This window comes from Danio rerio, chromosome 7 (assembly GCF_052040795.2).
Source record: "Danio rerio strain M-AB ecotype USA chromosome 7, GRCz13ab, whole genome shotgun sequence".
Classification (NCBI taxonomy): Eukaryota; Metazoa; Chordata; class Actinopteri; order Cypriniformes; family Danionidae; genus Danio; species Danio rerio.
Genome location: NC_141027.1, coordinates 15,202,501 through 15,310,000, shown reverse-complemented (window position 1 = coordinate 15,310,000; position 107,500 = coordinate 15,202,501). Strand labels below are relative to the sequence as shown.

Sequence of the window (107,500 nt, the reverse complement as noted above, 5' to 3'; positions counted from 1 at the left end):
ACACCAACTACTACTACAGAAAGTTACTTATATTACAACTACTACTGCTTCTACTACAGCCACGACTCTTACTACTACAATGTCTACTAATACTGATACTACTGACTACCACTACTGATACTACTGTAGCGTTTGCTACAACTAATACAAAAACATCTACTACTACTACTACTACCACAATCACCGCTACTACAACATCTACAACAACAACATCTATTACTGATACTACTACACCAACAACGACTACTACTACAACTGCAACAACTACTACTACTACTACTTACCACTACACCAACGACATCAACTACTACAGGAACTACTACTTCAATAATCACAACTACAATCGATACTACTACAATGACTGGTACTACAACTACTTACCACTACACCAATGACATCAACTTTTACAGGAACTACTACTTCAATAATCACAACTGCAATCGATACTACTACAATGACTGCTACTACTACTACTACTACTACTACAACAACAACTACAGCAACCTTAAAAATGATAATGGTATAAATACTTATAATAATGACAATAAAAAGATAATAGAAGGACCAATCCCCAATCAATGCAGAGCCCAGGGGACCAGAGTGAGTGCTCCGACTTGGCCCCACTGCAGGTCCACTAATGAAGAGTTAATATCTTAATCTAAAGTGTGAAGTCACGCGAAGTGGCTTCCAGGTCCATAGGCTCTCTTAAACTGTACTGACTCATCAAATGGTATTAGGTTTACGGAGTGATGTTATACTTTTTGAAAATTACGATCGCAACATATATACTGTATCCATGCCTAATATCCGATGGCCAGAAAGTGATTAATGTTTTAAGAAACTGTTTAAATTTCGGTATTTGTGATGCAGCAGTTGATAGCATGAATTATGACAAACTAATGTGTTATCCTATTTTTTAATAACTACGGTTTACCATAATATCATCATTCTTACCATAATAATTTGCTTTAATTTGCATGATATTATAGTAATCAGCTTAAAGAGAATTTAACTACGTTAATTAGGTAATTTAGGCAAGATAGGTTAATTAGGCAAGCCATTGGACAACATTTAAAAAAAATATCAATTTCTAATTATTTCTACATTCTAAATATATTAGCTCTGTGAATTATTGTTTTAAATTGGTACGCTACTAGTTTTGATGCTCTTCACAATGCAGGGCTCAACAATAAGGACTGCCGGTGGCCCGGGGCCAGCGTGAAAGACACTCGGGACAGTAGACAGGATTGCTACTGGCCCCTATCGGCCAGTAAGGATGAGCACGTTTTTTTTTTTTTTTTTGTAACCTGGTAACAACCAGTACAGCGAAAAGATGGCAACATGGCGGCAAAATTAAACAATGAGGCTAAAAGAAAACGTCTGTTTCTAAAGTCTTAGAAGCAGACAATTTCATGGGTACAAAATTAAGAAACTGAAAAATAAATAAATAAATAAATAAAACAGTTGTCAGTTTGGCAAGCCATTTTTATAAAAATTATTTAGAATTGCATTACAACACCAGCAAATTTTTCGTACTGCTTTGAGTATTTGCTTCATTTGCATAAAATCTTGAACTTTATTTATTAACATATTTAAAATGTTTAAATTCTAGATTCACAGGCATAATTTTGCCACTATTTAAAGTATGTCGCGAAGAAATAGCTATTAACTTTTTAGTTTTTTTGGTGGGGCCAGTGAAAACTTTGGCAGGGCAAGTAAAAATCTCAACCAATGGCCCGATCGGACCCGTATAAAAAAAATCCTTAGCGTTGAACCCTGCAATGGTTTATTTACTTATTTTATATATATATATATATATATATATATATATATATATATATATATATATATATATATATATATATATATATATAAATTCTTTTACAAACCAACTAAGATGTTACTGACATCTGGTGGCAGGTACTGGAGTTTTTAGCCCAGGTACAACTGAATCTGAAAATAGTTGTGGTGCATGATGGGACATGTAGTTTTTAACCTCGCCACACCATTTCAGTCTCTTTTTATGTGGTATTTGGCAACAAATTTAAGTGATTTACTATTAAAAAAAATAAGATTTTTGTCATATTATGGATAACTGATTGCGGTCTACAAAGAGCTGGCCCCTATATGTACCACAGCAAATTAATTATAAAAATTATTCAACAGAATAAATCAGTCGCGTTCCAAGAGAAAAAAAAAACTTTTAAATTCCTTTACTCCTGATTACAGTAACCTATAAAAGCTTTTTAGGAGTGATACGGAAAGCTCTGAGGTTCTTAAACTTATTAAACTCGTTTGTTTGCAACTTATTTTATGCAAATTACAATACACTTTATGTAATTAGCTTGTATATAAATATGACCAGCAACTGTCATTTATAAGTTGATTGTGTCATTGACAGTGCTTAATGAGTTCTTTCCTCATTAAAAGAGTGAGTTCTCATTGTATTTTTTGTTATATTTGTATTAACATCTTTGATTCAAATCAAAGTTTGCAATGATGTTATTCTCCTCATAGCTGGTTGGTTCAGTTAGTGGCTCACAGCTCATTAATGAAGACTTTTTGTAGGAAATTAATAATGAATGGGGAAATACATGTATATCAAAAGCAAACGGAGATAAGCAAGTTGTCAGATGACCAATAGAGGGCGCTAATTTTCATATTTTATAACTAGGTTTCATGTTTTATAACATTACTCAAAAATTGATTTTTGCCACTTGTTCAAACTAATTTTGGAAAATGAGCTGAATCAATGCAATTCTTCAGTTTGTTTAGTACAACTAAATGGTGTTGTGTTCAATACACTTAAAGTGAAATAACAAACAAACAATGAAGTTAACTTAATCAATTTGTGTTGGGACAGCATGAAAGAATTGTGTGAAACCCAACATTTTTTAAAGCGCACATTTAAACAACTGTCACTGGAATATAGGTTTTATTTCAACAAGAGTTATTACACTACAACAATTTAAAGAATACATAAAATAACCTTTTCCTAATCAAAGCTAATCTCAGAATTGTGAGAATATTTTAAAGATAATGAAAATCAAATTAATATTTTCTATAAATCTCTTTTCCTGAATGTTTGCAAACCCATATTTCTCCTTTAAATATGCAAAGTTTTCCTTGCTCTGATTTAGTAATAAGCTACAATGATCTAAACATGCACCACACGTAATAGCTTGAATAAAAATCCATATTGATGTCTTAAAGAGAAATTAATTCATTATTATTTAAATTAGTATAATATTAAATAAAATTAATGAAACTGTAATGAACATGTTTGAAATATCAGAAAAGGATTTAGCAATAATAATAATAATAATAAAAGACAAGAAAAAATAAACATTTAAAGATGTGTTTTATTACAGATACATATCAAATATAGTTTTGTATTTACAAAGGATATACATGGATAAAACATATCACTTAAATTTTAAGAATATCAAGAATAACTTTTGTTTTATTGCTTTCACATAACACAGGAAGCCATAAATCAGTTCACTGTACACAATACAGTATCCGCCCTCAGTTTTTGGTGTGATGGAGATCTTTCCGTCATCTCCAGTAAGTCTGAGGAACGAGATGATAGCCAAAGTTTTTTCCGTAAACCTGAAATAAAGCAGAGAGAGAGAAGAGGTTGACTTTGCTAGTTTTGGTCATTTTTATCACCTATTTGCATCATGTAATTGGTGACAATGCTAAAAAATGGGAACATTTTCAAATTAATCTTTTCAAAACTTTTATTAACTGTTCAGTGTGTAGACAGATGTCAATAATGGGATTATCATGTTACTGAATGAAATCTGCATTATGACTAATCTAAACGTGACTTAATTTGGTTACATTTTTAAAATAGTGACAAATATACTGAAGATACAAAAAATGATGAACTTTGGCAATGATCTACACCAGGGGGGTCAAACTCAATTCCTGGAGGGCCGAAGCCCTGCACAGTTTAGTTCCAACCCTGCTCCAACACACTTACCTGTAGGTTTCAAACAAGCCTTAAAGACTCAATTAGTTTGATCAGGTGTGTTTAATTAGGGTTGGAACTAAACTGTGCAGAGCTGCGGCCCTTTTGGAACTGAGTTTGACACCTGTGATCTACACCATGGTGTTTTGCGACACCTAGAGGTTATTTTAGGATACTGCAAGAAGTCTGGAAATGATTGATTTTGCCCAAACAAATTAATTGCACTTAAACTACTGTTTAATTGAACAAATTAACGTTTGGAAAATGTTCAACTACATAGTATATTCACCTCCCTTTATTTAAAATGTGAAAATATTAAAACGCAGTGTACAGATATATGACTCTTTACATAATGTTGATCGCAATACAAGTATCATTATAATGTATATAAATTAATTAGTATGGTGCTGTTCAAATGTTTTATAACAATATGCATTATAAGCAATATATTATATTATTTACAATATTAAATCATGATGAATTTGACCTAACATTTTATTGACCATCCTACAATTAAAATTTGATTATATATACACACACACACACACACACACACACACACACACACACACACACACACACACACACACACACACACACACACACACACACACACACACACACACACACACACACACACACACACACACACACACACACACACACACAGTTGAAGTCACACGGTTGAAATTATTAGCCCCCCTGAACTATAAGCCCGCCTGTTTATTTTACAGTTTATTTTCAATTTCTGTTTAACGGAGAGAGGTTTTAATCAACACATTTCTAAGCATAAAGGTTTTAATAACTCATTTCTAATAACTGATTTATTTTATCTTTGCCATGACAGTAAATGATATTTGACAAGATATTTTTTAAGATACTTCTATACATCTTAAAATTTTATTTAAAGGCTTAACTAGATTAATTAGGTTAACTAGACAGGTTAGGGTAATTAGGCAAGTTATTGTAAAACAAAGACTTGTTCTGTAGACTATCGAGAAAAAATATAGCTTAAAGGGGTTAATAATTTTGTCTTTAAATGTTTATTAAAAAAATAAAATCTGCTTTTATTGCATCCGAAATAAAACAAATAAGACTTTCTCCAGGAGAAAAATTATTATCAGACATACTGTGACAATTTTCATGCTCTGTTAAACATCATTTGGAAAATATTAAAAAAAGAAAGAAAATAATCAAAGAGGGGCTAATAATTCCGACTTTAACTGTACACACACACACACACACACACACACACAAAATGCATATTTTAATCTGCAATGAAAGTATCACTACATTGCTCACAGATTGGGATAAAGGCTTAATATATAATATTATTAAATAGAACAATATATACTTTTTTATTCTAATGATGTTTATTTAAATATTATTTAATGTTTTTAATTAATATTCTAAATATTAATTAGTGACAAAGGCTGCTTAAAATGACCTTTTCATTCACAGAAATAAAATACTTTTTTTTACATTAAAAAATTATCTAATTTTGTTACAATAATTAATATCAAATAAAGGCTCTCTTGATGAAATTTTTTTACTTAATATATATTATTAATATAACCCAAACTTAACATTTTGACAAATTGTTTCAATCTTTTTTTGACATTTGACACGCATGCATCTACAACAATTTTACATAACTCTATTACATTAGGTAGTGATTAAATAAATGCTGTCTTGGTGAGTTTCATTTTTAAAAGAATTTAACAAATTATTAATTTTACAAGAGTTGTCAGACAAATAAAATATTTAATACACTAATATATAATTTTATATCTATTTTAATATAACATAAACATAACATTGACACATCTTTTTTAATTTTATATAATCTTTTTTTTTTTACATTTCTCGCACACATATGTCATTTTATATAACTATTACATTAAGTAATTATGAAATAAATGCAGTCTTGGTGTGTGTGTGTTTTTTTTTTCAGAAATATTTACAAATTAATTTTACAAAAGTGGCCAGACAAATCAATTATTAATTACACTAATATAACATTTAATATTCTTTTCTATAACATAAACATGCCATTTTATTACATTTTGCCATCTTTTTTTGACATTGACATTAATAATGAAATTCTAAATTCTAACACAAAACACCGAATTACAAAATTCAACAATAAAAACATCACTATAATAACTTAACATACCTGGTACGGTGTCTGTGTCATCTGCCCACACTGTTGACTCTGGATGAAGCCGTCAATACTGACCAAGCCGTTTTGCTCCGTTGAATGCTGCTGTGTCAAACCTCCATACCGCTCCCTGTATTGTCCTCCATAACCAGAGCAGTCCTCATACTGTCCATCACAGAGAGCATAACCCTGCTCCGTCCCAACAAAACCTCCATTCACAGACGAACACTCAAAACTCGACAAAGAGCATCCGCTGGAGTTTTCTTGTCTCCTGTAGCTCAGCTCTTCTTCACTGAGCCCAAGCTGAGAAGACAAGAAGGAGATATATTGTATGGTCAGCCTCAGAGTCTCGATTTTGGTCAGGGTTTGTCCTACCGGAGCTACTGAAGCAGGTAAGAAGCTCCTGAGATGATGAAGAGCTTTGGTCAGATCCCTCATCCTCAGCTTTTCCTTCTCACTAGCGTTCTGCCGCTGCTCGCTCGGGTTCTTCAGCCTCAATCTCCGCTTTTTCCTCATGATATTAGAAGATTTGACTAATTTGGAGCACGGAGGTTTGGTTTGATGGGGCGGCGAGAAGCTCTGATCCGGTGAAGTTGTCTCTGGAGAGGAAATGCTGGAAAACTCGGACTCGGAGCTGGAACTGCTCCATTGGTTCTTGCTTGAGGTTTGCATGTCGTGTCTGTGCTGGTGAAAGGAGGATGGAGGTTTATATGTTGGATTTCGGAGGTGCGAGGTGACACCTCTGCAGGCTCACGGTAGCCATTGCTGTCTCTGAGAGCTTAGGATCTGGCCTGGATCTGTCTGGGAAACGCTGAGAGAGGCTGCAGGAGTACGAGGTGTGAATTTTGACTCCTCGTCAAAACAACAAACCAGAGCAGAGGTTCTCCTGGAGGTTGTGCAACTGAGCAAACAACGTGTGCTTTTTGTGTTTGTTGTGTTTTATTATGTCTGTGAAAATTCTGCTTTTGATAATTAGATTTTTTTAAATGGTGGTAAAAAGTACTACAAGTTAGTGTAAAATAAAGTAATCTGCAGGAACCAATACGATTTTTTTTATGCAATTAATTATGTTTTTATTAATCACGTACACATTAAATCGGTCTGAAGCAACATTTATACAATAGTATTAAATACTTGAAATATTATAAATGATTAAAAAAAATTAAATAACAAAAAAATATTATTATTATTATTAATATATTATTATTGAAGATTTATTTTATTGAATTACTTAATAAATAATTTAATTAAAAATCTATTATAATGTTATATATGAAATAACGAATGTGCTTATTTAAACTTTTATTCATAGTTTTTATCATTTCATTGCTCTAGCTCAGGGCTATTCAATTGGCCCCTGAGATTTGTTACCACCCTCCAAATACAGTGACCAAGACATCAAAAATAAATTCAGTTCAGATGAAAAACGTCCCTGTTAGCGACGTGCATCTGTTCAATTCAGCATGAGCTGCAGAGGCTGCGCAGAGTGCGAGTCACCATAAGCAAGTGGCGCGGGCAGCCGAAAACACTTGGATATGTTTGTAGAAAAGTCCTTTGTACGATGCATTGATATCGTCAATAGAGATGCAACAATTAGCTGATTTCACTATTAACTGCGTTTTAATTCGTTGAAGTTAATTAATCATAAAGGCTTCTCTATGCCGCATTTCTGTTTCATGGAACAAAACGAAACTGCTGCAAATAAACAAAGTTATGCATATTGCCAACTGTGCACTAGTTTAAAGTTCCAAGTATGTACACCGAGGCTGATACACACGCACACCGGATTAACTATAGCAGCGGCCGTTCCCATATCAGGTCTTTTCCGATTGCAAGTTTGTTTTATTGGTAATGTAAGAATATATGACAATATGCGTGCACGAGCAGAGCAACACGATTGCTTCTTTCCCAACCCAAGCGCATTCTGAAAACGTAGCCCCGCGGATGTTTCTGGAGACCGTGATTTACGTGGCCGTAGGTATATATGGCTGCATTTCGTTTTTTCAAGTGAACACTACAGGGCGTTGTGACACCGCTCCTCTTCGCGCTTGCAGGCTGACGGCTCACCTCCTCCGTGTGGAGGGCTTTCCCATCGTAACCAGTTTGTCCGGTTAGCTCGTCAGCGGAGTGGAGGCCCGGAGGAGGAGACGGCTACATCGACGACCGGGTTCCAGTCCGGGGAAGAATGGTTGCAGAAATCAGGTAAGACAAAAAACAGAATCCAAAAAATAAAGCGAATGAGTTCGTAATCCGAAAATGTGATCGAAATCGGACAAGGGCTTTTCTTTTTCTGGACGGCTTTTGTAAATCATTGCTTGGATTGAGGGAAGGAGGAGGAGGAGGGTGGCTGGGTTGGCCAATTGGCCGGCCGCCCAGTCAATCGTTCAGTCATTCAGTCAGTCGGACAGACGGTCGCTCGACAGCGGCCCCCGGCGGCTTTTTACGCAAGAACAACACGTGTGCGAATGGCGCGCGCTCGCGAGAGGCGTTCAATACGCGAAAAAGCGCGCACAGCGGCCTCTCGTGGACTAGCGAAAACAAAAACTGCACAAATACGTACCTCCCGGGACGTATTTCGCGGTTTCTAGAAACGTCCATGGGGCTACGTTTCCAGAATGAGCCTGGGTTGTTCTTTCCGGGGCGGGCGCATACAGAAGAAAACATCTCACGGAGAGAGTTGTGTGTGCCTTTCAGAGCAATGTAAACAAAAGATATGTTAGACAAATTATTATTAAAATTATTATGTATGCATGAACGCAGATGGCAACAACAGTTCATCTAAATAGCTACTTACCTAATATTGAATTTACATTAGACGTGATAACCTTGAAACGATTATCATTCTTCAGACTATATAATCGTACAACCAAAATCTATAATTGTTGCATCCCTAATTGTTATGCAGTTCAAACATATGAATGAGTCTGAATGTAGTAGAAGCCTACTTCAGCAATGCACTGCTTTTGTTGTGCTCTGAAATACAACATTTGAATGTTTGTAAAAAAAAAGTCTATTGTATAATGCAGTAATATTATGTAGATTCAAAATACAATATATTAACATTTTGATGTGTCTTAAGGAAAAATACAGCATATGGGCTCTTATATGCAGTTGTGTTATCATTCATATAGTAAGTCAAGTCTCTCCAGCCCTTCGTTTGAAATGCTTTTTATGAACCAGCCCCCATGACAAACTAATTAAATAGCCCTGCTCTAGCTTACACCTTTTATTTATTTATATCTTTATTTTTATGATCCAGAGCTTTTATTTATTTATTTTTATAACTTTTTGTGTATTTAGTGAAATATACGGGACATTCTACCAGAAATGTACATTTTTCCCTTATAAAAGTGTGACAGGGTCTGACTTAAGCTTGTCTTGCTCAAAAAAATCAAGCAAAACAAGCATAAAATCATACAATTCAATGATAGAACACTTCCTTGATCACTGTCAGTTTCTCTATCATATGATATCACTTCTGAGTCATAACCTTAAACGTGTATCGCATGCGTTTTATGTTCAATTTAATGCAAACATGACAGGACTGAGGGAAACATGAGAACAATTGAAACATAGCATTTATTTGCATAATTTATTTTTATTTTTATGTTTTTAATCAATTGATATGAATGATAATTGATAACAACTTATGCTTGCTTTAAGTTTAAATACAATTAATGATGCTTTTATTCACCAAAGACACATTAAATTGGTCTGAAGAAACATTTATATAACATTATTAAATACTTCAAGAGTATAAATTATATTAAATATATATATATATATATATATATATATATATATATATATATATATATATATATATATATATATATATATATATTATTGAAGATTTATTTTATTGAATTATTTAATAAATCATTTAATTAAAAATCTATTATAATATTATATATGAAATAACCAGTGTGCTTACTTAAACTTTTATTCAGTTTTTATCCTTTATATTGCTCTAGATTACACATTTTACATATGTATATCTTTATATTTATGATCCAGAGCTTTTATTTATTTTTGTTTTATATGTAGTTATTTATGCATTTATATTACAGTTTTTATTGTGCACTGGTACATGAATTTAATTTCGCATTGCATCTTTTTGAATGGCAATAAAAGCAATGTTGTTAATTTGACCAGCTTAATCCATTCTTGGTCAATAAAAGTGCACCCAATTCGCATGTTATCACTCCATTGAATGGGCGTTACCAGTGCCTAGATATGGGTCAATAGTGGCCTTCTGCATCTACTGGTAGGCTCCGAAGGCTGTTATCATCCATTCACATGGTTAATCAGCTATACTAATAAAGAAAAAGAATCAAGAATACTTCAGTTTTTGCTGCTGTGTGGATTAATACTGAATGTGTGTCATAGTTAGGAATGGAGCAATATGTGTGTTTGACTGCATTGCTTTTGGTGGTAAGGTGTCTGAATAACACTGTTAAGTAAGTTTTACTATGAAGTGTGTTTCGGGCGTCTCCTGCAATCGGATCCTATACTAATGCTGGGTACCTTGGGGCTTGACAAACCACGCTGGGCATTTTACTGTCTCGCGCGGTACGCTAACGACCAATCACAACAGGCTGTCATTGGTCTAATCAGCGCAGATTAGCTTTGCGCTAAGGAGGGGTTTGGGAACGAATGAATCGCTGAACGATTCATATGAGAGTCGCTGGGATAATTAGGTAAAAATAAATTCATAATATAAGACCATGAAAGTGTTTTTTGACCTTGCATGCATATCAGTATGTTGTTGGAGATCCATATTACCGAAATATGACCCTTTTCATGTATAATATGGGCTCTTTAATAAATCATATAAATAATTCTTGTTAACTTCTAGCCACAGCCATATATGATCTTTGGCTTATTAACCATGTGGATGGATGATAACAGCCTTCTGAGCCTACTAGTAGGCTATATAGTTTCACTCCGAAAGTATATATAGTTTCACTAATTAAAAAAAATATATATTATTTTATTACATTAAACTTTTTAATTGTTAAAATAAAATCAAGAAAAAAATGTGGATTCTACAAAAATACTAGCTCAACGTTGACATATTATAATATTAAATGTTTCTTGAGCAACAAATCAGCATATTACAATGATTTAGCAAAAAAAATGGATTGGGAAATGCATCTGGGAAAATCTTTATTTTTACTGTAATTATTTATTGATCTAATAAACATGTAAGTCATAGAAACTCCATTCAACAACATTAAAAATCTTACAATCCTCACATTTTGAACAGTGGTGTAGGCTAAATCACATAGTTTAATGATGCTTAATATCTTTCAGGTTGTTTTCTTCTGTTTTAGATTAAAACAGCAAGTCCATTTTCAATGCTTTACAGACGTATACTCTCAGTCGTCAGCCCGATATCTCAAAACTACTGCTGATTGTGTGTATTGGGTTGTATTTCAAAGAGCTAACCAGCGTAATTGACCTTAATGATGTTTAATGGTGCTTAATAAACTCCATTAGCACATTGCACTTGAGGTGTGACATTCACACAAACTGGTGAGCAGGTTTACAGTTTAGTGCTCGAGCTAGTCATTTACTCTTTGAAGTAAATAGGTCTCAATCAGGCATCTAAAGTGTTAGAGTTCGTTTCTTAAAAGCGATTTGTACGATCGACTGAATAGTGAAATATAATTATGTGGAAACTTTTTGAGAATCCTTTGATAAACAGATATCAAACAAACGCTGTATTTTTGTCACATCTAATCGAATAATCCTAAGAAAATGATTATTTCTTTAATATAATTAATTACGAATAGAATATGCAGTGTATACGTATGTTTTAGATATTTAGCTAACTTTAATCGTGGCATTAACTTAGTTGCTATTAGAAACTTACCTCACGTTAGCAGCTATCATTAGCCTATAGCATGTTTTGTTGTGGAAAGATGCTAGGTGCTTCTTCACATAAACTCCGTAACATATCTACAAAATCATGTAGAGATAAAAAAAAAGAAAAACGAAAAAGAAATAAATACAAATCTTGATGAATACATTTAGAAGACCCAAAGGTTGCTCACCATCAAACCGCTGAGCTTCGCACGGTCAAGCCGTGAGTTTACATGTCCAATTGGAATGGCTTCATGAAAAAAAAAATAATAATAAAATAAAATTCTGCTAACGTTCCCATTAAGTAATGAAAAACTATATTTGTCTCAATTCTCTGAACATTTAGGCCACATTAAATTATCAATTTGTAAAAAATTAGCCTATAGGATAATTATTTTTTAATGTTTAGTACAAATAATGAGCAGTCAACTTTTGAATGTCCAGAAATTTTGCATAAAATATTTTAAGCTAATTAACATAATTTGTATTATTAAAAGAATGTTTGTTTATGCTATTTACACTTGTACATAATTTGTTGTTGTTGTTGCTGTGTCCATGTGCTGTGCTGTATCACAATTTTAATACTTTTTTTTTTTTTTTTGGTTCTTTTAGTCTGGATTAAAAAGCAAAATACATTTAGTCCTAAACAATGCAAAAATACAATACAAAAAAAAAAAAAAAAACTAACTGTGGGGGAAACTGGAGCACCCAGCATGCGGTCACGTAGAAAACATGCAAACTCCTTACAAAAATGCCAACTGAAGTAGCCGGGAAGTAGCAACCTAGCAGCCCAGCAATATATTTATTCTAAATTTGTACATTGTGAGCCTAGCTTAAAGGGATAGTTCACCCCAAATGACAATTTGTTCAGTTACCCTCAAGTGGTTTCAAAAATTTTTCTGTTGAACACAAAAGAAAATGTTGTGAAGAATGTTCTCGAATGCGTTTTCCATTTTGGGTGAACGTGTAATTTTAGCCATACATTTTTATGCCACGGTCCTCCACTTCCAGTTCTTCATCACGATCATTTGGAGAATCAATGGCTTTTTCATACTCAATACATTTTAGGGTTCTGTTATAATACTGCCTGTCAAAAAACACACACAACATTTTAAAACATCATTGTTTCCCTGTTTTTTATGAAACCAAAAACTGCTAATTGAGGGTGCAAATTGAGGACACACTCCGTCTCACAATAGTTTTTGCTTAATTTTTTTGGATTTCTTTAAAACATTTAAGATAATCTAAGTACAGTACATGAGTCAGCAAAATACATAACACAGTTCTAATGTTTTTTGGATATTTGAATGAAAAAATCATGAGTACAGTATTGGGCTTTTAGGAAAACCTTGTCAAATTGTGGTTCTGGTAACATGTGTGGGTTTTTAATTACACAGTAAAAAAAAAAAAAAAAACTTTGACAACCTAAAATTGTAAGGCAAGTCAACTCAAAAAGCTCTGCAGCAAGTTGCCTTACAGTTATGAGTCTTTTTTTTAAAGTGTGGTTTGCCCTGCTATAGTAGTTTTAATGCAAATAGCTAATCATGAAAGTTAGCCAGCTAGTTTCTTAAGAACTGCTTCTCTGATGACCCTTCTGACCGGTGCAGTGACCTCCAGGCCGCCCTCTCGCTCCATTTTTGTGTAGTGTGAGAGTGACTGAGCAGCGTGCCACATTTGGCACCTCAGTCCTGCTGGAGAATGAGGGAGTCTGCCACCTGTGTGTATTTTTACACTTCTGCCTGACTACCATTAATAAAATAACAATAGTAAATATATGTTCTTTTTAGTGCTTATATAATTTGCAGGGCCATGTGTATAAAAAAGCATTTATGCATATGACAATTTATTTATTACCAGCGTAAACGTTGTTAAAGTTAGGGAAAACTGTTTTTATTGTGTCTTGCTGAAAGTGAGGAGTTTCACACCTTTGGTATGAAAATTGAAAAGGGACTTAATCCCAGTGTAGATGTAAACTGTACATTAATAAATCTGACATTTCACAAGCAAATTCATAATGCTAATGATATTTGCTGAAAGAAAACCGTGAAATTTTAATTCTGCAGCAAAAAAACATGGATTTATAAAGTTTTTTTTAGTATATAAATAAATAAATAAGAGAGGGATATCTTACAGCAAGTTAAAATCTGTAGCAAATCTGTTGAAATGATTATCTTGATTTTGTTTCACACCTTTTGCATAAATAAATGCCCATAACAAGAGGTGTGAGTAATTCACACGTGAGCACTGGCCTTGTTTTTACAAGTGCCTTTCCATGCACAGACTCACAGAAAAGCATGGGAACTTAAAATACTGTGGTTTTCCCATTTTCCTTTCAATATATTGTGCTGAGAAAGAAAAGCATACACAAACCACTGAAAACTAGATGTAAAATTATAACTTATATTTTATTATTTATACCATCAAAAAAACAAAACAACATAAACCAATCTTTTCTTACTTAGACTTTTGAAAATGATATATAAAAAGAAGCATTTAATATATACTTAAAGCTATTGCTATAGAGCCCCTTTTTGCTTTAGAGATGTCCTCTTAAAAATACATTTAAATGGCCTTTTCTTTGGTCAGATGTGGACAAAACATCAACAGAATCATTGGCATAATTCAATCATTATTTGGAGCCATTACCTTATATTAACTATTTTAATAATCTACATTGTTTCCTCCTTAGAATTATACACACGTTACATACACATACAATTTAAAAATGTCTATTTTCATACAAACAATGTCAATTTGCTGTGATATGATCATCTTCTACTGAAAAGGCATGACAAACAATAGTTGAAAAGATGGGAATCCGAAGAACGTTAAAACACGATAAAATATATTTATCTAATGTGAAATAAACACATACCTTACCACAGTAGTAAACAAATACAACACAACAAAAATCTAGCTGATGACTGAAAGCTAGTGAACGGATACAATTGGAGATAAAGATTTATCTTCTTTACAGAAAAACAAATAAAAAGTAAAACGCACATTTTTATTTTAAAGATAGAACTTAACAGTCAACGTTATGATTTGTTTTGATATAAAAAGGGAATTCGATGTCAGCACTCACTGCTACGCTCTTTTGATTTCACTGTAGCAAAGGAATTTCCCTATATTTATTTTTTTTACACACAATATACAATTTAAAAGAACACTCCACTTTTTTGGGGGAATAAGCTTATACAAGTCACCATTCAGCCGATCTCTGGGTCTGCCGGGAGCACTTTAAGCTTAGCTTAGCATAAATCATTGAATCAGATTAGACCATTAGCATCATGCTCAAAAAATTCCCAAAAAGGCTTGCGCTACTTTTCCTGTTTAAAGCGTAACTCTTTTGTATTTAGATTGTGTACAAAGGTGGACTAAAAAAATGAAAAGTTGCTTTATTCTAGGCCGATATGGCTAGGAATCTTCTTATTTTGGCGCAATAATCAAGGAACTTTGCTGCTGTACCATGATTACCATGGTTACGCTGTTACCTACTATAGTTACCTAACTGGAGACTATTTTCAGAGCCAAGCTTTAAATAAGCAATTATCAAAACCTTTTTTTTATTATTTTGTATGAGATGCTAATGGTCTAATCCAATTCAATGCTTTAAGCTAAGTTAATTGTGTGCCCTCAATTCCCGCAGATCGACTAAAAAGGTTTAAAACTCAACCCTTTAACTTATTGAAGTAAAAAGTTATATCAAGTACTAAGATGAACAGAACGTGAAAAGTTGCTATTTTCTAGGCTGATATGGCTAGGAACTATTTTCTCATTCTGGCGTAATAATCCAGAAACCTTGCTGCCGTACCATGGTTACCATGGTTATGCTGTTACCTACTGTAGCTACCTAACTGGACACTATTTTCAGAGTCGAGCTTTAAAGAACAAATTTGTTGAAACCTTTTTGGAAATTTTTGAGTGAGATGCTAATGGTCTAATCTGATTCAATAATTTATGCTAAGCTAAGCTAAATGTGCTTTCTCCAGACCCGGATATCGGCTGTATAGATTAGAAAATAGTAAAACTTAACTGTTTAACTTTTTAAAGTAAAAAGTTGTATCAAGTACTAAGATCACCAGAAAGTGAAAAGTTGCTATTTTCTAGGCTGATATGGCTAGGAAATACTTTCTCATTCTGGCGTAATAATCAAGAGATCTTGCTGCAGTACCATGGTTACCATGGTTATGCTGTTACCTACTGTAGCTACCTAACTGGACACTATTTTCAGAGTCGAGCTTTAAATAAGAAATTTATTAAGACCTTTTTGGAAATTTTTGAGTGAGATGCTAATGGTCTAATCCAATTCAATGATTTATGCTAAGCTAAGCTAAATGTGCTCCTTCCAGACCCAGCGATCAGCTGAAAGAATTAAAAAGCAGTAAAATTCAACTTGGGAGGTAGTAAATTAGGTCTATTTTCAAAAAAGTGAAGTGTTCCTTTAAACATGCTCTACAACTTAAAGAAGTAATACTATTAAAGTAACCCTGCAGTACACTGAATCTACCATGACACCATATCTTATCTTTCCAGCCTTTTTTTTTTTGCAGTCAGTGTCCAGCAGGCTAATCATCCCGTGTCCATCTAGACCAAAATACTGAGGCCTTGAAGAGTTTGGCTTTTATTTTCACTGAAGAATGACCTCTCGAGTCTCAGGTAGCTTGAATGCTAGGAGCCCTCCGCAGACCAGCGCTGAGAAGGACAGGATTATAGGTATAATCTTGGTGATGCCAATGAACTTGCCAAAGATGAAACTGCTAATGATAGCTGCCAGTTTGCATGTGCCGTTCAGCACACCGAAAGCTGTGGCTCTGTGGACACAAAGGATGGATTATTGAACACGATAAGGAACACATCATGTTTAATGTGATGTAAACGAGGTTTTAAGGCATAGAAGTTTAGATTATTTTATACAGTATGTGTTTTGTGGGTTGTTCAAATGAAAAATATCTATTAGCAAATTTCTAGGCAATCAAATACAAGTAGTGTAGGTGGAACAGTACAGTATATTAAATGGAACAAATGGTAGACCAACAGAACAATATTTATAAGTTTTATGAGTCTTACACATATTTTTAGCATTTAATCGATTTAGCATATGCATCTTTTGTCAAAAATTAAATTTAAATAAATAAATGGTGGTCATAATTTACAATACTGTTTAGTTTTATTTTTTTATATGAACACCTTTAATGGACAAAGAATTTATTATACACCAGGAGTCACCAACATGGTGCCCGTGGGCACCAGGCAGCCCGCCAAGTTCACATGAGTTGCCCGCGGGCCTGTTCTAAAAATAGCTCACCATAGCACCACATACTGTATGAGTAAGCTGCATCTAATATATTCTTTTTAAATCACACTTGCATTGGTGTACATTTAAAAATTTTATTAAATTTTAATTTAATTTAATTAAAATTTTAATTTAAATTTTAAAGTTATATATATATATATATATATATATATATATATATAAACTTTAAAAACAATTTCAGACAATTGAAGTGTTGCATATTGAAACTTATCTTACTTGTTAAATCATTGTTGACAACTACTGTGAGAAATCATTAACACGAACAATGTCTTCACATAGATGAATATTATTAATTTTTAATAATAACATATAATTAAAAGTAAATTAAGAAAAATGCGTTATTTAATAACTGGTAGCCCTTCACACTAATCGGTACCCAAGAAGTAGCTCTCAGTTTCCAAAAGGTTGGTGACCCCTGTTATACACTAATCATTTACTGGGCGATGCAGTGGCGCAGTAGGGCTGTTGCCTCACAGCAAGAAGGTCGCTGGGTTGCTGGTTTGAGCCTCGGCTCAGTTGGCGTTTCAGTGAGAAGTTTGCAAGTTCTCCCTGAAAACATGTGGGTTTCCACCGGATGCTCCGGTTTCCCCCACAGTCCAAAGACATGTGGTATAGGTGAATTGGGTAGGCTAAATTGTCCATAGTGTATGAGTGTGTGTGGATGTTTTCCAGAGATGGGTTGTGGCTGGAAGGGCATCCACTGCGTAAAAACATGCTGGATAAGTTGGCAGTTCATTCTGCAGTGTCGAACCCGGATTAATAAAGGGACTAAGCCGACAAGAAAATGAATGAATGAATAATCATTTACTGTAGTTTTGTAATTAGTTTTTTGAGCATGAGATACTTTCTTCCTTAAAGGACACCTATTATTATCTCAGGTGTGCCTTGTCTGTAACATGTGAGCTTAAAATATCTATTTAAAAAACACACACAACCATTTTAACTTACAAAGCTGTATATGCACTTTTTTAGCTGGCAACATAAACACGTAGTTTTCATTGTGTCTAAATCTGAATGGGCTGCTGCTCCCCACCCCTTTTTAAAAGTGGGTACAGCATTTATAGATACTTCTGCAACACCATACAAAACATTTGCATGCATGTTAACCCCTGACATACAGTTGACGTCAAAATGATTAGCCCTCTTATAATTTTTTTCACTTTCAAATATTTCCCAAACGGGGCGACATGGTGGCTTAGTGGTTAGCACTATTGCCTCACAGCAAGAAGATTGCTGGTTCGAGCCCCGACTGGGTCAGTTGGCGTTTCTGTGTGGAGTTTGTATGTTCTACCCGTGATGGCCTGGGTTTTCTCCAGGTGTTCCGGTTTCACCCACAGTCCAAAGACATGCGATAGAGGTGAATTGAATAAACTAAATTGGCTGTAGTGTATGAGTGTGTGTGTGAATGAGTGTGTATGGATGTTTCCCAGCACTGGGTTCCAGCTGGAGGGGTATCTACTGTATAAAACATATACTGGATAAGTTGGAGGTTCATTCTGCTGTGGCGGCCCCTGATGAATAAAGGGACTAAGCTGAAGGAAAATGAATGAATTAAATATTTCCCAAATCATGTTTAACAGAGCAAGGAAATTTTCACAATATTTCCTATAATATTTTTTCCTCTGGAGAAATTATTATTTGTTTTATTTCGGCTAGAATAAAAAGTTTTTAATAATTAAAAAGCTATTTTAGGGGTCAATATTGTTAGCAATATTATTATACAATAACTTTCCTAATTACCCTAACCTAATTAACCTAGTTAAGCTTTCAAATGCCACTTTAAGCTGTTTAGAAGTGTCTTGAAAAATATCTAGTCAAATATTATGTGCTGTCATCATGGCAAAGATAAAATAAATCAATTATTAGAAATAAGTTATTAAAACTATTATGTTTAGAAATGTGTTGAAAGAAACTTCTTTCTGTTAATTAGAAATTGGAAAAAAATAAAAATAAACAGGGGGTCTTCTTTTACTTTTTGTTTTAACTGTCAAATGTCAAGTGTATATAAAGAAAAACATGATTATAAATATTTACTATTATTTAGGAAGAATATACCTGTAGTTCAGCATGTAAATGTACTCTAAGGTGTATTGACTGTATTTGTTTTCTGTTATTTGTGTTCTGATGGCTGTTTTTGTACCTTTTTGAGGCTGGATAGAGCTCCACTGTAACGACCTCGATGCCGTTCCAAGCTGCAGCTCCGGCTGCAAAGAAGAGGCACTGGAACAGAACCACAGCCCACTGACTGAAGCACAGGAGCAGGAAGAATGTGCAGACGGCAGAGCCTAACATGGATCCTCCTGCAAACAAACACAAACCCAGACACACAATTCATTTGGATACGAAAAACACAGCAAATGTTCAAAAGTTATTTGGCCTGAAAACAGCAGTGAGTGTTCAGCTGAATGGGTAAAAAATATGCATATACAGTATACAGCTAAAGTCATGGCAGTTTATTCCGCTGTGGCGACCCCTGATATATAAAGGGACTAAGCCTAAAAGAAAATGAATGACTGAATATAGTTAAATCAAAATGATTAGCCCTCCAGGTGAATTTTTCTTTTTCAAATATTTCCCAAATGATGATTAACGGAGGAAGGAATTTTTCAGTTTTTCCTATAATATTTTTTTCTTCTGGAAAAAGTCTTATTTTTTTTATTTTGGCTAGAAATAAACATCTCAGCAGTGTGGAAGTCAGAAAGTGATTATAAATTTTTTTTAAAAATCTGAAGCATCTGTGGAAGACGCTTTGTCGCCCTCCCTTCTCCCCCTCGGCCCGGTCTCACACTGCATCTTTAGCTTCTAAGCCGGAGCACACTTCACTGATGATGCTGAATGAATGTTCAGTTTAACAGGAAGAGATGCGCTCAGCACAGTGGAGATTGCTTTAGTTCTATTGTTTTGTATTTATTTATTTTTTGTTATTTTGGGTGCCGTACTGATCCACAAGTTTTGACGCTTATAAATGATCATAAAAGTCCTCATGCTCCATTTATTAGGAGGTTTGCTGAAGGCATCAGCTGACGTGCAGCGATGGGGTTTGCATTTTTAAAAAACTATGACAGCTCGTATTTAATGAAAAGTAAGAATGATTATTAAATCCATATGAAACAGTCAAGCATACAAGCGTACCTCGCATGAGCCCAACTAAACCATGCTCTGGCACACCTCTTCCAAATGGGCCAGGGCCAGTAAACCTAACCACACCCAAGTATGATTCGGAGCACTCACAACTGTCAGACAAACCAGGGGAGGGATGTCAAATGTGCCTGGGCATGGTTTGGATAGCCGATTGTGTGTACACCCTCATACAGGTTTGTAAAGAAATAAGGCTGAGAAAATATGACAGAAATTTCATTTTCGTCTGAACATCCTCTTTATGCCTGATTCACATGGATCTTCAGCGTCAACGATTGACAGAGGGCGTGTCTGAAGTTGGGGCTGATGTGATTGTCATAACAGCGTCAGCCAATGAAATTAGTCAGCAATTGCCTAGTGTCTGAGCTGATTGGCTGACGCTTCCGTTGGCACTTAAAAAGTTGAAAAACTCCCAACTTCTGCAGCGAGCAACACCACTGAAGTGATGCCGATAGACCCACAATTCAGTTCAGCAATGCTGACGCTGACACCCCATGTGAATGGTCCGTTCATATTAGCTTTCTTCAGTAACCACTCACCTATAATTTTAAGTCGTCCTATTTTATCCATTAATAGACCTGCTAAGATGTTGCCTGGTATTACAGACAAACTGCCCAGGAAGCTGTCTAGATAGATCAGGATGTCATTTTCCTCCTGGAAATTGAGATGGCAGCCTTTTTTGGGGTGCAAAAACGTTGTGTTTTCCAGGTTACAGTTAATGAACTTGGAATCTTCCCACAGGTCTGAAAGAAACATGACAAGAGCGTCGTAAAACAATCCTTAATGATGAAAAAGCATCAAATATCAACTGGGATGAAGGTCAATATATGGGTCAAAAGACAAAAAACAGATTTGAAAACATTAAAAAAACACTAATCTAGTTTTGTTTGAGTTGATTACCGGTATTGTAGAAGACTGTGTTTTTCAGGGTGCAGTTCTCGAAGAAGGTCTCTGTTGATTTGATGTCCTCAAAATAACAATTCTCAAAGAGCGAATCCTCGAACTTCACATTTCTTATTTCGATGTTGATAAACCTGCAAATAAAGCACATAAAACTACTTAACAAATACACAAAAATGCTTATTTAAAACTACTTTATTTGAAATGAACTGAAGAATTTAACTAAGGATCTGAAAATCCTTGTAGCAAACTTACGTGTGTGTTATTTCAAGAAAACAACCATTTATTTGTGTTGTGTTTTATTGTCATTTGTTTTTTATTAATATTGATGATTGTCATCAGAGGCAGAACCGGGACATTTCCTGGTGGCCTGACTGTCCATCTGGCCTGCCACAATGATTCTGGCCTGCCGTCCCCTCCCCCCACACTTTTCATCAACATTGCGCTTCTCCCCCCCACCTTTCATAAACATCGCGCTTCAAGAAGAAGAAGAGGGTACGTATTTACACATGATCTAGGAATGTTGTCTAGTTTATCCATTCTGGTGTAAAATTTTAAAAATAATGGAGGATTGGCTAGGCTGTGAGTTACCTGTAGAGCCTCGGCTATGCTCTCTGGGTGACAAATTAGTGATAGCTAATATTGGTAAAAATTCCTTGATTCTTCTCAAGATTGGATGCATTACAGCTGCTTGGATGATACTACATAATTGGAAGTGTCCCAGAATGCCAGAAATGAAGGAGTGGATCAATGGGATGATTGAAATTGCATCGTATGAGTGTGTGTTGGCGAGATTAAACAATGAGGGAGAAGTACATAGAAAATGGGATAATCTTAGGCGACATCTAAAATTAGGATGAATGAGTATCTACATTCAAAGATACCACAACCTTAATTTCCATATATGTTTGCTATATGTTGTTCTTCTTAGTTGAATTTTCTTGGTGTACGTGGCTGAATATGTAACATGTATCATATATACGTGTCATGTGAAGTGTGTTCTTTGTTCTTGGCTGTTGAACATTAAAAAAAAAGGTTGAATAACAAAAGAATAAATAAAATATGTTTCTTAAGGACAAATCAAGGAATTGTTTAGTGTACACCTAGAGACTACATTTCACAACCGATAGATAATAATAATATTATTAATTATTATTGAAAAAATTATATCTTTTATTCAGCAAGGACACATTAATAGGAGTAAAGACTTTCATAACTTTACAAAAAGTTAAATATATCAAACTAATGCTTTCTTGTTTTCAACAAAAATAAATAGGGCAATAATGCATTCATTGGTCCTTCATTCTGTTAAACATCATACACTACCTGACAAAAGTCTTGCCACCTATGCCAGTTTTAGGACCAACTAATAATAACTTGACTTCTAGTTCATCATTTGGTATCAGAAGTGGCTTATATGAAAGGCAAAGACCTCTAGATTATGCTTACTTGACCAAAATAAAATATGATCATGCCTTGATTTTGAATTATTTAATTAGGACAGTAAGGTCTGACTTTGCTCAGACAAAAGTCTTGTCACTTAACAGAAGTAATGTAAAGTAAATAATATAAAGTAATGGTGCAGTGGAAAAAGATTTAATATTGTGTATGACTCCCATGAGCTTGGAGGACTGCATCAATACATCTATGCAATGACTCAAATCACTTATTAATAAAGTCATCTGGAATGGCAAAGAAAGCCTTCTTGCAGGACTCCAAGAGTTCATCAAGATTCTTTGGATTCATCTTCAATGCCTCCTCCATCACCTTACTCCAGACATGCTCATTAATGTTCAACCTGGTGACTGGGCTGGCCAATCCTGGAGCAACTTGACCTTCTTTGCTTTCAGGAACTTTGATGTGGAGGCTGAAGTATGAGAAAGAGCGCTATCCTGCTGAAGAATTTGTCCTGTCCTGTGGTTTGTAATGTAATGGGCAGCACAAATGTCTTGCTACCTCAGGCTGTTGATCTTGCCATCCACTCTGCAGATCTCTCATTCGCCCCCATACTGAATGTAACCCCAAACCATGATTTTTGCTTTACCAAACTTGACTGATTTCTATGAGAATCTTGAGTTCATGCGGGTTCCAATAGGTTTTCTGCAATATTTGTGATGATTGGGATGCAGTTCAACTGATGATTCACCTGAAAAATCTACCTACTGCCACTTTTCCAAATGAAATGAAGTCAAGTTATTATTTGTTGCTCTAACAACTGAGATTGATGACAAGACTTTTGGCAGGTAGTGTACACATCCTAACCACTGAGAAATATAACGTGATATTGTCCTATAGTATATGTAAATTTACCTGTCGTGAACATACTCCCCCTCTTTGTGGAGCTGATTTTGCAGAGTGAAGTTGAAATGAAAGCGTTCGACTCTCTCACGGTGGAAGATCTTGACGTTGGACTCGTACTCTTCAAACTGGAGGTACTTGATCTGGTCTGGAAACCACGTGCCTAGGCCGTAATAACTGTGTAATGGAGGAGGATGGATTAATACTGTAAATGATAAAGTTATTAGACAGCTTTTCTGAAATACTTGATTCTGATTGGTCAATTGTGACATTGCGAGGTATGTCATTCCTAGATAACAACTGATTAAACTTATGACACAGGCTTATCTGGGCACTACAGGTCATCTTGACCATGTATACTCATATACAGTTGATTGATTAATGTTAATTTATTATTCTTTTTTAAATATTTCCCACGTGAGGTTTACCCAAGCAATGACATTTTCATAGCATTTCCTTAAATAAATAAAAAAAAACTTCTGGGAAATGTCTTAATTCTTTAAGTTTGCCGGGAATAAAAGCAGTTGATAATAGTATTAGCCCATTTAAGATTTCTTTTCTCAATTTTTTTACAGAACAAACATAAATATGTTACATATAATAAAGTAGTGAAGCCTTTAAATTGCACTTTAGCTGAATACTAGTATCTTGCAAAATAACTAGAAAAATAGTATGTACCCTACAGTTATCATGGCAAAGACGAAAGCAATTAGTTATTAGAAATTAGAAATTATTTAAACTATTATGTTTACAAATGTGTTGAAAAAAAATCCCTCCATTAAGCAACACCTATATTAATATTATAAAACAATAATAAATAATAATAATAAAGTATTACATCATTAATAAAAGTATTACAATTCACAGGAGGGCTAATAATTTTGGCTTCAACTTTATCTTTTTCGCTGCTTAACTTTTTAGCGCCATCTTGTGAGTGAATAAGGCGCAGGTTAGTGGTTTCATTTTTCTTTCTGCAATCTTTACATTTATTTAGGAGTTTAGGAGCAAATTATAACGACTCCGACCAATGTTTTGTGTTTAGATTTAATTTTGTGTGTTTGTTTGTGGTTGTTTTTGACAAAACGTCTATTTTTCTGCTAGAAATCAGCCTGGATGTACAATATCCATTAGCTAAAAGGAGTCGTTTACTGTGTTTTTACGGTCTAGAGATCTTAAAAGATCTTACAGGTTTTTTTTTTAACTTAGAACTTGCTGTCTATGTCCCTGCTGACAAAAACAGCCTAAGCTGGTTGGCTAGATTTAGCTTGTCGACCAGCCTGGTTTTAGAGGTGTTTTGGCCGGTCCAGGCTGGTTTCCAGCCATTTCCAGCCTGATTTTAGCTGGTTAGGCTAGGAGCCCAGCCAAAACCAGCTAAGTCTAGCTTAATTTCCAGGGTGGCCAGCTAAGAACAGGCTGGAAATCAGCAGGAGACCAAAGAAAATACTGTAGTAATTTATAGTAAATACTATAGTGTTTTAAACCAAACAATAACAATGTGTAATATAATGCATAGTATTTATTATTCATAGGATGCATATGTTATAGTATATAGTATAGTAACATGAATGAATGCCATGTTTTAAACTGGTGGTATATGAGGAGACCCCCCCCCCCCCCCCCCCCCAATTGTGTAAAGTGCTTTGAGTGCCCAGAAAAGCGCTAAATAAATGTAAGGATTTATTCTTATTCCTATTATTACTACAGTATATTGAAGCGTAGTGTAATATACTGTATATAGTTATAGAAAACCTATTAGTTTTAGGTCAGCTGTTTATATTACTATAGTCATTGTATTACCACAGCAATTAAAAGATTAACATGACAGATTATTTCAAGTACTTTACTATAATATGGTTCAAAAACAGCATAGTATTCATTATGAATGACTCTAGTATGTTTAATGTGGTTAACAACAACACTCACCATTACATTAGTCAACACAGACAGTACACAGTAGTGTGAAAGTCACTTTCACCTTTGGGCTATAAGGTCACGTTCTCTAGAGCTGCTCACCTGAAGGCCATAGTAAACCACACAATGGCAATGAACAAACCATGGAGTCTGACATCAGGTGCAGCCAATGACAACATGTTCTTCATCACCTTCAGGAAAACAATGAAAACAATCATTTCGGCATCAAAACAAGGGATAATTCACCCAAAAATTTAAATTTACTCATACTCGAGTGGTTCTAAACTTTTTATTCATTCATTCATTTTCCCTTGGCTTAGTTCCTTATTTATCAGGGGTCGCCATAGTGGAATCACAGCTTCCAACAATTCCAGCATATGTTTTATGCACGGGACGCCCTTCCAGCTACAATCCAGTAAAGGGAAACATACAGTGCACACACACACATGCACACACACACACACACACACATATATGCACTACAGCCAATTTAGTTCATCCAATTCTCCTATGGCACATGTCTGTGAGGGAAACCAGAGCGCCCGGAGAAAACACACGGGGAGAACTTGCAAACTCCACAACAGTGCTAACCACTAAGCCACCGTGCCGCTTGTAAAAATTTTTTAAGCTTCCTGAAGGGGGCAGGGAATGTCAGATACTAGAGAGTATTTGATTGGTTAGAAGATTTGATGAGAAACTGAAGTATGAGGTGATGTCAAAAATTGTGGATCCAATTTAGGCAGCGGTGACGAACTCCAAACGTTTTATGTCGTATATATCGTATATATTTTCTAAACATGAAATTGTGTCAATGTTTTGGAGCACGCATAATTAAAGATACTTAAGACTAACATACTGATATTAACATCTAAAAAGCTTTATTTTAAATTCAAAGGACCTTTAAGGTATTTTAAAAAGAAAACTTTAAAACATTCTGACTTTTTAAATAGTTCCTAAAATGCCCCTTTCTACAAATATAAATTGTTTGGCGTCTATGAGACACAAAGTGAGTGTATATGACTTGATAATATTGTTTGGCAGGGAAAACACTTTTGGTTGATCTCAAAAGTGCTTAGATTAGCATCTTGGTTTAATTTTAGGATTTATATAAAAATGACTCGATGTGCTTAAACCATTTCAATACGGCTGTGTACACACTATACTGCACACATTTCTGTCCAATCAGCTTTCAAAAGTTGACTTTGAATGATAGGAGCCCTTTAAAGAGCCCATATTATGGGTTTTTGAAAATTCCCCTCCATGTAGTGTGTAACACAGCTCTAAGTGAAGTGAAGTATCCAGCTAAGGCTTAAATCTGTAAGAATACAGTGTTTAAAACTGTTGATTCATCTATAAAAGAGTCGATTCATAGTGCTTCAAACGAGTCGCCTTGATACCGACTCATTAGGTGTTTCGCCATGACGTACGAACGAAACAAAGTTTTTCACGTGCACGCGCAAACCCGGGAGATTTCAAACCTGAGGCCCCGCCCTCTGACGCAGAAACCCAGACACACACACATACCCACAAACACACGCACACCCACAAACACACGCACACAAACATGCCGGTCGATTGAAGTCACATTGCAGATGGATATATTGAGTCTCTACCCAAAGATGAAACCTCAGCATTATAGCCAAGCAGTTGGAAACTACTGGAAACTTCTGGAAGCTACATGCTACAAAGAATACTTCATCTGCGTTTGTTAAAGGAAGGATCAGTAACTTACTGATGGACATCAGGATGGGTTTCTTCCATTTCTCAAGTGTAAGTACGTGCGGTTAAAGTTGTTGCCTCGTTGACTCTAGCTTGCAAATGTATTTAGTTGTGATTTGTTACTTGTAACCGCGTGTACTGTATCAGGTTAACTGGATATTTTATCTTATCGCGTGCAAAGTCACGTTAAAAACGCGACGCGTGCTGTTTGTTTATGGAGCTCCGTGCTAGAGTTCTGCTCCCGCGATTTATTCGGAAATTTATTCCCGCGCCGCAGAAATCTGGCGCGGGGACAGCCGCGGGAATAAATTTCCGAATAAATCGCGGGAGCGGTCGGTAACGGGTTTAATTTGGGACGGGAGCGGGCTGTCTAGCAATATCACGGATATTGCTATGCGAATTAGAAAGAGAGAGTCTGCGTGGTGCTTGTGTGTGTGTTAGTGCGCACGCGCGCGTATGAGAGAGAGAGAGAGAGAGCGAGCGAACGAACGAACGACAGCTTGGCTGTCTGGACTGTATACTGGGTGATTTTTGGTTGTGTTCTCCGCTCTAGCGGGACCGGGCGCGGCGGGCAGAAAACGGAGCGGGTTCTCAGGCTAAAACCTGGCGGGTGCGGGCGGAAGCGGGAGCGTTGTCATCCGGAGGTGTGTGTGTGTTTTTGTGTGTGTGTGGTATGGCCAGTACACGACTGTCTCCTTCGTTCGGTTATCCGTGGCACTATCCACTCGCCATAGTGTGGCAGCTAAAATCCACGTCTGCACTATCGAGCGTGTATGAACTGTGATTACTTTTTAAATTGCTGATTAGCTATTGGCCATTTCCCTCTCTGACTGAAGGCAGTCGACCAATCGCGACAGACTGTCATCGGTCCAATCAGCGCAGATTAGCTCCGCGCTAAGGAGGGGTTTGGGAACAAATGAATCACTGGACGATTCATACAGGAGTCGCTGGGATAATTAGGTAAAAATAAATGCAGATTATAAGACCATGAAAGTGTTTTTTGACCTTGCATGCATATTAGACTGTTGTTGGAGACCCTTACAACCAGGATATGACCCTATTTCATGTATAATATGGGCTCTTTAAGTCTTGCATACACTTAGATCTGAAGTAAAAATGGTGCAGGAAAAGGTGGCATTTTGTCAAATCTTGAATGTACTTTCAGATAATGAACTGAATACAGAATTTACTGTTGATTTTGCAACACTGATAGAGCATACCTGCTTAACCAGGGTCATCTGTCTGACCATGAATCTCTGGAAGGCAGTGCCAGTTTCACTCTGAATCTCTATGAACTCGTCATCCTGTGTTTGAGGTGTTTTAATCTGAGAAACCTGAAAGAGACACATTTGTTTCAGACCACATTAGAGATTAGTAATTCATCAATTCAGTGATTAATATCAAGACTTTTCTAAATGGACTATGACAGGGATCGAAGCTGCTTTTTCAGGGTCAGTTGTACTTTGAAACTTTATTTAGTTGTCTGAGAGATTAGAATGGTATCTTTACCTGAAAGACTCTTTCGGGCTCTCCTTTGGCTCTCCAGTTGGTGTCGTGGACTCGCCTCAGGATCATCCAGGCCTCATCGTGTCTTGCACTCTGAAATTCACAGAGTACATGTCATCATTTTTTTTTTTTATGCCAGACAGTCAAGATTTTATTCTATGTTCTGAACAGGGCTTGACATAATGTTTTTGATCACCAGCCACTGTGGCTAGTAGATTTACAACATTACTAGCCCCTCCCCATTTTCACTAACTACACTTTTCTTGTTGGCAAAATATATTTAATATGCATAAATTTGACTTTGACATGCTAAAATGACTTGATTTAGATGTTGTGTTATGTCCACATGCCTCCTCATTTATTTAAAATCTTGTGTGTATTGTGTATTAGCTTGCTCAGTGCGCATGAGCAAATGGGTTGTGTCGCATTGCAATCAGTTTTTATTTCACATGACTTTTCAGGGCTCAACATTAAAGATTTACCTAATTTTTCTGTGACCACACCAAATTATTTCCTAATCACAATTTTTTAATGTGTCAAAACCAGGGAAATATATCTTTATAGGTGAACTTTTTAATTCAACAAAACTTTTCTTTAAAAAAAACAATACATTAAAAAAAAAAAAGAATAATTGTCACATATCTAAAATATGAACAGTAGTCTTTCCTGGCTAAACGAATCAATCAGTCCCAGATCACCAGTAACTACACATAAACGGGGGGTTAATCTCCCATTAAAGCAATTTTATTGTAAACAAATATAATTAAAGCATATTAACAAAAATAACTGTAAGCAAAAGAAAACAGGTTAAACATACCCTATCATACACCCGTCGCAATGTGGCGCAAGACGCGGCGCAATAGTCTTTTGCTACTTTCAGCTCGGCGCAAGGGTCATTTTTAAGCCGTTGCGCCACACTGTTTAAATAGCAAATGCATTTGCGCTCAAATGTGCGCCCATAGGCGTTCTGGTCTACAAAAGCAGGTGTGTTTTGGCTAATAATTATGCATTACCCACTTACCTCTTAAACTTTGTGGCCTTTTTTTTTACTTTGCTTGCTAGGCGTGTCATTTTATCAAACTGGAAAAGCCCTCAGCCACCCTCGCATTTACGGTGACTGAAAAGATATTTTGTATTTTGTAAAACTAAAGAAGATTAGATTCTCCCTTCAAAGACATAACAGAACATTTGTCAAAAATTAGAATGGCCTTTTTTCCTACTTTAAAACTCTCCAGCTGGATCTAGACTGATCACCCTAGCTAGCCCTTGACAATAATAATACATTAGCTAGTAATCTTTCATTACTCGAATTGTAACATTGAGATTATTGTATAAATATAGACGCCTGCCCTGCATTATTTGTGTAATTTGGTTTTATTTTATTTTATTATTATTTTTATTTATTTATTATTATTTTTATTTTTAATATATTTTTTGTATTTATATTTTTTCTATTATTATTTTATAAGGGTTGTTTGATATGTTTGTGAAATGGAAAAAATGTGAAATAAATCATAAACAAAAAAGATTATTTGTATCAAATACGTATATATTTTATATCTAAATATAAATAAACATTTTTCTTAAATATCTGCATGTATTTGTGTATTTAAATATACAACATATACACAAAAATATACATAAAACTTGTTTTGGATACTGTTAATCATGGTTAATCTTGGCCCATCACTATATATACACACACACACACACACACACACACACACACACACACACACACACACACACACACACACACACACACACACACTTTAGTATGATTATTACTTGATTTTTACATATTTATATTCATATATTAATATTCATATTCAAAGACAAAACTGTTAATTGATAATTTTCATTCTTAAATTCAGATTACAATTTTCACAGTAAACAGTATTTTTCTTCTGAATAAATAATTATATATTTATTTAAAGTAAACCATCATAGAACTATTTTACCTCTAGAAGGAAACGAGGACTCTCTGGCATGAACACCAGCCCTGCGAGAGCAGCCACAGAGGGAAGGAAACAAACCAGAACAAACACCCTCCAACTGTGGAACTGGAACTCGGTGCCCATACTGAACCCCCAGCCTGAACAAAACACAAGCCAAACACTCAGAATTCACACAAAACACAGCTTCAACTTTTTCAGATAGCTCTCCAGGCAACAATTCAAACTTTCATTTAAAGATTTTGACATAATAGTAATATTTCCGAGTACTAGGATGTGGCTGGAAGGGTATCTGCTGTGCAAAAAATATACTAGAATAGTGGGAGGTCCATTCTGCTGTGGAAATCAGAGACTAAGCCAAAGGAAAATTAATGAATGAATAAATAAATGGACGGATGATATAATACATGCATTTCCTTTTATCTCTATGGCAAATAATAATTTATTTGTTTCTTTAATTTGTGTAAAATTAAAATTTACAATGTTTTTGCTTTTGCTAGTGTACATTGCTAGTCTTTAAGTTAATTACTGAAAAAAAAAAATGTTTTGGTAATCTTCGATCAAAGTCTGATCATTTGCTTCCATGGTTGGAGTAACCGTCCTTCTCTGTTGACATCCGTTTGACGCTTCGGCCACAATATTTTTTAACCACGACCCTCTTACCGTTAGTTTACTACGAGGGAAAGATGGGCAAAAAAAAGCCTGTATGAACTCATTTGTATGCATGTGTTAATCTTTTTTTATTAGTTGTTTCAAACTGTCTTTATGTAATTTATCATTTAGTTTTCATACGGTCTGTTTCTCTGTAAACGTGAACTTTATTTGTCATTGTATACACTGGAAAGCATAGGTCTCAAACTCAATTCCACAGCTCTGCACAACCTTGCTTCAACCTATTCCAACACAGCTGATCCAAATAATCGAGGTGTTCAAGACTACTAAGCTGTTTCACAATATGCGTTCTGCAGTGATCTTTCGTCCTTGTGTTCTCGTGTAACGTCATCTTCAATTGCCAAAGTTCAGTTCCGAAACTCAAGACAGCAAAAATGGAGGACGCGTGAAATTTCCAGGTTATGTTCCTGATATCGAGGACGCATCGAAGCAGACTTGAGCGCAAAACTTGCTCGAGAAGTCCCAGAAGTCATTGCAGTTGATTAAAGGAGGTGGGAAGCGCAGCATTTTATCTAGATTTATTATTAAAGTTCAGAGATATAACTTATTTATCTCAGCAGTTTCCCTAAATGAAACGGTGAAAGTAAACATTGCCACGAATATCTTCATAAAGGTATAAACACAGTGTGAACAGAGTGTTTATTTGCTGAAGTTCAGACTGAAAACTGTTTAATTTGTATTGTGCAACGTATATCTGCAAGGTCTTTATGCATAGAATATATTGTGAAACGGGAATAAAGAATAAATCGTTGTATGAATGCTGTAATGTTTAAATCATGTTCAATAAAAAATGTGTGAATGTCATGAGGTTCATGAGGTTAACAGAAAGAACAAGGGAGGAAAGCAGCATCTCATTTCTCACAGGAAGCGTTTTCTGTTCTTGCGTTCTACCGAGTTCGTTCTTCTGAGGTGACCTGGCAAGACCAGTCTTTATAAAAACGCAAGTCTGTTCTCTGCATTCTTGCAATTGAGAAACAGCCTAATTTAGTTTGAGACCCATGATGTAAAGAATTCTTGCTTTTTTAGTGGAACCAAACAATCGTTTGTCCTCATCTCAACATCCAACAAACTGACTAAAAATATGAAGTTAAACTTGATTAAAGTAACATAAAAACATTTGTTGTCATGACCTTTTTGTCATATGCTTTTACAGCGCATGTGTTGTATTTAATGATTTTGTTATATCTTTGGCTACACAACCAAAGTTTATTGACGCACTTCATAAACAAAGGAAAGAAGATGTCATATATATATATATATATATATATATATATATATATATATATATATATATATATATATATATATATATATATATATATATACACATATATACATATATATATATATATATATATATATATATATATATATATATATATATATATATTCCCAGTCATGGGTTGGGGCTGGAAGGGCATCCGCTGTGTAAAACATATGCTGTTAAATAAATATTACATAAATAAATAGTAGTTGAATTAAAAGATTTTTTTCAACACATTTCTAGACATAACCATTTTAATAACTGATTTATTTTATCCTTGCCATGATGACAGTACATAATATTTTACTAGATATTTTTCAAGACCCTTCTATACAGCTTAAGGTGGTTTAACTAGGTTAATTAGGTTAACTAGACAGGATAGGGTAATTAGGCAAGTTATTGTATAACGATGGTTAGTTCTGTAGGCCCTCGGAAAAAAAATATTGCTTAAGGGCAGCTAATAATATTGACCTTAAAATGGTTTCCAAAAAATTTTAATCTGCTTTTATTCTAGTCGAAATAAAACAAATAAGACTTTCTCCATGAGAAAAAATATTATCAGACATACTGTGAAAAAGTCCTTGCTCTGTTAAACATCATTTAGGAAATATTTACAAAAAGAAATAAAATCACAGAGGGGCTAATAATTCTGACTTACAACGGTATATTTATTATTATATAATTATTTATTCAGAAACATTTTAAGGAATAACAGTAAGGTACCATAATGTGGGATGATTCCCCATGCAGTGAAGGAAGCGTACAGTCCTCCCAGCATCCAGAACAAGCACAGCCAGCTGAGATGTTCTCCTCTCTTGTCCATCTGTAGAAACTCAGCGTAATATGTGTAGACGACTGGAATTGACCCGCCAATCCTGCAGGACACATCACAATTTTTTTTAATCAAGGGGATAGTTCGCCCCAAACCTGAAAAATTCTGTCATCATTTACTCATCCTCAACTTCTTTTAAAGCTGTTTAAGTTTTTTTTCTTCTGTTAAAAACACAAGGGAGAAATGGTAAAAAAAAAAAGCAGCCATTGACTTCCATACACTGCAAAAAATGCTTTTCTTGCTTAGATTTTTTGTCTTATTTCTAGTCTAAATATCTAAAATGTCTTATATCAAGAAGCATTTTCTAGACAAGCAAAACAAATTGTCTTGTTTTGAGAAATAATATGCCAATATTAAGTGAGTTTTTCTGTAAAACAAGCAAAATAATTTGCCAATGGGGTAAGCAAAATAATCTTACATCAAAAGAAAAAACAAGATTAATTTGCTTACCCCATTGGCACATTATTTTGCATGTTTTAAGGAAAAACTCACTTGATATTGGCATTTTATTTCTCAAAACAAGACAATTTGTTTTGCTTGTCTAGAAAATGCTTCTTGATATAAGAAATTTTATATATTTAGACTAGAAATAAGACAAAAAATCTAAGCAAGAAAAGCATTTTTTGCAGTGTAATATGTTTTGTCCATGCGATAGATGCCAATGGATTTCCAACATTCTTCATAATATCTTTCTTTGTGTTCAACAGATAAAAAAAAAACATAAAAATGTAGAACCGCTTGAATGTAATGTGTGTAATCAGTGTAAATGGTGAGGATATTTTTAGGTGAACTATTCCTTTAAGACGTAATCTGTTGGAGGCAACAAACTACATTTACTTTGTTACATTAACTTTTTGAAAAGGATCTACTTTTAAGAGCCGAATTAAGCTGGTACAGGGTGACACAGGTATACCTATATTTCAAATTAAATAATTTTTTCTCTTGGTTATACTAAGTTTCTTTCCTCTTCTCATTAACATATTTTAAAGCACTACATTAAGAAATGCATAGTTTATGCCAGGAATGAATGATGAGTGATTCTATCTTCAAAGACTTGATCGAAAAATGGCAAAGGAGTGTAAAATGGCTCGTGAATTAGTTCACACACTAGTTTCTCTTTTATCGATTTATGAACACTGAGAGCAGTGGATTAAGTGGACATGAACCAGCAGTCAGTCAACACTGTATCCACAACCCAGTCGCAGAGCTGTTCGTTATATAGTCACAAAGTTTTTTTATTGATATGTAACAATAATTTTCTCTTTTTTCATGTTCCTTAACACGACCATTAACTATGCATTTTTTCATGTTCCTCAACACAACTTTTAACCTACTGTAGGCTATTAATTGTATATTGTACCAAGACATTCTCCCTCCTGAAAGTCAAAACAATTTTATTTACACTACACTATAATAATTATAATAGTTACATTTATATAGCGCTTTTCTGGACACTCAAAGCGCTTTACACATTGGGGGGAATCTCCTCATCCACCACCAGTGTGCAGCATCCAGTAAGATGATGTGATGGCAGCCATATTGCACCAGACTGCACACCACACAACAGCTGATTGGTGGAGAGGAGACAGAGTGATGAAGCCAATTATGATATGGGGATGGTTAGATGGACAGAGGCCAGTGGGCAAATTTAAATTCCAACTCTTTTCAAAGGGCATCCTGGGAGTTTTAACGACCACTGAGAGTCAGGACCTCTGTTTACCTTTCTTATCTGAAAGATGGAGCTTACTGAGCAATATAGATTCCCCTTCTATATACTGGGGTATTGGGTCCCACACAGACTGACTAACACCACTTCGGCAGCAACCTAGCTTTCTTATGTGATCTCCCATCCAGCTACTGACCGGGCGCAGCCCTGCTTATGCAGAGTTCAGACTGCATGATTTTCAAAGTAGTCGTGTCACAGATGTTTTCACACTGCTTGACTATCTGGGCTAGCATTTCGTCGCTGCTTTGTTTACACTGCAAGATGGATCGGTGACAGAGACTTTCACATTGCATGACTTTACTATAGGAAGAATCCCCGACAACGTCGTTCAAACTACGTCTCACAGCCAAAAACACGTATTATATCTTTTGTTATTAACTACATAATGAGAAAGAAGCCTTTAATAGGCTAGAAAATGCCCAATATCTCACAGGCATCGGCGACTCATCGGCGATTCTTTCAGATCGCGTCTTTGATAGTTCATACTGTGTGATTGTCACTCATGTGCACGAGCAGCGATTTGCCTGTGATTTCAGGCATTTGTCGGCGATTTCTCAAAACCTGTCAACGTGCCGAAATCGGGGCTAAAATCACGCAGTGTGAACTAGGCATTAGTCTCAGTGGGCAACCATGTGAGAGTTGCAGAGAGCTAGCTGCTGGCTATGAGCAAGTTAATCAGTTCCTAGTAGTGATGTGTGGATCGATACTAAAATATCGATATCTCCGATACCAGTTTGTATGTTCTAGAATCGATTATTTTATTAAAATATCGATATTTCAATATTTTGGAGCAAATATGTAGTTTATTGGAAATAGAAATACAGCGGAAAGTAACCACATTTACCCTAGTTTCTCTGAAAAATGCCAACTTAGTCGGAACTACTTGTTCTTCCGCCTGTTAAGTCATGTGGGTAATATGGCACTATACAACTGCTGATCAGGCTAGCTAATCACTCAGTCCGCTGGCCTGGCAAGAGGAGGAAAGGAGAGGCACAGGTGCTGCTAGGGTGGGACAGACATCGCTTTCAAAGTGCAGCAGGCAGGCACCATCCAGGTACAAGGGGAGAAAATGTGGCGATGTGGCTGTATTTTGTGACAATGATAAAACAACGAAAAAAGGTTCAAAATCTTCAAGGGGACTGGATTAACATGTCACTAAACCAAAAGGTGTGAATGTTTTGTAGATAATCAGGCTGGCGTTTTAAAATATACATGCTCAAATGCTGTCAATAAATATGTAAGTTGGCTCTTTTTTTGTATGATAATTCTTCATCGATAAACAAGAATAACCCGTAATATGTCTCGCATTCAGTATGAAGTGACACTTTTTAGTACACTACTTGTTACTTTAATTTCCCAAACAGTAATTTTTGGGCAAAGAATCGGTATCGGATCAGTATCGCTGATACTCGCCTTTATTTTACTTGGTATCGAATCAGATGGGAAAGCCCTAATCTCAACCGTTAATCAATAAAAAAGACAGGATATAGCAGGCAGGTGCAAATACTGTTGCAGATTATTCAAGATACATGATTATTCCAAGTCTTCTGAGGCAGAATGAATTATTTCGGAGAGACTGATGAAAATAAATCAAAAGTAAAGATAACAAAAATAAAATTACTTTTCTATAAAACCTATTCTTGGCACAAAATTATATTATATTGGAGAGATGAAATGCCATCACATGAATTCAGGAATAAATTACTTTAAAATAACAAATGTATTAAATTAAAATGTAAAAAAATAGTAAGCTTTTTTTATTTAATTATCATTGCAATGACATTTCACAGCATTATTGTTTAACAAAATCAAACTCCATCCATCCAACCAACAAACAAATATTTAAATGCTTTTTGAAAGACTCACCCGATCCCTGAACAGAGTCTGAAGAAGATGAAGAAGCCATAGCCTTGTGCAAAACAAGACAGGAAGGAGAAGATGCAGTTGATGGCCAGTGCGTAGAGTAAACACTGCTTTCTGCCCAGTTTATCAGCCAGACCGCCCCAAACAACAGCACCGATCATCATCCCCACGTACACTATCAAACCTGAACACACACACAACCAGACTGTCAAATACTGAGCAACAATAACACAAGAAATCTGAGCAACATTACCTGTAAAACTTTAACCCTAGAGTGGCTCAGGAAGAATAACAGTTAGGTTCCCTGGGGTCCTCCTGACCCCAAACATTTACAGACCAATTATGTAGGGAAATAAGTCAGTTTGACTTTAAGAAACCTAAACTGTGATTTCATTTTACACACCTTTAAAACAACTGTTTCAAGTTCAGAGTTTTGTGTGTTTAAGTTAGATTTTTTTTTAGAAAACATTAAAGAGTGCCTCTGAGAAACGGAGATAACTTCAGCGGCAGAACCTCTACAGCACCTGCACACGTCATCAGGCCCGTGCAGAGACTGTCCAAAGGGCATGTGCAGAATTTTTTTTTTGAAGAGCGGGGGGTTGGAGGGGTAGGGGGGTTGTTGTTGTCACGCGCGTACTGAAAAGCGGTGTTGTAGCGCGCGTTCTGATCAGCGGTGTTGTCGCGCGCGTACAGCTTTAAGCGGGGGGGTTGAAGCGCGCGTACTCAAGAGCGGGCGGTATATAGGGCGGAATGTGTCGCGGGGGCACTGTCGATCATTTTGGAAGGGCACTTTCTATCCAAGACTAAAAAGGGCATGTGCACTGCACAGGTTGAGCCCTATGTGTGCACGTGCCTGCACGTCCTCATATGTCATTGCAGAACCACTACAGCACCTGCACACGTCATCATATGTCATTGCGATCTCTTGCTTCATATAAGATCAGACGATCGCGACTGCTGTAGTTATTCCAGTTGAGTTATTTATTTGTATTTATCTTCATTAAATCACTGAAGGGATATATTATGTTATCATGATGATCTAGTGTGGCAGTAAGATCTTAATACTGTGCATTTAACACAGTGGCCATTTTCATGTAAACACACCAAACACAACATTAACAATATAGCAGACACTGTAAAAAGCCCATTCCCAGCCACTAGACATTACTGACGGGATATTCGAGTGTCATCGAGTGTCAGAATGTTGTAGGACTGCTATACACAAATTATGATTATGGATTATAGATCGCGAAATTTAGCGTTTTTTATTTTTAAGTTGTTGTTTTTTTCAAGGGTGACGGTAAAACATGAACGCGGTTATGAATATATTAAAACGTGTTTGTTTATTGTAAAAATTCATAATAATGACAAAACAATACTAATTTGTGGATCGCCTTACTTCCGGGTGCAGCTGTGCCTGGTGTATTCTGGGAAATTTTCTTACCCCTTTGTTTCGAGTGTGGTCCTGAAAAATCTTCATTAGAAGTGGTATTCACCCCTTCCCCTTAGCCCTAGCAAAAAGAGAATTGGGACACCCCTACCCCTTGGCATTACCACACAAAATGAGGGATAGGGGTAGGGGGAAGGGCTAAGGGGTAGAATTGGCATTGGGCCCAATATCGCTGGTTCGAGACCTGGTTGGACCAGGATGCTGACTAAATTAGCTAGATAACTAAATTGGCCATAGCCTGTAAATGGGGGAGTGTGTGGGTGTTGCCTTGCACAGAGGGCTGTACTATCAGTGCTGGGATGTGGCTGGAAGAACATCCGCTGTGTAAAACATAAGCAAGAGTTACAGAGTTACATATGCCACTAATAAAGCAGGGAATAAGCCAAAGCAGAGTAAGTGAGTGAGTGAGTGAGTAAAGACCGGACAGCAAAAAGGTTTGGAACAACATGTGGGTTTTTTTTTGTTTTTTTTTTACACAAAATGTACATTTTTGGGAGAAATAATATTAAATGGATATTAAGTTCAAATTGACTTTCTTGAAATTCCCTCATTGAGAAATTCTACTTTAAGGTAAAAAGGTAATTAAAGCGGTAATTCACCCAAAAATGCTAAATGTGTCATTAATTATGCACCCTGATGTTGTTCCAATTCTCTTAGACCTTCATTATCTTTAAAACTTTGAAATTAAGATATTTTAGATGAAATCTTATCCCAGCCCCAAGATGTTACAAATCCAAGGAACCAAAGAACATACCAAGGGATTTCAGTGGATCAACTCCAGTAACACTTTTGTGTGCAAAAAACAAACTAAAAACAAAATAAAAACAACTTTGTTCACCTATATCTTCTCTTCCACGACAGGTCAGGGTGTGCGTTTTTTACTGGCAATTAGGGTTGGGGCCGATAGACGATGCCATCATCCATCGCTGATGGCAAATAGACAACACAATGCTGAGCTGGCATCGCCGATCCTCCACCCCGCCCCCGTCAAGAACCCGCTTGCGAAAAATACACACTTAGGCCCCGTTTACACTAATATGTCTCAGTTTTAAAATGGCATTTTAGAACAAAAATGATCCACATGGGATTTTACCTAGCATTTCTGAACATCCCTCTGTCTGTTGAAAATGAACATCACGTGACCACACACACACACAGCCACACCGTCATGCGCTCGTCCGAGCTCCAGAGAGAAGTGCACGTCGGATAGTTTATTAAGTTGTTAAACGTGATATTTAATTAATCTTGTCTCTATCTATCGACTCTTCTGTTTTTTGAATCTATCAGGTAACGTGTCCCAGCGTCAGTACATTGCTTCAGTCTTTCACTTTCACACTTGTACTTTTAGTGGAAACCTCAGATACTGTTGGTTGTGCACGTTTTTTACCGACCAACCTCCCGCGGAAAAAATTATTAACAGGTGTTAATTTGTGTGCAACTTATCTTTCTTTATTTATGATTTGTTTATAGGTAAAACAAAGACCATATGGGTCAGGTAGTTGAAACGGTAGACTACAAATAATCCATTGTCCATAGCAATGTTTCACAATAGGCATCCACATTGGTTGACATCTCCTAACCCTACTGGCAATGCAATGTATTTCCATTTTAGAGTTAGCAGGGCAATATCTTAAGCAGAAGACACCTCACCAGTTAGTTTAAAATACATCTAATAGGCGACTGAACCTAGACTTCTTGGCTAAAACAAGAATATACTTAATAAAATTAACTTGAATCGTAGTCTACTTACTTTTTAAGGAACTTTATTAAACCCCAACATGCATAAATTGTTGCCTAGTTATTATTAAACATTTTTTTTATCTTGAATTATAAACTTAAATATGCATACCTTTTGACTCAAACCACACAGCCACAGTCCCACTTACACAAACCAAATTTATTGAAGTGTAATTTAATTTATTAGATTTTTAAACTTTCAATATTCTTTTGATAACCTTCTCAAAAATATACTTAAAATGAAAAATAGACTGTCAACAAGTAGACACATTCTCTGGTCTCATTGCTGTTTATGTAGGATGAGAGAGCTCCAGGATTTCATCTACATAATCTTTATTTGTTTTCTGAAAATGAACGAAGGTCTCGGGAGATTGGAACAACACAAGGGGGGTTATTAATAGCACAATTGTTCATTTTGAGTGAACTAACCCCTTAATTTGGACATGATGATATTTAACAAATGCATCAGTATATCACACCTTGTCTTGTCTCTGTCTATAAGTGCACACATCCTCACACACTCAGACTCAAACAGCTAATTGCAGAATGGGATTATCAGGCACGTGTCAGGGATTGTGAACCTACTCGTGGATTACACATCGTACTCGACAGCAGGCAACTTTCATCCCTGACTCAAACTTTTCCTGCTTTAGTCTTACTACGGCACGCGATCCAGGAAACATTCTCATTTGACCTGAGCTGCCATTCTGTCACCATCAGGCTTGGGACATTTCTTAATACTTTTAATTAATTACTTATTAATAAAGGGTATTATTTGTAAAGATCAATTCCAGGGGATTTTTAAACATATAATTACCCCTTTTTATATTAACAAACTGTTTCTGTGTTGTCTTTTATTTATTATTAATGTTGCTTTTTATATTTGAGTAATAGAAGTGCAATCAATCAGTCAAAGCACTCAACAATAGATTTGGTATATTAGCCATAGTTTAGGGACATTTTTAAGAAAACTTACGCTCTAAAAACATTCAAAGTACAGTTTTACTAAAATAAAGCCAACCCCATTTTAACAGGGGTAAATTAATAATGTCGATCTAAGCATTCTGGATCCAAAGACAAAACACGTCATAGCATGAAATTAGTCTAATTATTAGTCTAATTACTTACGTTACGGTCAGACTGAGAAATGAATTAGCCTACTTACATCATCCTCTCAGCACTCATCGTTTTACAATGAGAGAAAATTGCCAGCACATGCACATGTAAACAAAGGTCAGCGCTGACTAATCGCACGACTCTGATTGGCTACTGCGTCCTTAAACTCAACAAAAACGGGTGTGATTGGTTACAATATACGGCGCTGCACACAGAGATGTGAAAAGAAGATGGTGAATATTGCAACTGCCCGGAATCTGATGTAAAAATATGAGGAACATATGGATACTTTTCTTAATGTTAATGATTAACTTTAATATCGACAGTTTTAATAGATATAGCGACATTTGTGTGCTTTATCTGGAATTTGAAGGGCTTTTTTGGTTCATTTGGACTGGATTTAGCTATAAGTCTAAGTTCATTTTCTGCCTCGGGCTCAGGGTGTTAATGTGGTCTGGAAAATAGACCCATTATTAATTACTAACCTTTGATTAATACATACCATATTGTTTAAAAGGTTTAGAGGTATAGTAATGTGTTTTATTGTAGTTTAATAAGAAGTTAGCCTCCATTCTTTCAGCTGATGGTCCAGTGACATTTTTCCTCTCCTACTATGGGAGTCAATAATGACCTCAAATGTTCAGATATTAACATTTGAAGAGTTCAGAGGCAAAAACCTCTGAAAGCCATCTTAAATTTTCTTCCAAAATTTGCATTTTTATCAGGATCCTGTGTGTAGGTTCAGTAATTTTACTTTTATGGCAAAGAAGTTTTTTTCATAGTCTTCGAAATGAAATAACTCAACATAAACAAAAGTGGCTGAGAATAATGCTCGTTTTCGATAAGAATTTCCAATGGCACTTAAAAGTTTACATTTACATTAAATTTACATTAAAAGTCTTAATTTTTCCAAAATATCATCTTTTTTTTTTCAACAGAAGAAGGAAATTCATACCTGTTTGGAGCAAGTTTGATGGTAAGTAAACCATGACAGTTTTTGCTTTTATTTTTCCATCCACAATTACAAGTAGTATTCACTAGTTATGAAAACTTTTCTGTTAAACTTTTTGCCCCCCTGCTTATTTCAGTTAGGAATTGCATTATGGCCTTAATCCCTGCTGTATTGATGCTGTAAGTTCAGCTCTGCAGTTTAACTAAGTGACTATATAGAGTATTGAGTTAGTAGTTTGAAACAATATATTGCCCAATAAATAATATATAAATAATTAAGTCCATAAAATAACAGAAAATACATTATACATTGTATTGTATTTTTATGAAAACTCCATTATGAAGTCTTATCAATCTCATTTAGTTAGAACATGAAGCTGTTACTGCGGTGGCCGAGATCTTAACGCGCTGCAATTTAAGAAAGCACACACAATTACAAAAAACACCAGCAAATTAAGAAAAGATCTTCATCGGTTTGACAGCATACGTGTTGCAAATTCTCACAACGCAAACAAACGAAGAAAACATACTGCACTTTCTCCAACCCAGGCTTATTGCGGATATGTATCCAGGTCTACATTTCTGAGGACAGCGAAATACATAACCTTAGCAGGGCTCGAAATTACTGATGCTCCCAAAAATAGCACCAAAGAATAAAAAATAAAAAAGTGTAGGAGCACCCATCAAAAATGATTGAGCACCATAGCAAATTGTATTTTAGGGGATTTATTGTATTTGAAAACAACATCAATTAGGACTAACAAAAGCAGAAACTAATCTAACTAATGCTGAGATGACTTACTGATATTTGTGTGCAATAATTCCAAAATGTATTTCTTATAATTATTAAATATTAATGACAAAAATTCAATTCAATTCAGCTTTATTTGTATAGCGCTTTTACAATGCAGATTGTGTCAAAGCAGCTTCACATAAATGCTCATAGTAAGGGGATCAGGGTAGTTCAGTTTTTAATTTTTAAGTTCAGTTCAGTTTAGCTCAGTTCAGTGTGGTTTGAAATCATTACTGAGAGTCCAAACACTGAAGAGCAAATTCATCCATGCGTAGCTTTACAGATCCTGGACCATGCAAGCCAGTGGCGACAGCGGAGAGGGAAAAATAACTTCACCAATAGGAGAGTGAAATAAAAAAACCTTGAGAGAACCAGACTCAGTTCAGCACCACCATTTTAATTTCTCCGTTGGCCAAAAGTCTTGTGGAGAGCTGCAGACTCAATTGACAATAAACCCAAATGACAATAATAATAACAATGATACATGAATACATTTCTCATTATCATGCTGCCTTGAATGTGCTTAAATGTGAGTTATCTGCTATAAAAAATCTTACTTTATGAAAAAAAAATTTATGGTTTGCATCAAACAAAAATGAAGCATTGCAGTAAGAAATATTTATTTTGCACTATTGTTTTTATATTCATGTTAAATTAATAAACAATATTTCTGCTACAAAACAAACAAAAGATAGTAAATCATTTCAATTCAATGCTGAAAGTTGCAAAAAAAAAAAAAAAAGAATGGACAAAAGAAGACAAAAGAAATGCTCAGTCTCGTCATGCGCTGATTTTCATTTTTCTGTGTTCGTGGAAAAGCAGGCGAGTCAGCCAGACCAATATATGAGCAGGCAGAGCAGGATTCTCGCGGTGACCACTGGCGCAATACCGCTCTTTGTTATGAGCTGCAGTTTAAACTTGGTAAAGGCGAACTTCTTTGGCCATGATATGTACAGTGATAGATTTTACATTTAGCGGACGTTTGTGCTGAACACGCAGTAAAATGCAACCCATAAAGATTCGGGCACCTTCTCTGAAAACACTCGATTGAACTCGGCTGGCAGTTCAACATTCACCACCTGTCAAGATCGCTGTCATCGACGCCATTATTTGTAACTATAGGTGGGGTTTGCAAACCTGTTTGTACTTTACACTCTTCAGCCATTTGCATTTCCCCGCCGTCACAAAAGCTCCCTGTTTTTAGATAAAAATCAAACCAGGTCGCACTACAAAAATTATATGCAGTCGCATAAACGCTCCCAAATATATCATGAGGTCACATAGATTAAATTTCGGGCGCATATGCGACCAAAACAGTCGCAATTTTAAGCCCTGCTTAGGTACGTCTGTTAGCAGTTTTTTTTTTTTTTTGCGAATCCTCCAGAAGCCGCTGTTTACGCTTTTTGATGAATACAAATTTCTTTCATGTATCCTCTTCTAAATCCACCTGAGGGCACAATATACTCTTCAGCCGACAATGCCAGCTTGCTGTCGCCTAAATGAGTGACCCACTGACCCACCCACCCCCTTTCCTAAACCTAACCAATAGTGTTTACAAAAGCAGTCTAGAAAAAGAAAAGTGTCACTGCCGCGTGATTTCACCATGTCTTCAGCCTGTTGTTTATTTATTTATTTTTTGTTTTAACTGGTTTCTGGAACTGTTCTTCGCCAAACTCAGACCCTGTTGTTGTGGTCAGCTCCACTTTGAGTCCCAAGCCAGCCAATGGACTTGGTAACACCAGAAAAGCCATAAGTATGGAGGTAAGTGGTCAGCTGGTAGCGCTAAAGATAACAGAAGCCATCAGCGCCCCATAGTGTTCGTTTTAAAGATTAAATGCAGCCAGACGTACCTCTGGCTACATAATTCGTGCTCTCCAGAAATGTAGACAGGGGCAGGTATCCACAATGAGCCAGTGTTTATTTTCTCACAACACATAGCATGCAAAACAACGTAAATGGGCACCCAAAACTGTTATGGATCAGGCTGGGATTTGCTTATTGTGCCATGACTATTGCTCAGTGAAGTTGTAGGTGATCTTTGAAAGGTATTTTGTTTATCGTAACACCCTGATTACACAATTCCCTTGTCTTTTGTATATTAGGGTGCTTTCACACCTGCCTTTAGTTTGGTTGAATCGCACAAGAAATCGTTTTCCCTCTTGGTGCGGTTTGTTTGGACAGGTGTGAATGTAGCAATCGTACTCGAGTGCGCACCAAAAGCAGACCAAAAAAACGAACCATAGAGTGGTTTGTTTGTGGTGATATTATTTCAAACGAACCTTGGAGCGGTGAGACTTTGATCCGAACTAAAACGGACTCAACCACAAAAAAGTGCTGCGCCTTTTGGGACTAATCTAGCTGCCGTAGTCTGATGTGCGGTGCAGTATGGGATGTGGAGGAAAAATGTTTGTTGACAGTGCATTACCAACTATTTTAAACAGAGAGAGAGAGAGTAGGGGGGGGGGTGGCATTGGCTGCGTCCGAAACCGCCTACTACTCAGTAGGTACTGCATTTGAATTTAAACGTACTACTCGGCCGTTAGAAAAGTACGTTCTATACAGTATGAATGTGAAAAGTATGAATGGATTTCAGACATACTACATCCACCATTTTGTCATGGTCACGTGACCTACGTGCGTCAGTTGCATTGCTTTACTTCTATTCATGAATTCGCTCGCGGGGCATCATGGGATAGCGCAGCATGCATGTGATGCGCACTCCAGAATCTCGCTGGAAGTAGTAAGTCATCCGGGTACTTTTCGCATACTGATTTTAGAATCCTATGAATTCGGACATACTACTAGGCTCGCATACTGATTTTGGCGTACTATATAGTATGGAAGTATGCGGTTTCGGACGCAGCCATTGCCTGATGAATCGGTAATATTTCCGGAAGATGAGCATGTCGCAGTTTAGCTAAATTAATTTACTCCTCCTCATAAAGTCACTTGCGATGCGCCTTCGCGTTTGCAGTGCATTAAAACATTGTTTTTCGGCCGCGCTTCATTCTCGAAATGTATAGTTTGTTTAAAGTGATGTATACAAACAATATAGTATACTATGAGCAGGGATACAATCAGCCAGCCCAGTTGTCCCTTCATAGTAAAAAGACACATTTTGTGTCTGCCGGTTTGTTTACTTGCGGGAGTTCCATTGGCTTTATCCCTCATGTTAATTCTGACCAATCGTAAAGCAGTTTAGAAAATACGTTCAATAACATCTGGCCAGTAAGTGATGTGGATTTTGTCACATGACTGCATTTTGTTTCTTTTCTACTGGTTCGGACCAAAGCAATCAGTGTGCTGTGAAAAAGATCTAAAAGCAGCAGAAGAATGCTACAATGTGTCATTTGTGGTCCTTGGTCCAGAACAAATTAACCGAACCACAGATGGGAAAGCACCCTTATTAGCCTCAATAACCACAACCTAAATATCTGGGTGTTTTTTGGGTCCTCTTGAAAGATTTCCATTTTAATCCAAGCTGTTTGCATGTGTTACGAGCAAATACAGAGAGTATTCACAATGAGTAAATGGATTTTCATTGTTGCCAAATACACTTTCCAGGCCAAACTGTCTAAAACCCTCCAAATTGCACACACACACACACACACACACACACACACACACACGCTAAAAACTAAAATTTATAGCACACACTTGGTTGTTTTAAGGAGACCTAAACCTGTCTGGAATTTGCTTATTGTGCCATGACTATTGCTTAGTGAAGTTGTACATAGATGATCTTCGAAAGGTGAGTATTTTGCTTATTTTAACACCCTGATTGTATGATTTCCTTGTCTTTTGTATATTATCAACCACAATAACCGTAACATAATCCAGGTTTGTCACCTTTTTGGGTCACCTTGAAACATTTCCATTGTGTTCAGTGCTATTTGCATGTGTTGTGAGGAAATCAGAGCATATTCTTAATGTGTTTGTGTTGTGAGAAAATGCAGCATGTTTACTTCATTTGTTTGCGTTGTGAGAATTTGGTGGTCACAATGAGAAAACGTTAGTCAGTTTTGCCAGATACACTTGAATGTTTCGAGGCCAAACTGTCTCTAATGCACAGAAAATAAATAAAAATAAAAATGATTACACACACTTGGTTTTTGTTAAATATTAATAAACATAAAATGCGCTTTAAAAACATCCAAACTGATGCATATTTGCAACACGTATTCTATCAAACTGATGGAGTGCTTTCTTAAATTGTAGTTAAGATCTCTCAGTCACCGAATGTATCTCCAGGCTATTTTACTTACCCAGCATGCCCTTGTCTGCATTGGACAGGCACATGTCTTTCTCAGCACTGGGCAGAGCGAAACTCACTACGAAACACTCCACACCGTCAGCCATCAGGGCCAAACCCAGCACGGTGAAGAGGGTCCACTGAAAGCGTCCGTGACCGCAGTCCTCCATGATGCTTTCATACTGATCTGGCAATGTTTCCTCCTCCACCTCTGCTGCCATTCTGGCCTTCATCCGGGCCTCCCTTCGGGCTGCTCTCCGCGCTTCCTTGATCTCATCTGGATGTGGGACACCCTGGTACTCTCCCTCGTACATCTGATCGTCCTCATCATGGCCTTCGGTGGCATCACTAGCAGCATCATCCTCTTCCTGGCGTGGATAGTCTGTTTGATAGGGGTAAGTGTATTCTCCTCCCTCCCCATATGTTGGATATGCTTCTCCCTGCTGGTTTATATTGTTTTGGTAAGGGTCATCCATTTTGGCTTGAAACGTGTTATTCTTATTTTGTAGACCAGAAAAATGCTAAATGAGCATAATCCTCAGAAAACCCAAGAGCTTTTGGTGACAGATGCAAATCCAAGATGGTCTATTGATATAAAATGCACCTCAGTTAAATTAAGGCCTCAGTGTTTTTTGATGATAATGAACTATTTCCCTTTGGTTGGTTCCGCACAAGGCCACATTGCACCTGAAAGTAAAAGAAAAGAGTTAGAAAATCTTAACTTACTCTGTATATTTTTTAGCTTAAGTCCCTGATTTATCAGGGGTCGCCACAGTGGTTTAAACCGACAATTACTTTGGCAAATGTTTTACTTCTAGCCACAACCCAGCACTTGAAAACACCCATACACTTTCACATTCACACACACACTCATACCCTATTGTATGAGCCAATTTTGTTTTCATTGATCGCACAACACAACTTATCCTGTTTGAGTCAATCGTTTGTCTTATGTTAGAGAATCACACATTGTTTTATTAACCAGTATGAACTGCTAGGGAATTACTAGGATCCACTTTATACTTGTTGCACACTTTGTCTGATTTGTTAAAGGTACTGTGTGTATGTTTTTGACTCTTCTGAAGCATACAAATACCAAAATATGTTTGCAGATATTTAGGAAACATGCTAAGTGGACATTCTTGCAACCCAAGTTGCCTTGTTGGAAAACAACATATTTAATTAATTAATTAATTCATTCATTCATTCATTCATTCATTCATTCATTTATTCATTCAGAAAGGCTCTTAAAGCAGGTGCATATGACTGAAATGTGACCTCCGGTGGTCAGTAGAAGACTATGATATGAGACACAGATTCAGAGTTCCACTTGAGATTATTAAAGGAGCAGTGGTGACTGTCTTCAGAAACATTTTTTGTTGTGCTGGTTGAAAGTCTCTTTACATTCCAATAGTAATGATTAAAGTTAATAAACTCCAAATGTATTTATATGTATTTTTATATTCTGGGTAAGGCATGAAACTCAAAAATGTTCATCCAATTGAATATCGTCAGGCCGATAATTCCCATAATTCTGATAAGCAGCCCAAACTGTCTGTCAGCAAATGCAGATTTGTACAACTGCGTACCCGTTCACGCAGATCCGCCGTTCACGTATACAGTGGTAAAACTTGCTGAATCAAAACTTGTTAAAATCCTGACTCAATATTGGAGTTACTTTTGCAGGCTGGAGGAAGGTATGGGAGGTAGGGCAGATAGACCGTCATTCCCTATACTCTCTGTGGCCAGTCCGCCCCTGATAACCACCCAGCATTAGAGTGTACACTGGTCACTAATTGATGCCAGTTGAAAATGAAGACTGACAATTGTACTAAACTACCCAACAGACACAAAGCATCATAAAATGATAATATTTGATTAGATTTAATTTGTAATATTAGGTGAACAATATTCAATGTATGTTGTTTTGACATCCAGTTATTATGTCAAATGATGTTGATATTTGGTTGTTTTTAGGTTGCGTTGGTAAGTGATCAAAATCCAATGTCCAGCCAACATCTTAAGCCAGTTGACATCAAATACTGACATTGATTCTTCAGGTATGGCAACCAAAATCCAATGTTTGATAGATGTAATAGTGATAACGTCCACACATTGTCAAGAAGTAACATCATTAGACGTTGATATGTGGTTGCTTTTAGGTTGCGTTGGAAAGTGACCAAAATGCAACATCTGTCCAATGTTGGACACTGACTCGGCCTGACATTGGGTTCTGACGTCAACCCAATTTTCATTTCCAACCAAAATGCAATGTCTGACATCATGTTGACTTGACTTGTAGTCTCTTTATGCTACATTCAATAAAAACAATTGTATCTCCATACAGTGATTGGGCTGATAAAAGCACTGATGTTAGACCTGTTTGACATGTATGTGACAGAGTTCTATAGTATAAAAATATGTTTTTTTCTGGAAATTACATGGGAGCCTATCACGGTTTCCAATTCAATGATGCGAATAGACTTATGCGCAAAACTAGAATATTGCATAAATCATTTTCAAGGTCAATTAAGCAAGGTCCTATAATGAAATGCATAACCATAAACAAGCAAAAACACATTTGAATCACAAAATAAGGAAACGGTGTTGAGTGTCCGAATGCAATTAGCAAAGACGTAAGATGTGCTTTTGCATGAATATGAGCCATCTATAGCTTTTAATAATAGGAGCTGTCAATGAGATGTTTACAAACACTGGCTACATTCATTACTGTAACTTCCTCTCTTCTCGTGCTGTCATGAGAGTGTCTGATACAAGGCGATAATCCTGTATTCTCATTGGTCAAGACTGGAACTCATTATAAGCTCCCTACTTATCCAGCCCAAGCCATTTGATCTGACCACGCCAGAGACGGGACATCCTGAACATTGCATGCCTAAACAATCATGCATTTGTACATTCGTTATAGACTGATATCATTGAAACGAAATGAAGCACATTTAATGAGCATATAGTTGATGAATAGGTAGTAAACAATTTTAAAGAAATAAAGAAAAGAAATTTTAAAGGTTCAGGACACCCCGGAGAACTTTTTTTTTATATTAACAGATGTGTGTGTGTTGAGCATCAGTTAAGACAATGTTAGCACCTGTCAGCTTTAATTGTGGGGAAAACTGGATAATTTTGAGCTTTTGTCAGCTAATTTCAGCTTCCGGGTTTAAAATGATTTTTGGGGCAGGATCAAAATCGGCGACGTAGCGCAGAACTGCAAGTGCAATGATGACACGTCGGTTTCTCATTATTATTCATAGCGGAGTTTTCTTATCCTATGAGAAGAGCCGGCTGCTTAATTATTCATGAGATCTGCCAGACCTGCCAGTGTCAAGCCCGAGCTGAGAGACACGGAAACCACGGCACAGTATTTAGCCGTTCATGAAGGCTCATATGCGTTTGTTTCCATCATCCACAGGGTTTGTTGCATGTTTTCCCCCGCGATCTTGTCAGGGCCGATCATACAGCAAAGCTGTGTGTGTGCTGCTAGCATTTTTGTCGGGAGAGCAGCACGAGAATTAGAGAATGGCGGACGCTGCCTTTTATCAGGAGTTTGTTCACATTCAGACACATCACTGTGCTGCTGTGTTTGCCTAAATCCTCCAGATTACCAGCAGGGCTAATGGTTAAAATAGACAGGTCAGGAGACCTGCTGCACTGAGTCTGCTGGATACGTTGATTGAGGGAGAAGTCCTCATTTATAGTTTACATGAACACAGTTATCTTTATAATGATATAAATTGTGGTTGTCTGTATATGAAATTACGAATAACAAATGTAGCAGGGCATTAAATCACTGTTCATTTCTTTGCATTTTAACTTTGTAAACTATAAACTCATGCGTCTCCTCTTTGTGTCTCATTTTGTGAGCTAACTGACAACAGCAGTTATTCGCTCCCTTTCTCCCCTGCTGGCCACGCCCACTCCTGCCCGATGCTCGCGGAGCTCCACGCCCATTAATCATGCATCTTTTGAAAAAATTCTGAAGTAGACTTTAACCGAAAGAGGGGGGTGTCATGGCCCTTTAAGGGTCACTATATCATCATATAATAAAATGTAAATATGTTAAAAATTCTGAGACAAAAACGTAACAGGTGCTCATGATGAGCTTCATTTTCACTTTAGGCACGTCTTGATTTTTTTTTGCAGAGATAAAAATAAAAATGCTGGGTTATTTAACCCAAACTGGGTAAAACATGGACTAACCTAAACACTAGGTTAAATTCACCCATGGTCACTCTGGATACGTACCCCTATATACATTTCTGGAGAGTGCCAAATATTTCTCACGAGTTATGTTTTTTTGCAGTTTTTGTTTCGGCGAATCCACCAGAGGCCGTTGTGTATGCTATTTGAGAGCTCAAATTTTTCTCTCTTTCTTGTACACAATAGGCTGCTGTTAACTGACTGAATAGTACGAAAACTTATTTTATTATAAAAAATATTCCTTCAGGCTCTGGCAACCTGGACTTGGATTTGTTTTGATCCAGGGGTGCAAACACTGTGTGTTAAACTTACATACTGCACCTTTGAATAAGAACAGACTCATTAGTTGATCATTTTGAAATTCCACTATTGATCACACAGTATGCCTGAAATGTGCACTACATTGGTTTTGCTGTAGGGTTCATTCACTGAAACGAACATTCGTTTAAATTGATTTTTATTTGAGAATCGCTGAAAAATGTTTGGTTGTTATAACAACCGATAGTGTTTTAAAAAGGCACAGATTGACCAGCGCCCACCCACTTCCATAAACACAACCTACAGTTTTAGAAAGGAGTCCAAAAATAGAAAAGCCCTCGCCTGATTTTTACCAGGTTTTCAGATTTGACCACATTCTCACCCTGTTATTTAATTGTTTATTTTACTTTTTGGCTTCTGTTCTTGTCTTACACCTGCTTTCTAGAACCCTTTTCACCAGACTCGAACCCCGTTGTTACGGTCAACTCCACTTTGCGTCTAAAATCCTCCAACGTGGCGAGCCAACGGACAAACTGGTAACAAGAGAAAAGCCGTCCACACAGTGGTAAATGGTCAGCACGTAAGCACTAAAGGAACAGCGTCATACCACCCCGTAGCTTTGTTTTAAAAACTAAATGCAGCCATACGTACCACATAATTCATAATCTCCAGAAATGTATATTTGACATTTTCAAAATGAGCCTGTGTTGGTTAATTTCTAGCCTATTCATTTCATTAAGGCGACGCAGTGGTGCAGTAGGTAGTGCTGTCGCCTCACAGCAAGATGGTCGCTGGTTCGAGCCTCGGCTGGGTCCGTTGGTGTTTCTGTGTGGAGTTTGCATGTTCTTCCTGCATTCGCATGAGTTTCCCCTGGGTGCTCCGGTTTCCCTCACGGTCCAAAGACATGAGGTAAAGGTGAATTGGGTCGGCTAAATTGTCTGTAGTGTGTGAGAGTGTGAATGAGTGTGTATGGATGTTTCCCAGAGATGGGTTGCAGCTGGAAGGGCATCCGCTGCGTGAAACATATGCTGGATAAGTTGGGAGTTCATTCCGCTTTGGCAACCCCAGATTAATAAAGGGACTAAGTTCAAAAGAAAATGAATGAATGAATGAATGAATGAATGAATGAATGAATAATTTAATTTAAAAAAATTACCCCAGGTAATCCTGGTTTAACAAACATTGTTAATCCTGTAACATCATTCCAGTTTAAAAATGTAATCCAAACCTGATAACCAGCCTGATCTGAATAAGAAACACAACTGTTTTACATTTTGTAATTTCAGTAGATAATTTGTACAAATTCAAGCAAGTACAGTTGTATGAAAATGTACCATTTCAAAAGGAAGCGTGGCACCAAACCCAACCCAACTGCCATTAGGGGGTATTCATATGAATTTGCCACTTAATGAAAGTGTCACTCTAAGTAACTTTGCTCTAAAGCCTGGTTTATACTTCTGCGTCAAGTGATCGGTGTGACCCACGGCACCTGCCTTGCACGTAGCCGTGCATTTATAGTTCTGCGCGCTGCTTGTGTTGCTCTGCAATAACACTTCAGAAAAGCTAGCTGGCAGTAGGTATTTATGTTATGTCGTGTTTCTTTGCTGATGTTTTGTTTTTCTAAACACTACATTAATGTAAAAGTAGCTCAAACTCGCTCACTATAAGGCAGGAACTGGCGAAAGTGCAACAACTTTAATTTAATCATAAGGTAAACACAAAACAAAAGTTTTCACCTTGAGCTCCTTCACACTTGCTCCAATGGGTTCACACATGTCAGCGCTACCAACCCGACCAATCACAGAACTTGCGCTACGCGTCGTTGTGACGTGTTGTTACATTTTTTGAGAGTTGCGCATCAGCGATGGCCACTGCGAGAGTCATGCTTCCATGCATCCGCGTGTGCTTGACGCAGAGGTATAAATCAGCCTTATACCTAACCCTAACTGTAAATTATTTCTAAAATTACAATATGAAAAAATATTGGTTCAAAACAATGAAGCACATAACCCTGATTGTAAGCCTAAATTTACAAACATGTCCTATGAATTTGATTGGTTGATCAGATTGTTGTTCTGGAATCAACATTGATGATATTCTAGGAACCTGTGGCACTTTTGGATAAGGTTTCACACTAGAAAACTTGGTTTTCAGTGATAAAATAAATCAAACTCATTTATGTTTTTAGAAATATGTGGATGAAAAAAAAAGATTGTCACTTGTTAAATTTATGATTTTACAATTGACTTTTTAATATTAGGAGCTGTAATTTATTGAAGTAGGTTTCAGACAATATATAAAGTTAAATGTAAAAGTATTAGCACTTTTTGTAACGAGATTAATGGATGACAAAGAAATTTAAAGCATTTACTGCATTTTAAATTATGACATACTAATTATATTCCCTGTTGTCCTGTGCAACGGTGAAAATGCAACGTCACAATGCAACACCCACACACGTCCATATGCACTGGATCAAAATGTACAAGTACTATAAAGACAGTCTGCTTTTCTTGTGCTCTGAACGTGTGCCATATTTCCTCCTGCTTTCCAAGTGAGAGCTATGCTTTAATCCAGCTTAAAATCCAGATGAATTTTATTCATTCCCAGAAGGCCAGATTAAAGGGTGACGAACATGTCTCTTTATTAAATAATCAAACTGCAGAAGTTTAAGACCAAAGCAGATCCATGGATTGGACTGGTTTGCAAAAGGCAAAAATGTAAATGCTTCAACTAAACATTTTGAAGCACACAACAAAACTCATTCTTCCCCCAAACACGCCAAATATTAAAAGCAGTTGAAAAGGGATTACTGAGCGAACACATAGTATCCTGTCTCGACCTGATCTGATGGTTGCAGATGGCCGTTACGTAACTTCAGACTTATGCTGTGACAAAATAAGCTAAAGCAAACGGCCTTGCAAAATGCAATACGTTAGGGGCTGTATTACCCATTAAAGGATTAGATTATGATAGTCATCCATTTATAACATGCAGAATGCCTCGAAAACCTGGTCCAAACATACGTCATGACATAATGTTAAATTAAATGAAATTATAAATAAAGAAATGTGAACAGCTTGCTTCCCATAACATGCTATTCTTCATCTAAATTCAATAATGCATGCTTCTAAACTAAAAGCAATAAATATATGGACACATCCTGTTAGTCAGGTGATATGCCCATGTATGGCAGAAAGTGCACATGCTGTGGGTGGGGCTTTGGGGATGTCACTCCTGGGTGGAGACGGAGACGGAGGGCAAGTCTGAAGGGCACGTTCGCTTAAGCATGTCACCTGTAAAACTATTGAGAAGCCTATAGATATTTACACTATATCAAGATATTTTATTTAAACTCTTAATTCTTGCATATTATAATCATTAGTTGTCATTATTTGGCATTATACACCTTATTAAAACAGCAGGTTGATTGATAAACAGAGTTTAAATGAAATTCCATTCTATTATGGGTGCATTATATGCCTCTCCATTGCTAAAAATGCTCTAAACGAGTACAAGATGACACTGATGTAGTTATCAGGATAATATTTTGTATTTCTTATTATACTTTTGCTCTTACATTGTTATTTTATGCTATATCAGATTGCAAGGAAACACATTTAAGTAGCTATTTTTATCTTATTGTGTGTAATGTCACTGGAGAACAGAAAGCACTCACAATGCCAATGTCTAAAAGTCAATAATAACTGATTGTAAATAATGAAAGGCAACATGTCCTGATGTACAGTGGAGCTTTTCCATCAGCTTTATAGATCTGCAAATTACTAATAGAGCTACTTTAACAAGTGTAAACCTAATCTCTGCTTATGATTTGGAGTGTTGTGATCTATACGGATGTGCTCAGTTTGTCAGTTGAAGCACTACAGACATTTCAAGTTTGAAGTATTGACCAAATGCAGTCATCTATGAAGCATAATGTAAAAGCAACGGCAAAGCAGTTTTAAAATAGCTAAGCGTTTGAGTTAAATTGAAGGAACTTACCAGAATTATAATTCCTTGCTGATATAAATTAAAATCCAAAGGAAAATCCTGGCAGAGTTTCAGAAGGCAAGCCCTACATGTCACCTTAACAGGAGGCTGTTGGGCAGACCAGAGGATTATGGGTCGACCTCATGATCAGCGCCTCCGGCTCATCCAGATGGAATCTCCCTACGCTTGATGCTGTCAGACCAAATGGTAGAGTCCAGTTTAAAGAACACAGGCTGCCACAATTAACCAAACCCGAATATCAGGGTGGAATCTGTGCAATGCATATTTGTGACCCTGAACCCTGGTGCCAATGATTGGAAATTACCCAGTAAGCATTTTTGTTTTTAAAAGATGTCTAATAGATGTATAAACATAGCTGTCTTGGCTAAATTTGAGCTGTCAGTAAAAATCCAACAGACGCCCAAGAATAGGCCAAAACTAGTCATGAAGTAAACAGAAATGAATGACTACATGTAATGGAGGCCAGCTAGTAGATGCTGTGCAGGTAAACCTCACCCCTCTGACCTCTAAAGGTGCAGTAGTGACAGATGCTAGAGGGCTTGGTCTTTAGTCTCCTTGTTAGAGCAACTGACTCCCATGCAGAAAGTCGCCGGTCGATACCAGCTTGAAGCGGGTTGGGTGGCATGGGACCGGCAGGGTTACAAACACATATAAAGCCTGCCTAATGTGTCTATTTGATAAATAGTTTTAGGCAATTCTTAGATATCTATTAGATTTTCACTGACAGCCCACGTTTGGCCTTGCTTTAGCCAAGTTGTCTACATTTAGATGTCTATTAGATGTCTAGTAAACACAACATTGTTTGCTGAGTAACATTTATGCATTTTCTGAAAGCTGAACAAATATGCTTTCCATTAATTGATACTTTATAAGGATAGAACAATATTTGGCTGTAATACAAGATCTGGAACCTGAGGGTCTAAAAAAATCTAAATAATGAGAAAAGTTATACAAAATGACTTTCTCATCAATGCATATTCATTCATTCATTTTCCTTCAGCTTATTCCCTTATTTATCAGGGGTCACCACAGTGGAATGAACCGCCAACTATTCTAGCATATGCTTTGCGCAGCGGACACCCTTTCAGCCACAACCCAGTACTGGGAAACACCAGTACACTCTTGCATTCACACACACGTTTATACAATACAGCCAATTTAGTTAATCCAAATCACTTATAGCGCATGTCTTTGGACTAAGGGGGAAACCCACATGAACACAGGGAGAACTTACAAACTCCACATACTAATGTCAACTTCTCTATAGCTGGGACTCAAACCAGCCACCTTCTTGCTTTGAGGGGAAAGTGCTACCCACTGTGCCGCCCCACAATGCATATTACTTAACAAAAATTGGATCTTGATGTATTTACAGTAGGACATTTACAAAATGCCTTCATGGACCATGATCTTTACTAATGATTGCCAGCATAAAGGAAAAATATATAATTTTGGCACATACAAAAACAACTGGTCACATTTAGTACAATTTAGTATTTTAAGTGCCTTAAGTAGATATTGTCAGTAAAATAAAATATTAGGATAAAAATATTCACAGTTTCTAAAAAAATTATACCTGCAAGAAATAATTACATAATTTTATTTATGGTTAACAACATCAAAACAGCTCTTATTAGAGTCACAAATGACTTGCTTTCATTATCCAATTGTGGTCATATTTCTCTTAGTTCAAATCTTATTTATTTGATCTTTTCCACAATTTTTTTTTTTTTTTGGAGTACCACAGAGTTTGGCATTAGGACCATTGCTTTTCACCATGTACAAGCTACCCTTCAAATTTATCATTGGGAAACATTAAATTTGTGCTTACACAGCTTTATATTCCTTTCTAAACCTAAACCAAAAACAACAAGAACGGGTTGTGCTTTTTGATAGCTATCTGTCTGTCTTTTGAAATCTACATTTCTCGTATTTGTAAAACTGCAGTTTGAAATTGCCGTCAATTTAAATTAGTCCATAACCTCAAGGTTCAAATACTGTAAATGCATGCTATCCATTAATGTTAAGCAATCACCGGGAACGTATACTGAATGAAAAAAATACAAAGACACTTTGACAATAAATTAGATGAAGCACAAATTATAACCTATAGAGAAGTAAAACTTTGACTCAAAGTGTAGTATTTTCAGAAAAATAGTTATTTCTCCATAAATACAAGGATCAATGACATCAATGACACATTATGGATTAACAAGCTGCGGTAAAATGCTAATTTCCGGTCAGGCTCAGAGTTAGTTTGTTCAACCTGCTATGGGACAGAGTTACCGTGGGTAGATGTCTTGCACACAGTAAATCTGCCTAATCCCGCAGCCAGTAATTCTGCTGCAAAGAGGATTAGCTCCACCCCAACAGAACCATTGGCTATTTTTAGATCACATATTCCCTGTGTTTTGTCCACACTTGCTCCACCTTTTTTACTTTCCCCACCCACCAGTTTATTGCAGTTGCACCCTGCCATAAGACTCACATTATCTTCACAGATTCTTAGTTTAATATGGTTGTTATCAAACATTGTTTGGCGGCAGACCACTTAAACAGTTAAAATATGCATACATTTAATATCCTGTCTTGATTCATTTGCTTTGTTGTAATGTCAATGATTATACAACTGCTATTTTTCAGTAGCAACTGACTGCTCAGATACGTTTGCCTAAACTTGATAACTTAAGAAAAATTATATATTATATATATAAAAAAAAATAAAATTAACTGTACATTAACTGTAACCTTCTCAATAACAGAACAAGTTTACTTCACTATATTGCTATTCTAATCCTATTCAAATTATATATTGTTGAAAAGGTCTAAGACTTAAAATTAAAGTCTTCTGAAAACATATTTTTCCGCTGTTTTTGTGTTTTTTGGAGACTAAATTCAAATCAAATATCACCAATTTTCCCATAATACTTTAGAATTTCATGTCTAATTTACAAAAATCGCAAAAGAATGTGAAACATGGTTCAAACCTGTCATGCCTGGTACTGTGGACAAACAACATTGCACTGACAGCTCATTTCTTAATAACAGCTTCAAATTTGCAGTTTTATTTGTTCAGATATATAACTTTGATTATCATATAAAGGTACTGTATGTAAGTTTGACTCCAGGCAAACGCAGGCTGCCAGATTGACCACACCAACAGGAGCAAGCCTGACTATTGAGTCTAAAGGTTGATTTAAACTGTTTCCTAACTAAAAGCAACAGCATGCAATAAAAGGCATAATTTTCATATTTAAAGGAGTTTTTGTCCAAACCAACATCTGAAATTGATATTTTAGAAACAGCTTCTATTTCTTACAGCTGAACAGCATAAAACTGACAATGATCATCTCAGGTTCACCTCATATGTTTTATTCAGTGTTAAATGCTAACAATGTGAGTTTGAATGCCATTTTACATGACATTTACTGTCATAATACTGAAAGCAGCAGCAGATAGTTCATCTCAGATCTTGAACATTTTAGAACTGTGACCAACACATACTGTATCAGTGATTCAGCATCTACATTTATTAATGTCAAAGAGGTTTAATATGTATTAATTTGAGTATAAACGTTGCCATTTTGCTCTAGCGCAGTGCAGTAATGTTATTCTGTGCTTCTGAATGGCTGTATATTCTGGTGTTAACAGCCAAATTACTTATCACTGCAAATCTCCTCACATAGCGTGTTGTTGGGAAACAGGGTTACAATGTAACCTGCTCACCTAATGTTTACATTTGTAATATTTATATTATTTGTTAATTAATAACCACCTCTGGAACCCTGAAGCTGCCATTTTGTAGTCTGCTGCAGTCCACCGAAGGTCACATGTGAGAGCCAATGAATCAAATATTCTGTTTTCCTCCAAGGCAACCAGGGGTGTTGAAATATAATTGGCTAAAGTGGCATTGAGCAGGTTCAAAACAAAGACATTGTTACGGCATGTAACTCACATTTTCAAAGCAGAATATTTGCATTCAGCATAGTTTTTCATATAAACAAGTGTGTCCACTTAGTATGTTTCTTAAATATCTGCAAAAATATTATGGTATGTTTCATGCTTTAGAAGAGTCAAAAACTTACACACAGCACCTTTAATGATAACAGGTTTAGCCTATAGCTATGCTGCCACTAATAGTTACACTGACTAATAACTTACATTTTAGATACTTTCTCAGTTGAAATATAACCAATCTTTAATGTTGACATATGGTTCAAATAAGGAAAGTTCTTGTTTCAACATTGAAACAGCATTAATACTACATTTAATGCAAAAATCACAATTTTGAAATTGAAACATCTTGTTTTTTTATTTTACGTGTGAACATCTAACATTAAATGATTGCTATCTGACTGTTTATATGATCGCCGTAATATATTTAATGTTTTTTTTTTTTTAATTTAATTTTATAAATAGCCCTAATGGTATTTTCTACAATTTGGTCTTATGTAACATAGAGCATGTGTCAATAATCATGTGGAAAATGATTTGAATTTGTTTGCTTTTTCAAATATTTTCCCAAATTATGTTTCACAGAGCAATGACTTTTTTAATAGTATTTCCTATAATATTTTTTTTCTTCTGAAGAAAGTCTTATTTGTTTTATTTTAGCCATGATGAAAGCAGATTTAATTTTTTGTAAACCATTTTAAGGTCAATTTTATTAGCCCCCTTAAGCAATATATATATTTTTTGATTGTCCACAGACCAAACCATATTTATACAATGATTTGGCTAATTACCCTTATTTACCTGTTAACCTATTTAAGCCTTTAAATGTCACTTTAAGCTGAATACTAGTATCTTGAAAAATATCTAGTCAAATAATATTCACTGTCATCATGGCATAGATAAAATTAAGCAGTTATTAGAAATGAGTTATTAAAACTATTATGATTAGAAATGTGTTAAAAACAATCTTCTCTACATTAAACAGAAATTCAGGAGAAAAAAAAACTCAATTGTATATATAACAGAATTTATACTTCAAGTCAGTATAAGTCAGCCATACTGGGTCAGTCTTCATCTGTCCACCTTGTTTTCCAGTGTTCTGGAAGTGTAATCCCATGGCATTAAAGGGAAAGGAGGTGGGAAGTAAAGAAGGTGAAGTGTCACAACCAATCTGACCCAATCAAAACCTCACAGGCTCTGAAGGTTCAAGCGTGACCGCAGTTGACAGATGGGCAGATTTATAATCTCATCTGTGTAAAGGCTTTACTATAGTAAATATAATACACTGAGGTGCTTCTTAAAATGATTTGACTGATATTTTTGTCTTTTGTATCTTTGTAGCTTCAAGTCTCAAATCTAGACAATGAAAGAGAGAGAGAGAGTCGCCATCTAGTGTCTCTTTGTGAAAGGGAAATGGAGTTGAATAGATCAGGGGTGTCCTACTCAATTCCTGGAGGGTCGAAGCCCTGCACAGTTTAGTTCCAACCCTGCTCCAACACACTTACCTGTAGGTTTCAAACAAGCCTGAAGGACTCAATTAGTTTGATCAGGTGTGTTTAATTAGGGTTGGAACTAAACTGTGCAGAGCTGCGGCCCTTTTGAAACTGAGTTTGACACCTGTGGAATAGATTATAATAAATGTAATAAATTTAATTAACAATATAATTAAATGCAAGATTACATATGGAAGTGTATTGACAAAGCTGATATAAAAATAGAGAAAAACAGAAAAATAAATTATCATGAAAAACTTATATTATTGCTTAAATACGTTTTTTGTTTAAAATAATAAATCCTTGAATAAATTCTTTTTTAGCCAGCAAGGACACATCAAACTGACAAAAAGGGACAGGGTATAGTATAGACACACTCCCTGGCCACTTTATTAGGTGCACGTGTCCAACTGCTCGTTAACATGGCACATGGCAGCAACTCAATGCATTTATGCATGTAGACATGGTCAAGACGATCTGCTGCAGTTCAACCCGAGCATCAGAATGGGGAAGAAAGGGGATTTAAGTGACTTTAAACATAACATGGTTGTTGGTGCCAGATGGGCTGGCCTGAGTATTTCAGAAACTGCTGATCTACTGGCATTTTCACGCACAACCATCAGTAGGGTTTACAGAGAATGGTCCGAAAAAGAGAAAATGTCAAGTGAGCGGCAGTTCTGTGGGCACAAATGCCTTGATTATGCCAGAGGTCAGAGGAATTGCCTGATGTTTTTATTTACAAGCTTATGTTCTATTTATATGGTAATAAGAGACTGGAAATTGAGGGTGTGTGATGTCATTAGCATAAATACATAGCGCATGCTCTGTCTCCCTAGTTAAAATCGCTAATTTCTCTGAATTTGAACATTCTTCGAAACGTTTGGCATAATGAAAGTACACAAGTCAGCAATATATATACCTCTGTTCTAGTGTTTATTTGGATGTTTTAATTAACACCTGTCACATTTAGTGCATTCAATAACAGGCATGCTAAAAAGTAGCCTAATTAGTTATGCTTGCCTAATAGTGAGAATGCATCTCTGTAGACTAAAGTGTTATCCTAAATAGTGATTAAATTTGACATTTGAACCTATGCCTTTAAACATTCAATAGCGCTACGGCCCATAATGATAATGGATCCTAAAACACAACAACATCCTTGACCGGCTCAACATTTCCCAAACTTTCAGAAATCTAACAGGCCATCCTGTCACTCCTACAGTACATCCTCCTCCATCCTTCAACACACAAAAATGCTTTTGTGATGGGACAAAGCATGGGACAAAGCCACCAATGTATTTTATTGTGTCCAGCTTGTTTCCCAGCTCTCTTCTTCGGCAGATATTGAAATTCACTTCACGTTTTCCGCTACTCTGACTCACCCAAATGTTTAGGAGAGCAGGTAAGCTGGACACAGAGAGAAGAGGTTTTTCTTTTAGCGTTTCCTTATTCATCTAACACTTTAACACTTCTGGAGACGCTGGATCATTATTCGGAGACCTCTGAACTTACAGTACATTCATACCACACAAGAGACAATAAATGTGGAAGATTTGGAAATGAAAAGTTTAGATGCAAAAACCTTTAAATGCCGCCTCTATTTTCCTCTAAAATGAGCATTTTTATCAGGCTTCTGTGTGTATGTTCAGCAAAATCACTTTTATGGCAAAGAATAAGTCCTTTTCCTGTTCTTTAAATTGAAATATCTCTACATAAACGAAGGAGGCTGAGAAAAATTTTCATTTTCTATGGAATTATCAGAAATATGGAATTATCAGATGGCACGTTATATATATATATATATATATATATATATATATATATATATATATATATATATATATATATATACATATATATATATATATATATATATATATATATATATATATATATATATATATATATATATATATTATATACACACACACACACACACACACACACACACATATATATATATATATATATATATATATATATATATATATATATATATATATATATATATATATATATATATATATATACATATATGATTTAAAATATTTTTTTTTCTTCCCAATAATATTTTAACAACTCAGTTTCGTAAAATCACAATTGGAAACATTTGATTTGTGTATTTATTATTGTGTTAATAATATTGTGTTAATAATTAATTAATTAATTAATTAATTTTTTTTAAGATTTATTTTTGGCCTTTTTACCTTTATTAAGTGGATAGGACAGTATTATAGACAGGAAGTGAAGTGTAAGAGAAACAGGGGTAGGGACGGGAAATATCCTCAAGCCGGTATTCAAACTCAGGACGACCTGAAGTGCTACTGCGCTAACCACTAGGCTATTGCGCCAACTAAATCATATATTTAAGAGATATAATAATATATATATATGGGTGGCGCAGTGGCTATCGATGTTGCCTCACAGCAAAAAGGTCACTGGTTCGAGCCTAGGCTGGATCATATGTGGAGTTTGCATGTTCTCCCCGTGTATGCATGGGTTTACCCTGGGTGCTCCGGTGCCCCACAAGTCTAAAAACATGCGCTATAGGTGAATTGGATAAGCTAAAGTTGTCCAAAGTGTATGTGTGTGAATGAGAGTGTGTGGGTGTTTCCCAGTGATGGGTTGCAGCTAGAAGGGCATCCGTAGTGTAAAAAATATTCTGGATAAGTTGACAGTTCATTCAACTGTGGCGACCTCTAATAAATTAAGGGACTAAGCCGAAAATTAACACAATTAATTAGTGAATTAATGTACATGGCAACATAACGTTAAGTTGTTGCTAGTTACTTTTGACTTAAAGAATATTTTAGCATTATTGATCCTGACAGAACACAGAAAGAAGCTTATTCTTTACAACATTTTATGTTTTCTTCATAAAGATGAACTTTTTTCTTCTGGATGGTCTGAAATGAATGTTTCCTATGTGAAATGCAGTCTACTTACTTGTCGATAGAGGGCGGAACAACCAGCTCCAAAACACCTGCTGATGACAGCTTTGACTGAAAATACAGAACATGCACATCCTTAAACAACAGAGTAGATTATGTGTGCTATCAGTAACATGTTCTTAATTTACCTGTACTGGAAACCAGGCTTTTGATGAAATATCTCTAGCAAAGATGCACGTCAATTTAATAATCGTGTATTATTAATATTTATTCACAGGGATTTCAAAGGGCGTGGCTTATTTTAAGGTACGATAGCCAATAAATGCTTTTTTAATATCGGATATTTTAATATTAGATTAACCGTACAATGAAGTTTATTAATCTCATTTTTCATTTAGAAATTATCATTAAACTCGCTTTTGAAGAAATCCAAAGACAGCCCTGTCACGTGCAACCTGTTAGTTTTCTAAGCGCTGGTTAAGGTAGACCAATCACAATCGCTTGATTATAGAGTGTAGTGTTTAATTGTGTGACTTTTATAGACATGAATGGAACTAATATTGTTTTGTTTGTCAGGCGCTTTACTATAAATAAATAATAAATACGCCTAGTAAAGATATGTAGTAAATTAACCTCTGTAGTGAGGAAAATGCGAGTAAAGATTTCAACGCATCCCAATGCTGTGTTCGGATTTCTGGGCCACGACTTGGAAGTGAAAAAAACTGATGGCAAGTTTTCAGTCATCAGCAGTTGCCTCCCACTGGTTAAACACCACGGTCAATATGTTTCCTCAGAGCGTTTCATCATGAAACATGGATTTCATCTGACCAGTTTCCAGTTCATCTGTGTCCTCGTGAGTCTCAAAGGGAAACTACGGTTGGCGTGTTTAGTTTGGGGTAAGTTAAGTGGCTTATTTCATGCGTACTTGGAGAAAAATGAAGAAACGTGCTTGACAGATAATGTTTGCTTATGCATTTGGAATTATTATTATGGTCCTGCTTTTGACAACACAGCAGGGTTTATGTCCCCCACACGTTCTCAGTTTAAGACGGCTTATTAGATTTCAGGAAATTAAATTAGCCTCCTAATTCATCTCGTTTAAAATTCAACAGGTGCATACACCGACAATATGCAAAGACACTGTACAAGAAGTCAGATTTGTGTATTATTTTTGCTTTAGCAACACTTTGAGATTTAAATGTTTTATTTATTTATTTTATTAATTATAGACATAAATTTTATTTATTATTGCTTAATTAAATGACGACTGTAAGATTTATTTTAAAATTGAAGGTGTTGCGCAGTTTAAATCAGCTCTTACTTTACGTTTTACTCCTATATTTTTTATTTTCACAGATACAAGATGTTGTTGCTTTATAGTTATTTAACTTAAAATATAAACATATGACTACATTTTTTTAAGTTAATTAATTAATTAATTAATTAATTTTTTTAACGAAGAGCCACTGTGTGATATATTTTAAAATTAAAGATGTTGCGTAGATAATAAGTTCTTCTTTTGCGTTTTTACTCCTATATTTTTATTTTTCACACATACATTTTTTAAGTGTTTCCACATTATAGTAATTTACTTGACATATAAACAGAGAATATAAGTTTATTTAACAGATAACATATATTTATATAACATATGACATATATATATATATATATATATATATATATATATATATATATATATATATATATATATATATATATATATATATATATATATATATATATATATATATATATATATAAATATAAATGAGGAAACGGACCACTGGTTTTGTTTGGTGTCTGTGACTTTGAAACCAAGATATTCCCAATTACTGACGTGCTGTTTTTTCTTTGAATTAGTCTATTGATGCTTCGTCAGATGCCATTATCCCACTCGTTTGCGCTTACCTGTTTGTTTGTTCTATTGTGGGCTTTCTGCATAGTATGGTTGCTCAATTCTGATTGGGCAGAACAAAGGTGTGCTTGCTCCATTGGCTAGTAAGACTGTCACATGCAGAGAGCAGTCATGCATTTTTGCTCTGGGTGTGGGAAGTTGCATAATACATATTTAATATTGCAGCCTCTTGTGATTAGCTAAACAAAATGTTTCAAACGCGATTTCGATTAATCGCACAGCCCTAATTCCGAGCTCCTGAAAAAACTGTACGTATCGCAATGTTCATTCATTCATTCATTCATTCATTCATTCATTCATTCATTCATTATTTTATTTTCCTTTAGCGTAGTTTCGTACCAAAAGGTGATGATATTAGTTAAACATGTTGTTGATGTTTTAGGTTGCAGACACATTTGCTGCTGTTTTTTTCTGGATTCTCCTGTGTTTTTTGCGCTTTACTCTTGCGTTTATTCCTTTCTGACAGGATTGGATATCAAAGCGCTTCAATGATCACAAGCAGGTTATTAATATGAGCTCAAAAAGTTTGTTATTTCAAATATATACGCAATCTCGAGCTCTCTGGACAAAGTGAAACCGCACAGACGGGCTTGTAAACCAACAACAGGGCACAGCAGATTTTGTTCTTCTTGGCTTTGTGGCTGTACATCAAGACGACGACAAGGTTTGTTTGAGCTCAGGGTCGACCATTATATACGTTATATATGACCATTATATATCGTTATTATATGTATATAATATTACGGTTTAATGTCTTGGCTGTGTATTCAGAACATGGCGGTTCCATTGTTTTCATTAAGGGTTGGTGCGCGAGCGAATAACATATCGCTGTAAACCAATAGCGTTCAGCTGGATGCCGAAAAAGTGGTACTGTTTGGTTCACTACGCCTTTTGACAGTGTAAACGGCCATAAAAGCGTACCAAACTAAACCGTACCTTACCTACCTATACACACACACATATACACTCTAGCCAGTTTTTTAGTATCCAATTTACCTATTGATCTAATTCTTCAATGCGGAAGTGCGCTCGTTTTTGCGATTGTTTTAGAACTTCCGATTCAGTTGCCTATTGAAGAAATGTCTAGGAATAATAAACGGCAGAAAACGGTCAAACTACTCACTCTACAAACAAGTGTGTCCATGACTATACAGTCAAAATAGAATAATATAATAAGAAAATATTAGTTTGCAACATCAAGCAGCAGAACGAGCTGTTTTTAACGTCTAAAAATGAATGGAAGTGAATGAGATTGGAAGTCTCGTGCCAAAAAGATTCAAATGGCTGCTTCCGCTCATACCTGGAGAATAAGGTGAATGGCGCATGTCTTTACTGTGGGGGAAACTAGTGATGGGAAGTTCGGATCATTTTACTGACTCAGATCTTTGAGACTCGTTCATCAAGATGAACAAATCTTTTTTCGAGTCATTTCGTTTATTTGGTTCGATTTGCCAAAATATTATTAAAATGTTACGAATTGCTTCCAAACACATCTACAACTAGCCCAAAAGGTTGATCACACGACAAATAAGTCATGAATAGAATACTATAAGAAGGAGAAAATAATACTTCAATGTTTACCTGCTCTTTTGTCTATGAAGGTATTGTTGTCTCTTTGCTCAGCTCACCTCTTCATGTCTTCAAGTGTCAGGGGTTCATTCACGTTACACTGACAGTCACATATAATCTTAATCAATGCACAGTCTAAGCCGATAGGAGCCATGATCTTTCGTTCATCACGTGACAGAATGACTCAGACCCGATAGAGGACTCGAGAGATGAACAGTTCAATTATTTTTCCGGCTCTAAACACGTATGATTGGCCCGTGATGAATGAGTGACTCAGATCCGATAGAGGACTCGAGAGATGAACGGATCAAAACTTTTTCCGGCTCTAAACGCGTTTGATTGGCCCATGATGAATGAGTGACTCAGACCCTATAGAGGACTCGAGAGATGAACGGATCAAAACTTTTTCCGGCTCTAAACGCGTATGATTGGCCCGTGATGAATGAGTGACTCAGACCCGATAGAGGACTCGAGAGGTGAGCGGATTAATTATTTTTCTGGCTCTAAACGCGTATGATTGGCCCGTGATGAATGAGTGACTCAGACCCGATAGAGGACTCGAGAGGTGAGCGGATTAATTATTTTTCTGGCTCTAAACGCGTATGATTGGCCCGTGATGAATGAGTGACTCAGACCCGATAGAGGACTCGAGAGGTGAGCGGATTAATTATTTTTCTGGCTCTAAACGCATATGATTGGCTTCTGCCAATGTGATGAAGACTTGAAATTAACGATACTACCTGCACAAATGTGCGCACGCGCGGATGAAGGGGACTCATATTAGGAGTCATATAGGAGTCATATTAAAGATTCGTCCAAAATGAACGAATCTGTCATGAACTACCAATCACTAGGGAAAACCCGAGGCTTCTGGAGAAAACTCACAGGGAGACACAGGGAGAACATGCAAACTCCACACAGAAATGCCAACTGACCCAACCGGGACTCGAACCAGTGACTTTCTTGCTGTGACGCAACGTTGTTAGCCACTAACCCACCGTGTCACCTTATGCCCTCGTGCAATGTTTATCTTAGTAAAGAAATATCACAATATTTCAAGAGTTCACACTTAGCTGATAATCAATAAAGTGTATTTGGCATGCTGTCCCGGGAGAGAGCCCTGAGCTCGTAATATCCTCGAGCCCGGGGCTCCCTCCCGTTAGAAGGGCGAGAGGGGAATTTGAGGTCAGATAGGTCTCGAGAACTCCCCTGCTTGTCACCGTGAGAATTGTAAACTCAGGTTGTATTGGGTGATAATTTGTTTTAGTCGATTGGCTATGGTTTAAGTTTTTGGACAGTGGGAGGAAACCGGGGAACCCGGGGAAAACCCACGCGAACATGGGGAGAACATGCAAACTCCACACAGAAACACCAACCGGCCCGATAAGTTGGACTGGCGGTGTTCTTGCTGTGAGGCAACAGTGCTAGCCACTGGGCCACCGTGTCGCCCGATCAGAAAAAGTGGGAGGATGTAGGGGTGGAAAGGGGGGGAGCTTCAAGACGAAGATAACTGGAGTGAAAAACTCAGGTTATTTATAATGCTTCCGTAATGATCTAATAGGGCTGATTACGGAGCTAACAAGGAGCCAGCCGTGTTGATTATAAGCACGTGATCCTCTCGAAATTAGTTTATGAATAAACCACACATATTTTTCTGTAATATCGTGCCGCCCTAGTTCCTCTATAAAACCTGATGTCATTAAAGCAATACAGGTAAATATGGACCCGTAAAAAGAGTGAGCGTTCCCTCAGGGAGTAAATCAGCAGGAACAAACAGCAGCTCTTTGAAAGCATCAGGTAGGAGAACATTAACCAGACGGTGCAGTGAACAGCAGTGGCCTCTGTTACTCAAGTGCTCTTGGAAACAGACACCTGAGCCTCCCCCACCCCATGACATCACACGCCTCTTATCTGCTGCCAAACACAAAGCCGCATTTAGCTCGCAGTAATCGGCGCTGTGACCTAACCTGCCGCGCACGGAAGATGCAGGAGGACTCAGGTGTGCTCTCTGCTAATGTTGATTCTCATAATATGCTGAAATAATGGATTTATAAGCTCCGCTGGACTCCGCTCGGAGGCCTGAGGTATGATGTGTTTGTTGTAATGTGAGGGAGAAATGCATGGGAAATACTGTATGTGTATTAAACCTGTGGCGTGAGTTCGGATGACAGAGATAAATGGGTTGTGTTATTGGTAGCAGAAGTGAAATTAGAATTTATTTGACAAAGGTTTAAAATCTTTAACTGAATTTTGAAGTCATGTCATGCTGTTGTAGCATGTAGGGATTTTGACAGAAGTGTTTTTGGGTCATCAACACTCTTAAAGATCTTATTGGTCTCTAATGGTTCCATGAAGAGCATTGCATGTGTACTGTGAACTTTTCCTTTGCACTAAATGTACTTTACTTTTATTGAAATGTTCACACTAGGATAAACCATTGCTCCTTTAATGATTGTTTACAGGTTCTCTGAGGAGCCAAAACAACTTTTCAGTAGCTATGTTTCCATCCAAAAATGCAAACTTTTTGCACAAAACTGGAATATCACATAAAAGACGTGCAAATAAAGCAGCGTTTCCATCCAACGAGTCAAATCGAACAAAATTGTCACTTCCTGATTAACCGCCGCCAAATATCACCAGTAAAAACGGTATTTGCTGCGTTAAAAGCTGCGTAAATCTTTTCTTCATTTAATAAATGACTTGCACCTCAGAAGACACTTGTCGACATGCAATGAACGTGTGGTGGCGCTTAAAGGTGTGAGACGCGGAGCACAGACGTTCTTGACTACTCTGGAGGTAATTAAACATATATTAACACTAATACTGAAATGGTGTCTTAGAATAACCAAAACAACATTTGAGATGCTTTATAACAGTGGTCACCAAACTTATTCCTGGAGGGCCGGTGTCCCACAGATTTTTGTTCCAACCCTAATCAAACACACCTGAACAAGCTAATCAAGGTCTTACTTTGTATACTTGAAACATCCAGGCTGGTGCGTTGAGGCAAGTTGGAGCTAAACCAGGACCGAGATTGGTGACCCCTGCTTTATAATGTGCCCAGCCTGCTGGTGGTGTGTCCATTCACACACATTTTTATCCTCACATGATCTCTTATAACAAAATCACATGCCTTTTTTTTTTTTTTAAAGCGCATGCTGGAATTTTTTGGTAAAAGTGTTTCCGTCACAGTTTATGCGCATCTTTTCTTATAAAATAAAAAGTTTTATTCTACTCCGTTATGCACATACATTTTTTACACATTTTTAAAATGTATGCGCATCTTGGCGTTTCTATCAACCAATTTTTTTATGCGCACACCCAAAATGTTCATAAAAGTAGGTGGATGGAAACATAGCTTGTGGCATTGCTGTAACCCCCCCCCCCTTTTTCTTTTTAAAGAAAGCGGAGGATATATATTTAATAATATTTGGTTAAAATACAATAAAATAGTGTGAAATATTATTACTTTTTCAAGATGTAATATAAAGCAAATTTTACACTAGTTTTGTTTTACACTGTAAAAAGTTCATTTAATCATCTTTTACAGTTTATTTTCAACAGGGTATATGCGTAGTTAGTGTTTTTTTTCTCCTACCGATAAACTTCCAGAGAACGGTTAATGTGACTTGTTTCAATTTTAGATACTTTATATTACAGCATTAATGTTGTAATCAGACCCCCTAGTTTTTAACGATTTTTTTGTGTGATTTTATTTTTTTTTTTGCAATTAAAAATGACTGATTTTGTGGTGGTAATTCCCAGAAATTTTCGACTATTTTGCGATTTTTAAAAATATATTTGAATGCAAAAAAATATACGTATTTACCCTACGAGGTCTGAAACATTGACAATGACACAAGTTCTAAAAATAAAGCTTCTATGTTTTGGTCTCTTGTCCAGACAAGATCTTAAATGGTGGGAATTAAGCCAAAGGAAGGTTGTATCACTCTTATTTTTATCCACAATCTTGCTTTCTCTCAGATTTCACTCCCTGGAGCATCTGACATTATGTCACACATAGGACATGCATTAGGGCTTGCCCTACCATAATACACCTAAAACACGGATTGCTGTACATCTTGTCAGTGGCAGGGAAGCGTTTTCTTTTGTTGACTGCAGGGAAAGAGTTAAATGAAATCATTTATCGTTTTGACGCAAACCATAATACCAGCCCTAGATGTAAAACACAACTAATGTTTTTCAATTCGGTCACGTAAAGCAGCCGTCACCCTTGAATCAATCTAAACTCCACCTGTCTGTTTCATTGCTCCGTTTGCAACTTTCTTTTGCAGTCTGAAGCACATGAAACGCCCAATACGATGTCTATATCTCTTCTTTGCTATGGCTTACTGCGCAGGCTGCAAAACAATTTCCGCCCCTCTTATGTTAAGTAATGCTTGTGAGGTCGCAGGTAAGACATGTGCACTGCGTATACAACGTCTATAAGTCAGGTAAAATAATAAAATGCAAACTGAAATAAATATAATTTGATTATATGTTTTGGAATTTGATGTTTAATGATCTTTTTTTGAATGACTTTTACGTTTAATTAAGAATTTTGCAGGATTGCAACAATGTTCGCACTTTAATCTTGAAAAACTATAGAGGGTCTGTGTAATGTATTTAAAATATAATCAGTTAAAAAGACTTAGGCATTAGTTTAATTGTTCAAGTGTAAATGAGATGAAAAGCCGTTTACACGCACACGCCATCAGGATCAGCTCTGTTGAAAATATTGGAGTAAAATAAATGTTCATATTTTAAAGACATGGCGGGGAAAATGTAGTTTAATGCAGTGCTTCTTGTACATTCCGAGACCCACTTTATATCATATATACTTGGTCACTGTAAGTCATTCTTCATATACTCCTATACCAGTGGTCCTCAACCTTTTTATCAGGCCTTGACAATTTTACATAGGTTGTAGATGGCTAGGTCGACCATCAACCATTTTCTCAGAGGATGGTTGGCTGACAAAACATTGCTGCAACTCTGATACAAGTTTTATTTCTAGAGAAAATTACAAAGCACTGCAGTGTTTGGATGTCCTGTGTTTGTCTGCGATTATTAGTCTACCGAAATGTGTATATTCCATACAAGCTGAAGCTATCAGGTCAGTCACGTGACTCGCGGTGTGCTCGCAGGATTCATTCAACTCATCTGGAAGGAGCAAGCCGCACACCTCCATTGTGGTGCTGTGGCACTGATAACAGAAATATATAAAGAAATATATTTCCTTTATATATACAACTGCGGCAGTCATTGCCTTGATAATGTTAGTATAATGTAAACAGCAATATGATCAGATAATACTGTTTTTTTTTCACTCATTTTTATCTGGTATAGTACTTGTCTGGTATAGCATATATAAGTAAACCCCTCACAAATCTAACTTTTGAATTCATATTTATAATAGGAAGCTATACAATATTATATTTGTGCATATACTGTACATTAGATTAGTCAGTACTGAAGCCAAATCTGGAGCTTATCCCTGGACAATATCCCTTTGGCTAAATTGACGGGTCAAAGGTATGTTAATGTAGCTTCCCTCGTTCACTTGATGAACACTCTAAAGTGTGTCTGAAGTGTAATAAAGCCTAGGCTAGTTATTAAACAGTAGATAGTGCTCTAGGTTAGTTTTTAACAGTAAATGGTGCTCTAGGTTAGTTTTTAAACAGCAAATGGCGCTCTAGGCTAGTTACTAAACAGTAAATGGTGCTCTAGGCTAGTTTTTAATAGCAAATGGTGCTCTAGACTAGTTACTAAACAGTAGATGGCGCTTTAGGCTGATTATTAAACAGTAGATGGTGCTCTAGGTTAGTTTTAACAGCAGATGGCACTCTAGGCTAGTTATTAAACAGTAGATGGTGCTCTAGGTTAGTTTTTAATCGCAAATGGTGCTCCAGGCTAGTTACTTAACAGTATGTAGTGCTCTAGGTTAGTTTTAACAGCAGATGGCACTCTAGGCTAGTTATTAAACAATAGATGGTGCTCTAGGTTAGTTTTAACAGCAGATGGCACTCTAGGCTAGTTATTAAACAATAGATGGTGCTCTAGGTTAGTTTTAACAGCAGATGGCACTCTAGGCTAGTTATTAAACAATATATGGTGCTCTAGGTTAGTTTTAACAGCAGACGGCACTCTAGGTAGACCGCGTGATCAGGGGGCCCCGCGTTTTTGTCATTGATTGATTTGACGCACATCATAATACCAGCCATACATGTAAAGCACAAATAATGTCTTGTGGTCGCCACCCTTGAACCAATCTTATCTCCACCTGTCTGTTCATTGCTCTGTTTGCTCCAACTTTTTTTTCAGTCTGAAGCTCGTCAAACGCACAAAACGGCCAATTCGCGCCATTAGATGTCTATATCTCATCTTTGCTATGACTTCACATGTAAATAATTTGCGCTTAATCTGTATCAAAGACTAGAATACACAAGATATGTCACTCGTATACTTTTAAATGGGGAAAAGTATAACTGTCAATATGGCGAATGAAGCCTCGCTTTCAAATACAGGAGCCTAACAGTGATCGCTAAATGGTGAATAAAGCCTGCCTTCTAGTACAGGAGCAAATTAGCGATCGCAATAGAATGACAAATCTCTGGGGGAGGGGCTCAGACCAGGCTTTGTCTACATCTGCTTACTGCACAAGCTGAACCCCCCCCCCCCCATGTAATGTAATGATTGTGAGGGTGCAGGTGAGCCATTTATAAGTCATGTATAACAACAAATTGCAAACTGAAATAAATCTCATTTGATTCTATGTTTTGGAATTTGACGTTTTATGAGAATATTTACATTTTTTTGCGATTATTATTTTTTGCGTTTAATTAAAAATTCATTCATTCGGCGGGTTCTTTCCGCTGTGGTGACCCCAGATTAATAAAGAGACTAAGCCAAACAGAAAATGAATGAATAAACAATTAAGAATTTTGCAGATCACAAAAATTTGCCACTTTGTTGATTTTGCATTGAATTTAGCGATCGCGGAATCGTGAAAAACTAGCGGGTCTGACTAGTAGATGCTGCTTTCTAATTGGCTGTTCGTTATCGCTGTTGTTATTTTCAATCAGAACACATTTCACACGAAAGGATCTGAATCACGACAGCTCCAGATATTTTGCATGCCAAATATCCCACGGGTATCTGCGACTCATCAGCGATTCTCTCTGAACGCCTCTTTGATAGTTTACACTGTGTGATCGACACTCGCATGCACGAGCTCTGATTTGCCTGTGATTTCAGGCATTTGTCAGCAATTTCTCAAATCCTGTCGGCGAGTCAAAATCGGGGCTAAACTCATGCAGTCTGAACTCTGCTTTACATACATACACCTTGAAACGGTGTAACAGAAAATTTTAGCGGTTTTAAAACTTTAGTGTAAAAGTGCGGTAAACCTTGAAACCGGTTATCGTTCCATGCCTACAAACCAATGATCAAAGATCAGATTTTAGCCTAGGATTACTGGAATATATTATAATATACATTTCCCAAATGTGTCTTAGACAACTGATGTGTGGCTGACTGTGCAGGGATTAATGGAGCGAAAATAAGAGCATTGGTGGAAATCTGCAGTAATTGAATAAGCTTTAATTCAGTCTTTATACATATAATTTACGGTTAAGAATGATGTGGTTTTCCAGCTGTAACTCTATTTCATAGATAGAACATTGGCATTCGTGCTTTGAAGTGTCAATCATTGTCACTATGGAAATTCAAACAAAACAAGTAGTTAAACATCAAGCTCCACCTCTACACCATTCAGCTGAGACCCTCCTCCAAAACACACACACTCACTCACTCACTCAAGCATTACTAATGTTGCTCTCTGGAGAATTATAGAGACTACAAACAGTTACAAATTCACAGCAGCTTTTGAACTGCAGGAAACCACTTCAAAATGTGCACTGATCGGGAGGTGTGGTCTTTTCAGGTCAGAGTAATAAAACAAGCTTTATGTCTCGAATAACATTTGATAATAATACCTGATATCCACACCCAGAAGAACAAGGTATATTTATGCGAATTGTTGAATATTGCACTAATGATCAAATCTCCGGCTATTTTATCCACTTCTTAGTTTTAGTATCTATTTGGCTATTAAATTCTCCGTATGCAGGCAGAAATAGCAGTTTTGTTTTCAGGTTAAGGTGTATTTATTCAAACTAAACATGTTCATACAGGCTGATCTTGCCAAGTGCTCTCTAAGGATGTAAATACGAAGCCTTTCCTGACAGTGTGGCCATGATCAGGTGTCAGTAAGGGATACCAGTATTAGATGTGACTATTGAGTGTTACTGTTCCATGTGCTTGAACACTGTCACACCACAACAAAAACCGCGCTAATTACCTGATACCAAACAGCTTTTAGAGCACTGTGCTCAAGTTTTTACATACAGAGTTGTGAAGGGACTGCATTAACTTATGGATTTTTATTTTCAATTGATATGTATTTTCAAATTGCACAGCCCTACATATATCCTGTGGAAGTGGCTATCAGTGGATTATATTCACTATTGTCGTAAAGTAATAGAAATAGTCAGCAACAATTTTCTGGTACACTCCAAGAAAAAAATGGGTTCTAAACGGTACCACATTAAGGTTTTACAGCTTGTAACAATAGCAGAACCTCTTTTGGTGCTAAATAGAAGTTTCCCTAAATACTATGTTTTGAAAATACTACATAGGACCTTAAAAATCATTGTATATCTTTCGAATATATATTACAATTAATATTAGTAACTCACACACATTAATGTTAGCGAACACCACCTCTAGCAAGAGCGACCTGCCATTCTAACGCTGCGTTCACACCAGACATGCATGAATCGTCAAGTGCGAGTGATTTACATGGTAAGGACGTACTCGCACTATGCTATACGAACCGTGCCCAGTCGTGTTTCCCGGTTCGTTTGAGAATTGTAAGTGCTCTGAAATTGGCTCAGGCACAGTTCAGTTGGCCAGCCCTGGTCAGATTGGAAGAGGTGTGCCAGAGCTCAGTTCAGTTGAGCTTTGGCACGGTAGGCTTGTAGTGTGAGCGCGCCTGAGGCCGAAACTTAAGACCCGAAGTCACTTTAAATGGACTGTTTCATAAGGATTTTTAAATCATTCTTATTTATTTTTCAATGAACGCGAACTGTCGTAGTTTAGTAAAGATGCAAACTTCCTAATACATGCAGCACAAGGACTTTTATAATAATTTATGGGCGTCAAAAGTGGTGCATCTGTAACTAAAGCATTCTTCACTGTGCTGAACAGTCGCATTATCCATTTCGATGACGTAAGCGTACTCGGGTTCGGTAGGTAAAAAATGCAATGTGAGTGCAGGCAAGTCAATGCAAAGACACGAATAGGCATCCTGCAGCGCGATATGTGTGAATGAGGCGGCATGAATGATGCAATTCGTAACAACGAAGCAGCGTAAGTTGAGCGTTTAACGCGTTTGATTCGCTAAATGTGCATTTCATGCAAATCGCTCGAGTTGGAAAATCTAAGCTTAAGCGTACATTCATGCTGCGTTAACAAATCAGGAGCTTGCTATTGTAGGTGAGTGATTATGATGTAGTGCCTGTTGTTGGTGTCCTGAGGGGAAATCCTCCTGCCAACACTGGACAACAGCTCATCAAACTTTTCTCGGCTCAATCACAAGCACCCCTGAAAGCTTCCATCATTCTGGTATAGTTTCTGGAGGACTCATCTCTAGTCTTCCTAAAGCACATAAAAACAGCTAATCTCTAATCAAAATTAATGTTAGTCATTTAGCAACAAAGCTAAAGTCACCGGGCAGACAGAAGCCTTGACCATGATGAGAATCCGTGTCTATTGTGAAGCGAAATTGACGTGCGAATAAAGTGAGTAAACTCAAAATGTTAAAGCTTCTGTTTACGTGCGAATAGTGAAATTTATTTACACGTTCCGTGTCTGGAGTGAACACAGCATAACGATCCAAAGTGTTTACATGTTTTCTAGTGAAATAAACTAATTAAAGGTAATTTGTGTAGTGAGGCTTTCGTAATGATTTTTGAGTGCTAGTCAAATTCTGTTTATAGAAGATGTTTAATAGCCCTGGTCTTCGTATTAATGTACATTTGTACATTTGCATTTGGGGAAACCCAAGTTTAAATTGCAATAATATAAAAAAGTTTTGAGACTCCACCATCAGACAACTACTGTCATACAGTAGCATATCTGAAATACAGTGAATGCTATTTGTTTATTTTCATAGAACTGTCTCTAATTGTCTTTGAACATGTATGTATTTACCAGTGGTGAAGCCAGAGGGGTGTCTGAGGTGGCACTGAACACCTCTGATATGATTGGCCACCCCAATACTTAACTACCTACTTTCAGTTGCTGAGGAGGCACGATGGCTTCGTGGTTAGCATTGTCGCTTCACAGCAAGAAGGTCACTGGTTCAAGTCCCATTTGGGCTAGTTGGCATTTCTGTGTGGAGTTTGCATGTTCTCCCCATGTTTGCGTAGACTTCCTCTGGGTGTTCCGGTTTCCCCCACAACCCAAAGACATGCACTATAAATGAATTGTATGAATTAAATTCAACCCGGCCTCACTGTGGAAACGTAGCCCCGTGGACAACCCGGGAGGTACGTATTCGGGCAGTTTTTGTTTTCGCGGATCCGCGGGCGGCCAGCCGACCCGGCCGCCCTCCTCTTCCTCCTCCTCCTCCTCCTCCTCCTTCCCTAAACCCAAGCGACGGTTTGCAAAAGCCGTCCAGAAAAAAAAAACAGCAAAAGCCCTCGTCTTTGATTTCGACCGCGTTTCCGGATCCCGCCGCGTTCTCACCCTTATTTTTCGGATTCTGTTTTTCATCTTACCTGATTTCCGGAACTGCTCTTCCCCGGACCCGATCCCGGTCGTCTGGTAGCAGAGGCAAGCCGTCAATCGGTGAGCGCGAAGAAAAAGGAGTGGAGCCTTGCCACACTGCCCCACAGCGTTCGCTCGAGAAAAACTAAACACGGCCGTACGTAACCACTAGGCCTGGGGTGTCCACTCTCGGTCCTGGAGGACCGGTGTCCTGAAGAGTTTAGCTCCAACCCTAATCAAACACACCTGAACCAGCTAATCAAGCTCTTACTAGGTATACAAGACACTTCCAGGCAGGTGTGTTGAAGCAAGTTAGAGCAAAAATCAGCAGGACACCGGCTCTCCAGGACTGACTTTTGACTCCAACTGCACTAGGCTATTGGCGCCCACCAATTCTATTGTTTTCAGATGTGAAAGTATGTTGTGGGACTGCTACACAGGAGTTACTATTATGAATTATAAATAGCAAAATTTATTTATTTAAAAAAAAAAGCATGAACGTAAAACCTGAACACCGTTATGAATGTATTAAAACATATGCTTGTTTGTTGTAAAAATTCTCAATAATGGCCAAAAAATAATCATTTGTGCATCTCCCGACTGGAGTATACAGCCATGTTTCTGTTGTAGCTAATGTATTCTGGGAGATTTTTATACCCCTTGGTTTCTAATTTGTCAACCTGATTTCACCAAGTAAGACATGTTCCTGGAGTAACATCTATGTTGATCCTGGAACCACATTCCAATCAGCCAATCAGATTTAAGAGATATGTTTACAGTTTATGTATGCTTAGGGTTAGGTTTGTGCACTTCTACATAATTGTTATCCAATTCGGCCCAATTCAGATTGGGCCGAATTCTTTCTTTAATTAAATATTTTCACTGTAGGACCACCCCAAATTTTAGCTCAGACAGTGGTCTTTATATTGTGCCTTTTGTGTAAAATATTAATTGTGTGTATATAATTGCTGTACAATCAGGCTTAATTGATATGAAAATAAACTAATATAGAGTAAGAGTTCATTATATCACTTGGCGGAGGTGAAAAAAAAAAAAAAAAGCCAAACAAAAAGCAGCTGCTTCTTTGGCAGCCACATTTTAGACTTAATTAAATCTTCACACCTGAGGCACTAATGCAGCCCTGGTTATTTCTACACTTCCAAGACCAATAGCCGAACATGTTATTGCCTGTTTGAAACATTGACTTTACTTGCCACGCCATAAAGTCCAGAGGAAAATCACACAATGCTGATAAATGTGAGGTTTATGCAAACTCAGAGGCTCCATAATTCTTTTCGGCCTCCTTTCAGAGCTTTGACACATGCTGATTATCTCATAATTCAGATAAACTGGCCCAATTATTATAGTCAGATCAAATCATTATAGTTTGTCATTTTCTGCAGACGTTTTTGAAAAAGCCCACAAAAGACATTGATTGCAGGGTCCTTGTGGATGATCGTGTTCAAGTCCCTCACTTGAGGGCAAAATATGCTGAGTTGTTTTGAGCTATTGGAATTTGCTTTTGATTTGACTTCTAATGTTTGCAGTATATTTACACTGTACTATTGAAAAAATGTCTGTCTATCTGATCAAACAACTAAAAAACTAAAATATTCACAAATTTGTTTGCAATTTAAAATACATTTTCTGTTTAATATTGTTCATACTTTGACCCTGGACCACAAAACCTTGACATCTTATGTTACACTGGTATAATTTTGTCAATAGCCAGAAATACATTAGGTCAGAATTATTGATATATTTTTTTATGGCAAAAATCATTAGAATATTAAATAAAAATCATGTTCCATAAAGATATCTTGTGAATTTTTTGCTATAAATATATCAAAACTCTGGACAATTAGTCAAATAAAACAAAATTTTAACCCTTGTGTTTTGTTCAAATGGACTACCCTTTCGTTATGTTAGTGGCTGTTTTTGCCCCATTGGCTTCCATTGTAACAACATCTTGTGAAAACTTGACATCAAATAATCATGTATACTTGGTTGGTGGTGGTTTTCCTTGTTGGCAAGAGGTAAAATGCGCAAATTTTTGTGAGTTGGCACCATTAACCCTTTAGATATGCCTGTACAAAACAACAAATTATAGTGTGTGTGTGTGTGTGTGCATGCATGTGTTGCTATGTTCTGAGAGCTGAAGTGCTTTATTAGATTTTATTTTAGACTTATCAATGTAAGTAAGTTCCCAAAGATCTCTCTCTCACATGACACACACACACACACACACACACACACACACACACACACACACACACACACACACACACACACACACACACACACACACACACACACACACACACTCACTATATTGCATTATAACTCCATATTAAAGCCAGAAACTAAGCTTTTATTTCCACTGCAACTGATGATCAACAGCAAAAATGACAAATTTGACCTCTTCTCAACAGGGAAAACCCCCAACAATCAAGAATGCATAATAATATAATGTCATGTCTTTGCAATAAAAAAAGTCATTTTAATGGAAGTCAATGGGGGCAAAAACAGACACTAACATAACAAAAGGGTAGTCAGTTTGCCCAGAAAGCATTTTTTATTTTTTTTTTTAATTTAAAGCATTTTACCAAAATATGTGTCAAAATAAGATTTGTTATCAAAAAACATTGGATTTGCACATACACTCTCGGACTTGCACTCTCAGGCAAAACCGCTTCCTCTGCAAGTGACGTCTTTTACAATCGACACCTGTACCTGCTTGCATGAAAGCATAGATATTTACATTTGATGTCGCCTACCCTGTTGTCGTCTATAGGAAGGAATACTTCAATAGAGTCACAGGGTTGCACTTTTTTTTTTTGGGGGGGGGGTATACATTGTATACAACTTAAGTATTTAGAATTATTAGACAATGTCATCACTGGCAATGCAAATTAACTGGAAACTTCCGATTTATTTGTGTCTATTGCAAGGGACGTGATAGGAGAGTGCAGGTGTCGATTGTAAATTACGTCACTTGCAGAGGAAGCGTGGATGCCTGAGAGTGCAAGTCCGAGAGTGCAAGCCTTAAAAGTGCTAGTGCAAATCTGCAGCCATACCCTTCTCCCAAATCAACAATCAAAATCACTCCAGAGTGGATGAAAACATCCCCAACAGCACTTGAGGGTTAACTCAGATTCCAGATGTTCACATGGTTGTATTTCAGCAAAGTATCGTCCTAGTATAACAAAACCTACATCACTGGGATGCTTATTTATTTAAAGTTCAGGTGTCTCATTTATGAATGTGGCATTTCCACTCCCTACACAAGAGATCTGTGATGGGAGAATGTACCAAGTAAACATATTTCATTTAAATTTTGACTTAATTGAACCATTCAAACCATCATATGAACCCTAATTATTAATAATAAAAAAAAAGATTCTGGTGTAGGTTTGGGAAGGTAACAGTATGTATAAATCCAGGGGCCGGACTGGGACCAAAAATCAGCCCTGGCACTGTAGCCATATTACCACACCGGCACAGCCCCATACACAGACACGCACATTTACTACTTATATTGGTGTACAGATGGTGAAATAAAATAAGCACTACCATATTTAATAGATATTTAAACATTTGATGTATGTGACTGGAACTAAACAACTCATTTATAACAAATTTATACATGCAATCAGTTCATTCATTTATTTTCTTGTCGGCTTAGTCCCTTTATTAATCTGGGATCTCCACAGCGGAATGAACCGCCAACTTATCCAGCATATGTTTTACGCAGTAGATGCCCTCTAAGCTGCAACCCACTGGGAACCCCCCCCCCACACACACACACACATTCATCTACATTCACTACGGAAAATTAAGCCCACCCAATTAACCTATAGCACATGTGTTTGGACTTGTCAGCGAAACCAGGAGGAAACTTACGAGAACATGCAAACTCCACACAGAAACACCAACAGAAACACCAACTAACTCAGCCGAGGCTAGAAATAACGACCTTCTTGCGCCCCTGCGCTGTGCCCTTTCGACACTATTTCAGTTAATATTATGCATTTGGCAGCATCTGATTTCTTTGAGCTTTTCGGCACCACTTTTTCTTTTTTATGGTCCATCTCTGACATTTAGCTTGTGTTGCACTTAGTTTATTTGACATTCTTGACAGATTTTGATTATGTCTGCGTAACCTCTAATTGGGTCAGACCATTTCGAAACCAGCCGATCATTGTCGATTGGGCCAATGCTTAACATTTATTATTATTATTATTAGTATCATCATCATCATCATCATCATCATAATACTCATATCTTGAAAGAGATAAAAGCTGCCTGCATGTAAAACAATACATATAACAAAAAATAAATAAATTTAAAAAATAGCTCACCGGCTCACATTTAAAGAATGGTCCGGCCCTTCTGGCATTTGCCAGAATTGTCAGATGGCCAGTCCACCCCTGTATAAATCTTGTGGTCCAGAGTCAAATATCTGTTTCTAAATGCTCTACTACTATGAACTCAGGTCTGAGAGGTTTACATATCTTTCTTCTGTTCTTATAAAGTCAGTCTCATTTTTTTTGTTCATTATTTTGACTAAGCCATACTCAGAGATAGAGGTTTCCATTGGTGTTTAATCTGGGAGGAAACCTAAATTTTTACTTGTCACGTGTAGTTGAAAGTGTTTTAGTGAGGTGTGATGAAACAGCTTCCCCTATTAAACTGCTGCTCGTGTTGCTTTTTGTGCTGTTGCACATTTTATGCAATAGAACATTTTGAAAGGAGCACAGAAGAGCCACACCTCAAGGTAGGAAGTGTAGTTTCATCTTTTGATGTTCTAACTGGTGTAGTCGAACTTCACGTATTGGCAAGCATTTGAGGTATAAGCTTATATCAGCTTACATCACAGGTGTACTGTAGGGAAATTTTAGACTACTTAAAGGCAGTTTCACTGGTCATTGGTGTATTCAGGTTCAGCCAGGTATTTTTTTCAGAGAAATTGGCAGATCTTATTGATTTTTATTATTATTGTTATTTTTTATTAATAATGCTTTTAAAGATTTATTTTTGGCATTTTTTTTTGTCAGTAGGTTGACAGGAAGTGAAGTGGGAGAGAGAGTGGGCTAGGATCGGGAAAGGTCCACGAGCTAGGATTCGAACTCGGGGCGCCCAGAGCCCATCCGCACTTTATGTCGGCACACTAACCACTGGGCACTTGCTATTTTTTCTTGTATTTCGTTTCATACTAGTTTGTATGTCTGTAAATGAGAGTATTGAAGAACAAATTTTAATTTTTTGGGGGATTTTGGTTCTTAAAATCCTATTTTAGGGCTCACAGTACAGTATGTGGTTAATTTCCTGAGATTTTGGGATGTCAGTGTGGCTGCGTAAGTAAATTGTATCTCACAAAAGTCACTAAAAATTCACTTCGTCACGCTGAAGAACAAATTATTTTAAAATTAAAAACTTCTATTAAAGAATAATGTACCCATATGTGTGCTAATTAGTAATAACTAATCTGTAATCTAAAAATATTAAAGGTGTTTTACTATCTTTTTTAGATTTATTCATATGAGGCTCTATGTTGTTCAGTCTCAGAGATATTGATGTCAAATTTTCTATTGTCAAACAACATAATTAGTTTAATTCAGTCATTCACTTTCTTTTAGGCTTAGTCCCTTTATTAATCTGGGGTCACCACAGCGGAATGAACCGCCAACTTATCCTGCATATGTTTTACACAGCGGATGCCCTTCCAGCTGCAACCCATCACTGGGAACCATTCAAACTAACTCATTCACACACAAACACTACGGACAATTTTAGCATACCCAATTCACCTGTAACGCATGTCTTTGGACTTGTGGGGGAAACCGGAGCACCTGTAGGAAACCCACACGAACATGGGGAGAACATGTGAACTCCACACAAAAATGCCAACTGACTCAGCTGAAGCTTGAACCAGCAACCCTCTTGCTGTGAGGTGAACATGCTATCCACTGCACCCCCGTGGTGTCTGATTAGTTTCAAATTTTCATAAAAGATATTTGCACTTGTTGAGGCACAGATTCAAGTATAAAATGTACAAACAGGCTTAAAGTAAGATTTCAACTGTAAATTCATGTCAACCTATCTTTAAACTGAAAATAAATAAATAAATAAATTGCCAATGTTTTCAAAGTTTTGCAAGATTTTTTTTTCTTACATTAAGTCAAAAAAAGGAGAGGAATCCCTAATTTTTAAATATGTGATATGAACTTTACTTGTGCTTTTTAAGTAAACATGTCTTGCTTTATGGACCATGATTTGTTTAGCAGAATCAGATGTCAAAAAGTAATGGTTTGTGAGCAGAGGCTTCACTCTTACTTTTGGTTGTGTGAACACTAGGCAGAGAAAACTGCGCACGAGAGAAGAGGATTAGGATGGATATTATTAGAGTTGTCTGTTTATCCTTTCACCTGATCCTCCTTAAATCTGACAAGGCTGCTTTATTTACTGTGCGCTAAAAATTCATTAAGAAAAAAGGACACAATGGATTACACATCAAATTGTTCAATCTACATAGTGTCCAGATTTCACCTCAAAAAACAAAAACAGCAAATAAATATACATTCTGCATGAAGAAAATTAAGCCTATTTTTAAGCACGTTAAGGTGAAAAGAAGAAATTGTGATCAAAGAACAACCTGACATGAAGTACGTTTTTAAAAACTTTATAGCATTGTAAATCGTTGATTATGCTAGTATTCCATGGAATAAGCCAATTTATAGACAAGTTAATTGCCAGGGTATAAACAAATTAAAACTAGTACTGCTCTCAGCACAGTTTATTATAATTTATAAAATCTAAATTAGTCTAATTCTTTTCCATTGACTTTGCAGCACAGTTTTGACCACATTTTTGTGAGCTACAACACTTCCGCTTTCTAAATGAGCGTCAGTTTATGCCCACTTTTTCTAAGAGTGATTTTAAAACTTGTGTTAAATGATCTAAAAGTTTCCCAAACTTCTAGTTTCCCAAACTGTACAAATATATTTTCTTTGGTCCACACAGCTACACATAAAGATGGATACTGTCAATAAAATGTCATAGCTTTTTTTATTTTTATTTTAACATGCGTTTAGTTAGAGATCCAAGTAGTGTTGTCATTATACTGGAATTCAATTCCAATTGGTACTGAAATTTTAAAAATATTCATTTCCCTCTTACATTTGAGTGCTGTTGAGTGCATTCCTAAACAGCGCTGATTTGGCATTGTGTTACTGCGCTCAACAGGAATGACTGTGATTGGCCGTTAGGGTCATCAGTTCACTAAACTCACAACTGTTTACTACGGTGGCCAGGAAGTGCAAAACAACATTACAAAGTGTGAAACGCTTTAATAAAGCTAAAGGCAAATTTACATTTTGGAAAACATTTTTACCTATCATAAGACTAAATTACATGTGAAAAACGATATTACCAAGGACAAAACAAATTTACATTTTAGAAAATAAATGAACCAGACGCAAAAGACTTTTACCAGTTCTGAAACAAATTCACAATGACAGATTCTTTACGGAAAGGCAATGTATCATACGGAAAGGGAATGTACCATACACCAAATAAAAACAAAACAAAACTTAACAATTCATTCTAGGAAAAGAGCATTTTTTAAAAGAAAATAGTTCGATTTATTAGACAAGCCTACACAGCCTTCATTGCTCCATGTTGACGCAAATGCTCTTAAAATCTTTTGAAGGATGCAGCCTTCGCTTATTTTGCTATGGTTACTATTAATAATGTTTGTGTTTATATCAAACTGTGATCAAAACTTAACCAATTCATGTGTGGGTGTCATTAAGAAAAAAAAAGTTTGCCCTTCTAATCTAAAGTTGTCAGATTGCATCTGTCTGAGATATTGGGTGTGGCCAACATACTTAACCACACCCCTCTAGCTGTCAGTTTTGACAACAAACTGAAATGGTGAGGAGGAGGTGTCTGTTAGGTTGTCATAACTCTGCCGAAACCCTTTTCCCGATCTTTGTAATTAAAATGCCTACTTTATTAAATCCAATCAGCTCGCAGTGGAAAAAACAAGTCACGCCCCCGATTTTTTCTCAATTAATATTCATGCAGACTTCATGCAGTTCATGCAGACTTTAATGCACAACTTCCAGCCAATCAGAGTCCAGAATTTCAGCAGACCATAAAATAAATTCAAATCAGTCACATTTAAGTGATTATTAACATAACACATCAATACATTGTAGTCATTCAAAAGGTCCAGAATATAACGCTTTTTTGAGTGAATTTGAGTGAAGTCGTTTTTCGTGCGATTCACCACGCACTTAGTTTCCTCTAAATACAGGCCTCGGAATAAGCAGTGTATTTTAACACGTCTGGCACTCATTTAGACTGAAGGTGTGACTCACTCTCATGATTATGTTCTAGGCCTGTAGTGCCATTTAATAAACAGCTGTTGTATTGTCAGCTAATTTGAATTAGTTCCACATTTGCTGAGGCTATTTTCATGCTCAAACGTATCGAGCCATAAACCTCCTTTTAATATCAGTTCTGAAGTGTTCCGCTTGAGCTGATCTTTGTTTGACTTCTGGCTGTTAATTTGCATTGAACTCACTTTATTTTCTTTTTTGCAGTGTGCAGAGTCATGAAACTTAGTCCCTGTCAAGCCCCGTTATATGTAAGTATCTTCCATGCTGATTATTATGTATTCTTCAGCTTTATTTTCTCTGTTGAAACCATTAAGGTGAAATGCATGTCTTGCTTTGAAAACAGTGTGTATGTTCAGTTGAATTTCAAGTGAAGTGTTAAGGCGCCAATATACTCAAAGCAATGTCTCAGAGCCACACATGCGTGCTATGTAAAGGCCATGAACAAATGTTAGTCAAAGGGGTTTTGAATTTTTCTTGAAAGTTCCGCTTTAGCAAGCTGTTTCAATCATTTAAAACAAATCATTTTGGCCTGATTGCATTAGCATGAATAGCATTAGCATCAGTAGCATTTTTGGTATCAGTAGCATTTTTGGCATCATTAGCATCAATAGCATTTTTGGTATCATTAGCATCCGTAGCATTTTTGGCAGCATTAGCATCAGTAGCATTTTTTGATATCATTAGCATCAGTGGCATTTTTTGATAGTATTTGCATCAATAGCATTTTTGATAGCATTGACACCAGTAGCATTTTAATATCATTAGCATCAGTAGCGTTTCAATAGCATTAGCATCAGTAGCATTTCAATAGCATTGACATCAATATAATTTTTTGATAGCATTAACTCCAATAGCATTTTGGTATTAGTAGCATTTTTGATATCAATAGCATCAGTGGCATTTTTGATATCATTAGCATTATAGCGTTTTTGATAGCATTGACACCAGTAGCATTTTAATATCATTAGCATCAGTAGCGTTTCAATAGCATTAGCATCAGTAGCATTTCAATAGCATTGACATCAATATAATTTTTTGATAGCATTAACTCCAATAGCATTTTGGTATCATTAGTAGGACTGCAACTAACGATTACTTTATTAATGGATTAATCTGTCGATTATTTTTTCGATTAATCGGATAAAAAATCATTTATTTAAATCATTTATATAATAATAATAATAATAATACACCCGGATTCTCAGTAGCGGAAGTCGTCATAGTTGGGAAAACTTAGAGCACAGTGAATGGGAGAATACAACAAATATATATTTTACAATCTTATTTGCTCAAATATTTAAAAAAAACTCCATGATGATGTTATAAAGACTTTCAGAATTGTGTTAGACTGACTGGCAAACAGAGGAGAGAACAATGTCAAATCTACTGTCTCGTCCCATAGAAGCTGAATTGAAAACACCTCACATAAGCGGTCATTAGTTTTTTGTAATTTAAGCAAAGATAGTATACACAAATGTTCATACGTTTTTTTTGACTAAAAATATTAAAAACTTAAAAGGATTTAAGATGCTGATGACCGTTAAATGCCTCATAACGAGCTTGTGAAAAGAGTCCATCGAAACATTGAATTTCGATTGATTGCACAGCCCTATTTGTTTGCTCTTTTTTATTAAATTTGGTATTTTCTTAAAGGAATAGTTGACCTTAAAATGAAAATGTTTCCTCTCTTAAGCAGTTCCAAACCTTTGAGTTAATTTATTTTCTGTTGAACAAAAAAGAAGAAAAAAAAAGCTGAAAACTGCTAACTTTTTACACCCATGGTATGAAAAACAAATTCTATAGAAGACAGTGGTTACAAGTGTGCCAGCTGTCTTTAAAATATTATAGTTTGTTTTTAACAGAAATCAAAAATGTGTTTTGGGGAGAGTAAATAATCACAGAATTTTCCCTTTTGGTTGAATCAGTTGTTTTGTATGAGTTTTGGGTATCAGTTTAATTGTTTTTGCCATGAGACATGGCATTAAAAAAAATGTATGATACAGTCAGCCAACAAATGGCTTACTTTCAGTTATTTCTGCTCGGCTAAGCTGAGATAAAAGGATGTATTTAAGTTGGCGCAATAGCCTAGTGGTTAGCGCGTCGACACATGGTGCAGTAGCACGTCAGGGCGTCCCGAGATCAAATCCCGGCTCGAGGACATTTCCCTACCCTACCCCCTCTCTCTCTCCAACTTTGCTTCCTGTCTAAATACTGTCCTATCTAATAAAGGCAAAAAAGGCCAAAAATAAATCTTAAAAAAAAAAAAAAAAAAAAAAGGATGTATTTTACCCTCACACATACGTGCACACACGCCACAATAACATAATGAGAACTCAATCTCACAGTCAGTCGTCCTTTCAGCCGCCTTCAATACAAATCTCAAAAAGTCTATCAAATTCTCATTCAGGAGACTGGTGACCCTCATTTGAACACTTCCAAGGGATACATCTCCTAGATCCCAAAGGGGAATGTGACTGTCAGCACCTTACAAGATCAGAAAACGAGTCAAGCAGCGAGAAGGATGTGTGACCGGATTGAGTTACTATCACAAGAAGCCCATCTCACGTACAGAATACAGTCAACAAAGAAAAGGGATTTTCCCTCCACTGCCGTGAAATCCGATGAGGCTTCAAAGACACTTATCATTGTGTTAATGTCTGTAATTAACTGCTGAAACCATATTAGATTATCCAGAGCTCTGAGATAAATGGAAACAATGCTGATGGTTTTGAGGACAGAAGCATGTGTGACGCCCTTTATTGTCCCTTTATTCCCATAGACATCTTTCCTCTGCTGAGATTATTTCAGGAGTCACTAATATGCCGCTCAGATTTCTGACATTTTTGTCAGTCATGCTTGTATAATGAAACATGCTCCATTGAAACTCTTAATGATGCGTTCACACCAGACACGGATGAAGCGTCAAGCACGCGTGATTTACATGTTAAGTCAATGCAAAGATGCGAGTAGACATACTGTGGCACGATTTGCGCGAAGATGCGGCACGAATGGTGTGATTTGCGTGAATGAGGCGACGCGAATTGAGCATGAATCAATCGAGTTGAAAAATCTGAACTTTAGCCCTGTTACATTTAGGACATTCAGGCCTTGTTAACCAATCAGGAGGGGCGTGATTATGACGTAGTGCGTGTTGGTGGTTTCCCAGGGGAAATCCTCTTGCCAACACCGGAGAACAGCTCATCAAACTGGGCTTGGCTCAGTCTAAAGCACAGCTGAAAGCAGCCACCATCCAGGTACAGTTTCTGGAGGAGTTTGTGGACTCACACAGCTGGGTGCACCTCTGAAAGGATCTAGTGCACTCAGACACAACGCCAAATAAGTCTTCGCTGTTTATCAGCCTTCCTAAAGCACATAATCACAGCTATTTGCTCTATAAAATCCATATTGGCAATTTAGCAACAAAAACCGGAGTCACCGGGCAGACAGAAACCCTGCCCATGACATGAATCCGTCTGTTCCGTCTGTTGTGAAGTAAATTTTATTTGTGCTAGACACGTCTAGTGTGCACACCATAATATAGTGGATTATTAGTCCCCCTGTGTTTTTTCCCCATCAATTTCTGCTGAACAGAAAGAAGATTTCTAAATGTAATGGTTTTAACAACTCAATTTTAATAACACACTTGTATCTTTGCTATGATGACAGTAAATAATATTTTGCTTGATATTTGTCAGCATACTATTGTTCAGCTTAAAGTAGTTTTTAAAGGAATTTAAATCATTGGGTTAAAGCCCAGCTCACAGCCACGATTTTGTTATCTGAGACAAATTTGGGAAATCCTAAAAGATCCCTGAAATCCTATGCTAAAATCTGTGATCTTTGATTGTTGGTTTGACATGTTCACAGTAGGGCTGTGCAATTAATCGAAAATCAGATTTCGATTTCGATTATGGCTTCTAACGATTATGAAAAACCATTCATCGAAAAAACTTTTATTTCATTATTTACTATCTCCTGTCCAGTTGTCCTCACTTGTTGCTCCTAAAAGCGCGAAAGACCGCATGCTTATGTGTGTGCGGCGCGCAGACAGTCAGAAGCATGCAGTATGCACTTGGTCTCATTCGCACATTGTGAGGAGCAGAGAGCACACACATCTAAAGTCATTAACGCAAGCACTTTAATGGTCAAATAGGTGTCAAAACGCGGTGTTTAGTGATTGTTCATATTAACCCTCATTTTGTAATAAACAAACGAGTTGAGAATCAAAAGACACGTGAAAGCGAAACCATTAAAGTCACAGAGCACAACAGCTGCCGCCTGTTTTATCATGATTAATAAAACAACGAGAAAATCCCTCTTTGCTCTTGACTGAAGACTTTTGTAGCTAAAGTGTTTTTCTTATGGTGAAAATGCTAAAAGCAAAGTTTGTTTCATATTTTTATTTTATTGTATTTATTTCTCTTTCCTTTGCAGGGAGGAAAATAATATATGCAGTTGAAGTCAGAATTATTAGCCCTCCTGAATATTAGCAACCTTTTCCCCCCAATTTCCGTTTAATGAAAAGAAGATTTCTGAACATAATAGTTTTAATCATTCATTTCTAATTACCGATTAATTTTATTTCTTAATTTTATTTTATTAATTTTAAGCTCATAATATTTTAGTAGATATTTTTTAAAATACAAAAATTCAAATTCATAGTGTGATTTAAAAGCTTAATTAGGGTAATTAGGCAAGTCATTATATAACAGTAGTTTCTTCTGCAGACAATCAAAAATATTTATTGCCTAAAGGGGCTATTAATATTGAGGTTTCAAAATATTTAAATCTGCTTTTATTCTAGCCAAAACAAAACAAATAAGCCTTTCTCCAGAAGAAATATATTAGAGGAAATACTATTAAAATTCCTTGCTCTGTTAAACATCATTTGGGAAATATTTATTTTAACAAAATTCTTAGGAGTGCTAATAATTTTGACTTCAAATGTGAATAAATATGATTACAATTATGACCAAAATAATCGTGATTATGATTTTTCCCAAAATTTGAGCAGCCCTAGTTCACAGTCAGCCGCTTAATGCCTGTTGCGATCAGATTTTTCCCCAGATGAGGATATCAGACCCTTTCCTGCAGTGTGACAACAGCTGCGATGAGTGTCAATCCAAAAACCAAATATAAGTGCTGACTTTGATGACGCAATCCAGGCAAATGATCACAGGACATGTCAATAAAAAATGTTTTTGAAAACACAAAAATGTTTTTTTTCTTCCTGGTTTTATTATTGAGGCACGCTGTACACAAAATTGCTACAGATTGTTTACATTTGCTGTGAGGAATCATTTCAGAATGCGAGATAGTGAAAGTCACGGGAGGATGACGTCGAACTCCAGGGGCATTTTCTTTCGTGTTTGGCGCATCTTCCTTGTCGTTCAGTCTGACTTTATGATATCTGAGACCTCACAGTGTGACATGTGAGCCATGTTCGTGCAGTCTGACAGGCTACAATTTTTCAGGATTTTAAAAAATCGCACAGTGTGATCCAGCCTTTACTCAGCAAGTTAGAGTAATTAGGTAAATCATTGCATAACGATGGTTTATTCTGTAGACAATTCAAAAAATATATTGGTCAAGGGGGCTAGTAATATTGACCATAAAATTGCTTTAAAAAATAGAAACTGCTTTTATTCTAGACAAAATAAAACAAGACTTTCTCCAGAAGAAAAAATATGATGCATTCTGTGCGCGATTACCACAATAATGCAGTCATAGTGATACAACATGGCTGTATATCTATACCACTCTAGTAAGCACCAAACTTTATAAAAAAAACTTGTCTGAATATTAGTTCTAATTGTGTGTATTAGTGTGACAGAAAGAGAGCAGATCAGGGCGTGAGCTGTTAAATCCTATCTGTGTTAATCTCTGCAGACCAACATATCCTGTTGCAACCACAACTTCACTTATTTTTTTTATTGCGTTTGACTAAGTTCTTGACTTAAAATATTTGAATTTAGAAGCAAGAATAGCTTCTGTTGTCCTGCTTTTAGCACACTTACTCATTCAGTGCTTGTGTGTAGTAAATCATGTTTTATCATTATAAGTTTAAAGGTCAAGATGGTCATGTTAATTCAAACCTCTTTTATAATTGGCTTTGTCACTTTATATTTTGTGCCAGTAGCATATTAAGTTATTCGTAAGTGCATTCTTTTGTATCTGAAACTTGTGTTTTTGTATTGTGTGTCAGGGCAAGTGTGTTCTGACAGTTGATCTGTGTGATGAGACGCTCTGTGAAGGAGAACAGGACGAGGTGTTGTTCTTCCTGTTGTTCAGCGGCTCCGCTCAGACACATATAACCAGCACACTGAAGGTCAACCATGCCACCCTTCAGGCTGTGTGTCCAGGTGAGCATGTTATGGGGACTTTGAAATATTTGATGCTTACTGTTACCTTTTAAGCACTGTTTTTTTTTAATTAAGTTTTTTTGTGAAATGTGTCCTGTCCTTTGGAATATGGTTTCTCAAAATTAGGTTTGTTAGGGCAGTGTTTCTCAACCACGTTTCGGAGGACCAGCAGTTATGCACATTTTCGATGTTTTTTTAATCAAGCTCACATGATTCAGATGATCAGCTCATTAGCAAAATGAAAGACCTGTAATGGGGTGTGACAGACAAAGGAGACATCCAAAACATGCAGTGTTGGCAGTCCTCAAGGAATGTGGTTAAGAAACACTGTGTTAGGGAATTGTGGGTTGAAGAAATAAAAAAATCGTAAACTTTTTTTTTTTCAAACATGTCATAAATAAACTAAACTAATTAAATATAATTATTAAGCAAAAGAAATAATACAACTGAAAACAAAACAATTTAAACTTGTACTTGTCTGAAAAGGAATAGGAAGAAGCATATGCAAAGCCAAAAATGTAAATCTATGGCATTTCTGTATGTATTTGCATGTTCTCCCCGCGTTAGCGTGTTTTCCCCCCACAAGTCTAAAGACATGTGGTATAGGTGAATTGGGTAAGCTAAATTGTCCATAGTATATATGTGTGAATGAGAATGTTTGGGTGTTTCCCAGTGATGGGTTGCAGCTGAAACGGCAGCTATATATGAGCGATTCCATGCAAATGTCAACCTTGCCATGAAAAAATTTAAGTTTTCACTAAAATACCGAAACCTTTTCTGGGTTTTTTGGGTCAGCAAATATTTTACAGGACTTTAGAAATACTCAAAAATGCATCTTTCCGTGTTTTCAAACTATAATATTTGATTTACTAAAGTCACACTAGTGGCAATTACAGATCTGTCACATCCATAACAGAGAGATGTCACATCCATAACGACACTTTTTCCTCATAACTGTGAAAATATTAAATAAAATAAAACCAATAATTTTTGTTTTATAGTGAGCCATGTCTTCTTTTGATTAGCAATGTTTCTTTTGGGTAATGCAGTTTAATTTACAGAATTTCTACAAAGTATGTTGTATACTGTAAACCCACAGACATTTTTTTTGTCACATCCATAACGCATATTTATTTTTCTCATTTAAAGTACAAAATATGTTTACAGATAAATATTTTTCTGATCCCATTACTCTGTGGTCAGTTGTTCTGGAAAATATCATTGAAAGTTTCAATATAATGTTAACATACTTTCTATGTGAATTTATGTTTTGGGTTTTTAATACACACACACACACACACACACACACACACACACACACACACACACACACACACACACACACACACACACACACACACACACACACACATACTGTATAAGTGTGTGTGTGTGTATATGTATATATATATATATATACATATACACACACACACACACACACACACACACACACACACACACACACACACACACACACACACATACTGTATAAGTGTGTGTGTGTGTGTGTGTGTGTATATATATATATATATATATATATATATATATATATATATATATATATATATATATATATATATATATAAATATATATATATATAATTTATTTTTTTTCTTCTTCTGGAGCAAGACTTATTTGTTTTATTTTGGCTAGAATAAAAGCAGTTTTAATTTTTTTTTATATTAAAAAAGGTTTTTCATTTTTAGCCACCTTAAGCAATATTTTTTTTTATTATTTAGTATTTTTTAGTATTGTTAATAGTTAAGCTAATTAACCTAGTTAACCCTTAAAGACCTAGAGGTATTTTGTGGGCACCTAATGGGCCTATATTATTATTATTTTTTTAAAGCAGTTTTATTTTTATTTTAGCAGTCAGACTCAAGTGTCATATATTATTTTAAACAGGAGAACCTGTAGTTTCAATCTGTATCATTTAAAGGTCCAGTCTAAAACTTTATTTGGTCCAAAAACATATGAACAGACAGAAAATATTCCAGAATTTTCCAGAAACGATTTTTAAAAAAAGTGGCATTTTCTAGTTATTACAAACAAAACCTTATGAAGTTTGTTTTTCTTTCTTTAGAAATACATATTATGATGTTTTATACTTCCAAAATAAATTTTGTCTACATCCACCATTCCCTGAGCAAGTTATAGCAATTTATTTCAATGTTATTCCAAGGCGTTTTTCAATGGGGGGAAAAAATGCATTTATTTACTGACAATGTATTTGCCCAAAACTTCTGGGAATGAACTAAACAGAAAAAAAATGTTACAAAATAACAGAACACTGAAGCAAATTTGACTTTTTTCCAAATAATATATTTTTAGTTACCATAAACAACACCCCTCATAATAATAAATATAAAATAAGAAAATAATAAATAATGCGTCAAAGTCCAAATAAACATGGTGCAAATCCTCAGTAAATAAAATAGATATAAATATTTACTATACTATAAATAGTTACATAACTAAACTAGATTCAATATGGACCATCCTTAGGTTTTATGTGCCAGCATGGATATGGTTGTCTGCGGATATGTATATGGTTCGCGTGCAATGCAGACAAACAGCCCAACCTTTATTTGCGTCCTTTGAAAACAACAGCACTTCGAAAAGAGCAGCACTTCGTCTTTGCTGTGTCACTGTTTTGTCATGTTTTTGTGCTGTTGTGCATGCAAAAGTACTTAGTATGAGAATTATTTCATGCAAAACTTTTTTTTTAGCGTTTTATTTAGCCGCGCGTAAATGTGCAGCCTATCTCTCATTCCGTGTTGTTCAAATAGCTGATTGTTGGTTCACAAAGCGAAACCTATGCTTATTGGTTGAGATAGAGCGAGTTTGAACCAATCTGGGCATGGAGGAGGGACAATACATCCATATATCATGTCTGGTTTGTCCGGAGAGACAAGTGACGAGCGTTCCTTTGTCAAATCAGCGTTGTCAAAATTTGATGACGTAACCACACTGATTCCGGAGCCTCTGAAAGTCCGTGAATGTAATGTGATACAGCGATGGAAAGCTAAGATTCTCTTCTTTATGCCAATCTTTGAATTGTATGGATCGGATCAGCGGATCAAAAGTTATTAAACATTTAAGAGCAATACTTATTTTTAGCCGCGGGCGGCTGTCTCGGTCTTTAAGGGTTAAACCTTTAAATTCCACTTTTAATACTAGTATCTTAAAATATATAGTAAAATATTATGTACTGTCGTCATGGCAAAGATAAACGTAATCAGTTATTAGAAATTTGTTTGTAAAACTATAATGTGTAGAAGTCTTCTCTCCGTTTTACAGCAATTGGGGAAAAATATAAAATAATTAAAATTTTACTGGAGGGCTAATAATTCTGACTTCAGCTGTAAATTAGATGCTTATGTACTCTTTATATGGATAATTTTATCTGCACAAGGTGGCAGTATTGCTCCAATCAATATAACACGTATGCTTGGTAATCCTATTAAAGACTCAAAAGTGGACTGAGTCAAAGTAAACACGGTGCATCTCATATTCTGAAAGACTTCGGTGGCCAAACTGATCAGCTGTGTGTTTGCAGCTCGTATTTGAGAATATATATATGCATTAACCTTATATCTTGTTAAATGGTGCCAATTTTTGGATGCTGTGTAGTTTAATTGTCTGTTTGGTCACTGAAGCGAACGCTCTCTATGGATTCGTTCGCTCTGCTTGAATGAATGAAGTTGAGCACAGCAATGTTTACTGTAGTGATGTGTTTAGTGTCAGGTGTAATGTCTTAGCAGTCAGTGAAGAGGATGATCTGCTGATGGAGGGGATTACAGAGACGGTGCTTTTGTAGAATCACTGAGGTACTGTAATAGTTTTAATTAGTTGCTTATTTAGTTTTATAATCTTTGAAGTTATCATGAACAGGAATTTCATGAGACTTTTTTTGAATGTTGATATGCTTCTGACTGAAAATGAATCATGAATAGGGGGCAGGGCTTTGTTTTTGCGCATCATTCCCTTGTAGAAAATGAATGGTTAGAAGGATGAGGTTAAGAATATTGTGGCTGAATTCATCGAACTGATGTCAACAGAGACAGACGCAGAAGCAAGACTTTGATTGAAGATGACTTTTTTCATTGACATGCATTAACTTGCACTGATTAATTGTTCACCAACAACTGGAGTTCCCAAACTTTTCAGCCTGTGACCCCCAAAAAAACAATTGCAGTGACTCGGGATTCCCACTTCTTAAAAATTCCCTCCATTGGCCCCTACCAATCATGGCCTCCCAGTCATCCCCGTCCAATGAACTGGCTCTATCACGGTCTCTCCACTCCACCAATAGTTGGCATGTGGTGAGCGCACTGGCGCTATTGTCCTCTGGCTGCCATCGCACCATCCAAGTGGATGCTGCACACTAATGGTGGAGTGGAGAGACCCCCTGCATGATTGTGAATCGCTTTGGGTGTAAGGCCATACACAATAAATGCGCTTTATAAATACACATTACTTACTTGCTTACTTATTTACTTACTTACTTACTTACTTACTTACTTATAATTTCTGTGTTAAAGCTTATAATACTGTTACGTCCTTTTAGATGTTAATATTAAACGGAGTAGATGACATAACATACATTAGTTTAATGTGTGTGACAAGCGGATGGAGAAAGAAATAAACTGAATCAAATAATCACTGCAATTATTTATTGCCCATATATCCAATGAAAACCAGTGAAAATATATTATACAGTGAAAGAAAAATATTTACAATGATTAAATAATGAATTACCTGGGGGGAGAGGAAGTAGTTGAATGTGCTTAAATCAAAGAAATAAATATAACAAAACTCAATAACTGTTTTCACCAATCTAAATTAATATGAAAAGAAAAGCATGAAAAGAAACATCTTCAACGTACCAAACGTCTTAACTAAACTGCTCTAACTAAAAACAAAACATACAGAAAACAGCACATTCTCCTGAACCTAATGAACTAATACAAAATATCAATCTGAGTGTTGTATATGTATATCGCGCGACTTACTCACTCCTACACCTCTCCGAGGCATCACTCAAACATGTCAGTTAACTGGACAATTTCACAAGCATTATTAAATCGCAAACTTTAGACAAGAGCATTAAACAAGCAAAACACATTCTCTCAGACTAGCCCTCGCAAGAGAGACTGTCCTCACAGAGACCCACAGAAAGAATAAGAGCGAGAAGTGGCGAGAAGGTAAGAGAGAGAGAGAGAGAGATAGAGAGAGATCGCCATTGCAGTTTGGGCTCGGCTTTTAATCGCTACGCCAACCAGCGATTGGTGGCGCAAACCCAGCGTCAGCGGCCAACGTCATCAGCACGAAATGCGGATCCTCCAATGCCGTTCGTACCTGTAACACATGCATGAAACGACACACCCACATACAAACGAACGCACACACTTATCCAAAATACGTTCTGCAAGGGAACGTTACAACTGCAACACCAATTACATAATTTCAAACAACAAAATTATTAATTAAAAGGAAAATTCTAAATTAGAAATTTCTAAGTTACTTCCACTGTTGGACGTTGTTGCCATATGGCAACATGTCATAAAGTATTTCTCTTTACGTCTCTTCAAGTTAAGCCATTCTAAGAAAAATAAAAGTCAAATATTCTTTTTATAGATTTGTAATAATGCATTTGGTAGAGGGTTAAATATATGATTGTGTATGTTTTTTTTTGTTCTTTTCCACTTCTCGTCAGTTATCCACATCAGTTATTGTCTTATGTGTGTTCGACTGAATTCCTGATGTGTTTTTTTTCTTTGCTCTTTGCAGCTCATAACTGCTGTGAATCAGTGCTGGTCACCCTGTTCTCCACTGGGCCGGACGGTTTGGTTCATTCTCTGGCCACCGAGCCTTTGGTCTTCGTGCAGGACTTGGCCTTCGACATGGCCCAGTTCTTGGTGAGTGCGGTGGGGCAGACGGGCATCCTAGAAGAGGCTCTACTACTGGACGAGCATCAGATCCCCCTGCAGGAGTGTGAAAAGCTGGACCTGAGTCTTTCCCTGGCCCTCAAACACCTCACGCTGCCCCCTGGATGGAGCCTGATTGGAAATAACACACGTGAGTGAGGCCTGGAGGAGGCTAGTGGTTAGATCTGTGCTGGTGATTTTTATTTATTTGTTTATTTGCCATGGACATCATAATTACACTGGACAAACCAAATGCATTTGTTTAAGTGTTTTAACAGACTTGCTAATTAGCAACGCTTGTCCAAGGGAGACTTGACTTTATAAATAAAAAATTAAATGAAAATAAAATATTACATATACACAACATTATAATTCTTTACATAAAATAACTGTAAGGCAAAAGCAAAGGCAGCATAATCAAACAAACTAATAATAGACTAAAAGTACCCCACTAAAACATTTACTTTACATTTACTTTCTAATTTTAGGCATTCCACAATTTGGTTCCCTTAACAGAGAAAAAAAAAGAGGAAAGGAGGTCTTACACTTTGGAACAAGACAGTCATCATTAGTAGTTGCTCATAGGGCTGGGTGATAAAACAGTATTGGTATTGGTATTGATGGTACATTGTTGTCAATATTGATGAAAAAAGTTTGGTTTGAACCGCTATAGTTTTATTAAAATGTGGTTGGCTAAGCCTGTTATTTCCAATGGAGGTGCACGACTAGTGCAAGCAAATATGAAGTAGCGCGCACTTGCCCACTCGGGGCCTCATGTATCAACGCTGCGTATGCACAAAAACTTTGCATACGTCAGGTTTCACGCTCACGTTTGGATTTACTAACGATGAAATTAACGTGAGAATGTGCGTTGGTCTGCGCCAACTTTATGTCTGAAGTACGTGTATTTCTTGTGTGTGTTTGTTTTATTTCCATAGGCGAATCCTAGAGGCAATTATGTTAAACTACACACTACAAAGTATCACACCAACACATGTGATACACATTGCTATTAATTTATAATTGATAAAACAGGTTAATTGACACTATATATATATATATATATATATATATATATATATATATATATATATATATATATATATATATATATATATATATATATAAATAAATTTATCAGTTATGTGATATAGAACATATAAAACCATTTGCAAATGTGTACAGTCATTTGTCTATGGGAATGGCAGTGTTGGCCTTATTAGAGGACATTGTCAATGGTCGAATCTGAAAGGAAACTGGCTTATTAGCCGTTTCAGATTTCCAAGAGCTATCCTCTTGAAGCTCTGTGCTGAGTTGGGTCCAAATTTGGAAAGGGAGACAGCGAGGAGGCTCCAAGGTGGCAGGGTGTGTGTTGGGTGGCTTTTTGGTGAGTGATGTATTTAAAGATATTATTCCAGCTAAGTTTATTTTATTTTGTTTTATTTTATTTTATTTTATTGAGCGTAATTATATAACTACATATCAGAAGACCGTTAAAGATGTCCATTAAAGATGTGCCTGTTAACCCTCCTCAACAACCCACAATCTGACCAAGAGCGCAGATACAATGATGCCCATTTTCGCAGGTGTAGAGCGGGCAATTGGACAGCTAAAATGCTGGTGGCGCTGCCTTGATAAGAGCGGAGGGGTGCTGTTATACCGCCCTAACAAAGTGTTCATCTAATACATCAGTCTAAAACAGACACAGATACTACTTGGTGGCTCAGTGCTTCCCGCTGTCGCCTCACAGCAAGAAGGTGACTGGTACGAGTCCCAGTTTTGTCTGTTGGCGTTTCAGTGTGGAGTTTGCATGTTCTCCCCGTGTTTGCATGGGATTCCTCCGGGTGCTCTGGTTTGCCCCACAGTCCAAAGACATGCGCTACAGGTGAATTGAATAAATTATATTGGCCGTAGTTTATGTGTGTGCATGTGAGAGTGTATGGGTCTCGCCCAAACATGCCTAAAATAAAATGAAAATAATATTGAATTTGACTTTTTTTAATATGGATTTTTTATGTGAAGCTGTCACTAAAATACATTTGCACAATTAAACTAAATATGTTTTGGTTATTGCCAGAAAAACTAATTGTATGCTATTCAATTACTTTTCATGATGTACATTTACAGTGGTTAGCATTACAACCAATTACAAATATTTGGAGAGCTTATACATATAATGGGCAATCAGAGATGCCATCTTACTATTCGTTATTTAGTACATTACATACAACATGCATGCCCATTAGATTACAGTGTATTAACAGTAGTGTGGTTGGCCCTGTAGGGGGCGTCTAAGCATTAGTATTAGCCTTGATTACACTTACTGTATGACATTGATTTGTAACATTCTACAAAATCAAGAAAAAAAACAGCCATATTTAATGTGATGTTACACTTGTTTTACTATTAGAATACATGCTGTTATATTTTAGAAAGCTAATGGATTCTTATTTGTGGACACGTTTCAAGCTAATCTTGGCCTATAATGTCTTGTGCCTCTATTTGTAATTTTTCATTCTTTTTTTGGGTATCATTACAAGTTTAGAAGAGAATGTTCTGGATTATTTTAGAGCTTGCATTTGCAGCCAAACAGACGTCCCTAAATGACATTCCAGATCCGGCTCCAAGTTATCAGAATGGTTGTTTTGGGTTCATGACGGCTGACGGGTCACTTACAGTTTGAGGATAATGACTGTTGTCAGATCTTTTTAAATGTTTAATTAGTCAGAATTGTTTTTGCACTGGTTGTTCTGTTCTCTTTGGCCTCGTCTTAAACAACCCGTGGCGTGAATTATTATACTTGACAGTTGTTCTTGTGCTATTTTTATTTGAAATAAATATCAGTTGGAAACATATTTTGTTATTAATTTGTAATATAATGTAATATAATATAATATAATATAATATAATATAATATATAATATAATATAATATAATATAATATAATATAATATAATATAATATATAATATAATATAATATAATATAGTTTTAAAATAAAATAACATGATTAATATAATGTAATTAATTATAAAATATTTAAAACAGCATAATATAATGAATACAAAATAATTAACATAACTTTATAATATAACATATATAAATATTATAATATATTAATAAAATTACTTCAAAAATAAAATAATGATAAATATAATATAATTTATGAAAAATAATTAATATAATACAATATATTTAATCTAACTTTGTAATATTTATTAATTCATTCATTTTCTGATCGGCTTAGTCCTTTTATTAATCAGGGTTCGCCACAGCGGAATGAACCGCCAACTTATCCAGCAGATGTCCAGCACACGGTGGCTCTGTGCTTATCGCTGTCGCCTTACAGCTAGAAGGTCACTGGTACAAGTCCCGGTTTTGTCAGTTGGCATTTCAATGTGGAGTTTGCATGTTCTCTTTGTGTTCGCGTGGGTTTTCTCCGGGTGCTCTAGTTTTCCTCACAGTCCAAAGACATGCGGTATAGGTGAATTGGGTAAGCTAAATTGCCTGTAGTGTATGTGTGTGTGTAAGTGCAAGAGTGTGTCTCCCAGTGTCTTGTTTCCACACATCCTTTTGATAGAAATAGATCTTGTCTTGAAATATAACAGGGAAAATATGTATTGAACACGTCATTATTTTTTCAGAAAACATATTTCTAATGGAGCCGTCGACTTGAAACCTGAAATGCAGAAAACAAATCTAAATAGTTTACAAATGAAGTTATGTGTTATAAAATGAAAAGATGCATGGGAAAATGTATTGAACATATGAAGAAAGGGAAGTGCAGACAGGCAGTGAAATCCCAGACTGCAGCTGAAAATTTTCAGTAGTTCTTCAGCAACCCTCTGCCCTTTCTCATTGTAAATGAATATTAGCTGCTTCAGTCCAACATTTACATTAGCAGGATGATAAAGATGAAACCAGGGGGGACATTTTAGCAAGACAAGAATCCAAAAAACAGCCAAGGAAATTCAAATTCTTTCAGAGAAAGAACATCAAGCTGTAGATTGGCCCAGCCAATCCCCTGACTTGAATCCAATAGATCATACATATAAAGATTAGAATTGAAAGACGAGACCCACAGAACCATCAACATTTTTACACTCTTTTGAAGTAAATCTCACACCTGAGCAATGCATGTGACTTCATTCTCTAAATGAGAGGCGTCTTTAAGCTGCCATCACCAAAAAAGTCTTTTATATAAAGTAATAAATACATTTCAGTAGTTCAGCACTTTCTCCTTGCGTCATTTCATTGTTATTATACATTACTAATTTTTCAGATTGTTTTGTTTTATTTTATTATGTTTATATTGTTTGGGCTTTTACCAAAATCTTGTTCAATTTCATGTCAACAGCTCCTTTAGAAATATTATTCCTAGGAAGAAACACGACGTGTTTAATACTTATTTTCCCTGCTGTAAATTTTGTGTTTCAGGAATGGATCCTCAAGAGACGCTCCTTCATTTTGCCGCTCGCCGTGGGCTTTCAAAAGTGGCCAGATTTCTCCTCAAGCAGCCCGGAGCCCGAGAGGCCCTCAGCCTGCGTAACAGACAGGGGGACACACCGGTGCTGATCGCCCATAGTCGAGGACATACAGCACTGCTGGAGCTCTTTAACATGTGAGGAACACTCCTACATCTAAACTCACAATGCACACATCAGTGCTTCCCATTTCTTGTTCAGATTTCTTTTGTTGTTGTAGTTGTTCAGAAAAAGTACAAATAAATAAATAAATAAAAGTTTTAAAGGTGACCCATTATGCAAGCATCACTTTTATAGGGGGGTTAAACACTTGTGTTTTTACAGTGTGTAAATATAGCCAGCCTCTTATGGTACAAATGTGTTAACTCTTAGATAGAGAAACACTTTGATTGACATTCTCAATTTGTACATGTCATCAGAGGGGGAAAGCCAAACCCTTTAGTGACAATCTCTACCTTATTAGCATAGACCGCCCTAAGTGAGAAGTAGCCATCCACTTTTAGAGTTTTCATGCTGTACCTGTTGAAGATAATGTATTTAAGATAATGACATTATAAATGTAATCTTTTAACATTTTCAGTTTTTCACAGATAATGTTAGGGCTGTTTTGCATTGAAATATTTTCTCTCTTTTTTTCTCGTGATCTCGACATAACAAAACATGTCTAGGGTATCTACTTGAAATAAGCAGAAAACAAAAGGTCATCTGGTCCTACATTGGACAGGTATAAATAATAATAATAATAAATCTGTCTTTCTTTTCTTTTTCATTATTTTAAAACCTTTTTTACCAATTATAATCTGTTATTTTTTATCTGTTTTAATCATAATAAATCCTGTTTATGTTTATGTAAAGCACTTTAAATTACCATTGTGTATGAAATGTGCTATATAAATAAACTTGCCTTGCCTTATTATTATTAATACATAAAGAAAAAAGAAAAAAAAAGTTGTGATTACTAGAAAACAACTTTTTATTATGTTGACATTACAAGAAAATTAAGTCGAGAGAAAAAAATGCATGGGCTCTTAGGACTTCCATAGTTTTGAATCTACCACTATGCTGACACACAGGTGATTTTAGCTCGCCCTCTTTAGAAAAGAGCACATCTCATTTAAATTTAATGCCACAGTCACCAAAACAGGACAATTTGGATCGAAGTCTAAAAGGCGCAGTTTAAAGAGTTCTAAGAAATTATTTGTGAGGTATTTTGAGTTGAAACTTCATACACACTCTAGGGACATCAGAGACCTATTTGACATTTTTTTAAAAAGGGGCATAATAGATCACCTTTATGTAAAATCCACTTAGCCTTGAGCTTTTGACACAGAGGAGCTTCTACCGTTGAAACATCCTGCTTAAAATATCCTTTCCATTACCCACCTTTTCCCTACATGCCATGATGCTTTTTGCATGAATTAAAGGAAATGAACTGTGTACAATGAGGGGCCATTGTCAGGGCCACACAGAATCTGTGGATATTTTTTTGCTATTTCTACGCAGATATTTGTAATGCAAATCTGTGGATTCACGTAGATTGATTTTGAGAGTTTAATAACCTAAAAGCATGCATGAAAAATAATAACTTTTCAACTCTTATTTATGGTTTACAATGCAAATCCAAATAGATATACTTGTTTGGTAAACGGTGACACTGTGGCTCATTGGCATTTCTATGTGGGTTATGCATGTTCTCCCCGTGTTGTTGTGGGTTTTCTCCAGGTGCTCCAGTTTGCCCCACAATCCAATGGCCTGAAGTGTATGTGAGTGAATGAGTGTTTATGGGTGTTTCCCAGTGTTGGGTTGCAGCTGGAAGGGCATCTGCTGTGTAAAACATATGCTGGATGAGTTGGTGTTTCATTCCGCTGTGGCAACCCCTGATGAATAAAGGGACTAAGCCGAAGGAAAGTGAATGAATGGTGAACAAACGAAGTCTCTTAAATAATCAAGTAAACCTGGAGACGTCCATCTCACCTTACAGATTACAATCATTTGCATGTTTATGTGAATTAGAATATCAGGTAGTTGATGACATGACGAGCAAACATGTAAATATGTAGAATTAACAGAGAAAAAAACTAAATAAAATGGACACATCTGTCATACATCATTGTGTTTGTCACATGACAAACATGATGCGTCGCCACAAAAACATTAAGGGCTCTATTTTGACGGTCCATGCGTAGAGCGCAAAACGCAGGGCGCAAACACTTTCAGGGCGTGTCAGAACGCATTTTTGCTAATTTACGGACGGGAAAGCCTGCTTTGCGCCAAGGCGCATGGGCTAAAAGGGTTGAGTTTATTTTCTTAATGAGTTATAGGTGTGTTTTGAGAATAAACCAATTAGAGTCTCATCTCCCATCCCCTTTAAGAGTCAGCTGCGTCGCGCCAAGAGCGCATTCGCTATTTACAGGACGCAAAGTAAGTCTAAGTGGAAAAAATGAGCATTTCACAAGCAAACAGTTGACAGTTTTTTAACAGAAAACTGTTAAACAGAGCATCTACTGCGTGAGAATGAGAGATAATGGATCACTTTCACTTTCGCTCTTGGATAGGGAAACCTTTACGCACAGACATCAATTAGTCTATAAATAAATACTTTTGTTTGTTAAGCGCAAATATTCGTTTCAAAACTATTTCTTAATTCAGTTCTAATTTCCAGCAAACGAATAAATGAACAATAATTACCAAGTGTGGTCAAAAACCTGAGTTATATCATAAAACACATGCTGTGCACCATATGGTCTAAAACCTGACAGGTGGGCAAATCTAAGCTAGTTTTTAATAAAACAAATATACATATGGATATAATAAATAATACTGCTAATAATAATAACATTATACAAAAGCAAATTGTTATGAATGAACTGAAAAAGCCTCCCGAGATGAAGAAGACATAAAAGCAGTGATTTTTCATATTTATGTAGGCTAGAAAATAATATGTTTTGTAATATTTTAATCCTTTATATTTATATTCTATATCTATTCTTATTATATCCTATATATATCCCTAATATTTACATTTTTTCATATGTAAAGATATTTGCCTATTCCTCTCTTGTGCGTATTAAGCAGTGCGTAAGAGAGGCGCAACTCTGCGCTGGAGTTTAGACCGGGTTAGTTTTGGTCTAATGAAAAATCTATTATAGTTTCTCAAAATAGCAACGCACCAGCGGTCCGCCTCAGAACGCCTTCCTTTTAGACCAGAACGCCTATGGACGCACAAATGAGAGCTAATGCATTTGCTATTTAGACAGTGTAGCGCAACGCCTCAAAACGACTCTTGCGCCAAGCTGAAACTACCAAAAGACTATTGCGCTGCATCTTGCGCCCCACTGCGCCGGGTGTATGATAGGGCGCTAAGGTCAATGGTCTAAAAAAACGGACTCCCGGGCCAGAAAGAATCTTATAAACTCAGCAGTGAAAGAGTTAATAACAGCAGTAAAGCAGCGGTGGTTTAGTTATTTTGCATTGCAAGACTAAAGACATTTTTATTCACTCACCTTTCACTAATCCTTTATTGTGCCATCTGTTGTCAAGTAAAGCTGCACTGCAGAAAACTTTTCTTGCTTCATCATTTTGTCTCGTTTCCAGTTTAAATATCTAAAAAATTTTCCATCAAGACGAGACAAGAAAATGGCATGAGAAAATGAACTGATGCTGAAGACTTCTGTTTGAGATTTTATCTTATTAAGGTCATTTTTCTTACCCCGTTGGCAAATAATTTTGCTTGTTTTAAGCAAACAATCACTTAATTTTGAGGTTA

General features: G+C 36.3%; 3 protein-coding genes and 1 long non-coding RNA gene across 7 annotated transcripts; 2 read left to right on the top strand and 2 right to left on the bottom strand.

Annotated features, from left to right (window-relative positions):
* Positions 1-3,344: 3,344 nt before the first annotated feature.
* mespba (mesoderm posterior ba) lies at positions 3,345-12,253 on the bottom strand. Of its 3 annotated transcripts, none has more exons than XM_087259878.1 (4): positions 12,197-12,253; positions 12,016-12,101; positions 6,153-6,821; positions 3,345-3,612 (listed from the first exon to the last, which is right to left on the bottom strand). In XM_087259878.1, the coding sequence occupies exons 3-4, from the start codon at positions 6,807-6,809 to the stop codon at positions 3,559-3,561; spliced, it is 711 nt and encodes a 236-aa protein (XP_087116004.1). In that variant the 5' UTR covers positions 6,810-6,821; positions 12,016-12,101; positions 12,197-12,253; the 3' UTR covers positions 3,345-3,558.
* A 2,138-nt stretch (positions 12,254-14,391) lies between these two features.
* Positions 14,392-55,993, bottom strand: sv2ba (synaptic vesicle glycoprotein 2Ba). Of its 2 annotated transcripts, NM_001082995.1 has the most exon segments (13): positions 16,544-16,819; positions 19,463-19,622; positions 21,000-21,203; positions 21,361-21,494; positions 23,671-23,835; positions 25,672-25,760; positions 28,509-28,622; positions 28,798-28,887; positions 30,756-30,889; positions 33,409-33,560; positions 37,110-37,290; positions 47,419-48,092; positions 55,884-55,993. In NM_001082995.1, coding segments are annotated over 12 exon segments (2,070 nt in total). In that variant the 5' UTR covers positions 47,882-48,092; positions 55,884-55,993; the 3' UTR covers positions 16,544-16,635.
* On the top strand, positions 41,567-50,437 carry LOC141375319 (uncharacterized). Its single transcript, XR_015495485.1, has 5 exons — positions 41,567-41,671; positions 42,348-42,385; positions 47,447-47,800; positions 49,383-49,465; positions 49,568-50,437. It is a non-coding gene; the product is annotated as an uncharacterized LOC141375319 (long non-coding RNA).
* A 13,702-nt stretch (positions 55,994-69,695) lies between the features above and the next one.
* Positions 69,696-103,970, top strand: si:dkey-172h23.2. Its single transcript, NM_200799.1, is given in 5 exon segments — positions 69,696-69,801; positions 87,160-87,203; positions 93,161-93,317; positions 99,115-99,402; positions 103,688-103,970. Coding segments are annotated over 4 exon segments (666 nt in total). The 5' UTR covers positions 69,696-69,801; positions 87,160-87,170; the 3' UTR covers positions 103,876-103,970.
* The last annotated feature ends 3,530 nt before the right edge of the window (positions 103,971-107,500 follow it).

Excerpts from the sequence above, each read along its gene's own strand:
- mespba (XM_087259877.1), bottom strand. Across the intron at positions 6,817-12,015 it reads ATGATAGCTGCTAACGTGAG|ACACGACATGCAAACCTCAA; the intron begins GTAAGTTTCTAA and ends TCACCAGCACAG. Across the intron at positions 3,613-6,152 it reads TGACACAGACACCGTACCAG|GTTTACGGAAAAAACTTTGG; the intron begins GTATGTTAAGTT and ends GCTTTATTTCAG.
- sv2ba (XM_087258534.1), bottom strand. The coding sequence starts at position 37,270 with ATGATGATCGGTGCTGTTGTTTGGGGCGGTCTGGCTGATAAACTGGGC. Across the intron at positions 21,495-23,670 it reads GGGGAGTATGTTCACGACAG|GTTTATCAACATCGAAATAA; the intron begins GTAAATTTACAT and ends CTTTATTTGCAG. Across the intron at positions 16,820-19,462 it reads CTCTATCCAGCCTCAAAAAG|AGCCACAGCTTTCGGTGTGC; the intron begins GTACAAAAACAG and ends TTGTGTCCACAG.